We start from the raw sequence: 144179 nt of genomic DNA, 5'->3' as shown, positions 1-144179 counted from the left end.
AAAATCTCCAAAGTCATATTCACCAGAATTACATCCAAGAACAACGTTTTATTTAGCAACTAACCGAGATGAATAGAAGCTTCAGTAGCTCTAAGCAAAGGCTCTATTCATCAAATTTAAGGACACAGGCAAAGGAAATTGATTCATTTTTGGACCTGATTGAGTTTCCACAGTTAGGTGCATTGGAGGGAGACACGACCTGAATGCTCCAATTCTGTGGTCACTGCCTGCATGTAATCTGGTCTGGAACACCCCACCCTTGTGTCCTCAAGTCCTGCTAGACTGCCCACATGGAAAAGCCTCTTATCTCCATACCACTTTTAGGGTAATCAACAAAATCTTTAAATACCTTTGATCTCTAAACAGAAAAGCAACTTTCTCCTGGAAGATTCATTTATGTATGAAACAGGAGATGCATGAAGAATTGGAATATCTTATGAAAAGAGAAGGTTCAGCCTGGTGTCTTGCACTTAGTTTGTGTTCTGTCAATGCTTGTGAAATAAATCAAAGGCCTCTTATTAAACTGATTATGTTTATTACTGTTTCCAGAATCATTTTCACTTCCTCTTCATTATCTTGAGAGCCTGCATGGGAGCTGGAAGGCCTTTCTCCTGTGGTGTGTTCTCATTGCCACTTCCAAAGCTCTTTAGGGCCACATGATCACTGGCTCGATGTCTAGTTCTAAAGTGTAAACTCCATAACGGCAGGATGGATCAAGTCTTTCCCCTTCACAACACATAATTCAAGGCATTTTATAAGTGCTTAGAAAATACTTGTTAGAAGATTATTCACTATTCCTGAAATCAAGGCTTGGTTCTGTTTTTCTTTTTTCAACATCTAGGAAGCTATTTTAAGGTTGGCCTGCTAGGTCCCTTGTTAACCCATTAACCTGGGTTTTTAAACCCTGCCCCTGGAGTCAAAAGGCCCTGTGCTTGAGCCCTAGTTTGGCCTACTAGCTGTGTGGGACCTCAAACAATTTACTTAAATTCCCTGAGCCATAGTGTCTTTACCTCTCAAAACAAGAGGATGACAGCTTCTTCTCAAGATTTTGGTGAGAGTTAAATGAGCATGTAAATACATACATATGCCCAAATCATATACATATGGGGTTATGATGTGTGTGAAAGAATCTAACCTATCATAAGTAACATTAGATCTTTCCTGTTTTCAGTCCAAGTTACTGATGCATAGAATTTCTTGCACATAGTTTGTAGGGGGCTATAAACTATTTTAATAGTTCAAAAATACTAATAGAATCATTATATTTCTTATAATGAATTTAACTAAAATACTAAGTTCCTTTGGCAACTCTATCAACTTAACTGTGTTCATCAGCAATCTTTCTGGGTACATAAACAGATTAATTAAAACTGAGAAAGTGAATTATTCATATGTGTAAGTTAGTACATAAAAACTCAAAATATGGAGGTTATGAGGTATCCTTGGTTATTTGGAATTCCAAAGGGTCCTTAGTTATTCCAGACCAACTCTTTGGGGTCTGGCTCTCAGCTCAAGCATCCTGATGGGCTTACAAAAATTTGAGGACTAATGTGTTTTCTGCCAGATACTTAGTGTTTTGAAAAAACACTGAACCAGTATCACAACAATCATACACATTCCAGCTAGGCAGAGCTATTATAATTTCACCTGAAACTCATAGCAAGTACATATGTCTAGTTTATGTTAAAGAGTTTTATTTCTAATAATGAAGTAGTGTCGATGAGTAATTTTAGTCCAGAGTCTCAGTGTCAGGAAATGACACTGGCATTCTAAAGAGAAAAAGTTATATTTAAGTAGTCTATATTATTTGTGAAAACCTATAAAATCCTCAAGTTTCCTGAATTTTACTCTTAAAATATTTCAAGAAATTATTAGCTAGGATACTTTGGGGAAGTAGTGTAGAGCAATAAAGTCAAAGAAGAGTAATTACTTGCTAGCCTAATAAATGCTATAAAAAATCTTAATTGTCCCATCAGATCTGACTTGTTTATTACTGGATTCTTTTGGAACTGCACTGCTTATGGGATTCATGTGTGTGGTGATGATGGGGATTTTGGTAGTATTTCCTAAGTCCTGTAATATGTAGATAAAGTTCTGTTCTGTTTTTTTTTTTTTTAAATCAAATTTCTCATTATCCTGGTTTATGGAGAGGACATGTTTAACAAAGTAATTAAACATTAAGCCATTGCAATCATGAAGTAAGGTTAGTAATTTCTTAAATTAAGATGTTTTAGATCCCCTCCTTCACATTTTTATCATTATTTTGTTGAAATAGTGATATGAAATAATGATGTGAAAATCTGCTTCAAGGAAGACTGATGTAGCACAAATATCCAGGTGTCACTTGTACCTGTTAGGCACATAAAATGACTTATACTTCTGTCACCTGTCCATAAAGGTTTGATGTGTGTTTTATCTTCCTTCCTCAAGGTCACTTTTATAATTGATATCCTAAAGTACATTTTTAAAATTACTTATTTGAATAAATAGGATCTATTATATTCCTTTGATTACAATATATAGAGTAAAAATAGAAAGCAGTGAGTACATTTATCACAGCTTGGATCTTGAAAAGTATGAAAGGAAGCTCTCAATTTTCTGGATACTCCATATGTCATATAATATCTCATTTTATTCATATAATAATCCTATGAAGTAGGTGGTACAAATACAAATACTTCATAAATGAACAAACTGAGGCTCAGAGGTAATTTAAGTTACTTGTCCATAGTGAATTAGTACTAAAATCAAGACTCAGTCTCATGTCCTTTTACTCATAGTTACATATTTCTCTTGTTAAAAATTGAGGTGAAATTTACATCATATGAAATTAACCCCTTTCAAGTGTACAATCCAGTAGCGTTTGGAACTTTCACAATATTATCTAATTGCCATCTCTAGCTAATTCCAAAACATTCTCATCACTCCAAAGGAAAACTCTGAACCCTTAAGCAGTCAGTCTCCCTTCCCCAGCTCCTGGAAACTACCAATCTGCATTCTGTTTTCCTGTTCTAGATAATTCATATAAATGGAATCATAGAATATGTGACCTGTTTTGTCTGGATTCTTTCATTTAGCATAGTGTTTCAAGACTCATTCACATTATGGCATATATCAGTACTCCATTACCTTATTATGGATGATTAAATTTCATTTTATGCATACATCACAATTTCTTTATCTACTGATGAATATTTGGGTTGTTTCCAATGTTTGGAATTCAGGTCCCAGATTGGGGGTGGGCTGGGTCCTGATTGCCAGTGGAGTGTGGTGGCAGGGTGGCCCCAGGGAGGCAACAGCAAGATGTGCAAGATGGACTTAAAGCCTACCCAAATGTCCATGTTCCAATTCTTGGTACCTGTGAATAAGTTACTTTACATATCAGAAAAAAAGACTGTAGGTATGAATAAGTGAAGGATCTTGAGGCGAGTGAGTCCCTTAGGATTACACTGAGTCCTTAGGTGGACACAGTGAGTACCTTGGATTACACTGTGTCCACCTAAGGGACTCAGTATAATCCCAAGGGCTCCAAGGGAGGCAGTTCAACAGAATCAGTGAAGGAGATGTAATGGTGCTTCCTGCTGTCTGTGAAGATCTAGGCAGGAGGGCCAGAGATGTCTTTGGTAGTAGAGCACTTGCCTAGCATAGGCAAGGCTCTGGGTCCAATCCCCAGCACTGCAAATAGGAAAAAATTGTGAAGATGGAGGATAGGGCCATGAATCAAGAAATGCAGGTGGCCACTAGAAGTTGGCAAAGCAAATAAGCAGAGTCTCTTCTAGAATTTCCAGAAGGAACAAGTCCTGCTGATTACTTTGCTTTTAGCCCATAAGACTCATTTGAGTCTTCTGTCCTCTAGAACTGCAAGATAATATATTTGTGGCTTTCAAGTTTCTAAATTTCTAGTAATTTGTCACAGCAGCACTAGAAAACTAGCTAGTGTGGGCAGGGAAGAGCAGGGGAGGTTGTGCAGCAGATCTCCTGCACCCCAGAATAAGTCCAGCAGCAACAGAACTAGCAGAAAACTGAAGAAACTGTCAGGGACAAATGAGGACTCATGTGCAGTGGTGACCAAGGACCCAACAGACTCCCACACCCAGTGCCCCGTAAAACAGGCACACCCCAGAATTTCCCATCACAATTCTAGGGAAGGCTGAAGGCTCCCTCTGAGGTGAAATTAAATTTCTGTCACCCAGGCTAAATGGGCACTTAAAATATAAAGAAAGTGATTGTTCTTGCACACTGAGCTTGGGGGCTGAAATTTCTACTCTCTACATAAAAATGTTTCATTTAAACTTAGGAGGAGGACCACATGCTCTTTGTAAGCTTGTTCTAGTCTATCTTCACAATCTCATGAGGCAAACATCCCTCATCATCAATTTTTTTCTGAAAATATAACACATAGTGGATTTTCAAAATGAGAAAGACTATATTCCATTATTTTTAAATATGAAAAAGAAAATATAATGAATTCCAGGCTTATTCAAAAATTGCAATCAATTTGTTCCAAATACCACTGAACAGTTTAGACATCTATGTAACAATCTCCTGGGGATTTCTTCATCATATAAAGCACTAAGAATACCAATCACCTAATTATTAAATATATCCGTGGACATTTTGTGTTTCAGACACAATAGAATATAGTATTACATACCAACCACATTTTCCTACACAGAAATGAACTGTAATGAAAATAAACAATAGTCAAATTTGTGAAAGACACATGACAAAAATAAGTAACACAGTGCAGTCCTCTGGGGAGAATGGCTAAGATTCAAACTGTGCTCTCTATAGATTTTGCCTCAGGTGTGCACCATAAACTTTGTTGTGCCTATATGAATTCCTCAAAACTTGGGGGCAGTCATGTACTTTGTGGTCAAGGTGAGGAAGTTTTGGTGAGGAAGTGGAGTTGTTAGTAATTATATCAAAACTGGAACTATTTGGGGTAAAGTGGGATATGTGATCATTTTACGTTGAGCAGTTCTGTATTTTGGAGAATGAATTTTGGGCAAAAGTCTTTGCAAGTATTATGGCAACTGTTTGGATGGTGAGAGTTCAGGTTTTTGTTTTGTTTTTGGACACAATATCTTTGGTTTATTTATTTATTTTTATGTGGTGCTGAGGATCAAACCCAGGACCTCACAAGTGCTAGGTAAGCACTCTACCACTGAGCTACAGCCCCAGCTTGAGTTCAGTGTTTACTTATTCCTGTTTTTCAAACAAGAGAAAACAAGATCAAAGAGAATAAGCACTTGCCCAGAGTCAAACAGCAGTTTCCTCAGTAGAGTGGGAATTGAAAATCAAGTCTGCATGCTGGAGATCCAACATGGTGGCGGGTGCGGAGAGATCAAGTCTCTGACCTCTTCAGCTGCGGGGGCATAGGGAGTCGTAAACCGTCTAAATGCTGTTTGCTCAGGATCACCCGGCAATGCTGAGCTGACGTGGATCTGAGGCGAACAGTCTGGGCCTCTCAGAACATCCACCGAGCCCGGATCGGCTGAATTCAAGCTCCCGTTCGCCTGCTTCCCGCAGACAAACAGCTGTGACTCAGCACTAAACGATCCCGCTGAAACAACTGGTCGGCCCTTCTGATCCTATGGAGGTTAATGCCAACCGAGCCTTCATAGGCAGTGGCCACAGGATTGAAACAGGGCTTGGGAGAGCCAGTCAGGACCCACCCGTTGCATTGGTCACCCGGCAAAGGGAACGAACTGTCGCCATTTGCATGGGATACCACCATGGCAGAGAACTGACGTCACCAGAATGTGGCGGAGGAGATAACTTCATTGAAACCGGCGGCTACGGGTGTGTAATCCCCTAGCCTTCCCTCTCCACACGGCGGGGAAACCTTAAGGGCCCCTCCCAGCTCTCCGGTGAGCGCGATAGCCAGACCGAGGGAATCAGGAGTGGCGCAGGACCCATGGCACGGAACTCCCGGCTACTGCTTCCACCAGTGCTGACAACTGAGGTCTCATGCACCAGCTACGGGGGGCGTGGCTACTGGAGGGCAAGCAAAATTCTCAGCCCCAAGCTCTACAAACTTAGGGTCTGAGGGAATGGCAAACAGGGAGATTGTGCCCAGTTGTTCATGAAAATAGGGCTCCCAGGAGCAGCAGACCTGGCATGTAGCCAGTATTGTGGTGAGCGGCACCTGTGAGAGAGGCCTGGCTAGAGGAAAAGTGGGGAAGTGACTAGACACAAGAGGACGCCCTAGGCACTCAGGATTGGAGACCTGCCTGGTCTGGGAGGAGGAGCTGCTGCACAGTGATTGGTTCCCGCTTATTGAGAGGAGAAGCTTGGCCCGGTGGGCATAGCTCCACCTACTGGAAGAGAAGTTAATCAAACTCTAAGACTGCATTTATTAATTTTTTTTACTTGGGTTTTTTTTTCATTTTCATTTTTTTGGTTTTTTTTAATTTTTTAATTATTTTTTTAATTTTAATTTTAATTTTTTAAATTATTTTTTTAATTTTTTTCTTTTTTTATTTTCTATTTTTTGTCTTTTGTCTTTTCATTTCTTTTCAATTTCCTTATTCCCCCTTCCTTGAATTCTACCTGCTTACTCTCATTCTCTTTATTGACTTCTTCCTTTCCCTTCTAATACCTTTCCTCCCAAGCATCAAATAAATTTATAGGAGTAAACAGTAACTCAGCAGTCAAACAGAACAAGAAGTAACATGAGCAGCATGAAAAAGCAAGGAAGAAAAGGAGTACAAACAATGCAGGACAGCCTAAATATTCAGAAGGACCTAGAGGCATCAGAAAAATGGTCAAATAAAGAACTCAAGGAATACCTTAGACAGATGGAATGGAACCTTAAAGAGGATATGAGACAGCAAATTCAAACAGTGAAAGAACACATTGAAAATGAATTACAAAAACAGATAGATAAAAGAAGAAATTAAGCATCTTTATCAGGAGATAGAGATTATAAAAAAATCAAACAATAATTCTAGAAATGAAGGAAACTATAAACCAAATTAAAAACTCAAATGAGAGTATCACTAACAGAGTGGAGCAAGTAGAAGCCAGAATGTCAGATAATGAAGACAAAATATATCACCTTGAAAAGTGTCTAGCCAACTCAGAAAGGCTGGTAAAAAAATCACGAGAAAAACATCCAAGAGATATGGGATAACATAAAAAATCCAAACTCAAGAGTCATCGGGATAGAGGAAGGTACAGAGATTCAAACCAAGGGAATGAGCAACCTGCTGAATGAAATAATTATAGAAAACTTTCCAGAAATAAAAAAGGAAATGGATATACAAATTGTAGATGCATACAGGACACTGAGCATATAAAGTCACAGTAGACCAACGCCAAGACACATTGTTATGAGGATATCCAATATACAGAACAAAGAGAAAATATTAAAAGCTACAAGAGAAAGGAGGCAGATTACATTCAGAGGTAAACCAATAAGGTTAACAACAGATTTTTCATCACAGACGCTGAAAGCGAGAAGATCCTGGAACAACATATGTCAAACACTGAAAGACAATGGATGCCAACCAAGAATTTTGTATCCAGCAAAATTAAGTTTCAGGTACGACGACAAAATAAAAATCTTTCATGATAAACAAAAGTTAAAAGAATTTTCTGCCAGAAAACCAGTATTGCAAAGCATCTTGAGCAAAACACTACATGAGGAAGAAATGAAAAACAATAACCAAAGCCAACAGTGGGAAGTGCCTCAGTAAAGACAGAGGGCGGGGGAAAGCTAATCATGAAGAAACAAACTAAATTTAAAAAAAAAAGATAAATAATCAAACATGGCTGGAAGTACAAAGTGTATATCAATAGTAACTCTAAACGTTAATATCTTAAACTCTCCGATAAAGCGACATAGGCTGGTAACATGGATTAAAAAAACAAATCCAACAATATGCTGCCTCCAGGAGACACATCTGATTGGAAAAAACATACACAGGCTGAAGGTGAAAGGTTGGGAAAAAATATACCACGCACACGGTCCTCGTAAGCAAGCAGGGGTGGCCATCCTCATATAGAATGAAATCGATAATAATACCAATACTTTTCAAGTTATTTCAGGAAATAGAAAAAGAGGGAGCTCTTCCAAATTCATTCTATGAGGCCAACATGACCCTGATTCCGAAACCAGACAAAGACACTTCAAAGAAAGAAAACTACAGACCAATAACTCTGATGAATCTAGATGCAAAAATCCTCAATAAAATTCCGCCACCATGTACGACAATTCCTTTTTCTAGGCTCTGAGTTTACCACCACCAGTGCCGATTCTCAGGGGCTAATTCTTCTTGAGTTCTGGGTCTATTCTGGGACAGCAGAATAGCAACTCCAGGTCGTATCCCTGAGTCAAACAGAAGTAAAGTTGCAAATTCTGGGCCTTCTAGAACTGTGGCAAATGACAGCAATTCAGTCTTCCAGGCTGCGCACTTCTGCCCCAGTGCATGCCACCTTGGCACCCAGAACCAGGCCCTGGCACATAGTCATTCCAATGATGAAGAGCCATTCATTCTTTTAACTAATATATACCGAAATTTGTTTATAACCATGATTCTTTTCATGCCCCTGTATTCATGTCTTCAGTGTAACAAATCACCACAAACTAGGTGACTTAAAACAACAGAAATTTATTCTCTTATAATTTAGTGGGCTAGAAATCTGAAGTCAAGGGGTCAGCAGGAACAGTACCATGCTCCTTTTTAAGACGCTAGGGAGAAATTCTTAGTTCTTCCTTGTTTCTTGCAGCTTCTGGTGGTTTGTGTGTGTGTGTGTGTGTGTGTGTGTGTGTGTGTGTGTGTGTATGTGTGTGTGTGTGAGTGTGTGTGTGTGTGTGAGAGAGAGAGAGAGAGAGAGAGAGGAGAGAGACTCTCCACAGGGTCTTCTTATCAGGACACCAGTCATTAGATTAAGGACCTGAGCCTGCTAATTCAACATGACCTTGTCTTAAATCCATCTGTCAAGAGCCTATTTCCAAATAAGATCACATTCCAGAGTTCCAGGTGGATATGAATTTTAGGGAGACACTTTTTGATCCCATGCAGCTCCCCTCTACTTCACACAAAATCTCCTCTTCTGTGTGTTTGTCAATGCATGATCAAGATTCAGACATGCCAGAATACCCACATGAGGAGAGCCTTGGGTGCCCATCTGGCAGTACAAGGTGGGATGTGGGCAGGGCCAGAGACTTTACTTGAAGCCATGTTTGCCTAGATCCTTTTATGAGATTGGACACAAGTCCATTTCTTTTATGATGAATATGCATTAAGGGGTAGGAGGTTCTGATGGAAATTTGGGACTGATAAAATTTCTGAAACACTCTTGTGGTCACCACTATAGAGAGGGTTTTTCAAAAACCCTCCCTATTTAAAACAATGAAGAAATTATTTTTCATAGCCACCTCATTTTTAAAAAATCATCCTTCGAACAAATAGGATAATTTTTGGAACTGGAACAATTTTATTTCTCAAGCTAAGGAATTTGAAAGAGTTAAATCTTTTTTTATGTTTTGCTCTGACCTTGTTTATGTCAGATCCTGAATAATGGAGTCTTGTATAACTCCTTTTCTTCACTTTTTTTAAAAAAAATTTTTTAGTTATAGATGGACACAATATCTTTATTTTATATATTTATTAATATGTGTTGCTGAGGATCAAACCCAGTGCCTCACACATGCAAGGCAAGTGCTCTATCACTGAGCCCCAATCTCAGCCCCACTTTTTTATTTTATATTTTTAAAGATATTACAGTCTTGTCATTTTAAAAAGGCACATCTTTGTTCATCACACACACATACACACACAATGTGAGATGACAGAAATATTAATTAGCTTGATATTGTGGTGATTATTTTAACATATATATGTACATAGCTAATCATCATGTTTGTACATCTTAAATGTATACAATTTTTATTCATCAATTATACCTCAATAAAACCATGGGAAAACCTTGAGGCAAATACTTTGCTCATCACTTAGTTCTTGACTTGCTGAAGAAATCAACCTGGTTCTTTTGTGCTATGTACTGCCAACAACACCTGGGTTGTGTGTACCTTGAGAGCAAGTACTACTCTGATTCATCTTGGTCTCTCCTGTATATCTTACAGTGTGTCTGGCACAGAGATGGTACTCAACCGCATGTTTGTTGAATGAGAGAACACTATACATGAGAAAGAGACAAGCCTCACTTCCTTTGCTAATTGGATGTACTAATTTCCTTTAGAATGTTTCCTTGTTTTCTCTAAGCTGCCATGCAGAACTACACATTTGTTCCTGCTACTGCTTGGTGGTCTCTGTGAGCACCTCTGATAATATGTTAACATGAGGTTCCTTCCTCTATCTAATACCTGTTGCTTCTATGAGGACTACACAACAAAGAGTGTGAACTTCAAGTTAAACGTGATTTAAAGCTTCTAGATGCTAGGTACATATTCAGATGTAGAAATACCTCGTAAATGTGCAAAGGAGAGGTCAGATGAGATTACTGCCTGGATTCCACATAGAATAGGCACACTGCCCTGTTGTCTTATAAATATCAGTGTTTATAGTAAAAAAAAAATAGTCTATTGAAGCTCATGCTCCATAAAAGTGCAAATGTTCTCCACAAAGAGAAATTGTGGGGAATTCATGACCCATGTCTAGGACAAAATATGGATCATTAAAACCAGCATGCCTCAACCTAAGTTTTCAACAATCACAACTTTGGAGTCACAAATACTGGTCTGTCATAATTTTGAGCAGGTGCACCTTGAGTACCTAGTTCCTTGGGAAAATTGTTCATAGAAAACTCCCTCTAGGGCTGGGGATGTGGCTCAAGCGGTAGCGCGCTCGCCTGGCATGCGTGCGGCCCGGGTTCGATCCTCAGCACCACATACCAACAAAGATGTTGTGTCCGCCGAGAACTAAAAAATAAATATTAAAAATTCTCTCTATCTTTCTCTCTCCTCTCTCACTCTCTCTTTAAAAAAAAAAAAAGAAAGAAAACTCCCTCTAACTTTACTAGATTTCTAGGCTAAAGAAGCAGTGATTTTCCTTTCTCAAGTCTCTCTCATTTTTGCCCAACATTAATTTAATTTTGAAGACAGTGGTATACCCTGAACATTGTATAACACATAATATTTCAACTCAGATCAAGAGTGAAGCAGAACTGGATAATGAATTTCATTTTATTTTCATCTGAGGCTGAAATAAAAGCGAGAAAATGTTGGATAAGCCATTAAAGACTTTTTGTCAAGCTTGTACTATAGTGGCACCCCCTCTTCCACCAAAGAATCTTAATTAAGCTTTTCCAGAGACCCTCACCATAATTGCTCTTATTTCCAGAATATCAGCCAAAATTTTTTGGGAAAAAAAACTCAGTGTGGGATAGGATTTCCTTATTTTTAAGTTGCTCTGTCTTGCAAAACCTAAGTTTGGCTGCAGACTTGATGATGTTACTTCTGCTTTTGTGGTAAAACTTGTAAAATCTCTTGATTAATATAAAAATGGAAAATCACTTGTCATATAAACCTGCAAACCCTTCCTCCCACTGGGTAGAAAGTTCAAAGAATTTTCAGACTCATAGTCCAGAGAAATTTTTTGAGCAATAGCCCCTCTGGACCCTGTAGCCAATAAACCTGCTTTCTGAAAATTCCTCAGGTGTCCAGCCTCTTCTGTCCTACATCAGTACATGCCTCTGTACACCCTAAAGACCCTAGGTGGGGAATAATTATGTACTGTAGTATATTTGTTGGTACTTTGGGTGAAAAGTAGGATGTCTCAGTTAACAGCCCAGCCCCACCGAGGCTGTGATGTCTTTTAAGAAACAACACAACTCTAGAGAATGACCATCATGGCCATGTTTCCCAGACAGCTGGCATCTTTTGATTCCTTTTCTCTGATGTGCCACCAGGAGGTGACTCAGCTTCTTGATCTCTCCTAAGAACCTGCTCTTATAGACCCAAAGGCTCTATCTCAAAATCATACTATTCAAGGGAAAAGATGTGATTTGTCAGCTCATCCTGATACAGCACAGAGTTTACTTCCAAGCAAAGATCTTGGACAAGGCCACCTAGGTAAGTACTGGTAGCTTTACTGGGTCAGGCTCACATTCCTGGTCAAATTAGTGGTGGCCAGTGTACTGGTTTCACATGATACATACCTCTAGTGATGACTGAGGGCAGCAGCCATGGAGATGACAGGCACAGGGAAGTTTCCTTGCTCCTGTCATTCCTTGTTCCCTCTGAGAAGTGAGAGGACTTCTCTATTCTTTGTCACATTTTTTTTTCTTTCCTCATTAGACCTCTGTCTCCCCTGACCTACCACATTCCTCACCCCACCCCAACACCATAACATCCAGCTATGAAAGTTGCTCTTCCATTTATGTTTACTTTTTAAAAAATACCTCTATTTATTTTTATGTGATGCTGAGGATCGAACCCAGTGAGGTAAGTGCTCTACTACTGAGCTACAGCCCCAGCCCTATATGTGCTCACTTTTGAACTCAGAAATCTAGAAACTGAGTATGTTTAATAAATGAGGTTTCCTCTATTTTGCCAAGGGCTGATGTTATGTTACTTACAAATTCTGTATTCAATGTAGGATTTATGAAAGCCCTGTAGTTCAAAATTAATTTGATAGATTTCTCAGAATATTTGGGGCTTTGCTAGGACCAGCCAAGTTCCTGGTTCTTTCCTGTGTGAATTAGATCAAAATGTTTTAAACTTAGATTTCATGGCCCCATGATTACCCTCAATGGGGCTTATTTAGAATGTCTCAGCAATGCTCCTATGTGAGATATGAGTGCATTCTGCCAATCCACAGATGTGTGCTGGCATTTTCTATTAAAGAGAACACTCTGGCTTGTGCTTACGAGATCTTAATGGGAATTATTAGACCATAGGGAAGGCTTGTAAGAGATAATGGTAATGTGGTAATTTTATCAGGTATTCCATTGAAAGGAATCTCTTAATTTTCCTTCTCTCATTGGAAGAACTGTTTATGAAAGAGTAGTCAGAGGGCTGTGTGAGAGCCAAGTAGGGGCTCAGGGGCAAAGACCTCCCACTTCAGCATGGATTTAGGAGTACAAGTAGGTACTAATCAGGGACATGATTCAGTTGGTAGCTCTTTATGATTGGCATCATAAAAGAGAGTAAGCTCTGAATCCTAGGCAGGGCACCAGAAAGGACTCCAGAAACAGGAATGAGGTGGACTCAAATCATCTGTGTTACCAACCCCTATCTCCTACTTCTGCCACAGCTTCTGAGGATCATAAGCCACCAGCTGGCTCATTGGCCTTTGTCTCTGATAAGCCTCCATGTGGTAAGGGTTTACAGCTAATTCATTCATTCATTTATACATTTATTTATGTATACCCTCATTCATTCATTCATTCATTCACTAATATACTTGCTCCTTCATTTAACAATGATTTGACAAATATCTGTGTAGAGCCTTTATGCTCCTAATGGAATTTTGGATTCTGAATAATGTATGAAAATAAAGGCGAGTCTTATCCCTGTTCTCCAAAACTTCATGATTTTGATTTGAGAGACAGGTGTAGCACATATTTTAGAATTTAGTACAGTATATGGCAGGTTAGAATGTTAGTGCTACAAATGTGATCCAGGTAGTATGAGCTACAGAGTTACTGTAAAGATGTGGGCAATAGGGACTACCTGGAGGAAGCAGGACTTGGGTGGGGTGGAATATTGAAAGGAAGGAGCCAGTGAGAGGTATGAGATAGGAGAAGAAACCTTAAAATGGAAACTCAGAATAACCAATTGTTTTTGTATGCCGATTTTGTGTCCTGCAAACTTTCTGAACTTAGTTAACTCTATTTTTTTTTTATTAGTTCTAATAGGTGTTTTGTTGGTTTCTTAGGATTTTTCCATACAAGATTATTTCATTTGTAAATAGAGACTGGAGTCAAGTTGCAAGGCAGAGGATGAGGGCATATGGACAATGAGAACTTAAAAATGGTACATGAATTTTCCTCACAATTCCAGTCTCTATATATGCATAGAATTGTGCTGTATAACCATTTAGAGGTGAAAATATAATCGACCTTGTTTTTGCGCCATAGGTAAATAAGGACACTGATGGCATAACTTTGGAAATGCCAGCTATCCTTGAAGCCAGTTGTTCCCACACTATGAAGATAGAAGAACACAAGACAAGGTACTGGAGCAATTAACCATCTGTGTAAACATGCCACATGTTCCTTACAGTACTATATTTGTTAACTGGATTATCTCCAAGATACCCAAATTAGGGACATATATACAGCATTTAATATTCTAAATACCTTTCCCATTCTATCAATAACATGTTCATAACAACAGTGGGGATTTATAGTTGAACCTTGAAGCACAGAAATATTAACAACTTATCTAAAGTCACTCATATATTAATTTAAATGTTGGAGTCAGATTTAAACCCAGATACCCAGAATTTTAGACTTGTACCCATTGACTATTGTGTGTCTATACTGCCTGTGTGCATAGCATATGCCTCCCAAAAAGAAATCATGAGTTTAACACCTGTTAGCAAGAATAATTAAAATAGGGAGCCACCAAGTGGTGTGCCAAATTAATAAATCTTTCTGCAAACCACATCATGAATTACATAAATGATTTGGAGTTTTGTGTAATGGTTAAGATTACATTTGGCTACAAAAAAAAGAAAAGTTTGTTTTTTTCTTTTTGTCTTGCTCAAGAAGACTTAGGAGGGCAGATCAAGGCTAGTTTTGTAGCTCAGTGATATTCTGCAAAGGACTAGAACTTATACATTGTGGTTTTTCCATCTTTAGCCTGTACCCTTCTTTCTTGGCTTTTCAAGATGATGCCTGCACCTCCAATCATGTTTGTGTTCCAGATGGGAAAAGAGGGGAGGAGCAAATAACAAAAGCCAGAGGTCTAAAGGGCATGCAGCTGAAGCTGTCTTTCTCTGAGCTTTCTTAGAAATTTCACCTGAAGACTTCTATTTATATCTCATTGACCATTTCTAAGTCAATCCCAGAAACTAAATATGGAAGAATGGGCTCCAAATGGGAGCTGGGTCAGTTAACTCTTGACATGTGCCACAGGATAATCTGCCCTAGAAGCCAAAATTACTAGTTAAGATTCTGCTCTAGGAAACACTTATGGTGGATTCAGAGGGTAAGACCAAGAATTTCAGCCCATTATCCAAGAAGTCAATTGAGATTCTCTGCGACCAGGTTGAGTTTTATAAATGGCAATAAACCCTACAAAAAAAAAAAAAAAGGCCTGTAGTTATCAGTATGCACAACCTTCCTAGGGAAGAGAGCATTTACTATTTATGTGGTCAACAGTCAATTCCCCTATTGTTGTAATAGCACCCTGTTTTTCCTTTAGAAAATGATTCCTGTCCTAATCTAAATCTATGTGGCCTGGTTAGAACTAAGGCCCATGTCTGCCCGGCAATATCCTCTATTATCCTCTATTACCTTCATTATAATGATTAGTCCAGGAATATAGGTGAGTGACTCTTGTTAGTCTGTTAACTCTCTCTCTCTCTCTCTCTCTCTCTCTCTCTCTATATATATATATATATATATATATATATATATATATATATATATATATATATATATATTTGATCTTTTTTATCAATTTTGGAACTTTTGGGAAGTGTGTATATATATATTTGATCTTTTTTATCAATTCTGGAACTTTTGGGAAGCATCTTTTCTTTCCCTGGGGTTGCAATCTAGAAGAATAAGGTAGGGACAATCACATAGAAGGTCTTACTTGAGAAATTCAGAACAGAGGAAGCAGAACCAAGAGGTGAAGGGAAATACTGAGACTTCATTACATTGTTTGAACCCCTGAACCCATCTACACCTGAAATCATAACCTGGTTTTTCATATATGTGTTATCAAATACTTTTTTTTAAGTTGAGAGTAGTTTAAGTTAACTGAAGTCACCTACAGTTGAAAGAATCCTCAGTAATACAGGGAGACTAAATCAGCCTTGTTCCTTCTTAATACCCTTCTCAGAAAACCACAGTGACTCTCCATATTTACACACACACACACACACACACACACACACACACACAGAGTCACACACAGAAAAACACCAATGTGGTTCTCTCTTTTTTTGTCAGAAGATAGTAGAGGAGTCCAAATAATCTACTTTCACAACTCTGTACCTGGAAATGAAAACCCAAATAGTGCAACATTATGTCACTAATAACATGGTATCTACACAAATGAAATACAACATTGCTATATGCACATGTACTTCCAATTAATCTTTTACTAAGAAAAATCATTTTGAAAATGCTCCCACTCATTTTACAAAAGCATTCCTTTGGACTAATTCAAGAAGATCTGTAAGAGAATGTGACCAACAGAAAAATCTTGAAAGCAATAGAATAGTAGTGACAAGTTTACTGAAATACTTGATATTCCTTGCTGGCTCCGACACAAACATTTGTTTTAAGAAAATAATTGTGAGAAATGCTTCTGTTTGAAACTTTTGATTTGGAAATCTATACTTAAACTATTAGATTACTGCCAAGTGAAATATTTGTCCACGCAAACATATGCTTCAACTGAAAATTTTTGCCAATGTAGACAGACAAGCAGGAAATGCTTAAAATATGGTCAAACATAGCAATATTTTAAAGAGTCAAATTGATAATCACTTAATTTTAAAAATGCTAAGTTTTCCAATTAATATTCCAGTGTCATTTGTCAATTACTGCATTGTAAAAATAAAGACTAAGAATGTATTATATGATTATGCATTATCTTTTTCTTAGTTCTTTTTAATAATCTGGCTGTCTTATGCAAAAAAATATATGATTTTTTTTCTTTGAGTCTCAGAATGTTAAGTCATTGTTCTGTCATTTTTTTTTTCTTTTGAAAGGAGAGTAACAATAGTCTGTAAGGATTTGGGGGAATTATGTTTGCTTATTCTAGAATTTTTTCTTATTTTTTTTACTTCAGAAGAATCTGGATTGATGATCATTTGAAATTCTCAAATGTACTAATTTTTTTTCATAGTTCTTTACAGTTTAAAAAGAGCAGGTCAGAGAATCATAGCTCGTACCACACAGAGTCACAAAGAGGCATTGCCACGCTTACCAAATCACAGTCCAGCGGGATTTCTGCTGTGCTGATGGTTTCATCCAAACCCCTCAGCTATTTTTTGATTGTCTTAATCATGAATTGATTCTCAAGCTTAGACCTGAGCATATTTTATAAAGTCCAGGAAAGCATCTTTTCCAAATTTATAGAATTTAATTTCAGAGTCCCCCAAGAGATGGAGTCCTAGCTCTTAGAGGGAATAGCCAGGCATCTAACTGTTACTCTCATGAATAAAGGAATAATAAAGGAAGAAAAATTCACCTGGAGTCCCAGATTATTTGTGTAGGTTCCTGTCCTTGGTTCTTTGCTCAGTCGGTTCCCCTGTGCTAGAACACCTTTGTCTTCCTCTCTACCCTCCCAAATACTGAAAATGCTTGTGGCCTATCTCATTTATGAAGCTTTGCTTGACCATCTCCTAAAGTGATGACTTCCTTTCATGAAGCTTCGTGCTGTTTATGGGCTCTGTAGCCTGGCGTTGGGGAGAAATGGCTGGGTCTCTGAAGTGCTTCCACAGTGTTAAATCATCGGAGGCAGGGGCCGCACAATTTACATTGGCATCCCACACAGCAACCTGCACAGTGTCTTTATTTAGGTCTAGAGACAAGTTTTCCAGTTCCAACAAGGAAACTGAGAATAAGTTCTTTTCTTTACTGAGAGGCTCTTACACAGAGAACATACACTCACCAGAAAAGGACCCCCAAAATAACCCTTATTGTCATCCTAGATCAGAGAAGAGTGAGGACATCATTCCAACCAGGAGAGTGTATGATGAGCAGGAAGACAGGCTCTCAGGGTTCCTGCAGATATATCTAAGAGCTCCTGTGAGAGTTAAGGGTCTTGTTTTCTCAGGCTTCTCTGGGAGGGAAAGCCTCAAGGGTCTTTTATTGATGAGGGTCATTGGAAGCCACCTTGGCTCCTAGAGACTATTGTCAGGCACTCAGGGTAACCCACCATGCACTAGGAACCACCAGTCTTCAGAATGTGAATGAACCATAGCACATGTTCCTAATTTAAAACAGATTCACTGTAACATGCTTGCCTCCTTCTGATTATAACTTAAGGCCTATAGGCTTCAGCTAATTTAGGCAACAATCTGGTGACCAAAAGAAGACTATCTTAGAACCAGGTATCATTTGCTAGAAGAGCTTCAAAGGAGATTGTCCCCAAGATTCCTATCAATAATCTCTTCTCATACCATAGGTGCTTATTAAATACTATGTATTGCTGTTTATCTGTAAATAACTTTGATTGGGTTTGTCCATTCTAGAAAATGGAAGATTAAATTCCTGGGGAAAGGGTGGGTAGAAAGATGATAGTGAAGGGAATACATGAATAATTGAAGGGGATAGTTCTACTTGTGTAATTATTTTTTTTTCATGTCTTGTCAAGACTTAAAAACAAAGAATTAGAAAAAAAAAAAGAGCAGCTGTTTTTTCACCCAATGGCTATTTATTAAACCTTTATGAGACTGAACTGATGCAGATATGGTTGATACTCTGGAGACCTTTGTGAATTATAATAGCGATTTCCCTGCAAATGGAAAGGATATATTTAGAGAGGCTTTCCTGGGAGAATGAGCTGTCCCCAGGGATTGGTAATGGACTGTGGAGCCTTTCACCTCAAGGTCAGTAGGTCAAATCCAAATCAGGCCTGGGGTGGCTGAGAAGCATTGTATAAGTGACAGCTGTTGGGTGACCAAGGTTCTGCCATATTTCAAGTGAAGTGAACAGGTGCTGTCTGCCGCAGTCCTGGCAGAGGATGAAAGATAGTGCTCAGAAATAGGCTGAGCTTGGTCTCTCCACTCCAGAGACCATCTTTGACCAGGCTAAGTGAGGAGCTTGCCCTTCCAGTACAGTGTGAAGGAGAACTGAGGGGACACAAACTGCCAGTGCCCCCGAAGAGGAGGGTGTGTCAGTTGAACTGAATTGGGAGGCTCCTGCTGCATCATCTGGGGGAAGAGCTACTTCCATGTGCTGAGCTGGAAAGTGTCTTCCACACCAAGTATCTCATTCCTCAAGGCCTTTCTTTCCCGGCAGTGGCTGGCACTGTTTCTGTCACTGTATAAGAAGTGAAGATGCAAAGAGATCAATGGGAAACCTGCAGTGATTAAAATAAATGGTGTGGATTTTCCCATTTTTAGTTTTTTCAATATATTTTACACATCTCACATCTTAGATACACAGCATCCTGGAAGTGGGGTTTAAATTGTAGAGTAGAGAGGGAAGTCAAAATTTGGTAGCCACTTTATATAAAGCTAAGGATAGAAAGCCATCATTACTCCTATCCCTTTGTTTGACCTTTGAAGAAACCGAATCCCAAACAGTTTGAGGTGGGTCATGGTGTCAGAATCTAAGTCATTAGCAATAGAGGTGAGTCCAACTGATATGAATGGTGAATGGATATATTGAAAGGATATCAGATTACTCACAGCATCAGAAGGGAAGCAGATGTGGCCAATAACTGGAGAGGCAGAATTTCTACAGAGCCAGGGCCTTGACAGTCCTTCAGTAGAGGCCGCTTTTACTGCTTTAGCCCTGTGCCATGGGTTAGGAAGGGATGCCTCTCTCTGGGTACAAAACTGGCTTCCTCTTGCTTTAAGTATCTATTCAAATTTCTTCAAGGAGAACTCTTCTCTGACTAATATATGCACAACAGTATCTCCCTCCGACCTTGTACACTGTCTTTTCCTCCTTTCCTTTTTAAATTGCCTTCCATTGAATTTATTACTATTTAACAATTATTCATTTATTGTTTACTTTCAGTCTCCAACCCTCTAGAGTGTGAACCTGAGGAGCTGAATGTTTTGTATTGTCCCCTTTGTCCCACTTCTTAGGGATAAAGTGCTCATAGGTTGCCTATGCCTTTAGCAGAGGAAGTTCCTTCCAGGTCAGGGCAAGTCTCCCTTTGGAAACTTCATAGGGGTAGGGGTGAGGTATTCTCTTTCTAGAGCTCTCTCTCCTTTGCTTGTATTCCTAGGTTTTCAGTTAGATGACTTTTTCCAGCTCTTAAATCTTGGTGGAAAGGAGCTTTCTGCACAAACGAATGAACATCTGTAGAAGCAGGAGAAAGAAGCACTGGAGGTCAGCATCCCTGTGTTTTTTGCCACATTTTCAGCTAAGTTTTGGATGGAAGGCTAAAGGGACCTGTCCACTATCATGGCTAAGCAAAGATTTCCTCCTAGCTGAACCAGAATCTTCATTTTCCCTTTTCTTCTTACCCACCTCCTTTCACCTGCAACCCAGTCCTGCCCCCCCAATCCCTGCCATCCATTTCCCAGGAAAATAAATCTCTAGGAGGAGGCAGGGAGAGTGGATCTCAGGAAACCCTTCTGAATAAATGTCTATATTAATGAATTATTAACTCAGCCACCCGTGACCTTAAACCTAGAAACAGGAGCACCCAGGGCAGAGAAGAGGGCTGCTGAATCCTTTATTGGAGTCCTGTCAAAGACAGCAACCATTTGTTCCCCTCCCCCATCAGGAAAAATAATTTATATAAAAGGCAAACTTTTTAATTGTATGTCAAACGAAATCAGATAAAGGGTCTCCCAGACAGGTCTTCTTGTTTTTCTGCCCCTTCCTGCCACTCTTTCCCTGCTCTGTCTTTTGGCTCCATTCTTCCCCTCCCAGCTAAGTGTACAATAGGCTTTCTAAGGATAATTTTCGGGGGGAAAATGCTCGAGAAAATGATGAATTTGGGTAGTTAATTTATCGATCCCGATTCCTCTTCCCACTTGTTTTATTTTAGAGGTCATTAATCAATGAAGAAAAACACCATCGTGTCCCCCGTTTGCATTTAATATACTCACGCTCCTTATTTATTCCTCTGGAACAAATTCCCAGCAAATATTCACCCATCGATTTGGGAGCATGGATTTTTATCAAGGTTTGATCGCTTCCTAAGTGGTCGAAGTGATTTGTTTCCGCCGTCTTGTAAGTAATGAAGAGGAGGGGAGCGAATTTGAGGGGTGCATGTTTCGCGTTCAGCGGACTCAGTTTCTACCCAACCGTCGCCAGACGTGCAGGGGTGACCAGGTGGGCCCAAGGGTCAGCTGCGGGAGGAGTAAACCACCTCGGCAAAGAGCGTAGCGCTGCGGAGCTTTCAGTGGCTTCGCTCAAGGCACTGCTCACAGGGGTGATCCCAGTGCCGGGACTGCGCTGATCTCTGCCTCAGCCAGCCCCCTGCCAGGGATGTCCAGACTCCCGAAACACTCCCCCGCGACCCCAGACCTTTTTGTTTGTTCCCAAGCCCTCCGAACCCGAATTCTGCCTGCTTCCTTCATTAAAGGTCCCTATGACACTGGAACCTCGGCTTAGGTCGTCTTGCTGGTCTGGTGTGCCTGGGGCCGCTGGCGCTGGGGAGAGCCGGCTGAGCATAGTGATAGGAATTTGACAGGTCAGATACTCCATGTGTAGGCATAGTGACAGGGAACCTTCGCTAACTTCTCTGCCTGTCCCCAGGCCCCAAGCAAGTCAAACACTTCCTATGATACACTCCCTCTGTCATCATTTCGGATGGAGTGACTAGAGATTTGAGGAGGGTGACCGACCGGAATGCACTTGGCATCCTCACTGACCCGGATTTGAATCTGCCTCCATCACTCATTAGTGGCGTGACTTCAGGCAACCTACCTGGCCTTTCTGAACCTCCTTGGTCCCCATCTGTAATAGGAGGTAATGACAATTCCTGCCTCGCATGGCTGCTAGGCGGACTAAATGCACGTTAAACGCCTATCGCGCTGGCACGTTCAAAGTTCTCAGTAACCGGTCAGCTAATCTTAGTATGATGAGAAAATACACCACACCTCACCACACCACCAACAACAACATCCTAGAATGTGGTTATAAGGCCTCCGAAGCAGTTGTAGTAACTAGCATCTCAAAATCCTAAGACTTTTTAGCCAGAGAGGACGAGGGGAAGGATTCTTTGGGACTTGAAGTCCTGCAGTCAAGAGCTTGGAAATAGCCAGTTTGGGAAATAAACAAGAAGGTGGACAGGGGCTGCTGCCTCTGGGTTGGGACTTCCATCTTCAGAGCTTCCTGCCTTTCCCATGGAACAGAGAAACGTCCTGGTTTTTCAACAATGAACTGGGAGAATGTGAGAACAAGAGTTTTCTCCTTCCGTGGCCCAGAAGCCACTCTTCAAGCCGATTAATTTAAAGTGGGCCTGGAACTTCATCATCTTCTCCCGAAGGAGTTGTCCAAAGTCTATGAAGACTGCCTGATTAGCCTGGGGGTCCACATCATGGTGGCTTTTCCCTTGTGGTGTTTGCCTTAGACTTGGGTGCTATCAATCTATCCAGGGATGACAGATGACCATGTCATAAGGATGCCAGTCAAAACATTTTCGGTCCAACTCTGTTCCAATCAGCATCGAGGTATCCTGCGTGAGACCCGGACAAAGTCTGAACAGCTCATTTCCCAGGCTCGAACAAAATGAGTGGTGGGAAGAGAAAAAGAAACAAGCAGAAATTAGGAAAGAATAGCTATTAATTGTTCAGAGTGACGAGTGCTAAATAAATTTGGTTGTTTGAGTAAAGATAAATGCCATATTTTCTCTTTGAGGTGTGGACTGAACTCTGGCTAAGGGAAAGGGCCTAGGTGGGTCAATTTCATACAGCCCATGGGTGCCCTCTATGCTGGGGGAGTCTAATTCTTGAATGCTAGACCCTCCATCGAAGGGTGATTGGAGTTCAAAGCTCTGGGAGAGGGCACGTGGGAGTGGAGCTGTGCTCCTACCCTGCAACTCCAAGCCAGGTTTTGGGGAGAGAAACCTATCCTTGACCTGGGCAGCTCCCCCAGGAAGCTGAAGGCAAACAGCTTCGCCCTTGTCCAGGAACTGTTGTGCCACCAGACGTAGCTCTGGATACTTGGCTCTAGCTACCAGCAAGAAGAGGGGGACAGCCCTCCAGGAAGACAATCCGAGAGTGAGTTGGCTGAGCGCTAGGGTGTGCAGACTCCATTGCAGACGCCTCCCAGCCCTACGGTTAGGCTGGAGTCCCGCCAGGATAATCTGCTCTTTAGAGACCCTTGATCCTATGCCTTCCACATCGCCAAGTTGGCTCCTCAGCTGCAGTCTGAGGGTTTCCCTCCAGCGCAACCTACCCCCAACTTTTCTCCTTGGAGGATTTATGTTAGAGGCTGCTTGGCGGGCAAGTTGACTCTGGCACCTAGCAGCACTCCAGGAAAAACCCAGCCGGGATAAAGTGCAAACTCGATCCGGGTCTGGGTCTACTCGCCCGGAGGCGCGCGCTTGTTCCGGAGCGGACACCGAGCGTCTGCAGAGGTGCATTCTGGTTTCTGCATTCCCATTGCTTTCAGGATCAAGGCACTGCTCCGGCACCTAGAAAACACATATGGACAGAAAAAGACAACAGGCGAGCTGGAGACGTCACACCAAAAAAAGTGGGGGGTGGGAGGGCAGAGGAGGTATTTGTGCGAGAGAGGCGCACGGGCTGTAAGTGGGTCCAGCCGAGTTAGAACTTCCTTCTTCCCTCTCCCCTCCCCTTCGTTCTGGCCTGCCTCCCGCCTCCTCCCCCACCCCACTTTTCTTCTCTCTCTCTCTCTCTCTCTCTCTCTCTCTCTCTCTCTCTCTCTCTCACACACACACACACACACACACACACACACACACACACACACACACAAACACACGCACACACTTGTATTTTGTGCTGTCGTAAAACCCACGTGTCCAGGCAGGAGGTTTACAGAGTGGAGCCCAGGAGCCGGGACGCGACAGCGGCCAAGCTCAGCAGCCCACGGCGGCTACGTCCGGCTCTGGTACGCTTGCCCTCCGGCGCCCTCAGCGGGCCTACAAGTTCTTCGTTCAAATCCCTGGAGGGTTCCTGGCGGCGGGATCTCTAAGGCTCTCCACCCACACTGCCTGCGGGCATGTAGCGCACCCGGGACGCACACCCTCCGGCTCGCTAGCCGAGACCCCGCAAGCGCGCACACACCCACCGCGGCTCCGAGTGGCTCCGAGTTTCCAGGTAAAGTGAGGCTCCCCTGGGGCTAGGAGTCTGGGGCCCCAAGGGTAGGGAGGTTGGAGGTCTCAGGTTGGGGGCGGGGGGCGAGACTGTCCCGCCTCCCGGCGCCTGAGGCCAACGCGGCTCGGGCTCTGCGCCACTTCGGCTCGGGTCGGCTCCAGGGCGCTGGCTGAGGGCGGGGGCTGCGTCTTGCAGCCGAGTTTCGCGGGGAAAGCGCCTTCTCACCGGGTCCCAGCCTTGCACGTTGCTAGCTGAGATCGCAGGCTGGAGGCAGTGTAGGGTGCGTGCAGCTACACGCGTGGCATAGCTTGGGAGTAAACTTTGAGCCCCGAGTTAGGAAAGAGGGATCCGCCAAACCGACTGCTGCTGGCGGAGCCAGGGTCTCTGGCGCTTGTTCCAGGGTCGCGGCGGCCCTCCTCCCCGACCCTCTTGCCCAGGACCGGGATCTGGCTCACGTGCGCCCTCCTCTCTGCCCTCTGCCCCCAGCTCCAGGCGTCGGACATGCTGAAGCCGGGAGACCCCGGCGGCTCGGCCTTCCTCAAAGTGGACCCAGCCTACCTGCAGCACTGGCAGCAACTCTTCCCTCATGGAGGCGGCGGCGGCCCGCTCAAAGGCAGCGGGGCCGCTGGTCCTCTGGGCGCGCCTCAACCCCTGCAGCCACCGCCGCCGCCGCCGCCGCCGCCACCACCCCCGCAGGAGCGCTCCGAGCCTCCGCCGGACAGCCTGCGTCCGCGGCCGGCTTCGCTTTCCTCGGCTTCGTCCACCCCGGCTTCCTCCTCCACCTCAGCCTCTTCTGCCTCCTCCTGCGCTGCTGCCGCGGCAGCCGCCGCCGCCGCCGCGCTGGCGGGTCTCTCGGCTCTGCCAGTGGCGCAGCTGCCGGTGTTCGCGCCTCTAGCCGCCGCCACCGTGGCCACGGAGCCGCTGCCCCCAAAAGACTTGTACCTCGGCGCTATCTCGGGCTCAGGGCTCTCCAAGTGCGGCGGCGGCAGCGGGGATAGCCGGGGCGTCCCGCGCTTCCGCTGCAGCGCCGAGGAGCTGGACTATTACCTGTATGGCCAGCAGCGCATGGAGATCATCCCACTCAACCAGCACACCAGCGACCCCAACAACCGTACGTAGTCGCAGCCTTCGCGCTTTCTCTTGTGGCGCCAGTTGGAGAGGCGGGTCCGAATAGGGTGAAACCGGGTATGGGGTGCTGGTCCAAGATACGGTCGGGCGCCTCCCAGATCACTGTAGCAAAAGTTTTCTGGCGTTGTAGAAGGAAGAAAATCAAATGGGATGATCGGGTGGCACCTTGGTGTTATTTCTTTCCCCTTACTTCATCCCTTGCTTCACAGCCGCAAGTTATTAGGACCAGAGTTGCCCCCAACCAGGCCATACAGACCCCCGCCCTCCTGTCGGACTGTGCTCTAGGTCGGGCTGGTACTGGCATCGCGCTACAGGGAGTGCCCGGGATTGGTCCAGCCTAGCCTTAACCTGGACGAGGGAGGGACTCTCAGCTTTTCTGAGGAACGTGGAAGTCGGCGTTTTTATCTTTACACCTCATCTCTGGAGTTAACAGCATAAGCTCATTTTCGGGCCTCGGGTTGTCGGGAATCCTTCAGGAGCTGTTGGCTGGCGTGGCCTCACTCCAGTAGAGGTTCTGGATGACAATGGGTCTCTCCTAACAGATAGGCATTATTCATAGGTCTACTGTTTATTTAGAAAAGGAGGAAAAGAATAATGCCCGATAATTTCCGACTTCAGGAAAGGGTCGTTCCCTGAGAATCCCGCATTCTCTGAGCACCCTTGATCCTGAAACGTTGGTTCATTTACTTATTTATTAAAGTTAAGAGTGACAGTAATTTAACAAAAGAAGGTTACTGTCTTTACAGAAAATTGTAAATGCCTATCTAAACGCCAACACTCTTCTTGCTCTGTTTCTATATTCACACTTTCAAATGCTTATTGCAAGTACAGTTCCATTTTGAGGTTTTGAAGCAAAACTCTTAATGAAAATCATGAATATGTAATTGCTTTATATCCATTTCTTATTAGTAATTTCAGAAGTTATGGTGTATGTATGCCTAAAGCTTTGGGATTAGTGTTATACTTCCAGAGACCTTTGGAGATAACATTAAAGGAGACTAAGAAAATCACACTGAAAGCAAGACAGCTTTTGAAGGACCAGCATGCATTTCAGCTATTTTCTTCATCTGGCTTCTGTATGAGGAAAGTTGATCCTAAGTATTTATATTTATTCTATTTTGAAGGAGTTTCTTCTTGAAGAATATCTATAACTTCACAGACTTCTTAATTTGTTATAAAGGCAAAATAACTTGAGTTACAGCAATTTAAAGGAATCACAAAGTAGTTGGTTGGATGGGAAAACATTGGATGTTAGCATAGTGATTGAGGTGTATTAATCTTTTCATAATGGTTGGAGGTAATTGCTGTGATAACCAGAGATAATAATTACTACCACCCCCCCACCACCATTAACAACAATAAAAGCAGTTGTATTTACTTTTTTCCTTTCTACAATCTGAGGGTAAAGTACTGGTTTAAAATAGGAGTTTTAATGCTAATTTTGTATGCAGTTAAGAAAACTCATGTTTCAAAATTTCAGTTAACATTTTATAAAATTACATTCTTGTAATGGATTTAAAAAATATTTATTTCTTAATGAATTTCTTACTTGCGTTGTTTTCAAAGCAGTTCTTTTAAAATGTGGGGAAAATAATAAATGCTTCAGAAAAGGCATTTCTTACTGCTCTGTGGATTATAGCTATTGTAGGTTGGGCATGTCTCATGAAGCTTGCAGAGTTTTCTGAATTTAACAGTGCTGGAAAAGACAACAGCAACACACCCCAAAGCCCTGACTGTGTGTCAGACTCCCTAAATTGTTTACAATGCAGTCTTGAGATTTATTATATTTTCTCTAGAGGAAATGTAGACTAGTCAGAGAAAGAATTAGGATAGATTACTAATTAATATATGGATATTGAACCAATTTATTGCCTAGGTATCTTTTTTTCTGATTGGAGGAAATGAGTTATGATTTTTATTTAAATTATTCCTGTTGTGTTCATCTTTTGGCATCTCCTTTTGAGTCAGTTGAACTGTTTCAATATTCAGAGTGCAAGGGCAAGGGGTGGGGGAAGAAGTTAGAATGTACTCTTAAAGTTATACCCAAAGTTGGTCACTAATTAAAGGGACATTGAGAAAGAAAATAAAAAGCTAAGGTAACTCTGGGTAATGCTGGAAGACCAGGCCTCCGGTTCTAGGAACTTCTCAAGAGAAACAAGCTTAGGCACTCATGAAAATATGGGATGTGTTTTACAAAGATGAAAAGTGATTGAACTTAACCCAAGTAGGGGCTTAAAACAAATTACAAATGCAAAAACTGAGACACTTTCCCCTCTTGGTTTAGGTCACTTGAAAGACTGAAAATAAAAGCTTCTCATTCCCCTGTTGTGTGTGGGTGGGGTGTGGTGAGAGGCAGGGTGGAGGCAGAAGAGAAGCACCTATTAATTTATCATGTGTAGATTTTCTAGTGTTCCTTTTAGTTTCTTGCCATTTCCCTCTAACAGAAATCTGTGAAGTGACCACTCAACCTTGCTTCATTTTGTCACTTTGTATTTTAAAGAGTATCCAGTACATTTTCTCTTTTTCTTACTAGGCAAAGAAAGGGGCTTCCTTATTTCTCCCTTCCCTTTACAAGAGTAACTTTTGCCTGGCATCAGCAATATATAATATTCTCTGTAAAAAAAGAACCCAGTAACACTTGTTTCACCCTGAAACTTTAGTGTCCATCTATGGCAAATGCCATAGTGAAGGAGCTTGTAGATCTTTCACACAAAAAGATTTTAAAACGGCTCAAACTGCAAGTTAGCCCAAGTGATCTCCTCCGGTATATTTCTGTTATCTAACTCCGTGCATCAGTTTACTGTGATTGAACACGCTTTCCACTGAAGCTCTGAATGCTCAGCAGCTACTGCTGCTTCTCCTAAAAGTCAAGTGCTGCGTCCAGTACGCAGGGGAAGGGGTGGGGTCGAGGCTCTGGGGCTTTTCTTCCACGTCTTGTATTACTGCCCCCATTAGCTTCTGAGTTGCTTGAAGCTGTTTCCGTCAGGCTTCCAGCACAGCGGTTGCTTCTTGGGCTCTGGGAATTGGTATGTTGTGTGTGACCTTGTCGCTACTCTTGGAAGGGAGCGAGACGCCGTCACTGGGCTTGCCTGGTGTTTGTACGGAGGACCTTAGGTCGTCTTTCCGCACAGCCCAATTAGTTTTTTAATACGCTTTGGTAAGAATTTCCTTCCTAGTATCAGACAGGGAGGCGGGAAATAAGACACCGTTTGGACGTCTAGACGTAGAGTTGAGCCACCCTTAATCTTTCCTAGTTGGGGGTCTCTATCCACTCCGATTTGCTGGAACCCTCCTGCGCAAGGAGTAGAATGAATCAACAGAGCCGGTGTGTGCACCAGTGTAGGAACAGGATTGGAGGCCCCACTGTTGGCAGCGTCACACTTGCCAAAAGTTTGGGGAGAAGGGCTGGGAAGAGAAGGAAATCTGGGGCTAGGACTGGCTTGTCTGGTTGCTAGAGCCCCTGCTATAGGATCTGGGAAAGAAATAAGGAAGGGAGAGTGTTTTCTGACCTTGCACTAATCCGGGTTAGAAAACGCAGAGTCTTCTTTGGGGAGCTTCGAACCCAGTGGTCAGTGGTCCACCAGTAGGCTCTGCGTGCCACCTAGGCACATCCTCTGTGCTCCTCCTGCCGCGTCTCCACAAACAGTGACCAGCTAGCGATTTAGATTTCAGACTTGGTCCCTGGTGGGAGGGAGGCTCAGAGTCGGTGTGTGGGCTTTTATGTTGTTCTATTTTTCTTTTTCTCTTTTCTCTCTTTTTGTGTGCTGGCCCAGCCCCATCCCGTAACACACATGATTTAGCTATTTTACATCATTCGTTATCTAGCGCCCTGAAACTGAACATAGAGTCATATATTAGATTGAGGTTAGAAGAGGTGGCGACTGTTTATTTAAGGTGATAAAATGGTCCATCAGCAGTAATCTCCATCGATATGTGCCACCAGGAGATGAAGGATGAGGGGACAAGCCACAATTAATTGCCCTATAGTTTTGTAGGAGAGAGTGAGCCAGCCCAGACCCGCTTCGATCTCCTCTCCCGACTCCTATTCATCATCTCCGCATTGTATATGGCGGCCTCACAGGGGCAGGGGCCGGCGAGGTTTATCTCCGCGCAATATTCTCTCACCCTCACACACAGGCGCTCCCATTTAATTTATTAATACAGTCATCGGAAGACAAATAAAATCCACATTTTTCCCTTCCCCCTTTCTTCCCTCCCCTTTTTGTTTCTCCCACTTGGTCCCAGGGCCAAGGCGGCAGCCAGGCGGGGCAGAGAAAGCCCAGCGCATCTGCAATTCGCGGGGGCGGGGAGCTTTAAACTCCAGTAGAGAGGGAGTCCCGGAGAGGATGCTAGGAGAGCCGCCCAGCTGGGACACAACCACAATCGACTCCTCTTTCGGTGGCCTCTCCTTTCCTAACCCTCCTCGGCCTCAGGATCTGCTTCTAGAACTGCTCCAGAGACTTTCAGAGACCCTTGCTCGCTGGAAAAGTGAGCCCAGTGTGTGTCAGGGTGCAGCGGGGCCTTCGGAATGTGGGTGGCAGCAGCCACGCCTGGTGACCCACCTCGCGCAGAAGCGGGACAAGGCCTTCACAACGCAGATTTCGGTGCGAGGCCTGGGCTCCCCATCGTGCCCATCATTTGCACTGTCCCCATTCCATCCAGCCTGTAGTGCGGGAAGGCAGGAAGAACAGTGTGGTCTGACGCGTGGGGAGCGTGAACCCTGGTCCTAAGGTTCCCAGCTGCCGAGATCAGTCTGCCTTTGGCTGCTAGTTCAGTTAGTCATCCCCACCACTACCTAGGGTGCATGCGTCTCTGCCAGCAGGCGGCACTCCCGGGGTCGCGTCGTCGGGCACAGATCGATGGGCGTTGGCCTCTAGGGCTCAGCTTGACCGGCCAAGGGCTGCAACCTCAGCGGTCAGGGAGGATTTACAGCCCAAGCCTGTACCGCCGCCCAGGCGAGAAAGCAAGCTTTTCATCTCTACTCTTCGGTTCAGCTAACAGAGCGCAGTAAAGTCGGGCAGAAGCATTGGAGAGGCTTTGAGGAAAGGCTTGGCGTGGCGGGCACTCGCTGGCTCTGACTATGCCCAATACGTACCTTTGGGCCTTTCCATACACCAAAAGCCCTGGAGCGTTTTATATTTCACTTTTCCTAGAATGAGAAATGAAATTTCAGAAAAGAAAACCATGGCTTGCTTTGCCCCCTTTACCTTAATATAGATTCATTTAAAATGATAATGATAAAAAGTAAATACACTTGTAAAAAAAATTCACACAATAAGAATATGAAAGGAAGAGTGAAAGTCTGCTCTCCACTTCACTTGGACAGGCCTTCTGAAGTCAGTAGGTGAACAAGTCTGCAACCTAATGATGGCCTCTTGCCTGAATCAGGGACCCATAGACAGCTCAAGATAGAAAGGGGACTATGATAATTTATACTCCCTAATGCTAAAATCAGGTTTCAAAGACTCTCTCTTGGAGAATATGAAAATCTCATACATATTGAAATTTTTATGAATAATAATTATGAACTTGTATAAACACTCCATCTCTGATTTTGAAAGTGGGAATATTTATGTATCTCCTCCTTATGAATGCAACTGGACTTGTCTTATGTATTGCTTGGACTGAAATGCTGTGTGTAATGTAAATGTGTATGTGTGCATATATATAATGGTGACATATATATTGTGTTGTATATATATTTATAAGTAGTTTGGGGATCTAACCTTCTCTGTCAAATCTTTTCATGTAGGTGTTTATGGCTGGCTGGCTAAAAACCACCTTACTAAAATATTTGTCAACTTGTGACATATTTGTCAACCCTGAGAAGTAAGTTACCGAGTTTAACTTTGTCAAACTACTCTGGGATTCTAAGAAATAAGAAGTAAAATGTTTTTAGATAGAGAGATCTTTTGTATTAAAAACATTAGCATATAACATAAAGTTGGCAATCCAACTTTTCAGGCAGAATATTTTGATAAAACTCAAAGTAGTTTACAAATTAAACTCATGTTGAGTGGGTTATTTAAAGTGGATTGGACCTCTCCACTTTATAGTGGACTTAATGTACAAGTGGTCTTTTAGGTATTGGGGGAGCCTAGATTTTTTTCAGTACTCTGCAAAATACTACTATTAAGTTTTTTTTTCCATGAGACTTGAAGAGAGGGCTTTAGAGGACTTCTTGGAGAAAGAACTTAACTTTAGTTTTATTGACATTCATTACAAATATTATTAGAAGTGTGCTTCTTGTCTGTGGTGGATAGTGGCTGGAGTTTATTGCTCCTTATTTTATTACTGATTTAATTGATGTGATTTTGTCTGTGGAGATATTGGAAGTTGATAGAATCTCTGGTAAAGGCCATTAGGGGTATGAATAGCAAATGTTTTTGCTTCTCACCCTTTGCTTCATTGAGTCAACTAGGAAGAAAAAATCTGTTAAGCAACTCTCTGAGGGTGATTTATATTTATTTTCATGGGCACATTGCCTTTGCTTATTGTCTCTTGTTTTTTAACTATTTTTGCTAGGTGCTGAAAGGCCATCTCCAAAGTTAGACACTAACATTCATAATTATGGACATTAGCTATTTACTTTCCTATCCATTATCTTATTTCAGTTTCTCCATATCTAAGAGTGTGGGAAATTGAGATATCTCTGTAACTTAATTATGCCAAAGCAGTTTTGTGGCCTCTCCCCAATAGTTAGTAAAGTGAACTATTTCAGTTCTATTGGTTGATTCACAATTGGTCAACTTGCAATTCTGGTGATGCATTATTTGACTCATCTGCAAAATAAGAATACTATATTGGCAGTATGGCTTAAGATATATGCATGGAACATAGTAGGCACTCAGTAAAGGTATTGTCTTTCTTTTTTTCATTCCCACATTGTTAAGTTTTTATTTTGACTATCAAAAGCTTGAGAGGGTGTGCGAAATATGTGTGTTTTGGAGGAGCTGACTTATGGATAAGTGTTTGCCTACTTCTGTCTAGGCCCTTGGTTCAAAAGTGTAGCTTTAACAGTTTTAACATTAGCTTGTCACTTACAAAGGGAAACCTTTGTGTTAAGGGAGGCTCAGACACTTCACCACCTGCAAAAACAGGTGGTTGCTTCTCACCTGAGAGGCGTGGTGATCCCTCCAAGAAGTCCAATTCAGAATGTTCCCTCATTCCTTGGGCTATCTGGGGAAGGAGTAGAGGGGAACCACCAGCTGGTTGCATCCCTTTCACTGAGAAAGGATGCTCACACAGTCAATCCTGGCCTGCTGTGAAGTAAATGGTTAGTGGTGGGTTTGCTCATCATAATGGATTGTGATTCCCTGTTCCTGAAAAGTTCCTCACCAATACACATTATTCAAGTTCTTTGAGTGTTTCTGCACAGTGACACACACCAGAGTGATCCATCAGGCCTACCTGTGACAAAGGCCCAGTGCAGGTGCCTCAGGCCCTGAGAGCCGCTGTCCCAGTACCGGCACATCTGATGGTGACTGCATCTCACCATCTTCACCAGTCCAGACTGCGTTGCTTGAGGCTCCCCAGGGAGGGTGGGCCTGGGAGACCAGGTCGCGCCGGCGGGCGCCGAGGCTGCCTCCTCTGGGCAGGCCTGCCGCGCCGGGGCGCAGACACCGCGGCTCCGTCAGGCCCATTAATAACCCGGAGGGCACTGCGATCCGACAGCACGGTCGCTTTTCCTGCTTACCCCCCCTGGCTGCCTGGCCCCTTTGAGGGACACTGGGTGCTCATGACTAGCCCACTGTAGGGTGGAGGTCCTCTTGCGCTCAGGTTGCTCTGGAGAAAGTTGGAGCGGGACAGCTTCAGCAATAGTTTCAGTTTACTGCAAAAGATAATCGCATTTGCCTTAGATCAGCCGAAGAGGTCAGGAGTTGGGCCTTCTCCATTGAACCATTACCCTGATCATTAAATTTGCTCTTAGTTTCGGCTTCTGAGAAGAGTTTTTTGTGCAATTACAGACACACCTAACTTCCCAGAACCATCTCCCAGTCTTCACTCGCCCTTTCCTGGCTGAAATCCCTGAAGTGGGGGATAGCAGGGAAGTCAGAGGCTAGTGTCCAATTTCCCCGCAGCCTCCAGGGGCTGGGACCTGAGCTTCAACTTTGCCCCAGGCGGGCTCTGCCTGTGCAGGTTTTTGAGAAGTCGCGATGTCTGTTGCCCACCTGCCTTGGTGATTTTAAAACGTCTCTTCTCAAATTGTAAAAAGAGAAAAACCAAATCTCATCAGAAGACCAATGTAGAATCTCTGACATATCAGATTGGACAAAAGACGGACTTTGGGTGGCGGGTATGATGGTAAACACTTCCTGAAACGCCTGATAGAAGTCTTTGGACCTGGCTTCTTTGGTGATAGAGAGAAGGGAAGAGGCAGAGAAAGAGGAAGAAAGAGAGGTGGAAACCCGGAGGAGAGGCCTTGGGCATTTGGTTCTGTGCAGAGCGCGAAGATGTTATCAGCATCCTGCTCCAAAGGTGTTTTGGAGCCCAGGGTCCCAGCCAGGCAGATTTGGGTGCTAAGGCGCGGGCCCTTCTCTCCTACTCCTGGTGGCCTCGGCGCCCCCGTGGCGTCACCCGCCCCCTACCCCGCCCCACAGGTGGCCGATCCTGGCGGGCTTAGATGCTACCATCAAATGATAAGCTGCCTCAGATACCAGGTTAACCCTCTTCCTTCCTTTCCTCTCGCGTGTCTCCTGCAGGTTGCGATATGTGCGCGGACAACCGCAATGGCGAGTGCCCCATGCACGGCCCGCTGCACTCGCTGCGCCGGCTTGTGGGCACCAGCAGCGCCGCGGCCGCCGCACCTCCACCGGAGCTGCCTGAGTGGCTTCGGGACCTGCCAAGGGAGGTGTGCTTGTGCACCAGTACTGTGCCGGGCCTGGCGTATGGCATCTGTGCGGCACAAAGGATACAACAGGGTACCTGGATTGGGCCATTCCAGGGCGTGCTCCTGCCCCCGGAGAAGGTGCAGGCGGGCGCCGTGAGGAACACGCAGCATCTCTGGGAGGTAAGTGGAGTGGCGTCCCACTTCTGAGCACCTCACCACCGATCCTTAACCTGGGCCAGCACAGAGCCTGGTCCTTAGCAGGTGGCAACCTCAGAAGAGCCTTCCTTAAGCTCCAAGAGGATGTTGGAGAACAGATTTCCCTGATCTGTAGAAAATGCCTGAAGCACCTTGGGTGAGGAGGTTAGCCCAGTAGCATCTGGCAAAATGTCAGATTAGCCCTCAGGGCCTACTGGTTTCTAAAGACAGAGCCACCTTAACCTGCTTCTGTTCCAGCTGGGATGTATTTGACCACTGATCTGTCTGCATCTTGAGAAAAAGAAAACAGGCTAAGGAGATGGAGCAGAGACATTGGGCTTTGGGTTGACTTTTATGTCCCATTTAAGCTCTTCCATTGTTTCTGGGCCTAGGGCAGGAAGAAACAAAAGCACAGAGAGGAGATGAGATGAGGTGGGGTGGGGGGAGTCAGGTTTATTTTCTCTTTGTATTTGCTGAATGAGAGAGATCCAAACATGTTTCACAACGTCCAAAGTGCCCAAGCACTTTGTAAATTATATTGTAAATTTAAAGATTACAATTTTTTTCTTCTTTCTGAGAAAGTGAAGTCATGCAATTTTCAACAAAATGGAAAATCAAAATATGGGGAAACTCTGAGCATTTTTTTTTGTAACCCAATATCTGATGCTATTATTTAAAAATAACTTATCTGAAAAATGTTTAACTAAGATTTCTTCCAGGGTTTACTGGTTGATTATTGAGGTCCACTCTTGTAGAGGTAGACAATTATCATTAGGAAATCCCCAACTGATTTTAGCCACTTTCACTCATGTAAAGTTATTTATGAAATAAAAGATGCTATGAATCATAACCTTAACTAATATGTAAATCCAACTGTAGCCAGGTGAAATAATGAAGTAGAAACAGTCAGAAAAGAAAGCTTCTTAATTACCAAGTGGCAAATTGACATGGGCCCCAGAGTTCCAATAACGGGATATTTCTGCAACACTTAGCTCAGTGGCTTGTCAACATGATCACTTTTACTGTGAGATGCCTCACAGTCACTAAATAAAACTCATGGGACTCAATAATCCACTCAAACGTTTGTTGAGCCCCCATTCAGGCGGGTAATGTATCAGGTCCCAGAGATACAGTATCTTGGAGATAGTGTTATGAAAAACAAACTTGGTGTCCAGAAACCCCACATGACTATTGGGATTGGGGTGTTGAGGCCTGTATTTACAGAGCTCCCTTTGATGGAGGAGGAGCTGAATGTGTGAGACCAATGTGAGGACATGCTACCTTCCTCACAGTAGTCCCCCAGAGTCTTGCACCCAGCTCCCTCAGGTCCCACTTTACTCCTAAACTGTGTTTGGTAAACAGTTATACCCTTTCCATCTTTCAGAAAAGGATTCCTGAGCAAGGGGTAAAAAAAAATGGGCATATGGGGCTTTTCTTAAAAATAAAAAGAGCAGATGGGGCTTTTCTTAAAAGTAAAAAAAGAAACATTTAATTTCTAAAGCAGGGCAGGAGAAAATGGTTTGGTGCGTAGGTCCATATAGGTAGTTTAGAAGTTAGAGCTTGGACACAGGAAAACTGACAACTGGAACATAATCAAAGCATCTGGTTTTGAATCATTTCCTAGTTTTTGTTGTTTGTTTGTTTGTTTGTTTCTGACTACTTGGTTGTAACTGCTAGTGTGGTTTAAAGTTTAAAACCATTTTCAAGCACTTTTCAGATTCCAGTGGTGTTATTAGGAACAGTAATATCATGTAATTAGGGGTCTGCCAGTTCTTTTCTGGATCATAAAGTAGTTGTTCTGTGCTACAGATTTGTTCTATCTGAAAATGTTAAACTGATAACTAGTATATTGCCCTCTGATGCCCATTTTTTAGAGTACAGAAGAAAAAATAATAAATGTGAATAAAAAATACCATAGTAAAAAAATTTTTTTTGAGAAGGCTTTAAATGATTAGAATATTGGCAAAGGGCTACTACACATATAGAATAGGATAGTTTATATTAACACAGTGGGACCTTTCTTTGATACCTTTACTTGTACTTAATGAAATTAAACTTCTATTATAGTAAAGAGACTGGGACATGTAGTCTGCTTTCTTCTTTTTCTTGGGGCTTCTATAGATATAAAATGAGTCTTACCTATTGTTTGGGGTGAGTCAGGAGGACATGTAGAGTTAGTTCTGTGATATAAGAAGGACTTACTTGGTGTAAGCCTAAATGATATAAAACTCCATACTCCTAAATTCAAGACATATTAATATATTTGTTTTAGTCGTTTGTACAATAGTTATAATAATACACATTTGGGGGATTGAAGGAATACTAAGATTTCAGCTATGTACAGTGTCTCCTGGGACTTCATAAAAAAACACAACTAACCAGGGCCAGGTCATGTAGTGCCAACGTCTATTTGTAAAATACAACTCTTCTAAAAATAAATTTCAGATTTTTATTAGCATAATTACCTTTTAAGGTATGAAGTACAAATTTATTTTTAATTTTAAGCATCATAATTTATGAAATGTGACTATTTAGGTACATTTATGACAGAAGATTCTCGTTTTTTAAATTTTATTTTTTCCTTTTAAACCTAAATTCTGATGTGAAAAAATTAATTTCTCAGGGCTTCACACATGCTAGGCAAGCACTCTACTGCTGAGCTGTATCCCCAACCTTTTCTTATTCCTTACTTTGAGAGATAAGTTCTTGCTAAGTTGCTGAGGCTGACCTTGACTTGTGACCCTCCTGTTTCAGCCTCCCAAGTAGCTAGGATTACAAGCTTGTGTTATCATGTCCAATTATTGTGAAAAAATTTTAACCATTTTATTATTTATAGTAGAAAGAACCGTTAAACTGTAGAAAATATTTGGCAATAATGTTTAATGACTCATATAATAATTCCATTTAAAAATATATTCTTCCAAATATCTTCCAGATTATCAGATTGACATAAAGCAGATTTTAAAAACATTAAAATCAGTCGAATAGTGACTATTTCATTTTAAAAGTCAACTGTAATCATTTCCATGCCTCACATTTTTCCAAGTCTTTTGCTAATGAAGAAATGCCTTTGTATTTAGAGTTCAATACACAGGTTCTGATAGAGCTTACCAGGGTTACTTATCTTTATTTCAGTACAATAAATGGATTGCTAATCTTTCCCTGTCATTGTTTCCAAGTAGATGATGGATTTTTGTTTCAGTTTACAGTTCATTGTTTTTAGTATGGTTGTACTTTATTATACACGTGAAGGCTTATTACAGAAACAATCAGACTCACCTTAGTTACTCCCTTTGTTTAATCATTAAAAGCTCTATTCCCTTTTTAGAAAAATGACTTTTTAATATTTAACATATCTCAGACATGAAGAGTTTGATTGGTTTGTAAGCATGCTATCTTTTTTAGTTAATATTTTCTTTGTGTATAATCTTACTTCTTCAAAATACAATTTTAAGAAAATTAAATATCATTGTATTACTTCAATATGTTTTGAATCTTTTAGTTGTTTATGGGAAATTTCTAGAGTTTTTCTTTCTCTTCTCCTCCTCTTTCCTTTCCTCCTTTCTTTCTTTTTAAAGCAATAAAAATCCAAGGTAATTTTTTGTAATTTAAGAAGATTAACAAACTAAAAGCTGTATTAGTTATTTTTGGGCCAATTTACTTTAAAATCAAAATGTTAATGTGCTCTTAAAAATAATAAATTCAGACACTTTAGAACAAAAACATTAGAGAAGGCATTAAACAACTACCTTGGTTATATACATTTATTCCAACAAGACTTTAATGCATGATACATTTCTACTTATGTGGAAGTGTTGGGGAAAAATCTTTAAGAATGTTTTTCTAAGAAAATAGAACCTTTCTCAGCAATTAGGGCTTATTGATGAGAGTGAGATAATTTTATTCTAATGTGTTTTCTAATAAAGAAGTGAAGAGGCACATTTTAGTCCAACATTTATGAAAACATTATCTCAATTATTAATGTGCCCTTTTCCCCTTGAGATAAATTAATCTAGTTGCACATGGTTTTGCCTTTCTGCTTAACATCAGAATTTAATATGACTAGACCTTAGGAATGTACACAGTATATACTTAAAATTCTACTGGAATAAAATATGAAAGTTTAAAATAAAGTTGCAATTTAAGATAGGCTACAATTACTCAGACCTTTCAACTCAAAAGTCTGATTTAACAGGGGACTTAAGCAACAATGACAAAAAGAATTGTACTTGTTTCCAACCTAAAAAAAAATTATTCTGCTAATTGAGATAATGTAGTGACTTGTTAGGATTACAGTCAATGTAGTAGAAAGGGATTGAATTTTACGGGACCTGTCTTCTATTTGAGTAAATTTGAGTGCGTCATTTTCATTTGTACCATGTGGAAACCTTCACTATTTTTCTTCAGAAAATCAAGGAGGATAACATAATGTGGGCCTTTTTGTGGTTTGATTTTGTGCCATAATATTTTAGATTTAATAAGAGTTTTGCTTTTAAGCAAAAGGTCTATTTTTCATCATTACTATTTAGCTTAGGCCAATATATATTAAGAAAAACCAATATTAAAAATATATTACACATTGCTAAATGTTTATATTTCAAAACCATCATAGGTAATTGGCACTAGAAAGAAATGAATTGATTTCATGTTTTAACTGTGTTATGTGTGTTTTTATAAATGACCCAATTCCATATATACAGTACTGTACCCACATGTATATATTTAGGTATTGAAAAAATAATTTCAAATTAATCATTTTAAATTAAATTAAATCATTTAAAAATTGTTCCAGTGATAGTATTGTAATGATATACTCCACATTTTGCTTTATAGACTTTGCCTCACTTTGGCCCAATTCACTGAAACACCAAGGGATAGAATTATGTGGCTGTCACAGTTATATTGAAGTAAAAATTATGTTTCTTAGCAATTTGTCATTTAATATACTGTCAGCTTGGTTTTGAATATGTCAATTTTGTGAAGTTCAAATAATTTCTCCTTAAAAACAAACCATAATAATGTTTTAAATTATGCAAAGTAACAGCTGGTATATCTCTCTGGCTTTGCCTCATTTGATTTGAAGATGTCTTTTATAGTGTTGCCCATTTGATAGAGTGTGAGCATTTTGTAGTTTTACATAAACTGTAAAACCATCTGCTGCCTCTTGGAATGGTTTCCAGCATTGTGTTAAAAATCATAACTTAATACTTAAAGTTGGCTTTGAAAAGGTCCATTTAAAGTCCTGGTCCTTTTGGTTTATGGATCATTCTGTGTAGTGCCACCTTTGGTTTTCTAAGTTCCCAAATGAGTCTGCTTTAGAAGAAAAAACTGTAGCAGCCATTTGGAAATTGCCACATTAGTGAGGTTTCCTCCAAACCTGCGTGTGACACCATGGTGCTTTAGTTGCAATAGTTTATAACAACTGGTATGTGCTCTATACATAGGACTATTTTCTCATTGTTTACCATTTGCTTTTTTAAAATTGGTAGCATTTTGTCTCTGAAGAATTTCACAGTGTGAAGAAATTCACAAGAATTTCTTGGTTCTTAACTTAAGTATTTTCTTCCATTATGAAATTTTTAATTTTTTCAATATTGCCTTAAAGTAGGAGGTAGAAAGTAAAATCAGAATCTTGGAGGTTACAAAATAAATGAAAGCTGCCCTAACCTGATCACTGTGTGGCATAAGCATTTCTTATGGAAATGCGGTTGTGAGGGCTGGTCCATAGAAAACTGCAGGGAACCTTCTTATTTCACTGTGTAAACGAAGGGCATTTTCTAAAATCAATCAAACAAACAAAAAAACCCTCACAAAACTATTTTTAACATTAATGTTAATTAACTTATTTTTGCAGCACTGGGAATCAAACCCAGGGTCTTGGGAAAGGCAAGTGCCAGACCACTAAGCTATACCTCCAGCCCAAGGCAGTTTTAATTATTTGAGAAAATCTGTTATGTTACCCCAGAATCACTTATAGTTGTAGTATGATTTTAAGGATTAAACATTGTTTTGATTGAATATGAAAAACAGAATATTATTAACTGAGGAGTGTTGCCCACAAATCAGAGTTCTTTCTTTTTAGAGGTTGGATGTGATACACTGGCAATGTGGGGAAAATGTTTTGCTGTTTTAAAGGCAGTTGTGTATAGAAGGACTATGAACCTGCATTCATTCATATTCTCTCTCTCTCTTTCTCCCTCCCTCTTTTATAATCATATATACGCCACAATTTCATGAGTTCAAATGTTCCTTGTGTATTTACACAAGAAATACAGACTCTGCTATAAGTACTTAGCATAAAAGCAAGAGAAGCCAGAGCAGAATATACTTTTCCTTGTAAGCATTTGCCACCTCGCTGAGATAAGTTACAGAATTCCATTATCCAAATTGTTACACATGTGTGACAGAGGTTGACCTTTAGTCATGTCAATTCTTTTTGTGTAGGCCCCAGGCTCCAGCCTAATGGCTCAAACCCTGATTTACTCACTGTAATAAGGGCAGGAGGTCGAGCAATTGTCAGGCTGCCTGTTCGTACTCTTCTTGGAGCCTGGTTGAAGGCTGTTAACACAAAGCTTTTCAAAGTGAATTTACAACCAGCACCACTGACAGAGGCCAATCAGTGCACCATAAATGTCAGGTTAGTGAGATTGAGCAGTAAGTAAAGTACTGACAGCACACTATTGGCTGGAATCAATTGGCTAAGGTTTAAGTGAGGAGAGCAATCTGCGTGTGGTGGGCTTAGGGCAAGAGCTAAGTGTGCAGCCCAGGTTTCCAGGTGGACTCTATAGATTTACCTAGTAGTGGGAGCACAAGGATTGGGACATCAAATGTTTGCTTCAGCACATCAGCATCATCCATGTTGATGTGATTCATGATCTGGGCATTCAGAGTGGCCGAGCGTGCTGACTCTGAGGCTTGGTGGTAAAAAAAAAAAAAAAAAAAAAAAAAATGACACAGCATTAGACAAAAAGGAGAGGGGAAAACTATTATGATATGAGGCTGTCAGAACTAGGGGAGGCAACCGGTGCATTACAGTTCATTGCAAGGTAACTTGTTCAAATTGCAGAGCTGCAACAGGAATTTCCTCAGAGATTCCGGCCAAATATGCCCACTCTCTTGCTCCTTCTGAAACTCAGCAGTGTGAAACTCTCATAGAAATCACTAATGAATGATTATGGGTTGAGGGCCTGAATATCCATGAGATGTGTTTTCTCCACCAGACGGAATGTTTTTATCATTTTGTGTAATGACAGCCACGACAACAATTCATTTAGCTCTGAAGGCATCAGCATTAAAATGGAGGAATCCATTAAAATGCTGTATGCAAGGATTTATAAATTAGGCAATTTCCTTGATTATTGCAATCATTTACAAAATTGATTGGTCCAGTGTGGTATAGACAGATTTCAGCAATGATCATTGACAACAAGCACATTCTCTGGTATCTATAGTTACTGGTCACTAAACCAGGTCAGTATTTTCCCCCACCCTACTATTCTTGGACTCAAGGTCAGGCTGACTTCCAAAGAAGCTTACAATTATGAAGTTTTACTTGTCTTCAGAAGAGACCAATATAGGCGTGTGAGAGTAACAGCAGGTTATGTTAAAGGTTATAGCATTGTTCTGGGATTTATTCCTAATTTTGGAGGGGGTATTGATAATACTGATACGCTTCAGATTAGTAGCACAGATTTTGATACGAAGCCAATTTAAAAGGAAATAATTTTTGCAAATTGCAGCTGTAAAGTATTTGTTTGACTGAAGATATAAGAGTCAATAATGTGTTTTATTTGTTGGTCCTTAGAGTTCTAATTATCCAATAGATATATCGTAGAGTCACTGGATTTTAGGTCAATTAATTCTGAAAGGCATAATAAAGACATTGTTACTAGTGTGAGATGCTCAAAATGCTGCAGATTTTCCTATACAAGAACACACACAACAAGTTCACTGGGTGCTTAATCACTAACCACAAACCACAAAGTTGCCTTTATTCCTGAAATATAAGCGATGGGCATGCCAAATGTGTCTGCGGGCTCTGGCCAATGAAAGCGAGCCCGGCAGTTTATGCTTAGTGTGGATGGAATAACTGACCTGAGGACATTTGCTTTTAATCTTCATTTTCCCCTTTTGAAACTAATAAAAACTGGGGCTTGTAAAATAGTAACACTTTTGCAAATGGTTGGCAGTGTCAGGAAGACCAAAAAATGTCCTGATCTTTGTCCTGATTGTGAATAATTGGATGTCAAGGTGGTTCTTTGTTTAAAAAAGGGAAATGTTACATTTCACAAAAACTAGAAGAGGTCAGTGGTACCTTGCGTACTCAGCTATCATTGTCGATAAGCAGTTCATTTTTGTTTTTAGTTAATTGGAAAATTCACTGCTTTTAAAATTCAGTAAAAATGCAGTATTTCCACTTCAGTACCTTGGTACACTCTTCTTGTTTTTATTCAAATAATTTTTCCCCACAGCATTTCTGGCTGTTCAGACTTAAAAGCTGTGTGGCTCTCTTAGGTGAACTGTGAATGAGACACTCAGTATTCTGAGTGTTTTCACAATGTTCCTGTATATCTGTTTAATAAACCAAAATCTACAGCATGAGGTTGTGAAATAATGATATGGATTAAGCCTATTTTATCAAAATGAACAGTGTTTTTCACTCTTTGTGATCATTTTAAGTTAAAGCTGCCTCTGATAATGAAGTGTCTTCTATAGAAACATTCAGTGTAATCTAATTCAGTAGAAACTTCTTAAGTGCTTTTTAATTAGAATCAAATTAAATGTAATCAAGTCATGTTTTCAGTGTCTTGTAAAGCACCAAGAGCTGAATGCTGTTAGCACACCTGGGAATATTAATGTTTATCACAAAAGTAACAGTACTAAATTCTCAGATACCCATGTATACTACAAAATAAGATAGTTACCTCCTAAATACTGTAAATTTTAGTGTAGAATACAGTGCCTTTGAAACCTTTTGTGTTTATCTCAAAATAATATTAAAATTCATTTGTGATAATAAAATATATACAAATATTTCCTAGGGAGAGAGTTCTGAAAAATATTATGCTACCAAGAAAATACTTCATTATAATTTATTGCAATATAAATTTTGACACAGATAATACACAAATTGGGAAATCCTGGAAATGGACTTTTGTATTAAAAATAATTAATGCATGCCATAAGAAAAACTATGTAAAAGTATAAACCCATGTTGATGGTTTTCAGAATGGCTTTTTGAATTATGACTAGGTAATATAATCCACATTTATTTCATTGAATCACTGTTTTGGTAAAAGATATCTGTATTATCTCCTTGATACTGCAAAATACATTTTTAAAGCAGCAACCAGGAGTACTGCTTTCACGCAAATGTTTAAATTGGTTTACCTGTGAAAACATTTTAATTTTGTGTCTAGTCTCATCTTCTCCCCTCTACCTTTCCTGGTGGTAAATTTAATTAACAGTTTATAGACTCTACTGATATTATAGAAACACATCTGATATTTTCATGTGCTTAATAGCACATGTCTTTTATAAAGCCTGAAACTTTCTCAGGGACTATAAGACTATAATGGTCCTTCATGAATGAAGGGGAAAAATCTCTGTTTTCCTTTCTATATATGAAGACATTAACAATGACAACAACAAAATGATCAAGTCTTTGTGAGTTTGTTTTTCACCAGGAAGACATTAATTTATCTATTTTTCTGTGAGACTGTAGGGAAACTACTTAATTTCTTTTTATCCCTATTTCTCCATATATAAAACAGAGTAAAATTGAGTAGTTATGCAAATCAAAGAGAAAATATTTATGACTTTTATGTAACTTTTCAGAATTTTTCTCCCTTTTTTCAGTTATATTTTAATAGTAAGTTTTGTCTCCGGTGGACTCTGTACATAGAAATTAAGAACTTTGTATCATTTGTTGGTCAAAGAAAAGCTTGTATACAGTAGGCTTAATTATGTGCTGTAAAATCAGGTTTAAATTGTACTTTAATGCAAATTTATTTAGCACTGCTCTCAAATGAAGAAGGGATTATGTACTATAGAGAAACAATACAACATGAGTGTTTTTAAAAATCACTGCATGGCTTTGCTTTTCATTTTATATATATATATATATATATATATATATATACATAATTAACACAAAATTATATATATTTATAGCATATCATGTGATGTTTTGATGCATGTATACATTGTGTAATGTTCAAATCAAGGCAAGCATATATTTCTATTCAAACACTTTTCATTTCTTTAAAGTGAAAACATTTAATATTCTTTCTGCTAGATCTTTTAAAATAGACAGTGCATTACCATTGCCTGTTGTTACCCAGCTGTGCAATAAAACACCAGAACTTATTTCTCCTTTTCACCTGTAACTTAGGACCTGTCAACTGAATTCCTCATCCCTCCTTCCAAAGGAAAGTGATGTCATTTTTAAAACTATATTTTTAATGGGAAGCAATAAGAATAATTACAAATGTTAAAACCATAAAGAAAATGTTCTGAATACACAGGATTTCAGACAGTAAAGTGCTAATTCAAAATCCCCACAAAAAAGAACTGACTTGCAATGTGAAAATCACAAGGAAACCCTGAAAGGTGGAGCCCTCTAGACAGTGGACCTCAAATCAGGAGCAATGCGTTAGGTTGGTTTGACACTGGATATTGAATTCTGAATAGAAAAACATCTCAATGTTCAGCATGTTGTAACTTATCAATAAATACTAAATGACAACAAATCAACTTAGTGGCACACTTGCCACTGGCTGTAAAAAATGTGTGTGCAGCTGTGTACCAGTGAATACAGATGTAACAGTTCATCAAACAAATTCTAAACATATGTTAGTGTTTCTTGTGAAAAACTAGAATTCCAAGTGAAATCTGCAGCCAGAAATAATAGATGAAAAATTAACACATCAAAATAGAAATTTAGACTACATTTAGTATTTTTTTCAAACTAAATATGTATTTAGTATGTATTTCATATTAATCACTTCTATTATAATACCTGCAGTTTTACTTTGATGGCAAGCAAAGAAGGAATCAAAATATGTCAACCAATCCAACTTAGACCCTGACCTATAAGTCAGGATGTCTGCAGTAGTAACTTGTGTTCCATGGTTTGGTTATCAGCTTTGAATCTAGGAAAGCTGGCCAAACTTTGACAAATCTATTAATTGAGCCATCAGGAAAAATAATCTATACTATGTGTAGGATTTCAAGTGAAAAAACGCTAGAGACTGGTTGTACAACTAAACTATAGACTTGAAAATAGTTACAATGGAAAATTTTATGTTAGATGTGATTAAGATTTTTTTTTAAAATCTGTATTCTTAGTGACTCTTCTACCTCAGTAGTTCTCAAATCCTATATTTTGCAAGAATCTATAGGACCAGGGAATCTAAATACCATATAATTTGGGGACCTGCCCCAAATGCTTCTGACACTGTTGTACAGGAGTGGGGCCCAGGAATCTACTTTTTAAAGTGGTTCTAGAACTGCCTTCAAAATCAAAAGGCCAAAATTGACCTTTTGTATTCCTTGTGGTTGTGAATTCTCCTTCCTGCTTCATTCCTGTCTTTGCCACTCTTTTTTGGGGGGTGGAGGGTGGATATTGGGGATTGAATCTAGCCCTTTTTATTTTTTATTTTGAGATAGGGCCTATCTAAGTTGCTTGGGCTCTCGGTTAGTTGCTGAGGCTGACCTTGAACTTGTGATCCTCCTGCCTCAGCCTCCGGAGTTGCTGGGATTATAGGCATGTACCACCATGCCTGGCTGTGACTTTGCCACTCTGGATCTCACCTGGCATTTCTTCTCTTTCATTTCTTTACCTTGTCTAGTCCTGTTTCTGTTTCTACTTATAACCTTGCTTTCATTTTTGCTATACCTTGGCTATTTCCTTTGCATATTTCCAATCTTCTTCCTTACCCCTTTATTTCCAACCCCAAATGTAAGTAGGTAGATGATAGGTAGATACAGAAAGGTTGGTGTGAATATTAAAGAACTAACACAACAGAATGATCTCTCTTGACTTCCATCTTTTCTGTATTTTGGAACTCCACTTTGGTTAGAAAGCAGCCAAAATGACAAAAAGCTTTACACTGTGTGAACTGCAGTGTAATCAAGGTGTGCTTCAGGAGGAGGTGGCCCATTAGAAAGCATTTAGTTTTCACAGGGCCTGAGTTCCAGCTCTAACTGGGTCTGAGTTATATGACAATTGCAGGACACCTCAAGTTCCTCAGCTTTTACTAGTGCTGCATCAAGCCACACTGTCCCTTCTGCCTCACCTGCCAGCCCCTTCTGTGCAGTCCTGTATCATATAGAGAGTCCATATGCTCCTTGCATGATATTTTGTGATTTGCAGCTTATAAATTTTCTATATGCCAACTTTCTCTACTAATTTGCTGATCTTTTTCTGTCTTCCTCGTTGGCTTCCCACTGCTCCCTGTGGTTGGAGGACGTCTGAGCCTGCAGCCTGTTCTGATCTTCTCACACCCAGAGAGCTTAGCTGCTCTTGTTTCAGTGGCTCTTTCTAGGAATGGATCTCAGACTCTGTTTCCAGCACCCATCCCTCCTACGTGCTCCATCCTCAGATGTCTGTGAGACGTCACTGTCTGAGTGTCACATCAAACGGAGTTCACTTACCTCCCTTACCTTGCATCGCTCCATATACTTATCTCTTAATCTTTAACTTACAGTCTTTTTGACCTATGAGGCCAATAGTTCAGTTAATATAATGGTTTTTTAAATACTTATATACCTATCAGCTAAAAGCATGCAGAAGGCACTTAATGAATACTTTTTATCCCATAGCAATAATGAGGGTGAGCATACTTCAGCTGAAACTGTGGCAGGTGCTCTGCTAAGAGCTTTTCAGGGGCTATCTTAATTTATCCTAAGAATAACCCAATAAGGTAAAGAAAACGATACTCATTTTTCCAGATGAAGAAACTTTTTGGAAGAAGGCAGAGAAGTGAAGTAACTTGCTCAAGGTTGTATCTAGTAAAGGTAGACGGAGGTTTCGTGGCCTGAAGAGTTCTTGCTCTTAACCAGTCTTCTCTTGTGTGCCCCCTTCCACTGTTTGACCTGAACTCCCATTAAATAATGGGGCCCCAGTCTCTGCCACAGGCTTCTCCATACCACTGACACTAGCTTCAGGACCTGGATGTGAGCTTTCCCTTCTTGATGGACACTGCATTAGTTTCTGAGACACAGCTCATCCAAAACTTTGCAGAGACTCCATAGCTCTGGTCCTGGATATGGTTAGTGCATCCACATGCTGCGTTCCAGGACCATGGGCTCCATAGTTATGATCCTAGAAAGTGCTAAACTTCCCAATATTCACATAAACATATTTATGCAGAACATACCATGCCGTGCATGAGATGTTGTACAGGTCACCAAGATAGCAGAGGCCAGTTTGCCTTCAAGGACTATAAAGTAGTAGGACCATGACTCGAGTTGGAAGCAGTGTGCAAATGAGTGCATTTGGGGGTGAGAGAAAATTAGGGAAACAGGAAAATTTTGAGCTGGAGAACACAGATGGGTAGTAGAGAGAGTCAGGAATTGAGAGGGAAAAGCTTCTGAGAGGGCTTCTGCACATTCGTGGGGATCCACAAGCCCAGCTCTACTTCCCCTGTTAGCTCTCTCACTTCAACTCATTGAACTGCTTCCTGTTTTACCAATTTCTTGCTGATGTCCACTGCTGTGTTGTGCCTGTGCCGTTTCTTTACAAGGAGATTCTCCCTTCTTATTCTGGTCCTGTTGGATCATTCTCATTTTTAGAGTTGCATCTTCCAGGAATCCCAGGTCTCCATCACTGTGTCTTCTCTTTCCTTCAGTCATCCCCTTGACAACATTGAGTTGTGCTTTTATCACCTGCTGTTGCTCATAGCCTCTCATTGGTAAGCTCATGTTTGGGACATACTTAACACTAAAAATTTGTTGTTTATGATTCAGCTGTGGCTATGTGATCTGCATTTATATTTGCTAAGTCTGATTGTCCATATTTAAGGTGAAAATTGAGTAGAGATCTAACAGAAAAAGGAGTGACTCTTGTTATTATCTGGGGAAGTCAGTGTGCTGAAAGTCTGGTAAGTTCAGAGGAGCATGGTGGGAGATAAGGTTGGGGAAGCCAGGGTCAGATAAATTAGATTGTGCAAAGACTTTGCATTTTACACTGAGTAAAGTAAATTTTTAGTGAACAGTATCGCACACTGACATGTTTCAAAAGGACCACTAGATGCTGTATGGAGAGCGGTAGGGGAAGGATGGAATGCTATTAGGAGGATCTCAGAAGACAGTGTGGGTGGAGAAGTAAATTAGGACTTGCAAGTGTATAGCTGTTATTTAAATTCTTAGGATTGCTTGAGGTTTGCTGGGGAGGGAGAGTAGGAAGAACTTTGACTAGAGGCTGGCTGAGATGTCTCTAGTTCCATAGACCTCTGTGAGTCAGATCTGCAGGTCAAATGTGGGCTAATGACCCTGTAGTTGGGTGTCCTTGTGGATGCTTCATCTCATTCCCTTTCTCTGCCACTGATGGGCAGAGCCCTTACTTTTGCCTCTGTGGTTAACAGCACAGTTAGGCATTACTTTAGTGATTTCACAATGATACCTCCACTCCTAAAGGTGCTGGAGCTTGTGGACCTGCAGGACATTATATATTCCCATTGAGGCTTTATTGAACCCCTTCCCAAGGAGAGGGAGGTTTAATCTGACTTACCTAAAGTTTGTACCAAAAGTCTCATGTAGTCGCTCTGTTTATTGTGAGATGTGCCAGCCACACATGGATGCACACCCTCTCACATACCATTCTCTTGAATTTTTCCCAGCATATCTTGTCATCTTTTCATTTTAATTATTTCTTTAAAAAGTCCGAGTTACTTGTAAAAGGGAATGTGGAATATGCAGAAAAATACTTTAAAAAGGAAAGGAAAAAGAACCACCATTATTTTCCTATAATTTTTTTTAAAGAGAGAGACAGAGAGAGAATTTTTTAATATTTATTTTTCAGTTTTTGGTGGACACACATCTTTATTTTTTATTTTATGTGGTTCTGAGGATCGAACCCAGTGTCCCGCGCATGCCAGGTGAGCACGTTACAGCTTGAACCACATCTCAAGCCCTGTAATTTTTTTTTGAAGTTAGCATCTTTAAGATATAGATAAAAAATGCTGTTTGCTTCTTACACAGTAAGATTTTCCTCATATTGAACATTCTTTATGAGCATAATTTTTATTGTCTATATGTTCTTTTTTAAAAAGTACTTTTTAGTTGTTGATGGACCTTTTTTATTTTTGGTTTATTTTTTTAATACATGACAGAGGAATGCATTACAGTTCTTATTACACATATAGAGTACAATTTTTCATATCTTTGTATATAGAGTAGGTTCAATTCAATTCATGCCTTTATACATGTACTTTTTTTGCATTACAATTCTTATTACACACATATACCACAATTTTTTGTACCTGTTTATATATAAAGTATGTTGACACCCAATTCGAGTCTTCATACATGAACTTTGGATAATGATGTCCATCACATTCCACTGCCCTTGCTAATCTCTGCCCCCTCCCTTTTTCTCTCACCCCTCTTCCTTATGTGGTGCTGAGAATTGAACCCAGTGCCTCACACATGCCAGGCAAGTGCTCTTCCACTGAGCTACAACCCCAGCCTCTAAAGGCTCTTAATATGGCTCTATATTCTTAATAATTGGATTCAATTGTTGAACATTTCTGCTGGTCTTTCACCCTCTCCTGTGTTCCTCTTTACCTTCTGTCTTTACCTTCTTCTTTCTGACCTCTCTTCTCACTTTGAAAATATTACTAATCGTTTGATATTCTGAGTGTGTTGGAACATGCTTGCCAAAATACCTACAGGAGAAAGCATAGAGAGAAACTTCCTTTCTGTTAACAATATCAGGAACAAACACCAACATTTGTCCATCACTTCTTTTTTTTTAATTGCTTTTATTTTATTTATTTATTGTGTGGTGCTGAGGATCAAACCCAGCACCTTGTATCCAGCACCTTGCACGTGCTAGGCAAGCACTCTACCACTGAGCCACAACCCCAGCCCCTGTCCACCACTTTTTAATTAACAAGAGATTTCACAACCAGCTCGGCTCACTATTCCAATGCTGTGCCCTCTCATGTGCAGGGAGTGCTTTGTCCTACCTGGTGCCTGTGAGATGGGGAAGCTGTGGATGGCAGAGCCTGCCTGCTCAGCTCCTCCAAAGACATGGCAGAGCTGGCTCTTTTGACCTGCATGTTCCAGGGGAGCTTTCCATCTGTCCAAACGTTATCCTGGAACGCAATGCCTCCACACAGTGATGAAATCCCTAACAAATGTAGTGACAACACTGAACATAAGGCCTTAATTTTTTTCAAATTGCTTGCATTTACAGTTAATTCAATTTGAATTATAAGTCACCTCCATGTGAATGACTCATGCACTTGTTATTATGAGCTTTGTTTTCTGAAATGTGCAAAACAGAGAGGAGTTGGTTTGCAAACTGTGCATAGCCAAGGTAATACTGAACTGATTTCAAGGTAAGAAAGTTACTTCATATCATTGTACGTCTTATGTTCCAGATCTGGAGTTATCAAAGAAAACTGAAGTACATAAAACACGTTTGAATCACTGTCTCCAGTGGTTATTGGAGGAGATAAGTATGCAAATCAAACTCAATTATGTATCACAAGAAAAAAATATTTTTTCCTGTTACAGAACATTTGTTTTAGGCCAGCTGAAAGCCTTTTCCAAGTGCAAATCTTTTGGGACCTAGAAGGGCAGAGAGACTAGGCTTTGTAGGTTTCGATGGAAGCGACGGAAACAGTTTCAATAGCAAATAACTTAAATACTGTATAAAAGACTGGAGAGAAACAGTAAGGAAATGTCCAGACAACAACCATATAAATAGATAATTGCTGAAATATTTGGATAATTTTGAGAATAAATGTGGGCTAGATTTTTGGACAGTGAAATCAGCTTTCCATAATAATTCTGTCTCCTAGCCAGTAATTTCCTTGTTCTCCCTAATTTACTTCACTTCTCTGTTGCTGGCAAATTCCTGTGTTCCGTACCACGAATAAACTGGTGCTCCAGCTACCAAGTTCTGTTGTGAGACTCTTGACTTGCCTTCTGTTTTTATGCACACAACTGGTTCTTGCCACCATGCCAGGGATCTCTGGAGTCCTGACAGAACTTTGGGCTTTCTGATGACTTTTTCCAGAGGGTCTCCTGGGCTGCCCAGCAACCTAACAGTTCATTTAAATTTGGACCCAAGTTCAGAGTAAATCTAGAGTTGTGCAATTTTAACAGTTTTAGGACTCTTAGAAGGAGGTTGTGTTTGGGGAAAAGGCAACAAACAACCCATACCTAGGCTATCTCCGCTAGAGAGTAAAGTCACAACCATGGTTGGCCTGCCCTGGAAGGCAGTGGGTCATTTGAGGTACCTTTGGTATTGGGCATTTTTTTTTTTCCTGGCCAAAGGAGAGGAACAGCAGTGACTTCTACTTCTGAAAACTGTGTTTAGTGGCCTGGCATCATGGAAATTTTTAAGCTTTTGACTGGTGGGAAGCAAGTTTGTGTTTGAAAAAATTTAAATGGATGTTTTAGGGATACATTAGAAAGCGCTGGATAATGAACAGAAAGTAAGATGGGTTTTGTGTGTATATGTGCATGCTAATGTGTGTCTCTCCTCATCATCTTTCCTGTTTAGTGTCACTGATTAATTCTCTCAGATTCATCCTGCTGGTGTAAAACCTCTAATGGTGGGAGCCCTATTTAATCTTATTGAAGTTTTCAGAGCAAGGAGTTTCATTCAAAGCAACTATGGAGTGTGTCATATAGGGATGGATGTGAAGTCCTAGAAAGCATTTGCTTTGCATGCATGGGGACTATCATATTGAAAGCTGGACCAGAAATTGTGGAGGTATGTAGAGTGTTCATGGAGACAGTCCCAATTTTAGAAGAGTTTACAGTGTAAATGGGATGAGCTATTTGATCAGTTATTCAACATATGTTTTTGACAAATTTCTATAAGCACAAGGCATTGAACGGGGCTTAGGGATAGTGTTGTATTAGAAAGATAGCCTGTGCCCAAGGGGAGCTCATAATCTATGAGGAAGACATCAGATACTCAAAAAAAGAAATTTAAATGAGTATCATAAAGCATCTAATTATGAAAATCCAGGGGGATAACTGAGGAGGTCATAGAGGACCAGTTGGGGTGATGAGTTATTTCAAGCCTCCTCTGAAAGTTAGTTTGCTATCAGGCATTTCAGGATCAGTGAACATGGAATAGTAACCAAGAGGAGAGATGGAATTCAAGATGAGGCAACTAGTGGGTGCAAGAGCCCAGAGGAAACATGGTTTTGTTGGAAAGCTTAACTTGGAGGGTGGGTCTCTCTGAATGGGGTGATATTAGGATGTGGCTCAAGTGGTAGCGCGCTCGCCTAGCATGCGTGCAGCCCGGGTTCGATCCTCAGCAGCACCACATACCAACAAAGATGTTGTGTCCGCCGAGAACTAAGAAAAAATAAATAAATAAATGTTAAAATTAAAAAAAAAAAACAAGAAATAAGGCTGACAAATCAGGAACTTCATGCAAGCTGATTAGAAATTTGATATTTGAGGTAAAAATAAGGAAGGGAACAGGAGGAAGGTGGGTTACAATGAAAGGACATGGGTTTGACTCAACAGACCAGGTTTCACCTGGTAAAACTGTAGAATACGGAAGTTCCACCAACATCCAAGTTCTCAGCTTCATCTGGACTGATAAAGCTAGGGGCATCCTTGGAAATACTATAGATTTTAGCACCAAAGCTTAGTTCCTCTCACACATAAGCTGTTTTTCAGGGTGCACAGTACCTTTAGGGCACTTGAATATTGTAATGTCATGGATTTGGGATGTCACTAAAAGTAACAGTCTGATTAGCTGGACAGGAATAGAGGGAAAGAAGCAAGAGTATAAGGGTCCTCAGAAAGCAGATAGGAGACTCTCTAAAGACAGCAATTTTTTTGTTGGAAGCTTTTTTTTTCCTTTTCTGATGTGATTGTGGGAGGGTCATGTAGTTACATGGTCTTCTGTTGGAACAGAGAGGAGGATCTTAGGTTTTGTGACAAATTAATGCATCTGACCAATTTCAGGATCTAAATGCCTCTGCCCTTATGCAGTTCTTAGGCAAGCAGTTCTGAGCTGTGCACAAAGATGAAGGCAACAGACAGACAAAAAACAAAGATGCCAAATGTGGAGGAGCTCAGAGCTGAAAGTTGGAAGGGGATTTTCATATGACATTTCCAGAAAAAGCTGGATAATGTACAGGAGTGACTAGCAGGTAGCTGGTAGCATTAGCTTATTATTTGCCAAGAAACAAATGAGAGAAACGAACCTAACAACTACAGACCAGTTAGAGTACCAAGGAAGCAAAATTTTAGATGAGTAGGGTTTAAAGAAAGGGAAAGAAAACAAGATGAGAGATTTTTAAAAAATAATGAGAATAAAACAGGTGATAAAAGTTAGGACTTGCAGAAAGAACCTGGGTAAAAGGATGGCAGTCTCTGAGAAGGTACAGAAAGAAGTTGAAGGAAGTGAGGGAGGCACTGAGAGCAGCTGGTGCACAGGTGCCTGTCAGGGTGGGGTTTGGTCCTGCCACCTTCTGGCTGCTGAGCCCTGCAGCTTTCTCAGCTCCAACATCTGCAGTCTACTGCAGTGACCAGAGGCTTCTGCCCATGATGCCTGGCCCTGCCCCCTCTTGGAATTAGTGGAATGCATCTGTTTGTGGGCTGGAGATTAGAGACCAGGGCCCAGGACTACTAGGATAGCTGACTTTTTGGGTGGCCTCACAAGACATGCTTCAGACCCTAAGCTGATCCCTCTAAACTTCCTTCTCTGATAATCTATAATTTTCTGTTTTTAGAACTACATTGTCAGCGGTGTCAGAGAGACCCTTCTCAGATGATTCATCCATTTAAAACTAGCAGTAATATCTCTTGTTTGGAAATTAAGCAACAGAAAGGAATTCAAGCAGGCAAACTAAGTGAAGACATTTTAAATTAAAATACATCCATGGTTATATTACCAAGTTAAGGCAAGTCAGTTTTGCTCCTGAACTTTGAACATGGTTTAAAAAAAATGTATTTTAATTTATATCTCAATTGTTTTTTCACTTGGAAATTTTGAGTTCAAAGAATGTTCTTAAAGGTTTTCACCTCACCACATCTCCCACAATGCCCGATATCCATTAGGTATTTTGTACGGTGATTGGTCCATTTTGAATATTTTTCATTTTATTAAGTGTGTTTGTTTATTTATCCTCAATTCACCTTGTTCCAAAGAGATTGAAAGTGGATCTTAGAAAGTTGAAGTTTAGAGATGAATAAATATTTTGAGAAGATGAAAATGGAAAATTTTAAACAGAAACAAATGTGCATAATTTAAAAACATTCTAGATACTGTTTTGATGCTGGAATGTTTTATGTCCAAATAGTGCTGTTTTGACATGGTTACCTGACATCGTTCTCCCCTAGGAATTCTATTGTTTATTTGTAGAATAGAAATAGGGTGACGGTGATGTGATGTTTTGTCCCATCCCTTGGAGTCAGTGTCATGAGTGGACAGACCCGAATCAGACCTGAGTCTCAGTCGCCAGAGTATAACTAACAGTGCAATGCTGAGTTACTTTATTAAATTAAGGGGTTTTCCCTTTGTTAAACAAGTGAATAATATTCATTACTGAAAAACAGAAAAAAATTTAAATTCTCATAACCTACCACAACCTGGAGACAAACTCTAAAATTTTAAATGTATTTTTTTTTTAGAAAATTTTAAATGTGTATGTGTGTATTATGCTGAAAAAATTTTTGCCTAAACATGCCCTAGTATAATTAATAGTCTCTGTAATCATTATATTTAATATATTGTCCATGCAATAAATGAGTCAGAATTTGCTTAACTGTTTCTTTATTATTAGACATTTAGCATCTATGTTGTTAATAGTTTTTCATGATTTTAATGAACACTTTTTGCACCTGTTACTTAATTTTTGGGAACCATAGTTTTGCCATCTGTATATTATAAATCATTTATCTCAATATTATTGGTAATAATAAATAATATGATAAATAATAGGTATTTATTAAATATGAACCCACATTTGTTTGTAGGTCCATGCTTATAAATATTTTCACTGATATTTTAAAAATGATAATTATAAAAATGTAAAATTCCTTGATTTATACAAGATTCTGCAAAGTTGCTTTAGAATCCATTTGGTAAGCTGAGAACTGAGTATCTTTCTTGGGAGGGTGCTGAGGATCAAACCTAAGGCCTCACTCAAGCAAAGCATTACACTCTGCTACTGAGCTATCTTAGCCCCTGAAAAATGAATATCTTCAAACCACTAGGGCAGTAGTTTCCAAGGTCCCCAAGCCACTAGGAAGTTTTTTTTTTTTTTTAAATTCTTCCCTAAGTTTTATAGAAATTTCAAATACACTCAAAAGTAGAGAGAAATAGTACAATAAATCCTCATTCCACCACCATTCATTTAAAATAATTTTCTTTGTTTCCTCTTTCTATCCATTTTTTTCTTTTTTCTTCTTTGTTTTAATTTGTATTTTTTGTTGGAATATTTTAATGAAAATACTAGTCCCCATAACATTTATTTATGCTGCCTATTTCTAAAAGATATGAATTTATAAAATATCACATATTCACAATACCATCATACTCTCTGGCAATTTGAATAATAATTTCTTAATCTTATTTAATTTCTATGTTCCCTCATTTGCTCCCAAACATCTTTTGATAATTGGTTTATTTGAATAACAGTGAAGACAAAAAGTCTTCACTTTGCATCTTGCTGAAATATCTCTTGTGTCTCAATCTGTAACAGTTGGGGAATTTTTTGTTTGTTTTTTTAAATAAGAATTCTTGAGTCTCATCTCTCTATACTGAATCAGAGTTACTGAGTATGCATTTTATAAAAGCTCTGCTGTGGATTCTGATAGACAAATAGTTTTGAGAACTCCTGTATGAAAAGACAACTTTGGAATGAATTCTTTAATAAAGAGTAAACTTTTTGAAATATAATTACCTGCAAGTTCCCTAGTTTATTTATATTACAAATTTCAACATTTTAGCTATTAGATTTTGCCAAAGTGGGATTGTTTTTTAGGTGGATGATGATTAAAATAATCTGTAGCTTCTTTCTCTTGTTGCTTCTTTTTCCTGGCTGCTGTTCTTGGTAAATGGTGATTTTCTTGCTATCTGTGCATGCTCTCATTTCTCAATTGTTGGCACTGTATCTGTAGTTATCTATCTTTTCTTTGCAAAAAAAAAATTTGGTTATGGATGATAATCATTATAGAAAACTGAAAATATAGAGAGAAATAAGAATAACACTTGCCTATAATGTCTCTATTTAGAGATAATGTGTTTTGCTGTAGTCTAGTCTTTTCTGTGACAATAAACTTTACTAAAAACCAAGTTTAAAATTTTTTTTAAATGTCTACAGTTCTTTACTACAAGTTTAATGGCTTGTATTCCAGTATTCTAGAATATAGATATGGTCTAACTTTGGATATTTTACTCACTTAAATTTTCCTCTGGTATGGGAATTCTTATCAGAGTTCTTATAGGATTTAAAAAAAAATGCATATCTATTTACTATTTTTTTGTATAGATTTTTACATTTTTGAATTAAAATACTTCTATATTTTAAAAGATTTTTATTTGCCTTCAGAAGGGCTATGTCAGTATATGCCCGATTTGGGTGAGAGACTGTTTTCCTGATTTTGGTCTACCCTGTGCCTTTTTCTATTATATACCATTTTTGTGTACTTCCCTCTTTCCTATTAATGGTTTTCAATTGAATACCCCAATTATGCTTCCAAGGCACATCACAACTGATGATTCAGTATTTATTTGGTCCTTTTTGACTCTCTTGTTTTTGGTATCTGGATTAAACCCAGGGGTGCTTAATAATGAGCCACATCCCCAGCCCTTTTTTATTTTTTATTTAGAGACAGGGTCTTGTTATATTGCTGAGATTGGCTTTGAACTTGGAATACTCCTGCCTCAGCCTGAGACTCTGGGATTACAGGTCTGCACCTGCCCCTTTTATCTCTTGAGTATCAGGAAAATACCCTTTAGGGGCCTGGGGAGCCAACTGTGGTCAGTTCCAAGCCCACAACGTCATTTAGAGGGATTAAGGAAGTTTAGAAACATGTAGCTGGTAATGTCGTTTTTTTGTTTTATTAATTTGTTGATCACTTTTAGATACTGCTTTGTCGCAGAGATAATGAAAATGTCCTCATTCTATAGGTGTCTGCATTTCATTGGAAAATTTTAAAATGAATCCAAAAATAAATAAACTTTGTCAAATACCTTTAGGACTTTGGGGGTCCAAGTTTGCAGAAAAAGGTATTTTACAATCAATTGTATTGTTTTCATTTGTGTTGCCCTTCTTTCTCTTCCCACGTGTATACTGACACTTTAAAAAAAGCATAGCATCTCTTTCTCCTCCCATTCGAACTCTGGTAAGGAAGAGTTGGAACTCAAGTCCCATTTGATACAAAACATTAGATGTGCCAATTTCCCTATTTGGCTTTTCGCCTGCCTCAAACTAGTCTCTTATGTCAGGGGTTCTCATTTCAGGGTGACTGAAAAAGGAATAATGTAGAGAAAGAAAGAAGAGAACTGAGGTTTGGGTGGGAAAAGGGAGGGCTGGGATATTTGAATCTTTTGAAAGACTGGAGAAATGCATGGTTTGGAATGAATCATGGCCTTTAAACAGAGCTCACCAGAGTGACAGGAGTGAGGAAGGGCAGAGAATACAGGATCCCTGCCAAATTTCGATCCAGTCCAGGACACGCCAGCGTTAGAGATTGACCTGCTCCTTCTCTGTCAGAGGCAGGTAGGATTACGCATCTCTATTTGGTGCTGAAGGTGGCCTACAACAGAGCAGCCACACCAGAATTCCTTGTGTTGGTGACTGTTTATGCAGCACAACAGGAAGAGCCAATCTGGTGGTTTTCTAAATAATTATTTCAGAGTAGATGGCCAGCAGGATAATTCAGACTCCAATGGAAATGATTTTTATCTTAAATTGTACACTTTAGCCACTCACATTGGTAGAATGAATGTTGCCAAATTTCAGTTTACTTTTGTGCTGTTTAGATACACTTCATATGGTGCTTTGTTTTAAAAGGCCTCAAAGTATTTTTATGGAACAGACACAGGAAGTTTGGTTCTCAAGGACTAGGGAAAAAATGTTATTGCTCCATGGGTAAGTGCATTTGTCCAGATCCACTTTTTAAGACAATAGGCCTGCTTAGAGCTGGCATTAAATGGAATGATTCTGGTCTCTTACAGGTACAGTGTCTTAATTCAGAAACTTTGTTGTTTTTGGCAATCACACACCTTGATTTAGATGGGACAGAGATCAGGGATTAAAATGGTTCTCCCCAGAAGGAAAGTAGACAAGTTTGACAGCAGTGAAAACCAAGACATTGCTGAATCCAGAAAATTTATGGTTAAGACTAGAGAAATCTGGAAAGTTGGACAACTCTGTCACTTATTAATTTATTGGCCTGTGTAACATGTTTTGCTTCAGAGGACTAATCTGTGACCTCTGAAGGGATATGTCTTCAAGTTTTGTGTTTTTTCTCTATACATAAAATAAATATATTCTATGTACTTTTCTTTAAAAAGTAAAATAAAGGAATACAAAAAGTTTTATAATGTGGTGTCCAGATCTGTGAAAAAAAATTATTCATTCTTGATTTACATCTTGTATGCCCCAAAGTTTCGATACAAGAACTTTAGCATTACTGTGTAGAGTGAATGTGGGCAACTGATAAAAACTTTAAATAATGAAAAAATCTTGTGTTGTATTTTCCTGAAATTTCTCCCAGTACCATGCTGAATCTATATAATATCTCTGAGTGTGTGTAACATACACACACACACACACACACACACACACACACACACACAGCAAAGACCATAGAGCACAAGGTCCAGGGACTCTTTAGCTGTGGGTGCCTTTTTTACTGCTCACCCAGCTGGGCTCCTAGTACATTTTAAGTCTTGGTGACTCACAGTCTATTTGTTTTGTTGCCTCATTTAAATTGTAGTATCATAAATCACTCCATTTTTTAATCATTTGAGTTAGCAAACACCCCAAAGCATTAAAGTTAAACAATGTTAATGGGGATTTACTTTGGATGCCATTGTTTTAATATGACAAATGGCCGTGCATCAAGCTGCGTAGCACAGTTTATTTATGCAGACATAATTAGGCCTTTGAAATGAAATATACAGTGAACCATTTGCCAGAAATTCAATGTCTACTTGACATGGCCCCTCCTCCAAACTTGCTACTCCTATGTGCTTTGCAGGATCAAGGCAAATTGCAAGCTAGATGAATATTCTGGGTTTGGGAAAATCGTCACTTGGCTTGGAGAAGTTACCTGATATTCTGGATGGAATACTTCCTCCTCCATTTGTTTTGCCTTTTCTAGTAGAAGAAACTTGGAAGTTGGGGGAAAAAAAATATGTTTTTGACTTTAGACCTCTGAAGAACAGTCAGTTAACCAAAGACATCCCATTGTACAGAGGGACTTTCATGTTTGAAAAGCATAAGGCCCCAGTGTGCTTTACACATACACACACACACACACACACACACACACACACACACACACACACTTCTATAGAAACTATAGAATGTCCCTCTTAGAGATCTTGAACAACAGCTCATCTCCAGGACCTAGTCCAAACCATACAGTCTTTGTTTTTGTCCATATGCATTTAGTCTGTTGTGCTCATGTGTGTGGGGAGGACAGGAAAAGTAGTAGTTTACTTAAGGACTAAGTTGGCAGAACAGACAGATTCTGGTACGAGGACCAACCTGCAAGGGACTGTCACAATTTGTGTCTAACTCTCGTTCGTGCATAAGTAGGCTCAGCCTTTCTCATTAATATGAGAAGGTGTTGGATGGCATCAAAGAAGGCAGAGAGAGGGACCTGGGGCTGCCCTCAGGATCCCATGAGCTGTGTGACACTTGTGGCAACTGCTGTATCTCTTTCACTTGGGATGAAATATCAAAGTTAGTTAGGTGACTGCTTAAAAGTCTGAAAGCAGGGAACTGTTGACCCTAATTGGTCATAATTTTTCTGGTGAAATTAGTATAACATCTCTGTAGTAACAGAAGGGCCCTGGCAGTGGCTAGTGAGCTGACATTACTTGGGATAATCCCTTTCTCTGGTCTCAGCTAATTAATTATGGAAATGGTCTCATGCCAGCCACCATCATCACATATGTGCCCTCAGAATCAGCCCTGTAATTTTAAGATACTACTGGTTTCTTAAATTCCATTTTGACCAATTTTTTTCTTTCTTTTTTTGGTACCAAGGATTGAACCCAGGGTTCCTTAACCACTGAGCTACCACCCCAGTTGTTTTTTAATTTTTTAATTTTTTTTATTTTTTAGAGACAGGATCACACACATCAAGTTGCTTAGGGCCTCACTAAGTTGCTGAGACTGGCTTTAAACTCTTGATCCTCCTGCCTCCACCTCTCAACTGCTGGGATTACAGGTGTACACTGTGTCCAGCTTGACCAATTTTTTTTTTCTGCTGAAGCAAAATGTATCTTGCTGGCAACAGATGACACATATTCGTACATTTGCTTAAGATATAGGAAATAAGATTAATTTCAAGGAGAATATTCTCAGACAATGACAAGAATTTTCAAAGATTTATACCTGCCATTACCATTGTTTTCAAGAAAAAAAACTTCCAGCTATTCACCTGATCCGTATTATCCTAGGTATTCCCATAACCACAATCACCTTAGTAATTAGTAAGCTTTTGGGGTTTTATGTTGATACAAATGGCTCCTTTTTTGGAGGTAAGGAATGGTTGATAAATGCTTGTTGATATTCTTTTGGTGCAAATGACTTAGCAGTAAGTTCAGCTGAAAATACTGACTTCAAAGTTTCAACAAAGACCTCTTCTCACTCTCAACACCTACTTTCTTTTACACGGATTTGCTGGAAGTGTTGGGGTAAATCTAACAGTTGAGGAGGAAGAAAACAAATCGAAAGTCTGGAAAGAAGTTCTTATTTCTGTTCCTTAGAGGTAAGAGATCAGGTTTCAACATCATTAAGAGAAGTTCATAGAAAAACTTAATTGGGATTGAAAAATTTAAGGCACAATTAGTTTGAGACTTAATCCATTTCAAGGCTTAACTTTTAAATCTATGCCTGGAACAATCTATGGAAGAAAATGAAGCAAATAATTTTGATCTTGGAACAAAGCTTTGAGAAAAATGCTGTTTTAAGGGCTTTCTTGAAGGGGAGGGGAAGAAGGAAGGGACTGTTGATATGTCACTATTAAGCCATTTAGGATCCTATTGAATCCAGAACTTGCTATATAGATTGTCATTAGCAAATAACACCCTCTGATTCCAGGTGCAGTTAAGAATTTCTGGGTGTTCATAAAAACAAACAACAACAACAACAACAAACACTTGAAGGTTTACCCAAAACCCACAGAACTAAGGTGCAAGGGAACACCTTACATTGCCAACAAGCCCAGAGTTTGAGGACTCTACATTAAGGTTGTTATATGATCTTCCCAAGCATCCTTCTGCCTCCTGGTCCCACACAAAGAATGGACCTTTTGGAGCTGTGTGGAATAACATGAACAGACCTTATCGATCACATAGGCTGCTTCAAATTCACATTCTATGTCACGTATCTTTGGGCAAGCCACTATTAACTTTCTCAATTTCATTTTCTTATTTGTAAAATGGGGTATGTCAACCTCACTTAACTTGGATAAGAATTAAATAAAACTAAGTTTCTCTTAGCACACTGCTTATCATATAGTAAGATTTCTGTAAATGTTTATCTTCCTGTTTATTGCATTTTTAAAAAATCTAGAGTATGAAGTTCTGTTCCACTTAGGATTTAAGCCAGGGAGAATCAGAAAATCCAGTATTTCAAACCTAGGCAGTTCCTATTTATGAAATAAGCAGATGAAGGATAAGCATCCTTTTCCCTCCCTCCTCTCTTATTTTTTCTCTACAGCGGTTAGTTCTGACACACATTTGGAGGAATCAGGAAATCCTCAGGCACAGGGAATAACTGATTTCTTAATACAGCAGCACACATTTGTTTTTTGATTAGACTCAGGAATAAAGGATTTCTCTTTGTGGTAGCTTTTCTTAAATTCTGTCATTTTTTTTTTTTTTTAGAGATTATTCTTATTTTGAAGGGAGGGTTTACCAGAAATTGAACCCAGAGGTGCTTAAGCACTGGGACACATTCCCTTCCCCTGCTACTTCCCCACCTTCCTCCCCCCCACCTCCCCCCCCCACCTTCCCCCCCCACCTTCCCCCCACCACCTTCCCCCCCCACCTTCCCCCCCCACCACCTTCCCCCCCCACCTTCCCCCCACCACCTTCCCCCCACCACCTTCCCCCCACCACCTTCCCCCTCCTTGCATGCGAGGCAAGCACTCTACCAACTGAGCTACATCCCCAGCCCACCCTTTTTATTTTTTATTTTCAGACAGGATTTCACCAAATTGCTTAGGGCCTTGCTTGTGATCCTCCTGCTTCAGCCTCCTGAGCTGCTGGGATTGCAAGGCATGTGCTACTGTGCCTAGTTATTTAGGAATATTTTTCAAATGATAAAGTCCATGTGTTCCATGGAAGTGTTTATGATATTAAGAGATTACAAATTGCATTAAGCCAAATAATGCCAATAAACATTTACTAATTATCTCAAGTGATGGTCTGAGAATTTGGTACAGCTGCAATTCTGCATGTATTTTTTATTGTTGTTAACAACACAGTATTGTCTGCTACAACATGCTTTTCATTATGTTAAAAATATTTCTGTTAATATTATCAGAATTTATCATGTGCTAGGCATTGTTCTGTGTACTTTTACACATATTATGTATCTACCTTAGCCTTAAATCATCATTTTGCAATGATTTGATTATTGCCATTTAAACTACCAAAAAGCCTGAGGCCCTGAGAGCCTGCCTGTATCTATCATGACACCATGATACATTGTATCATTGTATACAGCTTTTCTTTCTTTCTTTCTTTTTTTTTTTTTTTTTTTTTTGGTACCAGGTTTTGAATCTGGGGGCACTTAATCACTGAGCCACATTCCTCTGGCCTTTTTTTTTTTTTTTTTTACATTTTTAACTTTGAGACAGGGTCTTATTAAATTACTGAGGCTGGCTTTGAAATTGTGATCCTCCTGTCTCTGCCTCCCAAGATGCTGGGATTACAGGAGTGTGCCACCATGTCTGGTTACGTCCGTATTCTTGTTGTTGTTCTCAGCTTTACCACTGAACTACATCCTTAGGCCTTTTTATTTTTTATTTGAAAACAGGGTCTCCCTAAGTTCCTGAGGCTGGCCTTGAACTTGTGATCCTCCTGCCTCAACCTTCAGAGTCACTTGGATTACAGATGTGTGCCACTATGCCCCACTTCTTTTCATAAATTTTAATATCTGTCTTTCTCTATAGGCTGAATAAGAACAAGTTGAGATCAAAGACTGTGGCTAACTCAAATGTATATCCTCAAGCATGGATAAATATTGGCTGAATGAACAATGAGGATAACAGTTACTTTTTGGTATTGTGTTTAGTATCTGTCTGGTACCATGGCAGATGTTTGTTTCTAAGATGACTTCAAGTTGCATCTGAGCTTTATTCCCTAATAGAAGTGTATCCCTAATAGAAGTGTAATAGAAGTGTATAAGTGGGTTAGTTGCTTAGCCTTTCCGTGTCTCTAAGACTTAATGGACATAGTAATAGTGTCTTTTCCATAAGGCAATTTGAGGATGACATGAGCTATCATGTATAAAGCACTTAGAATAGTACCTGGCAATGAGCAAGTAGCCTATGATGTTAATTATCACTATTATTTCCAACCTGGGCATGTCTCATTCTGAATGTTAGCCCCTTTTTATAGCAACTGCTTTCTTGATATCATACTTAAAAATGTTTCTGCAGAGAGTTTGGAACTTCTTTTATTAGTGGAGCTGAATTTTTATATTGTGGTCTTTTCCCAGTTAGGAGCAGCCCATCCATTAGCACATGCAGTGTAACATGTGGAGAAATATCTCAGGCCTTCCAAAATGAGAATTTTTGCTGGCTCAAACTTCACATGGTGATAGAATAAACACATTTCTTTGTTTAGATAACAAGTTATGTAGGTTGTTTCTGTGTGTGTGTTTCCTCTTCCTAACTTATCAAAGAGAAGTTTCCCAATCTTGGATTTTTTGATAAGTACTTTCTAATGGGTCTCATTGTTTAGCTTTTCACAAGAGCAGGTATATTATCCCTGTATCTCTGGTGAAGCACTCTCCAAGTGTGTTGACATTTCAGGAAACTTTGACTGTTTCTAAATGCATCCATATTTTCTGCTTAGAGGTTGGCTCACACTCAAGGTAGTTTGTAAGTATTATCTCTAACATAAAAGAATTGCAGTTGTACACACATGTGTGTGTACAGTTTAACATATTCCAGGATCTACCTTTGTATAACAGTATATTTTAGAAGTCTTAATTATTAAAAATTGTTTTCTCTTCCAGATATACTAGCTTTTTAATTTTTTCCCTATTTCCCAGCATGTGGCTATTAGATCATTTTTTCTAATTTATTTATTAGTTCCACAGAAGGAGTGTTTTCATTTTTATTTTGTGTCTTATGTTCTGCAGTAACTCTTTCTTACTCATTCTACTTACTACCTGTTCAACTCAGCTTTAGGTTTGTTCTTTCATCAATCAAAGGAAGACATCCCTTTACATGTCTTCAACGATACAAAGTATTATATATTTACAGTTGTTGAAGCTTGATAAATTTTTATGTGCTATCTTTAACAAGCATTATCTTGAAGACTGTTTTTAGATAAACAATACATCGTGTCTGTTGAATTCTCCTAGCCCCCAGAATGTACAATATTCCTATAATTATCTTCCTAGTAAGCTTTGTAAGAAGAGAGGACACATTATTATTGATAACACATTTTATGTTTTGGAAAGAAGATACAGTAAGCAAAACCCTATGTAAGAGGGCTGTGAATATGAAGGTGAAAAGGAAATACTTGTTTGCAGAAATAATGCAAGTCATTGTTGATATAATTGCCTTTTCACTTAAAGTATTCTGATTATCATAGGTTATACATTTTGCTAAGCCAAGGAGACAACAGTAGGAATCTCATATAAATTCCTCCTGGGATATAATCCTGTGGTAGAGGGCTTGCCTAGTATGAGTGAGGCCCTGAGTTCCTTCTCCAGCAAAAAAAAAAAAAAAAAAAAAAAAAAAACTAAAAAAAAAATCTTTCTATGCAAAATGTGTGTTATCTCTACAACGAAGAGAAAGAGCATTCTTGTCCCTTTGAAACAGAATCAGAGCCAAAGCTTCCATCATAGAAAGTAAAAAACAAAAGTTCTGGTAGTTTATTGTACTTTCCTGGAAAAAACAAAAAGACAAAAGAACAAAACATAACAAAAATATCCTCTTTAAAAAAAAATAAAAGTCAAAATTAGCATTGCAAATACAATCCAGAACTTCCGAGCTGTCACTTAGGGTGAACCCTTTGATAAATTGGATTTTGATATTTACAAAATCTATTAAAATACAACCAATAGTGTGTTTGTTTATATGTTGACAAGATGATGTACACCCTGAAGGTCAAGGGTGATGTGAACTGTTATGGTGTTCTTGTCAAAGTAACTAAAGCAGAGGGGGTGGGGGGGCATTTCAGGAGTTTTGGTGGAATATTGGGTTCACCACAGTGTGACTAAAAATGCAAAGATCATCTAGAAAAAGATCAATTGATTTGAGACAAAAAAATCTGTGATGTTTATCAATCAAAAAAGGAAAAATAAAGAAAGTAAGAAAGAAAAGGAAAAGTCTCCTCTATCCCTCTGTAGCATGTTAGAAAATTGGCAGTTCAAATGGAAAAACAAATAGTGAAATTAAACAGAAAAGCACTGATTTAACTTCTTGGGTGGTTTATCAAATGCCACATGAACTTTTCATTCTGTCTTGTCATTTATTAATTACCCTCTTTTAATCAAACCAGTTAAGGATCAGTTTACAAACTTTGGGTTATTTCTATGTAAATAGTTCCAACAAACTCAAAGTCACTTTGTCCTTATACTAAATATCTTTTTCTAATTGTTAGCCAAGTTGTACTTTTTCCCCCTGTAAAAACTCAAAATGTATCTGAAAATGAATGTAGGATTTACTTAATATTCTTCTGGCATGATTTTACTACTGCATTTGGATTCCTTGTTCTCCTCTTAACAATTGTAATAGACTCAGTTATTGGACAGTTTAGCTCAAAAACATAACACTAAAAAGAATGTAGATGCACTCAAAGTTGGTTAAGATTTTCAGTAGAGATGTTTATGTTATTGCTTCAAATTAGCATCTAGAAGAAATAGAGTAAAAGTAGCACAAGTTCAATTCAGTGTAAAAAATGAAACTTCCTCTAATGTGAAGGAATATTATAGTCTGTTAACCAGCTATGAATTGATATAAGAACATAGATTTAGATGTTAGATCCCCTCCATATGTTTAGAAGGCATCTAAGTTTTTGTGTTTTAAACTACAGTAGTGGGGCTGGGACTGTAGCTCAGTGGTAGAGCCCTTGCCTAGCATGTGTGAGGCACTGGGTTTAATTCTCAGCACCACATATAAATAAATAAATCGATAAATGTCCATTGACAACTAAAAAAAAATATTTAAAAAGAATTACATGAACACACACAAAAGCTAATTTATGAGCATATTTGTTGGTTCATTTTTTACTGTGTGGGGGTAGTGGGGGTCGGGTAGGGGGATTAAACCCAGGGTCTTGTCCATACTAGGCAAGTACTCCAAAACTAAGCCACATCCTTTTTGAAAGGATTTTTAAAAGGAACTGAATTTTTCATGTGTTTGTCAGAAAATGGATTAATTAAATGAAATTAAGCCAGGATAACTATAAACAGAAAATTATTAAGCTCATATCTCTAACTACCATTTTCAGCTAGGATTTCTGCTAAACAGTATGTGGTTTAGCTCATAGGAATTAATATTTTGAGTCCGTTTCAATAAACTGGCTCATCTCAAGTTACTGCTCCACAGGCAGAGATGTGCAGTAGAATGTTACGTAAGACATCAGTGTTTTAAGAAGCTAATTACATTGCAATGTCGGGACACTTAACCTGCAGTGGTTGACGAATTCAGCTCCACAGGCAATAAGACAACCAGATCTTATCCAAATAACCCATAAAAAGAAGAGGAGTGTTCTTTAAAGAAAACTCACTAATACCTTAAGTAGTTAAAAACTTTTGCTGAAAACAAATAATCTGTATGATTGTCTTGACTTAAAAGATCATGATTACCCCAGAAGTAGCCATTCTTAGATGGCTTACACAGGCTAGAAACATAGTGAGATAAAATATGTGAAAAGTATTTTGAAAACAATAGTCTTACATGAGTACCAAATATTGTCACATGAGCATGAATGAAGCTACCTTTGCTTCATTTACAACCGATATTCATTCTCTAAGGTGCAGGTTTAGAAATCAGCAGCTCAGACAGAATGGGTCATGGGAAGTCTTCAAGGCAATGTGGAACTTATGAAATTTGCCACACTGAAAAAGCTAAACTTGTTCCCCCCAAACAAAAGTACAACAAACCCAAACAGAAAGGCATCTCTGGCTGCCTGAGTGAATGGAGCAGTTTCCCCAAGGTGGCTCCACTCTATGCACTTGTCCAAGGACTGCAGCTCAGCTTCCTATTAAGACCTGTGGTTTAGCAAAACTTTAAAGTGTGTCCATTAATGGTTGCCGCAGATGGGAAGTTGGTGAGGCATCATTACACCAACCCCACCCCCTACAACTCCCTCGCCCCAGCCCCAGGAACTACATCTAAGCCCTAAACTATTACTAAAGCTGATTAATCAACCCTGACTGCTTGGAAATAAAACAAATGGTTTAAGAATTAAAATTTCTGTATCCCATTATCAAACTCATTAAGTCATCTAAAACTGCTGAATTTTGGATGAATTTCTAAATTCCTAAGAATCTATTCATACAAATACCCCCCCTACACACATATTTATCCATGATACACAAATATTAAAATAACCAGACCAATCCACTTGGACAGCTGAGTTCAACATAATTATTTTAACATTTCATTCGTTTGTTTTGTTAACTGTCACATTGCCTTGGGATATTTTAAAAAATTATTACTTTTTCACTCTCACTAAAGTAAAGGAAATTAAAGTATTAAAATGACATTTTCAGATGGTCTAAAATCTTTTTTATAGTAAAAATGAAACTTTCTTGTTAGGTCAATTCTTACTATTCTGCTGCATGTGTGAGGGTTTTTCAGAGAGACCTTTTTGAAGGGAGAGTGAACATATTTCTTATTAGGGTTTGGGGAAAGATTACATTTCTAGCCCCATTTCACTCTGAAGACAGACCTTTATCCTCTGTTGGAAGTCATTCTATTTATGACTTTTAAGACTATGATCATAAGACTACAGCTTGAATGTGTTCTTTGGCATGTTACATGGTGACCCATACACCACTTTATTTTATTTCTGCCTGGCCATTTTAATGCATTTATTGGGTTCATGTTGGCCAAGAATTGCAATGAGATATATGCTGTTATTCGCACAATAGACTAATTTAAAGTGTTTCTAATTGTTATTATTTCCTTTTCTTTGGTAGAAAGAATGAAAATATAAAAAGAAAAAAATAAACTAATTAGAAATTGTTTAAGTAGCCAGTCAGTCAAAGAGACTATGCATATATTTAGCATGTTTGACTTCATTTTGAAACCTTTTGGCTACAATTTTTCCATTTTTGTTTTGTTTTGTTTGGTACTAGGGATTGAACTCAGAGATGCTTTATCACTGAGTCACATCCCAGTCCTTTTTGTTTGTTTGTTTTTTGTTTTGAGACAGGCTCTCACTTAATTGCTCAGGACATCAATAAGTTACTGAGGCTGCCCTCAAATTCTGCAATTCTGCCTCAGCCTCCTGAGTTGCTGGGATTACAGACATGAGCCACTATACCCAGCCACAATTTTTCTTAAAAAAATTTTTTAATCCTCTTTCTTTGAGGCAAAAACCTAATATTGATCATATCATTTGACTTTTTTTTGCTCTTAATGCTAGAAAAAGTTTAATGTTGATTTTATTTATGCTGAATTTAGGCAAATGAATACATTGTAGTATATTTCTACTCAGTTTCCTTATAATTTCTTTTTTTCATTTTTTGCTTTTTAGTTATAGTTGGACACAATATCTTTATTTAATTTTTATGTGGTGCTGAGGGTCGAACCCAGGGCCTTGCACGTGCTAGGCAAGCACTCTACCATTGAGCCAAAACTCCAGCCCCTCCTTATCATTTTCAAACTGTCATTCACATTCCACAGGATTTTTTTTCCATGTTTCCCCCCTCTCCCCCATCACTGCTCCCTCATGTCTTACAGTTATGCCAGCTATGAGTGCATGGCAGTTTCAGCAGCTGAGAGGCACCCCAAATTTGCAATGTGGTTTGGTGGCAAAAGCCCACCCTCTGCAGGCAAGTTCCTTTCATTCCCAGCTCCATCTTTTCCTAACCCTGTGGTCTTGGCAGCATAATCTTCCTCATGTCTGTTTCCTATCTGTGAAAGAGGATAATGGATCGCTCTGAGGATGAAGTGAGATACTATATGGTGCATCCTTGGAATGGTCCCTGGCATGAGAGTAAGGACCAGATCTGTGCTTGCTGTCATTTCCCAATATGCCTGTTTCTATATCACTCCTACATTCACAAGTGTGACAGGTTAGGGAATAATAAATAGAAGCACTAAATTGGAAGTCAGAATCCTGAGATCTGGGCCTGATTTTGCTTTGGTTTGTTGTGCAAGGTGACTGTAAAAATCATTCTTGGAGCCTTAAGATCATTGAATTGTAGAATTTAGAGACTTTTGAGTTTCCCTGGCACTTTATTTATTGATGAGAAAACCAGGAGATCCATAGAGCTTAATATTACCCACCCTGTAGCACACATAGCTTGGAAGTCAGCACAGTGTCCTTGTTCTTAGGCCAGTATTTCTCAAAAAGTGGCACATTTTTGGATTCAAAATAATTTTAGGTGGCATGCAGAAAAATCCTCCAACAGATGAATGGATAAAGAAACTGTGGCATACATACACAATGGAATATTACTCATCATTAAAAGAGAATAAAATTATGGGATTTGCAGTGGATGGAGTTGGAGAATAACTTGCTAAGCCAATCCCAAAAAACCAAAGGCTGAATGTTATCAATGATAAGTGGCTGCTGATCCATAATGGGGGTTTATAGGAAAATGGAGGAACTCTGATGGGGCAAAGGGGAGGGAGGGGTGAGGAGGGGGCATGGGACCAGGAAAGATGGTGGAATGAGACAGACATCATTCCACCATCTTATGAGACAGACCTTAGGTACATGTATGACTGCACATATGGTGCGTCGCTTCATTGTGTACAACCAGAAAAATGAAAAGTTGTGCTGCAATTGTGTACAGTGAGTCAAAATGCATTCTGCTATCATATATACTTAAGTAAAATTAATTAATTAAAAAAAGAATATATATGATATACCAAACTCATAACTTTATAAATATTATTGCTTAAGGTGAGGCTGAATACCATGAACAAATTGATTTAAAGTCATTTTAAGAATAATATTAAGTATGTAATGGTTCAGCAAAAACCATGAATGCAGATATTGAGATGAGGAAAGTCCTGCCTACTCTGGTTTCACCCCACTCCCTTTCAGATACCAACCAGGCCAGAATAATAAAAAAACCCACTGGGTTTCTTTTTTTTTTTCTCTTTAGAGATAAAATTCTTATTAGAGCTTTATAGTTATATATAGTAGTTGGGTTCATCCTGACAAATTCATACAGTCCATTGGGTTTCTATGATGTACAATTTCTTTTAATTTGTGATTTTGTGCCCTAAGATAAAAAACTTCTTAAGCCTGAGGAGTATTTCCTGTTCAAATAATTCTTTTTTTTGAAAAATAAGTATGTGAATGAATATTGGTAAATGATATGACACACTGTTCTAGAATCCTAAAAAGAAAGCAGTAGCCACTGGCAATTGTACCAACTGAAGGAAGTGTGAAACATACTTAGGAGGAAAAGGCAGATATGAAAACCAAAATGTCAAGAATGGGTCTTATAGCAGTTTATCTTATCACACTCAATGGGCATTTACCCATCTACTTTCAGCAAAGATTGTTAAGTGCTTACGTTACTTCTTCTCTTTATCTCTGGGTACACACAGGTAATTCTTATTTCACACAGTAGCAATATTTTTTGAAATGTTATAATTTGAACTTATTTTGAGTCCTACTTTTTCCATATTTTAAGGAACACTAGTAAAGATTTTTGTCAAGCAAAAATTACTCCTTTTTCTCTGTTGTAAGCCTGGATTTTTATATATTACATTTTCTTAAAGCAAAACACATAATTAGAGAATGTTCAATATTTGGGCACATTAGGTAACAAGTGTTTGGTTTTGTTGTGTTGTTTGTTGTCTGTTTCTGAAGGCACAGAAGGAAGATATTGGAAATGTCACCTACTCTGGTGGAGAGAAATGATGATGGTCCTTCATACCCTTGTTAAACATTATTCTTTCCAAACTCCCGTTAAAGTACAGTGGGTCATTGTTTTTAAGAAATGGAAATTCTAATAGTAAATTCACAATTCTTAGACGAATAAGAAAGAAGAAAAGTGTATTATCCCTCAAACTAGATCTAACCTGGATGAAGTGAACTTGAAAGTATAATAGGGAATCTCTTGGATTCTGTGTAAAGAGTATGTCCTATTTAGTGGTAGTCTTCTTCTCATGCTCTTCCTCCCTATCCCATTTTGAGTCACCCTCCCCCCTTATATCAGAGAAGACATTTGGAATTTGTTTTTTAGGGATTAGCTAAATAGGGAAGAGAGGTAGGAAGGAAAAAGAGGGAGAAGGGGAGTTGCACAGAAGATGGAAGGAGAACCTCATACAGAATACATATATGATATTGTAATGAGAAAAAGAAAAAAAAGTGTGTCACATTAGATTGGATAGAGAGAAAGGATGGGAGAGGAGGGGAGGAGTAGGGAGATTAGGAAGGACAGCAGAATAGAATAGACAGTATGATTGATGTATGTACATTCCATGTATGTATTATTTATCAAAATGCATTCTACAGTCATGTATGACTAAAAATAAATAAATAAAAATTTAAAAAAATTGGAAAACACCTAGAACTCCCTGGAGCATAATAAGCAAGATATAACTATTAAGTGATTGTTATTGTTCATTATTATTATTATTATTATTATTATTATTATTAAAAAAATTTTTTTAGTTGTAGATGAAAAAAAAAGAGTATGTCCTTTTTTAGGAAATCCATGAACTGACTTTCACGGGAACATTCAGAAGGGGCACAGCTCATAATTTTAGCTGGTATTTAGTCAAAGTTAGGTCTTTCATCTTTTTTGTTTTGTCTTCATAGTTGCGTGTATGTGTGTGTACAGGCACATGTGATTGTGTGAAGTTTGGCATGATAAGCCAGAGAGGATGTGGATGATGTGGTCCATAGAATCTTCAGCCATTCTTGAACATATCTTTGGAAGTGATTTCTTTCCTGACATATGTTGAGCCAGTCCTTAAGGATACAGGCTTCACCACTGTGTACAGGCTGTGCTGGACCCTGGTGACTTACTTTCTACAGGATCACTGCATTTATGGTTTTGATTTCATTGACCAATCCAGTCATTATCTAAAATATGAGGACTGAGAACTTTGGGTTTATTGATAAGCTGAGTTGAAACAAGTCAGAGATTCTGGAACAAAGAAGAGGTTGAACTGAATAAGAGAGAGGAGCAAGAGGAATGGGCTGGGCGATGTGAGGGACAACCTGGAAGTGGTAGAATGGTGGTAAAAAAAGAGATGGCAGGGATAACCTCTATTTGATCTAGACTAGACCCCCCGACCCATGCTTTCAGCTGCTCACAGGCAACTGCGAATAGTACTGAATCCAGTGTACAAAATAGAACAAGATATTTTGAGAGAGACAGAGAGAGAGGGAGAGGGCGTGAGCAAGCATATTCACACATTCACATAGCTTTTATTAGAGTATATTGTTATGACTCTTTTATTATTAGTGTTTTTAATATCTTACTGTGCCCAATTTATAAATTAAACTTGATGTATGTATAAACATATAAAAATACATGATATATATGTATTATTAGAGCTTTATAGTTTTACATAGTAGTTGGGTTCCAGAGTATGGGATGCAGAGCTCTCCTCAGTTTCAGGCAATGACTGGGGTATTGGAACATATCTCCAATGGATTAGGGGGGACTACTAGGAATCTTTTTATCATTTATTTATGAAAATTTGCTGATACAATTGTAGCCCTTATTTCCCATGGCAGTGAACCATGAATTTGATATTTTAAAAAAGAAACTGTGTAACTGGTAGTCATAATTTATATTAATCTATTAAAAGACATTCTAAACACTGTTGTAAGCCCATAGACTTCCTAAATGATATCATAATTACTGTGGTTTAGGAAAAAAGTGAGCTAAGTTTTAAGATAGAATAACATCTTGAATCTGAAATTGTCTGTACTTGGTCAAATCAGCTTGCCTGTGTTTTCTTCCATAAAACATTTGGTCTCAATTGTAGTTTTTTTCCTTCACACACACACACACACACACACACACAGGTCAGAAAAAGTTCAAAATGACATGATGGAATATATATTTGTTTGGAAAAATGATCTGGTTATTACCATAGCAGCTATATTAAATTTTTAGGGTTATGTGATATAGTTTTATATTAATACCATCTTTGAAATTTATTTACATGATGTAACAGCTGTGATGGTTACATTACATCCTTGAAAGGAAAAATGTACAACTAGTCAAGATTTATGCAGCTTCTCAGCAGGACAAAATTTTTCAATTTAAATGGAAGATTTGTTGAGTTTTAATTATACCATTTAGAATTTGACATGTACCTAGTTTATTGCAGAAGAAATGCAAAGATGTCTAAAGAATAAAAAAAAAATCTTACCTAATTAAAAAATGGCACGTATCTGGTAAGGCTGTTACTTTTGCTTTTTGATGGAATTGTTGCAAAGTAAAGGTCTGAGCAATGGGTATTATGAATTAAATACAATCTTTGCATTTGTCCTTACCTCTGCTACATGGAATTGTTATACATATTTACTTTTCCTGAGACTTGAATTTGTAAATGGTTTACTTATCAAGAGAAGGTGTTAATTTTTAAATAAGTTGTACTTATAGTTACTCTTATTTCTAAATTTGTTTATGAACTTTTTTAAATCAGACATCCACTTTTAAACTGAACCTCAGATTCTAAGTGAAAAAAAGTTTATATTTAAAAATAAAAATATTTTAAATGAATTCTGATAGTTATTACAAAAACTAGAGAAAAATATGAATTCTATGAAGCTTATAACAACTCTATTTCCTTGGGTATAAAATTCGAGTAATTATATCCCAAGTTTAAACTTGTTGTGTAAAATAAATAAATCAAGTTTTGATAATTATGAGGATGTATAATATTATTTTTCCCCATTAAATTATTATTATTTTTATTATAAGTATTTATTTTTTAGTTGTAACAGTACACAATACCTTTATTTTATTTATTTTATGTGGTGCTGAGGATCGAACCTAGGACCTTACACGTGCTAGATGAGCACTCTACTGCTGAATCACAACTCCAGCCCTAAATTATTATTTTAACTTAAAAAGTAATATGTGTGGTCCAATAAGATAAATTTGAGATTATTTGGAAATCTAATTAAGGGATGTATGCACCTCAATGAATGTTTTAGACATCATTTAATTATTGGCATTTTAAAATTCATTTATATTTATAAATTTTTAAATTCATTTATATTTTTAAATTAATTTAATATGTTGGCATTTTTATTTTTAATTCATTATACAATTATTAGAATTTGTTATGGTCTGTGAAAGTATTTACAATTAGGGGATCATTGAACTACAGAAAAAATATTTTTTATTTTCTAGGAATTCCCTTTTGTGGTAGTGTGTCATACACAGTTCTTGGCCCTTTATATGCCATATTTCTTTTAATCCTTGTACACCATGTATAGTTATTATTTGTTTTCTGCATATAAGAAAATGAGCTTGGAGAAATTAAGTAACTTATCTAATTCACATGATGAAGATTGATTCCTGCTCTGCCCAATCCTATGCAACACACGAAACTCAGGGACCCAAAATCTTATGTTAGTTTCTTCTGTCCTTATTTTTATCTAGTTTTTCAGCAACATTAAAATAGAAGGAAATTGCTGGGTGCGGTGGTGCGCATCTGCAATCCCAGCGGCTTGGGAGGTTGAGGCAGGAGGATTGCGAGTTCAAAGCCAGTCTCAGAAAAAGCAAGGTGCTAAATAACTCAGTGAGACCCTGTCTCTAAATAAAAAACAAAATGGGGCTGAGGATATGGCTCTTTGGTTGAGTGCCCTTGAGTTAAATCCCGGTACAAAAAAAAAAAAAAAAAAAAAAAGGAAATTTATTTGGGAAGGGAAAAATAATAACCCATCACAGAAATCCTTTGAAGTTGATATTAAGATCTTCTTCATTTTACAGATAAGTTATTGGAATTACACAGCTTATAGTTATTGAATCCAAGATTTATACCCAGGCTGTCTGATCCACTCTACTACCATGCCTCCTTTTCTCAGTTTATAGATTACATGTTTGTATAATTGAATTCACTTTCAATAATATGGAATTTTTAATATAATTTTTCAAGGGTTTATTCTTGAGCTAGTTGTACTGTGCAGTTTGGAAGGTATAAATTATGTCTACGTGTATATAACTCTAATAAAAGATTATATTACATATGATTATGTTATCCTATCTCCCCATTATTGGGCATTGAAAATTTTTTATATATTAAAATGACTGCATATGACTTTTATCCTTCTGGGTTCCATCAGTTGAATACTTATATTTAAGATACCTTTTTAAAAAAGTATTTTTTATTTGTTTTATTTTTTTATGTGGTGCTAAGAATCAAACCCAGTGCCTTGTACATGCTAGGCAAGTGCTCTACCACTGAGCCACAACTCCATCCCTTAAGATACCTTTTCATGGTCATCAGCTTCTTTGGAGTCTTTGAAGATGGGCTGAAGGATCCCCAACATCACCCAATTCAATGTTCATGCTTCACTAATTTACAAGCCATCGGAAGACATACAGTTCTAACTTATTAAAAAATTACAGCTTACAAAGCAATCCATTCTCTTGGGTGGTCTAATGTGATCATGTGTTTATTTTTAGTTGAAAAAAAATGGTGGTATCAGAGGGTTTGATCAAATTGAAAGTTTGCTGTATTAATAACCATTGATTCATTAAATCTAGCAATAGACAGTGTTAAGTATTCATAAAGCTGAAACATTGAGCTCTCCCAGTGTAATCTGGCCTGCTTACATGATTTCTAACCTAAAAAATCTGTCTTATGAAAACCAACCAAAAGATTCCACTCTAGTTTGTATCTCTAGTAGTCCTGAAACTGTGGTCAGAGACACAATATGTCAAAATACAATTGCAGTTAAATACACAATGAAAGTCTAGTGAAAGGGACATGGAAATCTAGCCTATCTAGCTCTGGAAAGGAGGAGGAGGAGGAAAAGGAGGAGAAAAGAGATCAGATATTTCAGAGACCAAAGAAATATGTCAACTTGTGAAGAAAATCTCCCCAAAATATATAAAACACCCTAAGAATTCCAACTCACCCACAGAAAGCATGGATTTGGCAGTAGTTTATAATATGTATGTGTGTGCACAAACCTCATTTGAGAATCTAATAAGAACCATGAAACTTTCTCCCCAGGAGATTCTCAGATGCACACGCATTCACCATTTTCTTGCAGTGTCGAGGTGTTTGCTGACTTGCCTCATGTGGACCACAGTATAAAAGATTCCATTTCATTCCTTCCTTTTAGCCTACTGGAGCTTCCTGTGGAAAGAAGGGAATCCTAAGTTGTGCTAGGAAGCTGGTTCTATAGCAGTATGGTAATTAGGTGGTTGCTTTTCTTTGGGGCTTGACATTAGTCATAACCTCTGCTGACCAAAGGATTGGCAAACCTGTCCTTAGACCTTCAGGTTTACTGAATGTCTTGGTCCAATTCCCAGGGAATCACACCTCATGGATTTGAATGCCTATCCAGAAATACAGGGTTGTCTCTCTGTAAGAAGGCACAGGACCTCAGTTTTGGTGGCACACTTGCCAGGCCTCTGGCCCAACAGTGTGAAAGGAGCTTTATTAACAAACCTAAAGCAGGCTGTTTAGAGGCCTGGGCCACTTCCATTTTTTAAGGCCCTTGATATATTGAAAAATGAAAAAAAAATGCCAAAACAGGGTTACAAAAACAGTGGTATACTTTAAATGTTTACCTTTAACAACTTAATGCCTTTAATACCAGAAACAGATAATTGTGCTATTCATAAGTTAATTACGGGATTTATAAAAATGTTAATTTGTGGTTCACTACAGGCAGTGTGGTCTGGGCAGAGTACCCAGGTGGAGAATTGCATGGCTCTTCCTTCGGGTGTCTGTCTGTCTCTGTGATTGTATGTATAACCTCATTTGGAAATGACACCAAAGTTCTTCATTTGTGGCTCTGTAAAAGAGCAGGGTTGCATGGCCCTACTGCCACTCCCTGGAAAGGAGCTGTAGAAAGCTCTTTTGAAGAGCTATAATCCCATAGCTTCTCCATGGGCACCCACTCTTCTTTCCACAGGGAGCCTGTTCTGTAGTCCTGGGGCTGCAGCGACACACTCAGCAGCCTTCCTCTGGATCTCTATAAGAACCTTGATGATGGATGACATCAGCCCTTACTATGGTCTTTGAATTCCTTTAAGAGGTCATTGCCCCCTTTCAAGCTTCACTTAAAGATAAAGCTCCAAATGAGAATATTCCTCTCAGGAGTAGCACCTTGACCTATGTTCACAGCTAGGTATAAATCACACCCATCAGGATCCTTAAGAGAGATGGGCCCAGAAGAAAGGCAGGGAAGTATGATGGAGGGATGAAAAGAGTCCCTGAAAGAGAAGAGTGGAATGGTAACAGTAAGCCTCATCATGGATGGTTTGGGGATTGGATTGGGAAGAACTGACATTTGGAGACATCCAGGTACACACTGGGACTCTGAGCATCCTTTGGTCCCTCTGTGAACTGGTTTCCATCCAGATGGTCTCAGCAGAGACTCTTGGGCATTTTTAAAGGACATGTTAATTTTTTTCTGGTGATAAAATTTATCTTTTTAAAACAACATTGTATTTCTTGAAATTCTCCTAGTTGAATATGCAACTCTGCCTTAGCTGTGTTGGCCCATCCAAAGAGAAGAAGAGCAGCCCTTACTGCTTGGGTAAATCACAAGGCATCCTATCCTTTCATCATACCCACCTGATATCCACCCATCCATCCAGCTACCTATCCAAATAACAATCTATCCATCTATATATCTATCCATCTAACCAACAAACAAAGCAAAAGACATTTCTTGAACACTTGCACTACAGAGTGCTAAGAGCTCTGTAAATAATTGGTGATACCCTGAAAAAGTAGATGGATTTTATCTTTGTCCTCATTGAGGTGATTGTTTGGCAGATTTTAATCAAATGATTGTTTAGTGCTGCCTTCACAGTTCAAAATTGGTTTAAACAACTAGTTGAAACTTTGACTTTCTAAGTCCTGATGTCCTTTTCTCAAAATTATAAAAGATGACTCTTTCCACATCTACAAACCCTATTCTAAAAAACAAATGTCCAAAAATTAGATGGAAAGTCTTCATATTTTGGTTCCAGAATAAAGGTCTATGGTCTGTTTTATGCATCTCTCTCCCAGTGCATTGTAAATGATTTGAGGGCAGAGAATGATTTTGGGTTTTTAATGCCCTAGAGCAAGTATAACAGCTGGTGCATAGTAGCTGCTTACCAGATGTTTGTTGAAATAATGTTATCTGGCTGGTCAGAGGTCTAATGTGGGACTCGCCATTACTGCCATCACCTTCTATCCTTGGTTCATCACTTCCTGGATTTGGTGGGAAAGAGATTGGTGGCAAACAAATGTATTTGTTTAGTCCTCTTTGCAACTGTACAACTGTTCCTTCAAGAAAAATGGTCCAGAGATGACAAAATTCGTCTCATTCCATTCTCATGACTCCTCCTGTCCTACCCCAGGACAAACTCGGAATTTCATGAAGTTTTTCCCCTGAGCAAGTTACCTCAGGGTGACAGCAACTTTCGAAGCGTCTCCCTGGGGCCCAGATTCAGGCCAGTTGTGGCTCTCACACTCTCAGTTTCCTGAGTGACCTACACCTGAGTGTTGGCTTGCTTTCTGCCATTGTCCCAGGTCCAGAACTAGAAGGTGAAAATTGGGAATTGAGAGCACATTCAACACAGTCCCAATCTGTTGCAAAAAATGCCTCCCAAATTATTTAGGATCTGAAAATGTTTTCTATCCTCCTCAGATGGTCACTTTCCCCTTAATAAAATGTGTCTAACAATCATTATTTATTGGTGTAGTTAGGAAAAGAATGTAATAGACCTAGAAAAAACACAATAATTTAAAGAGAGACACATTTCAGCAAAGAAATAAAGCCATAGATTATTCTGAAATGAAATAAAACCATAGGAAACCATTACTTCATTGGGACAAACCTTCTGCTTCTTCAGAAAATTTTTATTAAAAAAAGGGGTGAGCTCTAGGGCATGGTATGTGTGTGTCTACACAAATATAGACATAGTTTATGATATTTAAGGGGCATTCTCTTTACAAACACCCCTCTTAGTACTTGTAAGTGTTTAATATTGTTGCTTCTAATGTAGCAATTTGCACTTAGGCTTTGGTCCCAGCTACTCCTTGAAATCATGTTCTTCAGTATCTATGATTGCCAAGATGTAAAATCAGTAAGTTTTCACCAAGGTCTATACAGTGATCTTACTGGAATACATAAACCAAAGGTTTCCAATGAAGGATTAAACGAGTAGTCCCTGGGATATGTTGTGTGAGCCATATGGAGATTTCAAGTGTGCTTCCTGAGTGTGCATGAATGTTGAGGTGTGATTTTATAGTTAAGTGCAGAACTTTTTGGGTGCTATTACAGGTGATGTGTGAATCCCATCAGTTCACGTTTGTATTGTGGATTATGTTAACAAAATAATGGTCCCCTTTCTGGTTTGGTAGAAAATTAAGGCTTTAGTTTTCCAAGTGGAGGAGGATATGAATTCAGATTTCTCTGTGGTTTATTCTCCAAAATAGCTACCTTTTCACACATAACATTTTTTTGTTGTTATTTATTTTTTCAAAAATCTACCTTTTACTGGTGGGGAAAACGATGGCAAGTAGCTGTTCATGTTTTCTAGTCTGCCTGAGATCAGTCGCAAGACAGGATTCCATGATGCCAAGTGCTGAGATCTTGTTCACTGATCCTTTTCCCTCTCAGCAAAAGTGAAAATGAGAGACAGGATGAAGCAAGGCCAGGATGGGAGGGAAGCTGGAAGTGGGTGTTTTACACAGTCATCTCAGGATATGAGAAAAACGTGGTCATAATGAAAGCTGCCCTATGTTTACAATACACACAATTAATGGCAACAATTTTTATAAGCCCCTAAATGGCACTTAATAAGTATAAGAAGATACAGGTTTTCTTGATTACTTAGATCTAAATGTTTACTCAAGCTTTTATGAGAGTTTTTCTTCATTTATGCAGAGCTTTCTCTATGGAATAGCTGTCCATTTTAAGTATGAATTCAGTGTATACAGATCAAGTTTTTTCAAGATCCAAATTCATTTCACTTGTAAATATATTTAACAGAGGTCGGGATTTATTGGTTACTTTGATTAAAACTGCATTTTTCTAAAAACTGGATTTAAGGGCTGGGGACGTAGCTCAGTGGTAGAGTGCTTGACTAGAGAGCCTGGGTTATATCCCCAGCACTGCAAAAACATACCCAAAAAACCCAACTGGATTAAACAGTTTTTAAATGGATAGATTGTGTCAAAGAATTTTACATTTGTGGACTATTTTAATGCTGATACTGAAAAAAAAGAAGGAAAGAAATTAAAAAGAAATTGTTATATGCAAATATTTCCAAGGTTTTTCTTAGCAATGGAGGATTACCAGCATTTTCCCTTTTAGAGTTGCTGTTGTGTGGACACTGGAGACGGTTGTGCACTGTGGATATTATTGTTGCGACGGAGGAGGGAAAAAGATAGGTTTGCAGCAGGGCTTGTGGATGGCACCAAGCCAGTGCCCTGAAAAATGGCAAACATGTCACAGCTAACAGCTGGATGCAGAAATATTTCTCTTTAATTTGGACGGATAAAATTTTTTTTCACAGCAGGACACTCTCAGAAGAGTACAACATCAAAGAGGGCGGGTCTCACCAGTCAGACATCAGCTGGCTCCAGGATGGAGCAAAATGAATGAACTGTCAGGACTTTTCCAGCATAGATGCTTCTGCCAAGTGAAAAGTTAAAGGTTCAGTGGCTTGTTCAGATCACAGACAAAATCCTGATAATGGAAGCCTGATTCCCCAAAGTCCTCCTCTGATCAACAGACAGAAGATGTCTGAAGAGGACTGTAGATTGACGGATGGCAGGCTTGGTATCGACGGCCGCCAGTGTCCTCTGAGATAAGTGGGATTCACCAAATGCTCCACGGTTCTCAGGAGCTCCTGAGTCCCTGTGTCGTAATCCTCAGAGTGACCGCCTCTCCTCTGCTAACCTGACACTTAGCAGCCACTGACCCCCAGTGTGACCAAAATACCCATTTCCATCTCTTCACATGGCTGGCTCTCTGATGAAGCCCTCGCCAACACCACCACGGGTGTTTTACAGTTTATTGACACTTTTCAACTGTTTTTCTGATTACCATATTTCAGTCTTGACTTATATGTTAGTATTATCTGCAGACTCAACATAAACCTGTAATGATTTTCTAATATTTCTGGAACTTGATGAATGTGAATTGACAAAGTACAGTATATAGCTTTATATCAGCATTACTGAAAATACAGCAACGGTGTATATAATCATTACTCATTTATTTTATGGGGCATTTATTACTTGACCTTTGAAGACTGATTTTAGAATCTTGGGATTTCAGACATTCCAAAAATATTCCAAAACCAAGTCAGAGGAAAGGGTTTTCTTATTGGAAACAATGAAATAAGTTAATTCTTATTAACATATTAATCAGGAGAGAGAGAGTTGATCAAAATGGAAAAAAAAAACACCCTACAATATTATGTATTTGAGAAAAGTTTAAAAACCGAACACAAATAATGTGGATGCACTAGCCAGTATTTGCTTTAATGAAGAAGCTTTTATACTAAATTATGCATCTTCATCCAATGACTTGTGCCTTGCCCATTTTTTTTTCTTTTTGATGTTTCTGGCCACTATGGCACATTGCCAGGGCAAGGAGAGTGACTTTACATGGAACTGGAAATTTATGTCTTTATCCATTGCGCGGTTACTTGTTGTGTAAATTTTACTAACAGATTAAGTAATTCTCACTAAATTGACATTTGCTCTGAAAATAGGAATTTGTTTGATAAATGACACTATTAATCATTATGAACATTTTTATGACCCTCATTTGGAAAATTTTTGATGCTTTTAAAGAAAAAGCTCTACTATTTCTCCCTGAGAAGACAAATGGGATGTGATCAGAAAGCAACAACACGGTGGCCATAACCAACTGTATGGCTGTGGGCAAGTCATTTCGCCTTTCTCTGTAAAATGGGACCATACTCATAGCCTCCCCCTTAGGTCACAGATAAGGATCACATTAGCCTGTGAAAGTATTTTAGAAACTCAAATGCCACAGGAATGTATGACCTGGTGATTAACTGCTGTTCTTCCTTCCCGCCAAGGTGGAGGCAGATGCTGTTTCTCATTTTGAAAGTACGGGTTGAGTTTCCCTTATCCGAAATGCTTGGGTTAATAAGTGTTTCAGATTTCAGCGTTTTTCAGATTTGGGATTATTTGCATAGGTTTTACTAGGTGAACATTCCTATTCTAAACATCTGAAATCCAGAACGTTCTGAAATCTCAAGTGTTTTCAGTGGTTTCATAAAAAGTTTCAGAGTGTGGATTTTGGATTGGAGGATTAGGAATGCTCAACCCATATTACTTTGTGATGTCTCAAGACTAAATTTAGCTCATTTGAAAGTTTAAAAACAAGGAGGCTAGGAGGCCACAGTGGTGTGATCTTGCTGTTTTCCTCTTCACACAGAAGCTCTGCCAAATCCCTGTGCATGTAAGGATCCAGGCTAAAACCGGCACACAGGTTCTGCTTCTCGTTCAGGTCCATATGGTTGCACAGACAGCTCCACTCTCCTGAATACGTTGGGTCCACATAGAGATATATGCTTGGGCTTTCTTTTATCAAAATGCCAGCAACTTAAGTGGTCAAGAATTCCCATATAGGGGATGCTCAATGACAAGTGTATTGGTCCCTTGAAGCAACAACTAATTAAAGCACTCATTGATAAATACCTGTTAGCTTCCAGTATGTTCCAGGAATATTCTTCAAACTGTAGTGGGTGCCTGTGTCTTTGGATGACAGGGAACACCATGTTAAACTTTAAGTGGATTAAATTTAGGAATGGAAAATGTGGAATTGAAGATATCCATCTTTACTGTTTTCTAGACAGTATTTACCTTAATACAGCATTTTTGTTTTATTTTTAAAATAGACTTATCTAGGAGATAAAAATATGAACAACTGGGTTTTTTTAATTTCCCTCTTTTTCTTTCAACAAGAGTTGTTTTTCTGCTGTAAAGTCCTGTGTAAGGTGTGTATGGTTAAAATCTAAAAATGATTAAAATGTGTTTCTACCCTCAATGAGCTTATGGTCCAATAAACTCAGCAATAATATATTTGCATATGCCGCACAAGTATTGTGGCCAGTGTCTACGAACAGGTTAGTGAATTTTGCCTAGGTTGACATTTTTCATCTAATAATAGTGCTGGCCGAAGGGTAACTAATGTTCTTTTGGTAATTCTTGGGTGCCCAACAGGGCTTTAACTCTCTAACATTACTTGCTTATTTGATTTCACATCAGTTTTTTGAAGTAGGGAGCATATTTAGCACCCGTTTGTAAAGAGAATGTTTCAGCTTTCTGGAAAATTTAGAGAACTTTCCAAAGTCACATCACCACCTCATGATGGAGCCACAGCTGTCACTCACAGGCACTGGAACTGACACTCATATGCACACTCCTTGCGTCTGTACTCTGCCCCCCGTTGTCACCCCAAACTAGGATGGCTTCTATTTTGTGTTTTATGGTCATTAGAGAACTTAAGTATTAAGTTCTCTAATGACCATACTGCTGAAAGTGAAATCATCTGTTTTCCAATAAAATATTTTAATTATTAACTTTTTAGAGTCGAAAGTTTGACATACAGAGGAATCTCATAGTAAAACAGTTTTATTCACCTTGGTAAACACTGTACTCTTCTTTTGAGTTTTTCAAATTGTGAGTACCCTGAACTACGGAACCCCTAATTTTCTGAATTTTACAGAAAGCTGTGGCGAACAGGAGGAGGAGATCTTAGAAACTATCTTTTAAAACTGTTCTTCCCTGGATCCTCTGTGTCCTGTGAAAATATTTTAAACAAAAAAACAGTTCTGAACTCACAGGTGTAAGCTGGAAAACTCTCAGTGACCATTTCTGGGCACTTTCTGGTAGATTTTTTACATGTTTAATCATCATCTTTCTATTTCATAAACTTGAAAGAGGCTGACTTAAAGGAGAATGTAATTTTTTCCTGACCCTCATCGTTATACTTAGAATCAGGTTTTATTACATTTAGTGGTCATTTCTTTTCTAATTTTGAATAAAATCCAAGACCTTTATGAAGCTGTGGATTATTGTGAGGGTTGGATTCAGTTCACTTCAGCACGGATTACCTTCCTGCCACTTGCTGGGTCCTGCGTTAGATGCTTCGGCATAAAATAGACTCCTTCACCCCCTTTGGGTGGCAAAAAGTGAAGGAGACTTGAATTCCTTCAGCACAAAACCAATGCCGGTGTCCCTAGCCTTGGCAACGAAACATGCCAGGGTTGGAAACAAGGAGAGGGAGACTGAAATGTCTCCTACTCCCTGAAAAAATTAGCTGACCCTTTTATATATAACCCTTTGGATCTGCCTTCTCTCCTTGCTATGACAAAATTCAGGGAACCAGGTGCTGGGAGAAGCAATTTGAGTTACAATTCAGTTTGTTTTTGTTTGAGGCCATTGCATCTTGTTAGGGCATTGAGAGAATTAAAGGATGTGAGGGAGACCTTGGTGCACTCCAGGGAGATGGGCAGGGAGATGTGGACACACGGGAGGAAGCCTGGATCTGTTGCCGACTAGTAATTTCACTTTGCCTAAGTCATGAACTGAGAGACCTCATTTCCTTATGTATGAACGACGGATCAGGTTGGAACAGCCACTGGGTTCCCTTCCAGATCTGATTTTCCCGGGCTCTAAATTTAGCCACGGTACTCAGTGTTCTAGCAGAAGAATTGGTGACCGAAATCTTCAAGGAGGCCTCATCTACTGGAGGAAACCCTCTGATTTCCACACAGCCTCCCCTGGCTCACCACAGGACCTAGAGATGTCCCAGGAACTATCTCGGAGAGCAATGGTGGTGTTAATTGAGCTAGTGTGGTGCTTCTGCTACCTACTCATTCTTTAACCAAGGAGACTTTCTGGTTTTTAGAGTGGAATTACATTCAAATCTTCGAGTGAAAAGGGATCCTTTGCTTTAAAAGATTGTTGGAAGTCTGTGCTGGTAAAAATGGGGAGGTGGGAGAGACACTGCTCTCTCCTTCCCTGGAAAACTACAGAACTGAAAGCTTGGTCCCAGGGTCAGGTGAAGGCTCCTTGGCAATGCAGGAGTGACGAACAGTTCTTCCAGGCTCTTGCTTCAAACAGTTTTCTGTGACAGTGCTCCCAGCTATAACAGACTGATTTTCAGTGGTAGTTGTCATTCCTTTACAGCTGTGGTTATCAGTGTAAGTGCTTAATAAGGTCAAGCAGGTAAGTAAATACACATAGAAAGTGGCATATAAGAACAGGGAGCAGCAGGAAGTATGGAGAACTGGAAAATCATATACCCAATCTAACCATGGAGCCCCCACTTTCTCAGCTCAGTGCATGATGATGAGATTGGGGAATTTACCTTTTAATTTTTTAAGAGAAATCAGAAATCTAATTAGGAAAATTTTTAAAATATTTAAAACACTGTACAAGAAAAAGAAAGTGTCTATGACTTGAATTTAGCCTGAGAGCCACTCATATGTAAATCTTGCTTTAGAGAAACTGTTTGTTCAGGTCACCAAGGTACACAAATTCTTATCATATGGAAGGCAGTTTCTTGCTATTAATGTTAAAATGAGCTAAAATCAGTTTCTGGCTTACTTATTATTATTATTATTATTATTATTATTATTATTATTATTATTATTATTATTAATGTGAGGGGTCAGCATTCATAAAAAAAAAAAAAAGCTGTGGGCAAGCCACTCATAAGCTATTGTTGAAATACACAATGCCGGTGCATATCTCACTCTTGCTCTTTCATTTAAAGTAGAGTTTTGCTCTGAGAAAATATGATCATGGGAGAGTGTTTTCTGATATACAGAACTGTAATACAATGCCTTTCTAATGGTGGTTTCCAGTCAGTGCCACACATGATTTGTAATGAGTGAGCATTTGTGTGATCATTATTTAAACCACGTGTGTGGTGTCTTGATAGCTATCATTGGATTGAAAACTGTTAAAATCCCCTCAGAGGTAAGAATTACCTCTCCCCCTTACTTATCTTTCTACTCCCATTGATACAAGATAAAAGAGAAAGTACAGACCAGAAGCAGTAGTTTAAAATAGCAGCAACAGCAATCACAGAAGAAATCAGAGGCTGATAATGTAGTGATACATATTACAAATATTTTCCCAGGAGGATAACAAGTTTTTAACCTTGGGTAACATAGTATCTCCATTTTAACAGTGCATATAAAACTGAAGTACAAAGAAATAAAGGGATAGATTTTCTTTTTGCTTATTATATCTTTGACAAAAAAATCAGAAAAGTACAAAGTACTTTTTTTCCCCAAAAAGATTTAAAATAAGCAGGAAAATATAAAAAATCATGTACAAAGTATTTCAACAGCCTTTTCAGTACCTATTTAAAATGTTTAAAAGATAAGAAATTTTATTCATTCAAGTAGTGAGAACGAAGATAAGAATATTACATTTAGGCGAAGAAAAAGATTCATTCTGAAAAAGAAAACAGTTGAATGCAAGTTGTGGGGCATAGCTCAGTAGTAGAGTACATGCTCAGCTTGTGCCAGGTACTATGTTCTATTCCCAGCATCATATTTATTAAAATATATGGTACTATAAAATATACTATAGTGCTATTTTATATATTTTGAAATTTTAATAAATGATATGATAAAGATCCTCACCTAGATTTTTCTCAATCAATATTATCTGTATCAACTGGATTTTTGTTTGTTTGTTTGTTTTTGTGGTGTTGGGGATTGAACCCAGGGGTTTGTGTATGCTGGATAAGTATTTTACCACCAAGCTAAATCCCCAACTCTCAATTGGGTCTTAATATAAGCAGGTCTAGTGCATTAATTTCGAATGTTTCATACAAATGCTTTTGAATGAATAAGACAACTTATTTATTCTTCTGATGATGAATATTTCTATTATTTCTAACTGTTTGCAATTACAGTAATGCTGCTGTGAATGTCCTTGAACTTGCCTCCTTAAGCACATGCAACAGAGTTTCAGTGGGGTAACTTTCTAGAAGTAAAATTCCTAAATTATAGGATATAAGCGTTATCAAATTTAGATATTGTCAAAATGTTTTCCAATGTTTGTACCAATTTGTACTCTTTTCGGTAATGCTGGTCCAGACTTTCTAAAAAATATGTCAAATACATACATTCTACGGTTCTGAGGATTTTCCATTGCAGACTTTACCCCTACCCAGTGTCCTGTATGTTTTTTCTTCTCTTACCTCTGAAGGATCTTTTCTTTTCTTTTTTTTTTTTTACATTCTTAGGAAAGTGGAGTACATATTTAAATGTTGTTGTTTATGTTCTTTCAGAATAAATGACACAATTTTCAGCAAAAGTTTGCTGTTTTCTTTTTCAGAATGAATCTTTTCCTTCATCTAAATGTAATGCTCTTACCTTCGTTCTCACTACTTGAATGAAAAAAATTTCTGATTTTTTAAACATTTAACATAGATCCTGGAAAGACTGTTGAAATACTTTGTACGTGATTTTTGATATTTTCCTGCTCATTTTAAATCTTTTGAAAGATAATAAAAACAAAACAACTCTTGGTCTTGGCATTAGTTGATCTCCTTAAATTCCTTCTGTTTTTTGGCACTATCCAAAAGCTGCATCCAGAACGAATGACTTTCTTCAACTCTAGGTATGCAGTTACAAGATTTAAGTAGGTGCCTGGGAATTTTGTTAGTTTCATGAGAAACATTATAATATCAATATTAGCTGAAGCCAGGGAAACAAAACCTCCTGTCAGATTCTGCATCACATGACATTTACCGACAAATAGGCATTTACTTTTTCTTCAAGACAAGAAACAGTTTATATCAGGCAGGCAAAAACTGTGGGTTTCCTTGGGGTCACGATATATTTAGTTAAGGAGATTATTGCTGAAACAGAACTGTAGGAAGAAATACATTTACACTCATTTCAAAATGGGTGAGTGCATTGTTTTCAAGTAAGCTAATAAGTTAGGCCCCTCGACCTCTGAATGCTAGTAATACTTGCTATTGAGGACATTCATTAGAAGTACTGAAGAGGATGATGTGGTACTTTGAAAATGCTTCATATTACTGTCCACCGGTAGTCCCTTATAGAAGGTTTGTTTTTGGAAGAGAGTGAGACAGGGATGGGAGTGGGGGAAGATGGTCCTCAACATTTTCTATTCCATTAATGGTCAATAATTGGCATTAAGGGAACATGTTCAATGTTGCATTAGCTGTCAACAGCAGGCTGAGGTGAGATTTTGAATATTAAGTGACTTCCTAAAACACACACACACACACACACACACACACACACACACACCCCAAAACAACTACAGTGTAATCTAATCTAAGCGTGATGCCTGTCTTTAGGTTGCTCACATAGCAGATGTATCAACCACATAAATGTTTCTGTTCTCTGTCATTATCCACCAAGTTGGAATTTAAAGAAGTCATTAGCTTTACATGTAATGTAATCCAGGAAGCTCTTCATTCTTCTCAGGCTAAATTGATTATCAGCTGTGTTCCCTCCAGTGTGTTTACAAAGCCATAACTTCTCAAATGATTGTCTTTAGTAGATTAAGTTTGTTTTTTATTTGTGGGGGTTAGTGGAAAGGTTGGGGGCGAAGAAGAATGAGTTTAAGAAAAGCAGAAAAAAAATCCAACTCTTTTAAAATGACGGGTGATAGTAAAAAAAACGAACAAAACCAAAAACAAACAAAAAACTCCCCCCAAAACTGTCATCACTAAGCTCTGTGGCCCTCCAGAATACAAGTACTATGCTATATTAATATGAATGACCACACTAAGTTTAGGGACTAAATGTAACCAGAAAGGCTCTTTGTGAGACTGACTCTCAGTGTGTATCTGGAAAAGCAAAGTGTGGAAGACAAAATAGCAAGGGTAAGAGACTTGATTTCCCAGGATGCTCTGGGGACACCTCAGTGGCTACTAGATGGTCCCATTGTTGATTTTGTTTGAAAACACTCAGTTGTACCATGGTCTTCCAGAGCACTGTATCTCTAAGAAACTCTAACTGTACCTTGCTTTCCAGATGCCCTTAAGTCTGGGAATTCGTTCTAGACTTGCTATTGATAGGTAACTGTGTCATCTCTCACTACTCCAGACACCATGTCCCCTTAGATGCCCTGCATCTGAAGTGTTTTTTAGAAGGAGAGCTGTGGCTACTCCTCTGAGCTCTGAATCTGAGTGCTTGGTTAGCTAGTTGTTTTGCAAAAGACTTTTTGTGCTTGCTTATTGCGTGATTTGAAATGGATTTCATTTTCTTGTATGTTATCTTGAGAGAAAATCTGCTTGAGTTGACCTACGGCAATGATTAGGAGAGCATGAAGAAATTTAAAATCCATAGGAAACAGCTATTTTTTTTTTCATTGCCTTTTTTGAGAGTCTCCCTTTTTTGATGACTCCTGTCCTAATAGTGTCAGGTCTTGACAGCTGAAGTCCCATGTCTACTGTGAGGTGAGGGTCCCTTTATTTCATCAGAACCAGAATCCGTTTGAGCAGTTCTTCACAGCTCCATGACTCTCCAACTGCCTTTTGCGGGGTGTCACCCAGCTTGTTGGACAGACAACGATTGCCTCCCAAATGCCTTTAAACAGTTACATGTTTAAGACTGGGGCCTTTTATGTGGATGTCCAACCATGTCAGCGTGGCCTCTTCTTTCAGCTTGCTTTGTTTATCCGGCAGCTCATTACTTAAGACTAGCCTGTCAAAATAGGTTAAATATTTCTTTGGTAAATATGGCCACATCCTTGAGATACCCCAAATCTGTTTAATACAGGGAAGATTGGCTTGATAAGAGAAACGTGATCGACTTGCATCACCAAAAAATATTTTCCTGTTATTCCGGTTGTTTTCACAAGCATCAATAAGCACTAGCAAACCTGAGGGCAATAAATTTCTGCAGCTGACACATAAAGACACCAAGGGAAGCAGGGAAAATGATTGCTGATGATTCGTTCTAACTACTTGACCTTCTGACCTCTTCTCTAGATATATGATCAAGATGGGACACTACAGCACTTTATTGATGGTGGGGAACCTAGTAAGTCGAGCTGGATGAGGTATATCCGATGTGCAAGGCACTGCGGAGAACAGAATCTAACAGTAGTTCAGTACAGGTAAAGTATATCTTGATTTACCACTTACAGACCTGAAGCCCTATGGCTTGCATATGTAAATTCAGGCTTGCTGCTAGTGGTTGGAAAAATCCTATAGAACTCTGCACAGATTGACAGAGATTTTTTTTTTTTTTTTGGTTAGTTTTCTGAAGCCTCCTTATAAAGGGATTAGTGAGTGAATGGTCTCTTACACTTTATGAACATGCCAGTTACTTCCACATTATTACTTGAACTTCCACAAAAGCCTGATTGAGTCCTGCAAAGCCACTGACTTGGGATGGCTCCCCCAGCAGATGGGTACCCACATATCAGTAGGAGTTCAGAAACTCAGTCCCAGACCCCTGGCTTTCAGCTCCTCAGGGTAGCTCCCAGGAAGGACAGCTTCATTTGCACAAAGGCATGAGAATCTGGGAACTCTCAACCTTCCCAGGATGGTCCTTCTGAAACCTGCTGTGCTCAGCAACAATGACTGAGCCAGGGTAACCTCTCCTGCTCCTTCAAAGAGTGCCAGAACATTTGGGTTTGGTCCTTTGGTGACTCTGGATATGTTTCTGAAGATGAATTAGTTTCAAAGTGTAGAAGAACCCCTATCTCCCAGCTCAATGAAGGGGGAAGGCAAAGCGGAGCCATCTCCCTTTCCCCACAGGAAAGTCACATAAGGAGGCCTCTGGGGAGCTGAGAAGCAAGGTGGATTCTCAGGATGTTAAGTCACCTCAGTGCACCTGCTGAGCAAGCATTTCCACTTACATGGCCTGAGAAGGCTGGAGTGGAGACAAGAGGGCAAAAACAAATTAAAAAGAAAAAAAAAAACCCCACCACTAAGCCTTTTTTTTTTTCTCAAAATCCCTCGAAATCATGTGCCACATAAATATATGAGCTCAGTTATAAACAGCCGTGTTCTCTTTAGAATCAGAAGCAACTGTTTAGCTTTATTAGGCACCACAGACACATCAAAGCCCTTGGCAACTTGGAGTCCTGCCTATGGCTATTTATTTTTCTGCCTTTTTTTTTTTTTTAATGAAGTGGGGTTTTTTTTGTGTGTGTTGTTGTTGTTGTTGTTTTTGATTTGTTTTGTTTTGTTTTTTAACCTCTCTTCGCCTTATAGCTTAAAAGGCTGCACAAATCTGGCTTTGCTCTCTAAAGGTCTCCAGTTCAAAAGGAGAAAATTGGGGCACCATCTGACTCATTGCCTTGGTTTCCTATGCAGTTTTATTTTATGAAATAATGGTTTAAACGAAATAGTGCAAGACGGTCTTTGGTTACACTGCTGTCTACAGTCCTAACCCACCTTTATTGTCATGAAGTTTTCCCAAAACTCCGAGCTAGAAAATTAGTCAAGATTGTTCTTGTCTAGCCGTCAAAAGATAGTTTGGCTAGTTCTTGTAATGGGTACCCAGGGAGCTCTTGAGACAAATTCTGAATTGGGGGAAAAAAAAAACATGCTTAAGAGGAAGGGGGGGGCATGAGTAAGTCATTACCTATCTGTCAATATTAAGTGGATTTTACAACTCCCCTTTCATGACGGCGCTTTAACTACGGGCTCTCTCGGCTGATCTGTTTTCGATTACTTCAGATCTTTATAAAATGAACTACAAAAACACAATTTTAAAAACTGGCATCCATCACCAGTGGCCACGTCCAAAAGTAAGAAAATAGAAAAGTTGGACCCTGAAGAGCCAGTCTAATTTTTATTGTACGTGAATGTCCTCTTCACAAAAAGTCAGCTGGTTTAAATTCATTCTGTTATGATTTGTAATATCTAAATGGAATTTTCTTCAAAGCGCCCTTGATTGATTGACCCTTAGCTGAACGTTTTGTTTTTATTTTGAGGCTGACAATAATGTTTGTTGGCATGTGTTCTGCTTCAACTGCGTTGGGACGCCATGAAGCTATCTTTATGAGTCATCCAACCACAATACTAAATACATGTCAGCAAAGGAAATATTATCTGAAAAGGGAAAAATCCCTTTGATGTGCTTCAACATGCAGAGATTTCTGCGAGTTTTGGAAGCTCTGCCCGCTTGTAAGGAACGGTGTACGCTTACACATTTTTCCCCCCCCTTTCGGCCTACTCCATGCCTCAGAAGACCACCCATTGCTCAAAAACAGTCCTGCTCTTTCAGCGGCAAAGTGTGTCATTTGGTTTTAGCACATTCATTTGCCGGGCGCTGTGTTTATATTAAGAGAAGCCAAACCGAGAGATGAAATGTTACAAGGGTGAAGTACAAAGTAGACTCAATTTTTCTCAAGTTAGGAGATGCCAGTGATTTATAGCTCGCTCCAATTTTGATTTTTTTTTTATGTAGCAGTGGAAAGAATTAATAAAATGCACAGCTTTAGAGATGCAGAGGGAGGGAGGGTTGGTGAGGACCGGACAACCGGCTGGAGTTTTTGTCAGATATTCATAGAATGTTGGGAAAAAACATTCTGCTTAGCTAGCAGTGCCCTCGTGAGACAGAATGGCAGCAAGTAAGGAAAATAACAAGATAAATGAAATTTTTGCAGCTGCAAGTAAAATATTGAGAATCTGCACTTTTTTATTGATCTTTATGATCCTATTGCCAAGAGCCACTTTGTGGTGACAAAATATGTTGACAAGTGCATATCTCACTGCCATGAAAAATGTGGAGAAGGATTCTCCTTATGTCTGCAGTGTTGTACAAGGAACAAATTGCCCTGCTACAGCCAATTCCTCACAGAAAGGCGAAATTTAAGGCCCACCAACCCCAAACACTTTTATCTGGAACTTGAGGCTCATATTTGTAGCCATTCCTCATTGAGAAAACCAGTCGCGATCTCCTCATTTTTTTTTTTTTTAATCTGTAGATTTTTCTTTACGGTATCAAAGCTGAGATAAAAAATGTTTATTTCTTGGTACCTTCACTGTATCATTCCAGAGTGTAATCTTTCAGCCAGCGTAAAGTGCTCCTCTTGTATTTATTGAATTTCCATCCATTTCGCATAAGAGAGTTTTTTCCCCCTCTTCTCCTGTATCCAACTTCATAAAAAAAAAAAAAAAGGCAGTGGAGAGGATTTTTATTTCTCTTAGTCCTTATATCACAAAGCTGTTCATTTTTTATTACAAATTTGGGAACTCCCAATGCCCGGTTGCCAGAATACACTTACTGCTTTTCCTTCAAATAAGAGATCAATAGTATTAATTTATATATGAGGTTGAGGCACCACTGTCTTTGCAGTTTGCCAAGAGAGAATTTTCTCATTAGCGTGAGATGAAATTTGTTTTAAATGAACTTTGCCTTTCTGCCATCTCCTGGGCCAAATATCTATCTCTTCAAGACCCTCTATGGAGGCACACGGTGGAAATAAACTCTATGCTGTTTATCATACTGAGTTACAGGCTCTGATTGATTGCTGGGGACGATATGGTGGGTGTAGATTTATTACAAACAAACTGTTTAGGTGGAGCTGGGCAGAAAGTTCTCGGGGCAATAAAAATGTGGCGGGGGCACATGAGTCCTACGTATTACTAAGCTGGGTTTTCTTTTGTTTTGAATAGGTCGAATATATTCTACCGAGCCTGTATAGATATCCCTAGGGGCACCGAGCTTCTGGTGTGGTACAATGACAGCTATACGTCTTTCTTTGGGATCCCCTTACAATGCATTGCCCAGGATGAAAACTGTAAGAATTTATTTTAGCTCTGAATTCACGTCTTAAAAATACCTAGTTCAAAGCTAACTTTTTAAGAGTGTTTTTTTTTAAAAAAAAAAACAAAAAAACAAAAAAAAAACAACAAACAAACTTCTGAAACATGGTTCACTGTGATACCTGATGCAAACCTGCAAAACTTGTGTTCATGCTATGGTTTTCTTTATCCTGTATGATGTTTGCTTTTTGGTAGGGCATCTTAACCCATGCCAGCCAGTTTTCCTTTGCCTGTGCACAATTTCAAAGCCTTTGCCAGAGTTTTAAATAATTGCTGACAGCAAAGTGAAGCCAGCTGGTATTCACTAAGTGCCTACTATTATGTGTCTGGTTCTGTGCTTGCCACCTGGGGTTATAAGAGCAGCGTAAGATACAGCTTCTGCTCTGAAAGGATGCAAAGTCTTGTTGGACCCATGATCTCTGCACAAATGAAATAATGAGAAAACAATGCTATTTAATGAGGAGTAGTACCCCTGATGTCATTGGCTGGGTGTGCTTCCTTCTAAGTAGTCATTAGAATGATAGTAAAAATCATAGATAGGTGATGGTGGAATCTGTGTCTTTTTAAATTCTTTGTCCAAAACCATGTTAAGAATATAATTTTCTTTTATCTTTGTTACCATGCCAACCATTATCTTTAAGGGAATAATCTAACATTTAGTCATACGTGAACTTGAAGCAACTTTCACTAAGACTTTGTATTTTTGTTTTACAAGTCTGTGGAAAACATTTCAATACTGATGTGATTCAGTGAGAAACACTGGTTTCAGTGATGTTGTGTTTTCTTGTCACTAAATTGACTGATCTTTGAACTGATAATTTGAGATTATGCTTCAAAAAAGAACAGAGACAACAGATCTGTTAATGAATAGGAAAGTTCATTTTGAAAAAAAAGTGTTATTCTCGTTTTTCCTTCTCCCTGACTCTCTCAGTCACACATGCACACAACTAACTCTAATAAAACATACTCATATTACTACTGGTCAAAATGCTGATGATCAGATATTTCTTTCTCATGTTGTCTTTAATTTCTTTGTAAAAAAAAAAAAAGTAAAGTCCTCAAAAAGCCTATTACTATCAACTTTATTTTTCTATTTTACCCTAACCCCAAACCAATCCCAAATCAAAAAAATAAATCTTTGGACATATAGCACATTCCTCTCACCAAATTTCCATTGGAAAGTTTCTTTTCTGCAGTGATACTCCTATTTGAGGGAGTGCCTGTTTTCATAGGAGAAAATCTCGGTATTGGACACGAGTGTGCGGTTGGTGCTAGAGGCAGATATGGACGTGGAGGCCACTGTGCTCTGCTCTCTTTCCCAGAACAGCTCCATGCCTGTCTCCCCTAGAAACTATAACCAGGGCCATGCATGTAACAGCTCCAGTATCAGCCCCTGATCGGCTGACAGGGACTTGTCTGTATGTGGAAGCTTGACATAATCACACCTCCTAAAGTGTGGAGTTTAATCCAAAAGGTTTCTAGAAATCCTGTGAAGCCCCTTATTCCCCCTTTAACACACCTTCTATAGACTCTGAAGACATTGGGCTGTATGTGTATTGCAGAATATTTGGGAGTAACCATGTCAAAGCTTCAAGTCCTAAAGTGTATAATCCAGTCTTAACATTCTTCCATCCATTCTTTATTCAGGTATTTATTGAACACTTACCATGAGCCAGTGTTTTATATCTATTATAAATGAAGGAGGGGACAAACAGACAAGAAGTCCTGCCTTAATGGAACTCATATTCTAGCAAAGGGAGGGAATCCAGAAATATGTAAATAAATAGTTGGTCATATGGTGATGTGTAGTAGAGCTAATACAACAGAAAAGGGTAAGTGGAGCCAGGAGTTGGGGGTTGCAGGTACTGGGAATGACTGGGGAAGGCCCCAAAGGGAGGTTGCCTTTGGGCAAAGACTTAAGACTTAAAGGCTGCAAGATGAGAGGCGCATCAAAGATGTTGGCATGGGCATGGCAGAGTGAGCGAGCAGGAGTAGATAACTCAGGTACAGGGGCATAGGTCTGGTCAGGCCCTGGGGGCCACTGTCAGTACTCTGGCTTTCACTCTGTGTGAGCCAGCCTGGAGCTGGTGTGGAGTTTCCAGCAGGAAAGTGAGATGATCTGACTGAAGTTTTAACAGGATTATTCTGTCTCCTGAGTGGGAGTAGACAGGAGCCGTGAGAGAGAGCAAGGAATCCAGTTAGAGTCTCTTGCAGGAACCCAGGGGAGAGATGACGGTGGTTTGGACCAGCATGGAAGTGGTGGAGGTGGTGAGAAGAAGCTGGATTCTGAACATATTTTGAAAGTAAAGCCAATAGCCTTTTCTGACATGTTAGATGCTGTGAAAAAGAGGAGTTGAGATGATCCTGAGGTTTTGGTCTGAGGAACTGGAAAAGCAGCATGACCGTTTACTGAATTCTGAGACAGAAAGGGAAACCGTGGAATGACTGCTTAGGGATTGCCTTTCTCGTCTTTGATGTGCATCTCTGAAGCAGGAGCCCCACATCCACTTTACCAGGCTGTTACAGGGTCGGGGAAATGGAGGGGTCAGTTGGAAAATTTGGGGGGTTTGTCTGCAGTTCACTGCCACCTGACAACAGGTGTGGCCAAGAGTCTGTGGTCTCCAATTTGGGGCTGTTGACAATGTGCCATTGAAAATGTATTTTCTGGAAACATCATATTGTTTGTTCTTCAGTTTGTCTCCTGTGGTCCCATCGTGTGAAGCATTCTTGGGGTTGATGATTAGAATATTGAATAAAGTCTACCAGCGCCTATGTTGTATCATTGAGCCCTTGAAATCCTTGAAAGAAAATTCACAAAGCCATAGCAGTTTGAAGTGCTGAGGATTCAGTAGGAAAACTGAGCAGCTCTCCTAGGTTCAGTTCAGAGCCCTAAGTAAGGGTTAAGGGAAGTTTAAAGGGGATTAAGTCATGGATAAAAGGCTCAACAGTGACAATGCCTCTTTCCCCTGAGGGTATTATTGGAATTTTATTTCAGTTCCTGTCTCAAAGTCATATATCTGTCATGTGATTGGCCACCCAAGAAACCTGCAGAAGGCTTCATCAGATAGTGTGGGAGAGATATACGGCTTTAGCTCTAAGATGGATTCCCATTCCATATGATTCACTGAGAGACCTGGGAATGCTTTATTATAATCAGAGTTCCTTATTCTGTGCCGAGAAAAATACTCCGTATGATTTAAAAGCACAAATGTGTGAAAGGGCATGGACAGAGAATTTAACAGATAGCCTTCCATAGCCTTGAGTAGTTTAAATCCTCTCAACTGGATTAGCAATTCTAGGACCATTTTTACCCCACGAGCTAGCCCCCAAATAAATTAGTTACCTTAAAAGAAGCTTCTTGAGATCAAAGACCGATTGGTTAAAATGCCCCCAGAGAGCCTCCTTATGTGGCCATGCATACAATAAACAATTAAGACATGCTCACTGGATAAATATGAAGAATTTCTATGGCCATTATTAAAAGAGATTCAAGCTTCAGCCAGATCTTTCCTTGTTCATGAAATTGACCCCTCGACCAAGACATTCAAGGACTACATGATTTTACTTAGCAAATCTTACTTATTAAGCACTTTCATCTATAAAAATATCATTTTCTTCCCATGGATCTTTCAACATTGAAAGCACACATTTCCCATTGAGCGTGTGCAGGGGGCTCAGGCTGGGGTAAGTGCCCCCCCTTGGTCAGGGGCCTGCAGCAGTGGGGCGCGCTGGGCATACTTGCTGTCCGACAAGCCAGTGAAAGCCGCCTGCACTCGGAGAGAAGTCAAGGTTTCACACAGGCATTTGGAAGCAATTCCTATGTTATTTTCTTTTTCAAGAATCACAGTTATACATGTAATAGAGCTCCAAAGAGAGAGCCCCTCCATCCACTGTGGGCCTTTCAAAAGAGCCTGAAGGAACGCGGGTGCCGACAGATCGCATCCGCAAGAAGGAACGAAGTTCCCCCAAAGCTTCCAGTGGGGGATTAGCTCCTGCAGAGTGTAAAGACCATGGTGCATTCATATTCATTTCAGAGGAAATTAAAAAAAAATCCTGGGAATAAATGTTAAACAAGTCTTCCTGCTGCTTTTTCTGTCTCGGCATATGAAGCTGAGGTTGCAGAATGTGAAACTCAATGGCAACGGGGGAGTTGCGCTGGGTTAGACCCTGCCTCAGGGAGGCCTGCCTGTTTCTTTTGATTTGAAAGAAGAGAAAATAAAAAGGGGCACCTCTGCACAGTGCCTCTCATCCCCACCATCCCACCAACACCGGGAAACCAGGCCCAGAGTAAAGAAGGCCCCACTCAAGCAGTACTCGTCCTGACCTTTAGTTCAATTCAACAGGACTGTCCAATAGGAATGTTCCTAGGCAAGAGCCCAAGGGAAGCATTGTGATGGTGTGCAAAAACTAAGGCCTGTCCTGAGTTGAGAAGGATAGAAGGTGCATTAAGTAGACAACTTTAATATAAGACACCATAACAGTTTCTGGGTTAGGTGGCCACAGCACTGAGCCTGAGCTTGGGGGGTTAGGCTGAGGATGAATGGGAAGAGCCAGAGTTCCAAGCCTGTGTACAGAGGGAGGCTGGGATTGGGTTCCTTATATAAGTCCAGGAATGGGAAGGTTCTTCTTCTGTCCCTCAACAGGGACTAGAAAAATGCTGCCCTTAAGCTTAAGGGTCAGGCAACTGTCATCCATGGGTGAAAACAAACTCTGAAAACTAGCTGTAGTTAGCTGTAGAATGGCACGGGGCTTGACTTTACACTATCTGGCAGATATGGAACCCCCGGAACAAGAAACCAATATAAAAGTTGGTCTAGAGCTAGAGAAACCTTGAAGTTTCTAGAAAAAAACAATGGAGAAATGGAATGCCTCTGTATCTGCGTGGGACTCCAACAGAAGGCAGCAATCTACCTTCTGGGAAAGCCACTATCATGAGAGATCTGACTGTGGGGTGCTGTAGGATGCAATGGCACTGCTTCTCTCCCAGCCTCATTGCAGGAGTGGGGTACACTCACTCCCCCAGTTCATGGGGTGTAGGAAGGTGACCTTTCTCATATGAACTTGTCTTCAGGAATTAACGTCAGCATAAGAAAACCACCATCTTCGTACACCCTGCCCAAGCCAGTCAACATTGATCAGTGTGAGATATAAAAGACTGGTTCTATTTCCTCAAAGCAGGACAGCTTTGAAGGACAGTCCCAGCTCCAGAGTTGTTAAAATCCTCCCTTGGCCCAATCCCACTCACCTCATTCCCCAACAGGTATTGATGCTGAGAGCACTCTCCCCAGGGAACCTCCTGCACTCAGCTCCAGATTTCCATTCCAGAGTCTATTTTGCAGGGAAGCGGACTTAACACAGGTACTCCCAGATTTGCATTTTCAATCCAGACCTCAATACTGAGCCACAGCGTCCTATCCAGCCATCTCCATAACATCTCCACTTCCATGTTTCATGTCTCAAACTAAACATAGTACAACAGAAACCGTGGTATTCACTTCTACTGACTGCCTCTCCCCCAGTTCAACTGTCCCATTCATCCAGTTGCTTTTTCTAGAAACCTGGACACCTCATTATTGCTTGGTCTTCTATCACCAAATCCCATTGATTGTGTATTCTTCATGCTTTTCTTCTCTATCTCTACTGCCGCCACCCTGATCTGCATCACTGTCTGCTCTGGCCTGGACCACTGCAGCAGCATCCCTTGTCCCCGCACTTTCCCTCTTTAGTATCACAGCAGCCAGAGTGAAGTTTCATTGATTAGCTTATTTTGTTTCAGTTTATCCATTTGTTTTTCTAACAGGGTTGTTCAGTCCCGTAGATCAAAGTCCAGAATGTACCACGGACATGCAAGTCTCCTTGCAAGAGACAATCGGTGGCCTTGACAGGTTCTTAGCTATTTTTTTTTTCAGAGATAATTTTTGTCCATTCAGACATCTAAGCATATTCTCCCTTTCTTTTCTCTGGTTCTCACCCCCTCACACACACACTTTTATATACAAACAGTTACATGCTATATACATTGTTCCGAAGCTTACTTTTTCATTTATCAGCATAGAAAGCATAAATCTGATGTTTTCACATCCTTAGCTCAAAACTAGTTTTCACCTTGCTATGACTCTTATGCTGAATACTCAGTTCTTTAATATGGTATCCTTTGGGCCTCATGGAGTCTTCAGAAAGATTTTATAACACGTAATGTTATATAAATTAGAATCCAAAGATCTTTAGCATGCCCGCTGTATTCAGTTGGCTATAGATGTTATTCATCCTGTTTTGTGAGCTGCCTCCGACCACCCCATGTCTTGTTTCCATTCTCTGTTCAACTTCCACAGACACGGGAGGTCGGGCTGGCTTCATCTCCAGCCCCAGCTGCAGCCCCATCTCCTCTTCCCTCTCTGGCCACATTGTTCTTCTTTCAGTTCCTTTAGGGCCCTGGGCTCCCCCCACCCCCCAGCAATGGCTCTGTGACAAATCTGCTTATGTTCTTTCTCTTGTATTGCTTGCTTCCCCTCCTCCCATCTCCCTGACACCTGGGCACCTGTCAGGACTCAGATTCCCTCATACCCTGTGTTTAGCCTTCTCTCATATATGACTTCCTGGCACTCCTTTCTTTCTTAGAGCACTTTTCACACTTGTGGTAACTGTATTTTGTCAACTCTAAAATTCATGTGTTTCATGTTTTCATCTTTCTGAAACAGGCAGGTATCTTGCCAATGAATGGTGACTTACAGTTCTAAGGGTGTAATTAATGGAATTTTAGATTTGATGACATTGAGTTTATCTGTTTAATATCTGTCTCTCCCACTAGTGTTTCAGTGCCAGGAGGGCAGGGATTGAGAACCCTCCTGCCCGCATCCACCACACCTACGACCATGTGAGGCATGTAATAGATGCTCAGTGCTCTCCCAATGTCTTTACTGTCCATATTTGATGAGTTCATGTTTTTCCTTGGCTGTATCCTGCAAGGATTTGTATTCTCTTTCTTCATCTTTGTCTTTATAGGGTGAAGAGATTTAGTAGCTCAGTATCACTTCATGCACAGGCCTCTTCAACTTTTCATGTTTGTTACCACCTCTGGCCTCTGTCCGTATCGTCTTTCTTGAGTTTGGGAGTTTTCAGGTTGATTCCTGTTCCCTTTCTGATATTTAATAATCTGGTTAATACTTTAGATTTGTCACAGCCAGAGAGGTGATATTTAGGAAGGATGATCTGTATCTTCTGAAAAGTTTTGCTTTCTCTTTTTTTTTTTTTTTTTAAAGCAAAACAAAAATCTTTTTAGACTTACAGCATCTTGTGGAAGTGTGCAGAAACTCTATAGGACAGCTTAGGAATCAAAGCTGCTTTTCTAAAAATCATTCATTCTTATCATTACTTCTAAAAAATTATATATTTGGTAGAACTGCATTTATTCATAAGTAAAGTGCCATGCTCAAAGAGGAACACAGGGTGCAACTATTGCTACCTGTCACTGGAAAGCATTTTATACTTGTTATGGAGTGTTCTGGAAAAGAAAATGATAAAATGGAGAATAATTGTACTCCAACCATCCCCATTTCTTATTGTCTAAATGCTATTTACTGTATATCATTAGCTCAGATCCCATAAACCCCAATTATTACACAAACTTTTAAATACATAAATCTTTCTTTATTACCATCTGACACTGTTAATTAAATTTATAAAAATCATTGGCCCACAACCTCTTTTGTTTCTGTATAAATATTATGTGACCTTAGAAATTTAAAAAAAAATTAACAGATTAGGTTACTTTCTAGAAGCATAAGTGGGTAGCCAGAATCTATCATCTATACTTTTTACTCTTTGAATTACTTTCCCCAAAGGCATTATATTCCTCTTTCCAACAGTGAAGCTTCTAGCCAGTTTTGCCTGCTCTCTGGCATGTTGCTGACATCTTTATTCTGCCGTCTTCCCCTGTGCATTCCTTCCTGCTAGTCAGAAATTTCCTGGCCTGCAAAAACTTAGTGTCGCCTGAAGACTTGTGGGTTTCCCTGTGCTTTGCCCCTTCCAGATCACTTATGAAAGGGCTAAACAATATGGGTTCCACCCTGATCTCTGACAATGCTGCTGTTTTTATTTATTTTTTTATTAAAAACAGGCCCAAACATGGCAAAACATTCCTCCTTATCTTTCAGCGCCTATTTTAAAAGTAACAATCTGTGTGCAATAAAAGATTCTTAAAAGTCCAAGAAATGTCCACAGATTCCATATTGATAATAAATTTTTGCCTCAGAGGGTCAAATGATAAATATTTATATTTAAAATATAGGCATATACACAAAAATACATATATAGGAATATTTAGCTGTACATATAACTTTTATGTTCATATTACATATGACTTGATGTGTTTGATACACACACACACACACACACACACACACACACTTAACTATCTGTAAAACATTCTTTGTATTCTTGAACACAGCTAATAAGCAGATGATACAGATGTGTTGTCAGAAACAAAATTCCCTGGAAGTCAGGAAGCTAAAAACTTCCAGCCTTCATGTATCCCCGAGTGTGTGATTCTGAGCAAATTAACAGACATTCTTGAGATTCAGTTTTTGTCATTCGTAATGAGAAAGGACAGGATTAGATCAGTGATTCTCTGATTTCATTTGAGAATCACCTGGGGAACTTTTAAAAATGAGATGCTTAGGGTCTATTGAGAGACTGATTTAAGTTTTTAAAATACTCCCGTGTGAGTCTAATGAGCAGTATCCAGGGTCAAGAACTGCAGGTTCTACCTACTCCAGATGTTTCCAAGTGTGCAAGTCTCTTCTTTACGTTCCTTCCTAAGACAAGATGGGCTGAGCTGAGAACCTTGTAGACAAGGGCTGTTCCTTCTTTTGAATTCATTGAGCACACTTGATTCTGCAGAATGCTCTGAGATAAAGAATCCTGAGGCAGCACACCCACCCCTCTCTGTCCCCACATTCTGCATCTGCCTGCCCCATCAAGCACAGAGCCTCCCAGTGGTCACAGTCCTCCACTGTTCTCTTTTTATGGTTGAAGATGTTGAGTCTTCATGATTTAGGAAGCTCAGTCATTGTCTGGGTTGGGCAGAATGAGAACTCTCTGTTGATGTTTTCCATGAGAATCTGAGCCAGTGGCCAATGGACGAAGTTTTACATGGTTTTATGACTTGACATTGCCAACCTTTTTGCCAATCATCCTTAAAAAAATTTTTGGTCTCTAATTCTATTCTTTTGACCACCCTATAACCTTTAATCTCCTAACCCTGAAGTGACAAAAAGTACATTATTTGAGATGGTAGTTACTTTTAAAAAATAATAATCTATTGTATAGGTTCTAATCACCTTGGGACCTATGGATTGATCAGTGAATACTTGATAAATATTACAATTTTTAGAAAAGAACAATACATTTAAAGTATATTAGATCCCCTCATCAAAAATATTTCTTATTTCTAGTTCTTCTTCCATTTCCACTTCCACCACCCTAGTCACTCCCTTCATTCTAGCCTCTTCTTCTATCATAAGGAGAATGGCTACTATAGCTGTCAGGCTCTGTGATGTGTGCTCTCATTATCACACTTAATCCTCATAAGGAGAGGCTGAAAGATGAGGAACCAGGGTTCCTGGAGCTCCATAGCTATTGAGTGTCAACCATAGGTCAAGCTCTTTAAATGCCATTTATGCACTGTCTCGTTTGGTCTTTAAAGCTGCCATTTTACATTCTACCAAGGACTAAATTGTGGATTTTGATGTTCCATACTTACAGTCACTGGCTGGTAAATAGCAGAGTTAAAATCTAGGCCATGTTAACCACTAAGCTATGCTGCTATTATTTTTAGGATTATTACTACCACAGTTCTCATTTTAAAGAAGGGCAAATTGGGGCACAGGGTCCTTGAATAACTTGCCTGAGATCATCAGGCTAATAGAAGGCAGAGTCATCATTTGACCTTCGGTTTTCTGATTCCAAAGCCCAAGCACCTCTGTTGCTTCCCATTCCCTGCATTCGCCTGTCAATCATTGCCTCTCTCAGGCCCTCCTTGAACAGAGTTGGGTTTTTTTTTCCTTGTTATTCATCTGCCCAGAAGCAGCCTATGTCTATTTCTTCTGCCTAAAGTTTATATTTCTTTAATTATTTATTTGGACTTCCAAGGCCTTTTGGGTTCTGTTCACCCCTCCCTGTTTCTTGCCCCCCCCAACACTTATTCCCACAGTGTCCAGAAATCTGTGTCTGTTAGGTCAGCCTATCTCTATCACTAGTCCATCAGCATGCTAGACCTCTCCTGTCTTCAAGTATCTTTCACCTTCTTTGCTTTATCTCTTCAACCAGCTTTTCCTGAATCCCTGTTCTGGGCTGACATACTTCACCTACTCCAGCCAAATCCACCCTCTCAGTACAGCTCAAGGCACTCCCTCCAGGCAGCCCCGTGCTCAGTTCCTCTTCTTTGCTGTGCCTCGCAGATAACTGCCAGGAAACAGGGTGCAGGTGGAGCCTCCTAATGGAGTCTTAGATGTCTCAAGTCATAAGTGAACTCTGAAAGCAAAGACTGTGCTAAGAACTATTCTGAACTTATGGTAGTTGCTCAACAAACAGGCAATAGATGAGCTATTAATTTGTGATTATAATGTTTCCTCCCGGCTCAAATGTCTGTTACTATGTTGATTTTTTTTTGGGGGGGGGAACCCACAAAATCCTAAATTAAATTTTAAAATGCCAATTTTAACATTTAAATTCTAAAATGTCCATTTATACAACTTTTTCAAGTATGTGTTATTGTGTTTATTTTAAGGGCTAGTAAAACTGATCTTCTAAAACTATTGCTGTTCTCCCAGTAAACGTCCCTTCAACTGTAATGGAAGCCATGTGCCGACAAGACACCCTGCAGCCCTTCAACAAGAGCAGCAAACTCTCCCCCGCCACCCAGCAGCGCTCCGTGGTATTCCCACAGACTCCGTGCAGCAGGAACTTCTCCCTCCTGGATAAGTCTGGGCCCATTGAATCAGGATTTAACCAAATCAACGTGAAAAACCAGCGGGTCCTCGCCAGCCCGACTTCCACGAGCCAGCTCCACTCGGAGTTCAGTGACTGGCATCTCTGGAAATGCGGGCAGTGCTTTAAGACTTTCACGCAGCGGATCCTCCTCCAGATGCACGTGTGCACGCAGAACCCGGACAGGTAACCCTGACTCCCACTGCTCATGCTGTGTTTGCTTAGTGAGACCCGCTGCTTGCCTTGCTGCCAGATACCAGTCACCGCCTCCCGCCACACCTTGGAGGGAAACCCTGTGCTAAGAGGTGCCTGCATTCAGGAAGGTTGGAGAGTAATGTTAGGCCACTGCTTGCCTCTATGGTTTATATGGGCTGAACAGACAGGTTGGTGGCTGCAGAGAGAAATCTGCACTTGCTATCCAAACAGTTATGTCCAAGTTTAAAAGGGAGCAAAACACAAGGAACATTTATGAATATCATAGGTGGAAAAATGAGGTCAGGATAATTAGAATCCTCTCTGTCTTCCAAAGATAATATAGCTGGCTGCTCTGCGGCTGTCACAGTCGTTTCAGAGTTCACCTCCAGTGTGCTGTGGGTATGAACTTAATTAAGTACTAAGAGGTAATGAATTGGAATTTTTTGCTTAGTACTATTTTTCTTCGGAGCATGCAAACCCATAAATCCTGCAAAGCTGTCAAAAGGAAATACCTGCTCTGCTAGTGATGTGGAGGAAAACAGATGCCACTTATTCAATAAACTAATATCCACACAGAAGAAAAATGTTGACTAGATACCTCAGAGTCAAAGTTGGTTTGAAAGTTTGTCAATAAAGAATTTTATGGCCATGAACTGAGGATGAAATTTAGCTGAACAAGTGAATTAAAATTTCAGGTACTCTGACGAGTGGCACAGTAGATATAATGGAACTATTATTTATGAATCAAAACTGGTTTATTCGACAGTCTTGATAGCTGGGAGTGCAAAAGACAAAAATCAAATTAATTCAATAAGAAAGGATTGCTCGTGTTTTATCTCTCCTTCATGTCATATGAAAACTTGATTAAAACCAAAATATCTAAGTATGGTATTGAAAATGCACTTTGAATATAAAAGCAGAAAATAATTTTTAGAACTAGGAGTCTTGGAGCAGGATTTCTGAATTATTTTCTTAACTTTGACACTGATTAACCTTAATTAAGCAATCCACTTAACTCTCTTTGCTGAATAACATATGCTTAGTTCTTCACTCCCAGCTCTGCAGGATGCAACAGTGTTCCTGGTAAAATACAAGTGTGGGCAAAGATGAAGGTGTGGTGGAGGGGATAGATATATTCTAAAATAATAGTTTCAGGATACATATGCATATTTACAGGTGTATACATTTTTTGTGCCATTCTAGAAACCACTTTCTTGACATTAAGCCTTGCTGTAACTAATTAATGCTGAAACATGTAATTAGGGCTATGAAGACAACAGTCTTAGTAAAGGTTTCAACAGACTTGTATATCTTAGTGCTTTTGGCTCTAGAGGTGATACAAAAGTTTGAAAATCATTTCCTCATTCAGAAAGAATTATTTTTTTAAGTTTACCTTTCTTGCAAATAGCTTCAAGATACATCTATTCTAAGTTTTGCAAAGCACTTACGTGATTTTAATTAAAATACAAAAGATGCATTAAAATCTTCTCATAAACTAGCTTTTCAAATTGAGTTCAAATGTATGGATCTGTTATTTGCAAAGGTTTGGTGTAGTCTTAGTAACTGAGTATACTAGGTAAAATGAAACAATAATTGAAAGTTTCTGGACATTGGAACTGGTATGATTTTGTGGCAAATATCATAAATGCAATGAAACTGCTCTAAGGTTAGCAGAAATATACTGAAATGGACTGTTTTGTCTGACCCAGTTATATTTAGAAAATCATGCATGTATTATGATTTAAATCTTCGTGAAGCTTGTCAGGTAAAATAATGGGTCATAATTTATAACATATACATAAAAGCTATCAGAAAAATACCTAAAAATTTAGCTTATATATACAAGATGAAACAAGATATACCTGCATGAGAGATTGTTGGGTAAGTGCTGATTCTTAGCTAATTTAGAGTTATTGGGGAAAACTTAGATGGTGTGAGACTCCCATCCTGTGATAGATTGTAATGGGTTTATTCGACTCAGATACCCAGGTTTGCAGTGACCAGCCTTCCAGATTTGGGGGAGTAATGGATGTTGTCATTGAGGCTAATGACATGGAATTAAGTTACTCCAGCAATGGGTTCCCACTTCTCCCTTCCCTTGTTGGTGAAGACTTGAGAGGTGGTTCACATCATTCATGAATAAGTTAAAATTAAGAATATAATAACTCTAATCATCAGTACTATGTTTCTTGATAACAATGGGAAGATAAAGGGAATCTGAGTTCATCACATCTGAGTTGATCATAGGAAATAAGAAGAAGTAGAGGGAGATATCCCAGCACTTTGATATCTACTAATTTCATTTTGGCTGCAGATTTCCTTTTAGATTATAGGACTGGAATAGCCATTTTCTATTCCAGACCCAGGATGCTGTCTTGGTACCAGAAAATTTGGAAGTGAGAAATACTCTCCATAATTCTTAACCACATCAGTAGATTGCTAAATAGGAGAAATGCACAGAACCACAATGGAACATCAGATTTGTTCATCATAGTTGCTAAATTTGGAAACTTATCTGTTATATGCATGGAAGCTTCCAATTAGGGAATACATATATATTCTTTGTTCGTTGACCCTGAAATTTAACTAAGCTTTAGTCTTTGGAAGTTTGTGCTCATTCATCCAGTTGCAGTTGTCCTTCAGTGTCTGGGGGATTGGTTTCAGGAGTCCCTCACCCCATGGCAGACACCCAAATCTGTGTATGCTCAAGTTCTTCATGTAAAATGCTACAGAATTTGCATACAATCTATGCACAACCTGATCCACACTTTAAATAATCTCTAGATTGTTATAACGCTTCATACAATGTAAATGTCATGTAAATAATTGTTATTTTGTATTGTTTAGAAATAATGACAAGAAAAAAGTCTACATGTTTAGTACAGGCACATTTTTTTTCCCCTGAATGTTTTCCGCCTGCAGTTGGTTGAATCCATATATGCTGGATCCACATCTATGGATGGAGTGCCAGCTGTCCAGTGAAAGAGTTAAACAATCAGAAATCATTCCCCTTATGTTTGAAAAACTGAATGTTTTTTATTTTGATTGGAAAATCTTGTTAGAACCAGAGGAAAGAAAGGGAGACACAGAAGAAAAATCAGAAGGTAAACAGGTTAGAGTTTCAAAATGGTCCAAGTTTGAAACGGGCCCCTGAATCTGAAGTACAAAAGATTTTTTTTTTCACTCAAGAGATTGAATATTTGGCCACAAAACCTCAGACAGTTGAACCTTCATCAAAGATATTTGGTGTGTCTATATTCATAAGCTTTTTCATTTCAGGTACCATCTGTACCTTGATTGAAAGGAAAGAGATCTGTGGGTACCCAGCAATGTCAGCATTGCCATTTTCTACCACTGAGTTATTCACATTGAATGCAGAAAGAACCTGTGGGTGACTTGGTAACGTAGGAATCACCCTTAAAGATAAAAACATCTCAGAGCCATGGAATTGCTATTTCTTGATTTTTTTCCCCCGTTAATAACAACAATAAAAAAGAAAAAACAAAAAATCTTTCTTCTTTTTCTCAGGCTACTTTTATTTTCCTCTGGACGAATTCAAAGGGTAGGAGCTGTTGGAATCTAGATCAACCAAGATTTTATTTTAAAGACTTCATAAACATTTGAGTTTTTGCATAAGTTGATTGTGTAGCCAGGGCAGCTTGATTCACTTTTGCTTGAATCAGGAGTTAGAAATCCCTCTTCTCTTCTGTTTTTTTGCTGCCCAAACTCTCAACAGTCCCATTGGGGCGTTGGGAAGTTGGGGGTCTTCAGAAAGGGGTAAGCAAAACCTTCATTCACAGTGGATTACTTTCTGATGAATATGTTCTCTTGTATTTGTCACAGAAAAGTGTCTTTATACTGCTTCTTTATTTTGCATCTTTTCTCATTTTCTCTCTCCCTTTTGATTGTTTATGCCACGTGGGGAAAGTCTGCCTTCAGCCCCCTGGGTACTCCATCAGCTGCTCACATTTGTGTTTAAATATCACTGTTTGTAATTGGATATGATGGTGCCAGAGGGGACATGGCTTTAAAAGGTGCTGTTTGGTGGGAGGAGCCTGAAGACAATCCATCACCATAATAGTTTCTTGGAATGTACCAATGCTCTTGTCTTCCTCTGTTTCTTTCTGCCCCTCCCCCACCCAAGTGTGAAGGTTATCTTTTTTCCTGGTTTTTAGTGTTCAGCAAACCCTTTGGTTCTGCACTCTGTCACTTTTCGGAATCTTCTCCTTATAGAGAGCTAAGTTCTCTTCCTACTTCCCCCAGCCAGCAGTGACTTAAGCAGGGTCCCTTTGAAGTCTTGGGAGATTTGCACTTCAGCTGGCTGACTTGGAGCAAGGAGAGAATGTAGCTCCAACTGCATAACTTTTGTCCTGGAGGCTTTCATTCCATAAAAGAAAAATCAAAGAAGGATTAATAATTTTAAACCAAACCACACTTAATTTTGTTAAATGTTTCATCCTTTTCCTATGTGTACACTAAACCAATTACAGACTCAAAGCAAATGAATTGCACATTTTACTGGCGTAATCTTTGGCAGAGAAGCTGCCAGTGACAGAGAATGCCAGGGGATGTGCAAAATCATCTCGCTGCTTTCTTTCTGCTTAAAAATTTACTAGCATTGATATATGCTAACTAAATCCAACTACACTTTGCTATTCAGTCTTCTTCTTTCTTTCATTCTTTTTTTTTTTTTCATTGAGTATGGAACACTTTCTAGTTTTTTCTTGAAGCTTGATATTTATGTGTCGGAACCAGCCACAGGGGGCTATTTAAATTAATAAAAAATAAATAAAATAGTACTTCAGTTATTCAGGTGTACTTGCCACATTTCAAGTGCTTGAATACTTCATGTGGCTAATGGCTCCTGTGCTGGAATAACTTAGACCTAGAACTCTTCATCATTGGACAATATAGCTAGAAGTCTCAAGTTGCAACAAAGCTACAATACACTTGTGGTTGTAAAATGTTATTCCTTTTTGTTTGCTTTGAGAATAGTGCAATGCTGTATGTGCATTGGCAGAATGAGGTGCGTTAGAAAGGAGGTTCCCAAATACGATGATGTGAGATGTTGAAAAGAGTAAACTAGGGCTGGGACTGTAGCTCAGTCGCAGAGCACTTGCTTAGCATGTGTGAGGCACTGGGTTCAATCCTTAGTACCACATAAAAATGAAACAAAATAAAACCATGCTATCCATTTACAACTACAAAAAAAAAAAAGTAAAGCTAAACATAGCACCCATGGATGTCAGTCCTGTGTGCATCTTCTGGGAGGATACACCAAAGGGAGACAGAACTTTGGAGTTAAGATTGATTATATCCAAATCAGCCTTATCTTTTTACCAGCCTTCAAAAATCATTGGAAATGATGATCACCAGAATAAAAAGCTAAGTAATAGCAACTAATTCTGTGTCAAAGACCTTCCTTTTTTAAGTTGGGAAGTGTGAAGATAGGGTGTGCTAACTTAAATATGCACATATAGTCTTAACTCCTGTGGCCAGTGTCCCAAAAGATCTGAGATTCCCACGTGGTGATATTTTCTAAGCTTTTAAAAGCTTAGTTCTGTCCTGAATGTATTCCTATGCCCTTAGATTAAACCCTAGACACATAATAAATTTTAAAATCACTTTTTGATCATTTTATTTTTCATTAGCGCATTATAGTTATGCATAATAGTTGGGTTCATTTTGAGTAAATCTTACATGTATGGAATATGATTTCAACCCTGAATCCCCTCAGCCCCTCCTCTCTCCTCCTCTTCTCCTTCCTCTAATCTATTGATCTTCCTTTCACTCATTCATTTTCAGTTGAAAATTTCAACATATACATAAAGATGAAATTTCCTGTGTTGTATTTATATATGCATATAACATGATTTCATTAACTTTATTCCATTTTTCTTTCCCTTCCTTCCTCCCTCCCTCCCTCCCTCTTGCTCTCCTTCTTCTACTCCATTTATGTTCCCTCTATCTTTATGATCTCCCCTCCCACTGCGTTCTTTTCCTTATTTTGCTCTAGTTTCCAAATATGAGAGACAACATTCAACTCCTGAATTTCTGAGTCTGGCTTATTTCACTTAGCATGATGTTCTCTGTTTCCATCCACTTGTCAGCAGATACCATAATTTCATTCTTCTTTATGGCTGAATAAAACTCCATTGTGAATACATTCCACATTTTCTTATAGATTGTTTTATTTTATTCATTTAAAAAGAAATGCTGGAAATACAGGAAAAGAAAGTTGAAGTGAATATTGTCTACCAAATGTGCAACTTCTGTATTTTGTGAAGGCTAACTTTCTATGAATTTCTAGACTGAAAGAGACATTCTGTTATAGTAGCAAGGGAGATACTTAAGTTCTAAATTCTACAAGAAATCAGGCACTGCAAAGGTGAATGTGACCAGATGATCTAATGTCTTATTCAGGGTTCCTAAAAATGAAGGATTATAGCTTTGTTTGTTGGAATTAATTACAATAAGGTTTGGTCCTACATGTTGGTACTAGGCTTTCTTGTTGCTTGAAATTCTCAACTTTTTGCCAGTACATTAAACTTTTCTATATTCTAGTGAGCATGTACACACACACACACACACACACACACACACACACACACACAGGAAGCTCCACATCCATCCAGTGAGTTGACTGGTACCTGCAATGCAAGATGGAGATTGTGTTGATGATACTGTGTCTGGTGATGTCTGGGTAAGGTAGTGTTAGACCAATGCACAAGCCAGGCTTGTTGGTCAGTTACCCAGAAGCAAGAGCAAGGCATGATGGGATGTGAGAGTATCCAGCTTAGTCCATTCCCCTTTCCAGATGGATGAGAAAACAGGTCAGAGAAGCTGAGTGACTTGTCCAAGTCCTACAATTGGTTGGAGTTAAGAGGCTGAAACAGACTTACCTCTGCTATCTCTCTTTTTCTAGGTGCTTCTTTTCAGTCAAGCTACATTTCTTTAAGGTTTTAAAAATGGTGCTATAAAGGCCACTGGTTCTCTAGCCTCTCAGGCTGGTGCTGGGTAAAGGTGATGTTTTAGAATCCTTTCCCTTTTCATTGGTATTACCTTGATATAAGAATTCAACTAGACCTCTCTGTGGTCATTTCTGCTCTTCTGTGTGTAAATCTTTGCCACTGTGACTATTAACATAAAAAGGATGGATTGACTTCTGACTGTGGGAAATAAATCACCCCAACTTTTGACAGCAGAGTTAGAAAAAAAAAGATTAATTGGTTTTATTTAGTGGCTTATTGTTTATAGTGATAGCTATTAAAAATAGATAACCAGAGGCTAATAAATGTTAATGGTTCCTTCACTATTAGAAAAAATCAATTGTCAGTAGACATAGCATATATTAATATATTATTTTCTTTATAATCTTCAGTAGCATTTAAAAGAATTTATCCCTGAGAGAATTATTTTTTGAGGAATTCTTTTAAGGTTAGCATCTACTACCAAGAGCAGATTTGACAGGACATTTTTATCTGCATATAATTTTAATGGCTTTCAAAGCATCATTTTATAATTGTAATAAAATGCATGTGTAATTTGTCAGGATTGATAAACTCCTTACCAAGGACTCTTATATATTTCTTTGAAACTTGTTTGAGAGCAGTTAGATAGATTTCTAAATGTAAGTAATTAAAATTGTATAGTATTGAGTTATTGACCAATCCTGGACTATTAATCAAGCTAAAAAATTCTACAATCAGTGTTCAGTGTGCTGAAGCCGGGTAAAATAATAGTATTTGTGTTCAGTGAGGCAAGTAGCCACAATTAAGCACTTCACTTGACAAATGAGAGGGTACACTTTATTTTGCACTTAATTGAACTGTTGTACATGCTCGGTCACCATTGTCTCCTAGTCCTTCATTTTGGTTTCTGATCATTGGGGTTTATGCATTTGCTAAAGGTAGAACAATTATGTCTGCTTTTGCTATTGGCTTTCTAAATGTAGCCAGAAATGTCTGCACCACAAACCAGGGCTTAGTGAGCTGTTACTATCCCTCATGACAAATTAATTTTCTGAACAAAAATTTTGATAAACAAATTAGAGACCTGTCAAGGAATGATATGAAATAGCTTCCAACAGGGAAAACTCCTCAGGTTTTATATCACTCACCAGATTCTGCTTAAGTAAGCAGAAGAACTTCTGTGGAGAAGACAGAATTTTAATCTATTTTATGAAAACCAAAAATTGATTTACTTCTCATGAGCTGGAAAGAATGTGCTCTGATAATCTTGCTAATTATCAAGTATTTGTCACAACTTCCTTCCATTTGCTTTTGCATCACAGTCATCTTTCTGCAAGCATAGTGACATCCTGTCATTTCTCTGCTGCTATAAATCATTCCTTGTGACCAGATTAAACTAGGGAGCCAAGGTTCAAGAAAAAGACTCAATGGATAAATATTTGGAAGGGGGCTAGGAGGTCGAAGTCAGGATTTCTTTTACAAAGAGACGCATCTGGATGCTGCACATCTGTGTTCACCTGTGTGATACCAGCACTTGTACTATACCTAGATTCCAAGATAGGTTAGTATTTATTAAAATGCGTGTGCAACTTGCCCACTTGCCCACATGTTTACTTGGCACTTAGAATAAGATCCAAACCCTAGAATGATCTTGGCATCAACTGCTTATGTCCTGCAAGGACAGTTTATTTTCAGTTTTCTGAATTGCTGGAGATAAAAACAGCCACGTTCCCTATCCTAGAGGGTTATTGTAAAGATGAAACTAGATAATTGATTTGATTTAAAAGCATTTGGAAAAGTTAAGAATGCCAGGGAAGCATGAGAGACATTACAGATTTTTCTCTTGTAATATTTGGTTTAATGAAACCTGTGTTTTTAAGGCTTACAAAGATACACTAATATTTGCCTGCAAGGAGATAAAGACAAGAAAGTAGAGGATTTTGAAATGGTATGATTAATACTGGAAGGAAATATTCATTTGGGAATTCATGTGTCTCAACAGCTCTGTGAATTTTGTTCCTGTGGCAACAAGTGAAGTAGTGAGGACCCAGAGGCCAAAACTCTGTGTTCTGTCTTAAAAAAAGTATGAAATACCACCAAAAAGCTTTGGGTCCTTGTTTCATAATGCTGATTCCTGCTGACCAACATGGAAAATAATGACCAGGCAGTGTCTTTATTTGTTTCAGACCCTATCAATGTGGCCACTGCTCCCAGTCCTTTTCCCAGCCTTCTGAACTGAGGAACCACGTGGTCACTCACTCCAGTGACCGGCCTTTCAAGTGCGGCTACTGTGGCCGTGCCTTTGCCGGAGCCACCACCCTCAACAACCATATCCGAACCCACACTGGAGAAAAACCCTTCAAGTAAGTAATGGCTTGCTCCTCCTCCTCTCAGCCTTTCCTGAGAGCTGGCAGATGCGTTGGCACAGCACTGCCCAGCTCAGCAAGAAGAAGGCTATTTGGAAGGTCAATGTCCAGACTGCATAAAATCTCCTTGGACAGTGGCTGGCCTTTGGAAAATAAAGTCGAGAAGCCTCCATATTGGTTCTGGCTCAATTTTGGTTACCTTATATTTAAGGGGATCTTTCTGTGTATGTCTTCTCATCAGTAAAATAAGGAGGTTTGAATAAGTAATTTGAATATTTCCAGTTTCTGAGGATCTGTGTGTCTAAACTTTATCCAGGAGCTACATAGCACTCATGGCCATCAGTAAGCCCTACGGTTATAACCGTAAGGGTGACCCTATATTTAGGATATCTGAGTGATTCTCTCTTGGAGGACATGAACACTTCAGGATTCTGATGAACCGTTTCCTCCTCTTTGTCATGTGTTAAGGAATTCGATTCTATTTTAGTAGCCAAAAACTGTGACTTAAAGCTCAAAAATATCATGTTGGTGAAAAACTAAACAATAAAAGCAGAACAAGCACAGGGCATGTTGACTTTTTGAAGATTCAAAGAGTTTTTGAGGGAACATCAAAAGAGGTAAAACAAAATTCTAAGGGCTTTGGCAAAGTCAGGGCAATTAAATAAGATGATGGGTTCAAAATATAACACAGTCATCAAAACAGTGGGCATCTGAATCATGCTATAGGACCTATTCCTTCATTCATCCATTCATTCATTTATTCATTCACTCATTCAAATATGTATATTTATTCATTCAACAAATATTTATTGAGCACCTACTTTTGAACTGGGTGTCCAGCTAGGGATAAGAGATACAAAGGTAAATGAGTCTCAGCTCCCTCCCACCCTAACTTTGAAAACCTCATGCTCTAAGAGGAAGCCCAATTAATCAACAAACACAGGGTGAAATGTGCAGCAATAAAACATGTATGTATAATGTTTGAAAGTAGCAAAGAAATGGAATAGCTAATGCTATAGGGAGACGATGCTTCAGATGTATTTTTAAGGATGAGTAGGAGCTTATCAGACATAAAGGGGAGACAGGTATTTCTGTTAGCTCAAATAGCATGTAGAAAGGCTTGGGAGAATGAACCTGCACACATAGCTGGTTGGTGGTCTCAAAGCAATTTTAACTGTCTCTTCAATGAACTGTTTTCCTGCATCCCTCTTACATCTCTCTCTACTCATTTGCCATTCTGGCTTCCCCTTTTGAGAAAGAAAATTAAAAGTGCATAGATGTGCAGCCTTATTTGCCTTCTGTAGGACAAGCTCAAGTAAGAGTGGAAACAATCCAGTCCATAGGAGACATTCCCTTTGCACATTCTCAACCACATCTTCCTAGGGTCCTGTAACCCATGATTTTCCCGCTGAATCTGCTGTTTGGACATGTTGTTGTGCTCACACTGATAGGCAGAGCTTAGAGTAGCAAGTACTGCAGGTCTGTCTGGGTCCTCCCTGCCTCAGTAGTCTTCCAGTGAAAGAGGACCTCAGAAGAGCCTGTCACCTTTGGTCACCTCCCCAAAGATTAAGTCACCTCAATTTGTCATTCTTAACTATTTTTATTGATTTAATTGATATTAATAATAAAATAATAATAATCTTGGTAATTTTTGTCTGTGTACATAGGCCTAGCTTGCTCATGGTCTAAGGGCAGGATGGGGCCTAGACTTGGGCTTGAAGTATGGCAACCCTTCTCTAATCACCCTGAGGCACCAAAGGCTCACCCCAGGTGCCGGAGTTCCTTCTCACTGATGTTTGTGTCCTGCCTGGTGGACTCTGCCATCACCCTGAGGCCTGATGCCCAGGGGCTTCACAGATTCTGGATTCAGTACCCTCCTGGAGGTGGAAAGTGACAAGGACACGTTTCTTGTGCCTTTGAGCAAGAGAGCTTTTCAAAAACAGAGGTGCAGGAGATCCAAGAATCTTTCTGGTCCCTCATATTAGACAGGCAGTCAGACAGACACAGAGCCAGGAATCAGATTGATTTTTATCTTGTTGCTGTGTAAATAGATTTTAGTAATTAATTGAAGAGGTTCCAGGGTCAAAATGGGAAATAGATTTCTATTAATGTTAAGGTGTTACTTATGTGTAACCTTGTTGACTCCACTCAATTTTTTTTCTTTAACATCCTGTTTTTGTCATGTTTCCAATAGAGTTGCCATCTTAACTTAATTTTCATTCATTGAATTAATATTTGAAAGGATTTAGCAATTACATCTTTTCCTCTTTCCAACAGTATTGTTTGTGCTAATTTCATCTGGGAAAAAGAAAAAAAAAACAAGAAAACAATCAGGGTTGTTGGATACCATTCAATATACATATTATAGTTCCTTCTGTTCCCACTCTTATCAAGATAGCCACAGGCTATAATTTTTTTTGGGGGGGGATTTTACTTTATCAAATATATATTTCCACATAAGAGCTGAGTGTATGCTTATTTGGAAAGTGCAAGGTTTAAACATCGTCTAGGAAATGGAAAGCTAAATCCTTTAGTGTATACAACCAGGTCTTTCAGAATTGAACTATCCCAAGGGAGTTTTGGGAATCTTCCAACTACAGCCCATGGATATCCAACCCGTGGACATATGTAAATATTATGAAGATATCCTTTTACAAGCTTATAAAACAAACATTCAAAAAAACTTTTGTTGCATACTAGTCAATAAAAAGGGTTTCGTCAGGATGGTTAATTTTACTACTTCAGCTAATGGGTATTGGCTTAAACAATGTTGAAGAAAAGAAGAATCTTGTAAAGATACACAACCCTAAACCCTATGCCCGGAGCAGCTTCCAACTAGATGACCCAAATGGCTCAGTCCCCAAATTGTACCACCCACCCTGGACTCAGGGGCCTTTGCCAAGTCTGAGCCTTCCACATCAGAAGAAAGCCATTTCCAAGTTCTAAAATCTGAGCAGTGAGTTTTGGAAACAGTTCAAGATCACTGGCATCCAAAGAAGGCTGGAGAAGATTTGGCATTAAGAGGTCAGAATTCATTCCAGGCTTCTTACAACCTGCATAGTTGAAATCTCATTGAAAGAATCTATCTCCTGAGTTCGAAGTAGATCACAGGACTACTGACAGCTAACCTAGGCTGTAGACTTAGAATTCTGACATATAAGAGCACATAGGAAAATGAAAAAAAAAATCAAAGATCATATTGAAGGTTTTGGCTTTCAGTTTGTTCTGTGAGACTGGAACTTATGGAGAACGAGGAGCAAAAAGAAGACATCATTTCATTTAACAGCAATAGCCAAGCACTTTATTGCAGGAAAGAAGAAAGGGAGGGAAGTAAGTTGGCAGTCTGAAAATCTTCTTTATAGTGAGGACCCTTTCTTCCTAAACACAGAGTCTCAAGATTTCAGGTGGGCTGATCAGCTCCACTCTGCTTTGCCTGGGAGGACCCAGTTGAGCTGCCTGATGCCTGCCTGGCTTCTGAGCCTGGAAAGCTGCACAAGCAGCCTAGGACTGTCCACAGAGGGGTTCTTCATCCTTGTTAGAAGCAAGTGGAAATAATCCCCACTATATTTTGCCTCAAATAAAGCAGTTTGGCCGAGTACAAAGAAAAATCAAAGGAAATTCCAAAGGATGCCTAACAGTTGAACAAGATCTAGACGAAATCCAAGCAAATCATCAGTAAATATGCATTGAGCATACCACACATATGTGCAGTTTGGTCCAATTCAAGAAGTATTTTGTGACATATTGCAGATGCACAGAAATCTTCTTGCATGTTTTCTGTGTAACAGAACTTTATATCATCTGTTAAGCTCCCAGTACATATAATCCAATCAACCAGCACAATTGAGTGAAGGAGAATCTCAAATTGAAAAGGAAATCAAGTCTAAGACTCCCATGCCAGCAGGAAGTTGGGTACTTTCTTTTTGCTGAAATACTTGCAAGACTTTCCACTTGTGTGTTCCTTCAAGGCTGCAAAATCAGCACCCATGCCAAGTGAAGGCACAATAAGGAAGACCCTGTGTGCAAGAGCATTTCTCTCCTCTGGGCTTATCCTCTGTGTCTGTCTGTCTTTTTTCCTTATCCTGCTACATTCCATGAAGTCCAGGTTTACAAATGCTGGAACCCTATCCCTTGCATGAGATTGTAATTCAGGGGTAATAAATGCCAACTCACCTATAATCTGGCTCTGACTTCCCAGAAGCAAGGTATTTTTATATCTAGCTGTCTTTAATTCCTCAAATATACAAATTATATTATAGTTCTCAATCCACATAGGTATTATTTCTAGTAGTCCACTTTCCTTAAGAAGAGGAAACCACTGAGAAAAGGATCTAAATTCAGGTAGTTTCAACACATCTGCATGTATTTTCTCTCATACTTGGTAGGAAGATTGTACTAGAGATGATCTTTTAGGAATCATCTTTGCAAGCACACTACAGATCAAAAAAAGATTTCCTATTCCAACAAATTGCTCCATGCATGTAAGTCTCTGTGAGACATTCAGATAAACATTTGAGAAAAGCATAACTCTGTCCTTAATGTCTCCATTGTTGTAAGCATTTAAATGTCACATACACTTTTGCCTTATTTGAAGCACTAAGCTTCCCATTTGTGAAGTCTTCATATTTTCATACACAACATTAGGGGGGCAGAAGCATAGCCCAGATAAAGTGTCATTCCTCACAATTGTTCAAACTCTTTTGCTCTCTTTGAAATTGATCCTAGAGCTTCAAAATAAAAAAAAAAGGAATATAATAATTTGAAAGTTTGTCAGGTAGTTGAAAGGTAGTATATTTTGACACACTAATCTAGTAACTAATCAGTTTTCTAATAAACAATCAGTGGTTGCTAACATGTCATCAGCACTCCAGGAGCTCTGGAGAGGGGATGAGCTGCCCGCGGACGTTAATGAATACACCCAAAATCATTAGGTGATCAATACTTCTGAGTTATTTTCATTGAGCTGATAGGTCTGATACATTAAAGCTGACATTATACATTTGTCAAGATCACAGTGCAGTTTTTAACAGTGGAACAGGCTGCTAAAAATATTCCCCGAAAGACAATCAAAGAAACACAACTTCTTCATTCTGACACACTCAGCTGGCACACGAGTCTGGAAAATCCAAGTAAATGCTGAAGCCCCAGCCTCCCAGCATTTACAGACATGCCAGAACTCCACACCGGATGGGCATGGTCTATTTCTATAGGAGATTATTTTTGTGGCAGGACACTTTCTATGATTTACTAGTAAAGAGGAAAGGGGGAATGCAGCCCACAGGATGAGACATGTGGCTTCCTGATCTGTGACGGGGCAGAGGGACTTCCTCGTGGAGGCTTTTGCCACAGCTCCAATAGCATAGAGACCTAGGAACTGGAGATTGTGATCTATAACTATCTGCAGCTCCTCTTGAATATTTTTTCCTTCAGAGGTTTGAGGAGAGGACATTAGTGGGATGACTGAGGTGGCTGCTAGGCCCTGGCAGGGGCTGTGCCAGTGCTCTGGGCAGCCCAGATGTTTAAGGTGGTGATGGGGAAGTTGCTGTGCCCAACTTGCTGCCACATTTCACTTGCAAAGGGGTGTGTGTACACATTGTCACAATCAGCCAGGAACAGTAGCCATGGAAACACTGGAGCCTCCATCAGGTTTCGTGTGTGTGTGTGTTGTTTTCTATAGATCAAGTAGCCATTGAACTAGTAAGTGAGGCTTGTATGGGAGATGGAAATGCACCTAGGGTCTCCAAATTACAATCTCTTTCTTTTTTTTTATAAGTTAAGGAGAGTAGATATGGTTGAAGTATGAAGCCAGTTTGCTCTTCTTGGACATACGGACCTCTAATTGTGGCCCACATGTACACTATTTTTACTGTATTTTCAGTGGGGTTGAATCGTTTAAATCACTCAAGTAACCCTTGATTCCCATTTTTTCTAAGTCTTCCAACCACCACCATAAACCCTCATTTTGTAAAGTGTCCTAATCCTAAATTTGGGTTAGGCTATAACACTAAAACTAGCTTTTGAAAAAAAAATAAAATGCAGCCTCCTCATCCGGTACCTGTTAGTCAACGGCAAACTAATGTATTGCTTCCACTAGTTTCCAAATTCTGAGATGATCGTTCTTTGGCTGTTGTGCAGAGGGGAGTAGAATTCTGGGTTTTAAATTAGCAGCAGGTGAAATTCTATTTGTCATCAATTTCTCTTTGGGGTTACGGAGCAGAAAACTGCAGACAAGCTGCTGCTTTGATGGCTCACTCCTAAAAATCTCTTTTTGTTCTTTATCTATTTGAACTGACAGTGATCAGAGCTGCAGCAGGACAGGGCTCTCTGGAGAAATCACCTTCCCCCTGCCTATTGACAGATCCCTCTGTTCTGCATCAGACGGGCTTTGTCCCATCCCAGGCATCCAGGCCTTGGAAGGAGCCACCAATTAAACCTCTTGAGCCGGTAAAATCTGAAGCCACTTTGGAGTGTCTGTTCCGATTAGGCAGGATGAGAGGAAGCCCATCACCCTGCAGGCCCCGCTCCCTGGTCTCAATTTTCTCTCTTGCCTCCACCAGGTGCGAGAGGTGTGAGAGGAGCTTCACGCAGGCCACCCAGCTGAGCCGACACCAGCGGATGCCCAATGAGTGCAAGCCAATAACGGAGAGCCCAGAATCAATCGAAGTGGATTAACTGATTGACTGGTTGGAATTAAACTGCAAGGAAAGTCATGATTAAATGTCACGGACACTTAAGCAAAACCAAAGATTTCCTCTGAGCAACTTTCAATCAGTCCCAGAAAACCAAAAGCAGTAATAAAATAAGTAAGATGTTAAGAGATATTGATCCTGGCGTGGAAGTCAGACCAGGAAAGAGATTATTTATTTATGACTAGGGATGAGACTGATTTCAGTGGACAACTAACCTGGGATGGCTAACATTTCCAGTCCCACCATGTATTTGCTTTGTTTCTAAAAAGCTTTTTTTAAATTGTTATTTAATACCAAAGGGAGGAATCGAAGGGGTTCTTCTGCCCACGGTTATGACTAAGAATGCACAGGGACTTGGTTCTCGTTGCACCTTTATTCCAATAGCATGTTCAAGACCCATTGTGCAGCCATTCTTCCTGCTGTTTTGGTTTGGCCTGGCCCGATGCTGGCTGCCCCAGCAGGGACCCTGGAAGCAGAAGCGAGACCCTCGCTAAGGCAGCACCATCTGCAGTGCCAGCGCAGCCGTCTCCGTATTCTCATTCTCGTGCACTTTCATGCGGCTCCTTCCATCCAACAGCCTGGTCCTGATGCAGGAAAGCCTGGGACAGGAAGAAAATGGTTTCAGTTTCAAAATTCAGAGGAGAAAGTGGGGGACTGACTTTGTCCTGTCAGGATTTCAAAAAACATTTAAAATGTTTGGAGCTTCATAATACAGTACATTGTTCCGAAGCAGCTAGTTGAGAAAATTTTGTTTTCAATAACATTTTAGCTTAAAAAAGAAAATGGAAATAAAGTTCTTGGGTCTGAGGCTGAGTATAAGGTATTAGGCTTCAAGTAATTTTTCTTTTGTTCTTTCTTTGCAATGGATGAATATGTGAACAAACATGGTGCTGCGCTCACGGTCAATAGCTCCAGTTCAGGCACCTTCATCTTCCTTTCTTATACAGGTGAAGCCCAAGAGGCCCCCTTTCCACAGTCCAGAGTATGGCAGGAGCATTTCTGCAAAAATGGGTGAAAATAGGTCAGACAAGGAAACATTGAGAGGAGGAGCCACGGAGGGGGTTGTGGTTAGACCAGAAAGCAGCTAATTTTATCAACAGGAATTACCTTTCCTCTCTCCAGATAGATTCATCAAAAGGGAAAGGAGTATCACACAATTTCACTGCTCTTTGAGTGCCTGGAAAGTGAGTTGAACTTCAGCTAGCCTTTTGGTTTCACCAATGGTGCTCAATAAAATTGGATCACATTCCATGAAACAGTGCCATGTCAGGAAGAAATGATGTCTCCTGCAGCGCTTGGTCCATTAGTTCCCAGCAGCAACTCAGAGGCTGCATCTACCTCCGTGGCCAGTTGAGAGAGAGCTGAACAGTTTATTTAGAGTACTTAAAAACATCTTCTGTTTGTATATTTCTTGATCACCCTTTAACAAGGCACAGCCTTTTAAGGAATTCCTTGTCTTTGAACTCTCTCTTGTCTTCCCTCAAAAAAAAAAAAAAAAAAAAGGAACTCACTACTGAATGGCAGGAATACTGTGTGGTTCGGTTTAATCTGTCACTGTATATTTGGTTCTCTGACAATCTTTTTTTCTCTTTTAATTTTTCTTCTCTGTCCCATAGAACCCAACAGCCACATTTAAAACGGGATAAAATAGGGCCTCGTTGACCATGTTGGTAGTTAGAATCATCTCTAGGATTTTTGGGCCACACTAAAAGAAACTTGGCTAATTCTGATCTCTCTTGCCTGATCTTGAACCATTCACCTAGAATTTCCTCCCAGTGCTTGATATCTCCCGGTTCTGGAAATAGTAAGCAATCTGTACTACTATACAACTATTACTGACTGGAAGTCTTCTCTTCAGTAGATAGAGACTTTACATTCCCTGCCTAAAGTCATGATGACATTTGCCTTCAATGTCTGTCACTGGAAAAGGTGAATAAATTGTAGCCACATTTACCTGAAACCTGCAAAAAAAAAAAAAAATGATGGGTCAGCTATGTAGATGAGCTAACTATTGTATCAAGGCTGTACCATTTGGCTGAACTTTTTTGAAAATTATAAGAAGGGACTCTGTGTTTCTAATATTTTTTATTGAGAAAAATCAGCTCATCCATTGCTCCATTTCCTAATCGAACCCAAAGCATTTCACTCAGGTGTCATGGGCTGCACCTGAGGAATGAGACATTGCCTTCCTTGATATCTGGCATGGGAAGAGTTTCCATAGCTATGAGCTCTGCCACTCTAATGGCTTTGCTAGCTGGTCTCAAACTCCCACCAAATGTGGCAGTAACCTCTACCAAAAGATTCTTCTAGTGTTCTCCACTCAAGTCTATTTTTTCTCCTCTATTATTAAGAAAAAAAAATTCTTATGTATTCAACCAAATTTGGTAAGAAAACATTCTCGTAACAAACAAAATTGGATACTGTAATTTTCCACACATTTGGGGACATTCACGGTTTTCACATTTCTGAGCCATTGCTAGCTTCCAGCAGACTGCCCAGGCCGTCTGTCCATAACACAGACCTGTACCTGCAAAGTGGCTTGGAGCCCTAGAGCAGGTTCTGACATCATTTGGATCCCAAAAGTTTTAATCAATATGGATACTGGGAAGCAGATTTCTCCTTGAAACTTCCCAACAACAGAAAGGCTTCAACTGTTTTCTATTTAAAATATACGCATAATCCCTTGGGACATAGTAAATGGGTGGTAGAAACTACAGTTGTGAAGATTTGCCCATTTTCCTCATTAGCAACTTCCTACCTTATAATGGCATAAAGATAGTAAAAGCTCTGCATCATGGAGTGAACAGGATATCTAAGATGAGGAAGGTGAACTGTCAGAACTGAATCAGGGTTTGGCTTTTTTTTTTTAACTGGGGATGGAACTCAGGAGCACTTCACCATTGAGCTACATTCCCAGCCCTTTTTATTTTGAGACAGAGTCTCACTAAGTAGATTAAGATCTCAATAAGTTGCTGAGGCTGGCCTTGAAATTGTGATCCTCCTGCCTCAGCACCCCTCCAGTCATTTGGATTATGGGTATGTGCTGGGATTATAGGTTGGCTCCTGAAGCAATCTTTCTTTACCCTTTTTGATCAATGGGGCAGATTTTTTTTTTTCTCCTTTAGAATAAAACTTCCCATTCTAGTATAAACTCATTGGTTCAGCTAAGAGTCTAAGCCTAAGGGTAATGCCAGGTAAAAGACATAGTTTGGGGAAAGGAGAGATGAAGCTACAGACCATCATATTTCTGGAAAAATCTCAGTAACCTAAAGAATAGTTAAATACTTCTCCCAAGAAGTGTTCCCTTTTTTTTTTTTTTTTCCAGATAAGCTTTTCCTTTGGATTTTGTTTTTATTTTTAAAATTACTTTTTTCAGGGCAGATATTTTTCATAAAATTATTGTGTGGGTAATTAAAGCTGTAGGGTTTACTCTTGTGAAATTTATGTAATTTTGTTCAATTAGTAAATTTGTATTGGGTACTCATTCACATGTACCTTGTTGAGAAACTACATCTAAAAGAAAAGATTATGATACACTGCGTCTCACAGGGATTACCATTTCTTGGGTTGTATCTTGGAAAAACTTCATTCTTAACCACATATACAAATGGTTATAGACATTTACCAACTCATTAGTTTTTTCATCAATTGATTGGATCATTGTTTCATTCATTTATTCCACATATATTTACTGAGCTCTTGATTTGTATCAACACCCCATTGTAGTTGTTCACGGTAAGTAACATTATTTAAGTAATTATTGGTGAGGAAATAATATTCTCCTAAGTGACCAGCTAATAGCCTGAGTAATTCCCTTGGACTATTGTCTCAGTGTAATTACAGAGATTTCTGCAACTGAGAGAATCGGACAGATTAAAAACTCAGCCAGGGACCTGAAAATAGTATGTTTGAAAACCAATTCAGAGGCACAGCTTGGTTGTCTTTGGTTAGCCCACCAGGCTATTGGTTCTTAACAATATCAAGAAATCCGACTAGGGCTGAAGTCCTAGGTTTTTACAGTGATTCCAGTGATAAGACCATAAATGGGAATAGGGCTAGAGTTGCTCAGGGAAGAAAATCCACAGATCCTGAATGAGTCTGAGGTATCTCCTTTGTGACAAGCCCAGCCAATATAGCTCTTGGCCCCAGTGTGTGGCTCTGGTGTTCCTAGAGGTGGGGACTCCTGGTGTCTGCTTCAGAATGTTCCTCACCTGTACTCAGGTGCTTCTGAGAGCACTATCTTCATCAGTGGCTTACAGATAGTGGTTGCTTGGTTAAATTTAGTATTTTAATCTCACCATCAAACTCCTTAGACATCTAAATTGAAGGATCTTCCTCTTCAGTAGTCCCATCCTCTGAGGCTCTGGGTCTTTGGGGTACACCATTGCCAAACTGATCACTGATAACTGGTTATTAGAGTTGTTGAAGTAAGAAACTAATATTCAATTGGTTTTCAGAGCAAAAGTAACATTATTACTATATTTGTTTTGCACCAATTTAAGAAAATAAAATGCAAGTATCAATTGAGTTGTATAAAATGGAAAACATGACACATCTCACAAAGCAGAGCATGTCCAGAGCAATGTGGAGCCAGTGGTCACTCTGAGCATCCACCCTAGCATTCAAGAGCAAATTCATTGCTCTCCTCTGAAGGCTACACATGCCTGAAGAAACTAGTCCAAAAGAAACAAATGAAGTCCTGCATGTGAATTTAATTTTATTTCTGACATTAAATCTGGAACAACTCTAAGGGATATGCATCTTTAAGTGATAACAGTAGATTCTAGAAATATCATTCCTTTGTCAGGATCCTTTTGAGGTAGATAACTTTGGAAACACTTTGTGAAGTGAATAGGTGTTTGGGTACATATCACCCAGTGTTTGAAATTTTCTCATTGCTAGTATTTATCTGAACTGCCAAAAGATAACAACAGAGCCCTGGGAAAAGCACATATTTCAGCCCTCCTCCAAATTAAATTCTACAAACCCAAAGTTCAGCTGCCAGGTAGAACTGACAGAGAGAGTCAAATGGAAAAGAATATTGTTGTATTTCTGGAAGCATTGCCACAGATGCTTAGCCTGTGATCCAGGGTTGGGTAAACATTTAAAAAGTAATAATGGCAGATGCTTCATCAAATCAATATGTAAAATGTCAAAAACCAAAAATATATCAGAAAACAGGGTGAAGGCACAAAACTATGCATTGTCTTCCCTGAATACTGAAGATACTACCTTTGTAGTTAGAACAGAATCTGTTGAGTGACTTTTAATGGAAAAATAAGGATACTCTGAGTTTATTCGCTCAGATGTTGATGGAGGTGGTGATAATGATCGTAACTTACCTTATGCAATTACTGTCAGGCACTGTTCTAACTGCTTCACATGGATTATCTAACTTAAGCCTCAATTATTCTGTAACAAAGGTAACATCATCGTCTCGTTCTCATACATACTTAACCATATGATCTCAAGTAGCATCCCCCTCCAAAACCATTTAATATCTAAAAGAGAAAAATGCTTCCTTTTGCAAACCTGCTTTGTGAGAACAAGAACTTTTTGAAATTAACAAAGTATAATTTACTTACAAAATATGTTTGTGAAAATGATGCCAGAATTATCAAACTATGCATCATTGTCATGGCTGATTCTGTAAATCTCCGGTTCTATGTTGCTGGGCAGCAGAATTTCAAACATCTCATAGCTGGCAGGCACTTTTTGTTTTTCTAAATACGCAACTAAAATTCCACATTAAAAAAAAATAACCCTCTCAAGTGTGTGAAACACATCAGGACAAATGGCAACAGGAGGGAAGGGCAGTTACGTTGGAGAGTGGCCAAAAGAGAAGAAGGCTTGAACACTATTGACAAGTGAAAACACATCCTGAACAGCGCTACGTGAAATCTAGTGTTCTTTCTTTGTTCTGACTGAATGCTAAGTGAGTTACTTTTCAGGCATCAATGGAGTAATTATGCAGTTGTGTCCATTAAGAATATGGGCTTATGTGGTTAGCTTGTTGGTTTAAAGCAGTGAGGGAGAAAGACTGCAGTCATCATAGGTTCTGTTCTTCAAAGGCATAAATATTGTTACATGCATGGGGTACTCAAGGACCTGGTTCAAGTTCCTGGGCATAATCTAGATGTTTGTGAAGTTTGTTCCAAAAGTTAAGTTTACAATCTTTCTTCACCAACTGGCTCTGTTACCAGGCAATTCTTACTGTGGTATGGAAACCACAGTGTATGCTACCTTCCTCCAGATTCTAACAGGCACATTTGTTAAAAAAAACAACAACGAATGCGTTTTCTGAGTCAGTTGAACATGGCAGCCTCCTAAGTTGGTATTTCCTGTTTCCTGTCTTACAAAACATCCCTGCTGCTGCCTTTCTTCCCAAAAGCTTGGCACATTACTCCTGACCAAGAGTAATCTTATAAACTTAACAAACTAAAGATACATTTCCACAGCAGAACTCTTTTGTGTTAAAAAAAAATAAAATCCTGCCACAGCAGGTGATTCCCACATGTTTGGGAGAGTAGCCATTTTAGACCAAATGTCCACCAATGCCGTCGTGTTGATCCACACTGGAGCGCTGTTGAATGCTAACAAAATCAGCCAGCCCCGTAGTCTCTGAACTTTCTCTGAACAATCAAGCACACATCCTCAGATGTATCTAAATTCAGAGTGAGAGAAATAGCAAAAGCAGAAGCAAATTCTTCTTGGAAGTGTCAAGTACTTAATGAAAGTGGCTTCCCCTAGTTCAAAATGCAAAAGCCAATGTGGTGGCTAAGGGGTGAAGGAAGACTTTGACTCAAATCAGCAAAATTATTTTTAAAACCTAATGTCCCCTAATTAATTTATTAGATTTTACTAAGGGGAAAGCATCCAGCTTTTATATGTGCTGATAGAAGTATATTTAGGTGCTATCAGGGCATTGTGTAAGGTTCTTAAATAGGATCATTTTAAATTTCCTCATTGGAAAAGAGACATGTCTTTCTCCAACTTCCCACCAAAATAAAATGGCTGGTGAATGATCAGTTTCAGTTTTCTTTCAGAAGTTTAGAAAGTTTTAAAAAGCCAGTTAAGAGAAAGAGGAGAAAGTCACTATGGGTGTCGAGGAGCGTGTGGACAGCTTGCTACAAGGGCTACTGGTGAAACAAAAGGGACTATCTGAAGTTAGAGTAATAAAAAATCTGCTCACCTTTCTAAGCTTCATTAAACTCACATCTTAAAAAGGAAAAAAAAAAAACTGCAAAAGACCAATGAGATCATGCATGCTGCCTGTATTCATGTGATAGAATCTACCAGGACTGCGTTGTAGTTAAATGAAAAACAGGCACACATTTAGAGATCATTGACCAAGAAATGTAAATATATTTGATTAATAAAACATTTCTATGATGACTTGTTCTGCCCTTGGATTCTGTCTTTCTAGTCCCATGGTTTAGGTTTTTCTTTTGTGTGTGTGTGTGTTGTTGTTTCAGAGCTGGAGATCAAACCAGGGAGATCAAACCTGGGCAAGCACTCTACCATGGAGTTGGTCATTTTTTTTTAAAGGTAAACTGTTTGGTTCTAATGTGCAACTTGCATAGCAGGCAGTCAACAAACTCTGGCCAGGGATGCTTTAGCCGGAAAATAGAACCAACTAGCAGGAAGGTTATTAAAATCCAGCCCTGTGGTTTATTGGACTATATTTGAGATTACTCTTTTCCTCTCTCAAGTGCTTTGCATGCTCATTTGCTTGACCAAGTCAAGTCTACTCCCAGCAAACTCAGGCACAGAGGGCCCGCCATGATCTATGTCAGGGTAGACTTAACATTTGATTCTAGTCCCATAAGCCTTGGGGAAGAGCAGAAATCTCTTGCTCTGAGAGTGGCCTGGGTTTGTGACCCTTCAAAATATATTGGACCAGGGCTCTCCGTCAGAAAGGCCAAGTCAGCAATGTGATTTATTTCTAGTTCTCTTGGAAAATAAAGTTCTACTCGACCTGGGGAAATGTAAGCTTCAAGGATCAGCAAGGAAGACACAGGCTAGAGTAGATTGAAAGAGGGGAGACTGTTAGAGGTAAAGCAGAGTGGACCACTTGGAACCTTGAAGACATTGTGAGAACTTGGCATCTCCTTCGTGTGAGATGGGAAAAGCTGGTTTTGAGCAGGGAGAGGCAGAACATATTCTGACGAAAGGTGATCATTCTGGCTGCTTAGATGAGTGTGGACTGTAGGGGAACATGGGCTGGAGACAGGAGATGGTTAGGCGGGTATCTCAGTCAGGAGGGAGATGATGCTATCCTCTGCCAGGGTGGTATTGTAAAGGTGGCAGGAAGTGGTAAGATTCTGGCCATATTTTCAAGACTTACAGGATTTGTTGATGGATTGTATTTTTTTAATGGATTATATTTTGGATGTGAGATTAAGAGAGGAATAAATGACTCTAAGGTTTCTTGGTCCAAGTCACTAGAAAGATGCAGTTTTGGGGTTTGTGTATTTATACTTTATTTCTAAGTTTTTTTGTCTTTTTCAGTAAGTATCAGGACTATTCCAGTATTATAAATGTGAAAATTATCATGTCCAACAGGCACATAGCTGATAAGACTGCTATCCCTTCCCAGAGTGGCCATGTTTAGTGGCCAGCGCCCCAATTGAAAGCAAAGAGTTAAATTTTATCCTGATTCTTCTGTGGCACTGCATGGATAATCCTTTTCCCAGGAATGACATGCAAATGTTTCTTGAGATGACTATCACAGAAGTGAAGATCTATGTTGTATATAGTAGCTCTCTGCAGCCAAGGGCAGCTGAGTCTCATTCTGGATATTCTTCAAGGAAAGAGAATAGACATGAACTCTTTTCCTTGTACAGCTTGTTTCTTAGTCAGGCTGAAGGCTCAGTTCGGTCCCCTCTTAAGAGAGGCAGGGTGGAACCAACTAGCGGGGTGTTTGGTAGTTTTCAGTCTTCTGATTTGGGCAGTTCTGATTTGGGCAGTTTTAATGAGACTTCTATCCATAGACAACTAGTATTTGTCATTTATCCATTCATTCATACATGAATGGATAAATTCATGTATGAATTTAGCAAATCTTTTTTTAAAGTCTAAAAATGTTTACATACAAAAACGAATAGGACATAGTAGGTTCTAAAATATGAAGCATAGAGAAAGATATGCAATTAATTAAAATATGTAAGTTGGAAGACACTATATTAGAACCAGCAGGGGCAGATTTGAGAAAGTAGCCAGTTCACCTGGAGGAGGGAAGAGTTCAGTCAAGTCCAAGTATTTGTTCTCTGATATGTAACTTAAAATGAACTGATGAATGTTTTGATTAAGCAAGCGGCTACCACAAGAAGTCACCATTGTGGGCTCAGTGGGAAAATCTGCCTTCTGCGTTCATAGCTACCAGGGTGCTCTTCCTTAGGGCATTTGTCTTACATTTGAATCAAAAGTTGTGGTTTTTTTTTTATTCTGTTATTTTTAAAAAAATTGATCATCACTGTCACCCCATGTGGATAATAGTTTTGCACATGAAAACTTAAGAATGTCCCAAAGGTCAACAGTAGACTGAAGGTTCATGGCACTGAGCCAACCTGTGGATATCCTTACATTTTTGAGGTAATGGAATTCTTTGGGAATGTGATGACAAATGGACTGCTCCACAGAAACATTCACAAACACACCAAGCTCCACACTGAATTTCAGGGGGAGGAGCCTGGGCAACCAAGTTAACACCACCGACTCCGAGATCCTGAGTTTGAAATGGAGCCTTTCAATAGTTGATTATAGCTTCAAAAGATTGTGAAGAGGTGAAAACAACAAGGTCCCAATAGATCATAAAATCAGACATACTTCTGATTCTCTTACTTGAGAATCATACTTCTGATTCTCAAATACTTCTTGATTCTCTTACCTGAGGGTTCTAAGTAATAAGGAAAGCCAAACAGAGTTCGTGGGTTCACTCTGATAGCAAGAGAGATAAGGGATGGGGGGAGAAGGAGCTTCTCTCCCCTTCTCTGACTTGGTAGGAGGCCTAGAGAAACCCAGAAAGAAAGCCAGGCCAGTTGGTTAAGTCAGGTCATTTTGTTGTCATCTAAAAGGTGACTCACAGGCAGAGATTTTCCCCCTTGCTGTCATACCAGATTATCCCCTTTTCTCTTCCTCCAAGTTAAAACAAACAAAAAACTAAGACATTATACATGACATGCACCCAATTATAACTAATTTGGGGGAATCCCAGACACGACCAAAATCAATTATTTGCTGTCTACCAAGTAAAACAGAACATTTAGTCCTCCATTTACCATATAATAAAGTGGGGAGTGGATTTGCAGGGCCTTTCTGTCAGTTTTCCTTTCTCTCAGGCAGTAAACACACACACACACACACACACACACACACACACACAGAGAGAGAGAGAGAGAGAGAGAGAGAGAGAGAGAGAGAGAGAGAGAGATTATAGGCACGTGCCATTGCATCCAGACTATTTTACTTTTAAAATTTAATTAATTAATCCATTCATTTTGGTGGTATAGGGGATTGAACCCATGGGTGCTTTACCACTGAGATACATCCCCATGTCTTTATTTTGAGAGAGGGTCTTACTAAATTGCCCAGGCTGGCCTTGAACTTGACATTTGACATTTTAACCTAAGAGTTGAAGGTAAATGTTTTTGTGATTCACTCCAATTGCATGTGGATGTGGAAGGTATTTCTTCCTGTTCTGTTGTGGTATTGTTTATAGTTTTAAAATGTATTCAGTAGTCAGGCACCGTGGCACAGGCCTGTAATCTCAGCAGCTCAGGAGGCTGAGGCAGGAAGATTGCAAGTTCAAAGCCAGCCTCAGCAATTTAGGCCCTAAAGCAACTTAGCAAGAACCTGTCTCTAAATTAAAAACAAAATAAAAAGAGCTGTGTTGTGGCTTATTGGTTAAGCATCCTCAGATTCAATCGCTGGTACCTCCCCCAAAATACACTCAATAATATATTATTGGTATCCAACAAATAATAAAATAATAATGATAATAATAATAAATAATATATCCAACAAACGATAAAAATGGTCACCTACCAGAAAAGCTTGATAGTTAGATATTTACATTCCAGTTTGGTCTTATTAAGTAACTATGGTTTTAACTTAAAAATCAAGATGAACTTAGTTGCTGATTATAGAACAGAGAGTTATAAACTTTTGGCAACCTTAGAGCCCATTATAAGCAGTTCATATACATACAACTCGTCAATTTTAGGTAGATTTTAAAATGTATACCTAGGATTATTCATCTTGGACAATAAATAAATAGCATTATATATCCAGGATAAGAAATTCTGAATCATTAAAAATGTCTGTGACTTTGCATGTCTTTGTAGCCATTTCCTTTGCCATGTGGCTTGGTGGTTCAGGTCACTACAGAGGTGGAATCTATTTCTTTATACCTTGATTAAGGATTGGCTTTTGACTTGTTTGGCTAATCAAATGTGTTGGAAGTGATGATGTGCTGGCTCAGATTCTAGGTCTCAAGAGGTTCCGTGTGTTTCTGTTCCTTTCTTGAACCTCTCTCATTGCCAAGAGAACCTGCCTGGGATGGTCTACTGGAAAATGAGACACTGGAGCTGGGCCAGCTTGCCTTAGTAGCCCCAGCTGATCATCAGCCAAGCTCTGGGCAGGGTGAGCCCAGGCAAATTCAACAGGGCCACCAAGCTAATCCCCCAATGATTCCAGCTGCATGGGCAATACGAGGATTTGTAACATGCCACAAGAATTTTGTGATTCTGTGTTGCAAGGAGTAACTGTGGCCATAGATAATCAATACCACAGGCAACAGAGCTCAGTGTGGAGAACTAGAGAGCTTGCACTTACCATTACTTTTTTATGCAGCCCAAGAAAAAGGCATTCATGGCTGCGAGTTGATTATGTTTACAGTTCTTTTTTTCCTTCAACAATTAATTAAGTTTGGAGGCTTTTTCTTTTCTTTTTTCTTTTTGCTAGCCCTGTTCTATGTGAATGAAGCTGTATATGGATCGACACTTAAGGACAATTATTTTACTCTTTTATTCTTGCTGCACACACATAGCTAAGCACCCCATCAATACTCATGTAAACTCAATTTTCCAATTATAGCATATCCCACATTAACTATTAACCTCACAAAACAACTATCTCCTATAATATTAGCTCAGTGTCAATACAAAAATCCTTACGCACTTCTCCCATCTAGGCATTATAAATATCCTACATTCGTACACTCTATAGCAATTTTTTTCTCACTGCAGCATGCAATATCTATTAGCACACATTTTATTTACTTATTTAACAAACATTTATATGGCAGGATCCCAGTGCCAGGTATGGTCCTAAATGATTTACAGCATGGATTTGCTGCACTGTCTTTGCAGCTCTGAGCTAGATACTGTTCTCCTTATTTTACACATTAGGAAACTGAGGCACAGACAGCTTAGTACCCAAGGTCACCTTGTTAGCAAAAGCAGGGTTGGGATGTGGATTTTGGTACTCTGGCTCTGGAGTCCATGCTGTTAATCACTACACAGGACAGTAATGACTCTTCCACACTTTATGTCATTGTTATTAAGTGACACCCACAGTGCCATTTGGAAAGGGAGCTTCTCCGATGGCTTTTAATACTTTCTTGCCAAATATGATATCAATAAGTAAGTATATAGCTGGCTTTAAAATCTTATTGGCAACACTGTGACTGGTTCTGCTGTAGAGAGTGACAGTTTAATTAATACCTCTGTCCTTTTGGTATTGCCTATTCCTTAGCCACATGACTTGTAAACATTTTATTGAAAAGTATCATTTGCACTTGTTCTAGAGAAACTCTGTTGGCTTATAAGAAAAGTTGTTGTACTGTGTTTAAAACTAAGGGAAAATCTTGAATCATTTTGTGACTCTATATGACCAAGTTTCATAACAGATAATGTATTAGAGATAGGGATGATGGATAAATAGTCTTATAAAATCTAATATTTAGATATTATATACTCTGATTCACTTGTTCCAATCTATATATACACATATTTTATATTTGTATGTGAGTTCTGGTGACCACCTACATTTATCCTAAAGTGTATATTTTTATTATTATTATCTTAGTTTTTTTTTTTGCATTTCATGGTACCACATTAGAGTTGGTGTATATGTGTTAAATTGAGAATAAAATCACACAAAATTGAGAGGCAGCAAAGGGTCAGAGTTTATGGATTCAAGCCAGATTACCTGAAGTCAAATGACAAATTCAATACTTACAATTTATACGCTCATGAGCTAGAGATGTAATTTCTCAATGACTCAGTTTTCTCATTTGCAAAATGGGATTAACAATAACAATACCTACTCCATGGACTCATCTTAAAAATTAATTATATTCACTTGAAACAATATCCAGTATGTCATAAGTGATTTGTAAATGTTTTTCATCTAACAAATGAGAATATTATGTATAACAGAGCCAGGCATGATGGTACACACCTGTAATCCCAGTAGCTCCTGAAGCTGGGTCAGGAGGATTACAAGTTCAAAGCCAGTCTTAGCAATTTAGAGAGGCCCTAAGCAACTTAGCGAGACACTGTGTGAAAATAAAAAATAAAATTGCTAGAGATGTGGCTCAGTGGTTACATGACGCTGGGTTGAATGGCTGGTACCAAAAAAAAAAAAAATACACACACACACATACGTGTGTGTGTGTGTGTGTGTGTGTGTGTATAAAACAAAGATGAAAAATATAAATTTTACTATTGTAAATAGTAATGTGCAAATATAATGAACTGTTGTTGACTGATAGTTAGCCATGACAATGACTTAGCCACTGACCACCTAGAATTTTAATGATGTATATGTAACTTAAAACATAATGTTATTGAGGACAAAATGGGATTTTTGTAAAAACCATAACTAACTTTGCATTGCAAATTTGTAATATGTATGTAAACAAAGTTGTCTCCTGACCTTTCCCTCTGAAACCACAAACTACCAGCAGACCACATGCAGGTCACTCTTGCTATGTAGCTAATTACCCCCAATACATAGTGACTTAAAGCAATATTTTTATTTTGCTCACAATTTTGAGGATAAGAAACTCAAGAAGAGCTCAGAGGGGCAGCTCATTTGGCCTCTATTAAGCACTTTTAGCCAGAATGTGGATGGGCATGGGTCATCTGAGGTCCAAAGGCTGGATATCCCAGGTGACCTTCTTGTGCTTGTGTCAGGACCTGATTGTTTCAGCAGTCTTGCAGATTGTGATTGTAACAATATTAATATAATTGTAAATATACTCTAGATTATGATTTATAACCTATTTCAATGCATCTGTGTCAATTTCATTGAAATATTTGCAGAATTGAAAGCTTGAGACTTCATGGGTTAAAATGCCTCTTGACTGGGCCTTCCTTTGTTATCAGCAGGGAGGGACCTGATCCGTTGAGTCTCAAATATGAGGGATATAAGGGCACCACCCACTTAAAACAGGCTGATATAACTATTCTAAGAGAAATTGTTCTTAAATGAATCCATATGGAAATAAGCCCAAATCCACAGCTGGAGAAGATCTGTTTTCAGGTTTGGAAATAGTTTGCTTCTAAAAATTGACATTGTCCATGGGACAAGTATATTTGGTATCTGCCATTGCTACTGACTAGAGTCACTTTTGATGAATATTTTTGGGTCAAATAACAAAAGAAGGCCACTAGGCCCTCAAATGACTCTAAAAGGCTGAATTTGGTGTAGAGATTTCTTGAGTCTCACAGAATAATGTTAGAAGAACCATAAATAGATTTGTTTCATCTTCTTTTAAAATGCCATGTCCCAATGTTAAGAGCATCCTCCTGCATCCTGGCCTTCCTCCCTCTTGAAGCTCCTTTTCCCACCTTCCACGGCCCTCCTAGAGCGTGTTGTGTTCATATGCACCCTGAGTCCAAGCTTGGTGGGGCATGTCACTCTTCCATGTGAGTCTTGAACTTGAGCTAGGCAACCCTGAGGCCAGGCCCCGATCCCATCCTTACTCCTGTCCTGCTTTTTATGGGAGGACCCTTAAGGAGTGAGAGTTATCCTAGCTCACTCTTTAGTTACCTAGAGTTCTGCAACTTTGATTCTACAGCATGTCTTTGCAGCCTGAATCCTCTGGGCCAAGTTTTGGAGGTGGTCCAACTCCACAGGATCAGCTTTAGATATGACTTTGAGTCTTACTGGCTGTGCAGTCTTCTGGCCAATCTCAAAACTTCTTTGATTAAAAACAAAAGAATCAAGAAAAGGCTAATTTTCTTGCACATCAACAAGCTCTTCAAAGCAACATTTTGAAAAGTGCTAATGACTCAGACCAGATGGAGTCCATTTCTCTGAAAAAGACAAGTGTCTAAAGAAGCAAGGAAGTAAAGCTTCTGCAGGCCAGTGTCTTTGGGTTCTTTTAATATCCAGCCTCACTCCAAACACTGCCTGCATCCTACCTTCTGTCTACTTCATCTGCCACCACCCTTCAGCCTTTCAAAGAAATGACAGCCTACATGGAAAATAACCTCAGAATTCAAACCTGGGGTAGGATTCTCAAGACTTCATTACCAAAATGTTTTTTTGTTTAGAGTGGTACTTTTCATTCATTTATTTTTATAATTAATTACTTTATTTGTTCTAATTAGTTTATTCATTTTATTTTTCATCTATTAATTATAGGAAGATATGCATAACAAATTTACCATTTTAGCCACTTAAAATATACAGTTCCAAGGTATCAACTACATTCATGTTGTACAACCATCAACAAGATCCATCTTCTCCAACTGAAACTCCATGCCACTCAACAGGGGCCCCCATTTCTCCTCCTGCCAGTCTCTGCAACCACCATTCTTTGTGTCTTCATTGATTTTAGGAACTTTGTTAACTGGAATCGTGTATTTTTACTTTTGTTTCCTTATGTCACTTGGCACAATGTCTTTAAGTTTTATTTATTTTGAGGGAGGGTACCAGGGTTTGAACTCAGGGGCACTCAACCACTGAGCCACATCCCCAGCCCTATTTTGTATTTTATTTAGAGACAGAGTCTCACTGAGTTGCTTAGTGCCTCACCATTGCTGAAGCTGGCTTTGAACTCGCAATCCTCTTGCCTCAGCCTCCGAAGCTGCTAGATTACAGGAAGTTTTATTTTTGCTATAATATTGTCAGAACACTCTTCCTTTTGAAGGCTACTAAAATTCCACTGTACATATGTACTACATTTGGTTTATTCATTCATCTGTTGGTAGACACTTAGGTTGCTTCCACCTTTCAGCTGTTGTGAATAATGCTGCCATGAAAATGGTGTTACAAGTATCTATTCCACATCCTGCTTTGAGTTCTCTGGGGTGATATGATAATTTTATTATTTATTTTTGAGAAATGCCCATACTGTTTTCCATAGTGTCCAGTTTTTTCACATCCTTGCCATTTTGTTATTCTCTAGCTTTGTGTTTTTTTGTAGGGTTTGTTTGTTTGTTTGATAATAGCCATCTTTTGGCATAAAGTAGTTTTTTGATTTGCATTTATTTCCCTAATCTTTTCGTGTGTTTTTTGGACATCTGTTATGTCATCTGTAAAGAACTGTCTAGTCAAGTTCTTTGCCCATTTTTAATCAGATTGTTAGTCTTGTTGTTTATGAATTATAGTTTTTTTTGGGGGGGGGGGCACCAGGGATTGAACTCAGGGGTACTCAACCACTGAGCCACATCCCCAGCCGTATTTTGTATTTTATTTAGAGACAGGGTCTCACTGAGTTGCTTAGCCCCTCGTTTTTGCTGATGCTGGCTTTGAATTCATGATCCTCCTGTCTGAGCCTCCCATGTTGCTGGGATTACAGGCATGAGCCATGGCACCTGGTTAGGGTGTGTGTGTGTGTGTGTGTGTGTGTGTGTGTGTGTGTGTGTGTGTGTGTTTTCTTCGTATTAAGCTCATAATAGTTATATGATATCAAAAGATTTTCTTCCATTCCATGTCTTTTTACCTGTTAATAATGTTCTTCAATGCACAATAGTTCCTGGTTTTGATATGGTTAGATTTACATTTTTCTTATGTCATGTTTGGTATGATACCCAAGAAATCATTGCCAAATCCAATATCATGAAGGTTTCCCTATATGTGTTGGTAAGAGTTATATAGATTTAGCTCTTACATTTAGATCTTTGATCCACTTTGAGTTAATTTTTGCATATGATGTATGTGGACAACCAGTTTTTCTATCACCATTTGTTAAAAGGACTAAAAGACTGTCCTTTCCCCTTGAATGGTCTTGGTGCCTGTGTTGAAAACCACTGGACTGTATATAAAAGGGTTTATTTCCATACTCTTTTTTTTAACTTCTTCAACAACTTTCTCCTCCTTCTCCTCCTCCTCTTCCTCCTCTTCTTCCTTCTCCTCCTCCTCCTCCTCCTCCTCCTCCTTCTCCTCCTCCTTCTCCACCTTCTCTCCTTCTCCTTCTTCCTCTTCCTCTTCTTCTTCATTTTCTTGATGCTGGGGACTGAACTCAGAGCCAAATATATGCCAAGCCTGTGCTCCATACTCTCTATATACTCCCTGTGTCTGTACCCTTAAAGTAGTTCTTGACTCATCAGATTCTGCTGATGACCACTGAATTGTCTCCAGATCCTTCAGACCAAAGGCTAAGATGTTTTACAATATTTGATTCACCTCATGGGGTCAGTTATTCACCCATGAGCTGCTTTGCAGGGCACATCAGTTCTTCCTTTATAAGTCTTCATACTGTGTTTTGCCAGTTAACAGAACTCTGAAAGTGCTAGCAGGCTGAGGAGGGATGGAATGGAATGAACAAGCCATTGTAAGGGAGAAACACGGAGCGTCTTTCAGTATAACATCTTGAGATTTGAAGAAGCTTTCTTGATCAAATGAAGTCACTTGAAAGCCAAAGGATCTATGGGAATTAGTGTAGTGAAGAGTTGGAGGAAGATATTTAAGGCATGGGAACAGTACATTATTGAGCTTTCCAAAATATGCTTTGACACTATAAGAGCCACACAGAGTGAACACAGTGTGTTTCCTATGTGTTTTCCTCCTCAGCCTTCAAGTTCCCAAGGACAGGATTGTGTGACATTCACCTTTGTATCTTTGGGGACTAGCACTGAAGTGCCTGCTCATTTTAAGAGTTCAATCAATGCTTATTTTTGTCAGAATAATGAACTCTAAACATGCATCTATGGTTTCTAGCACTTCTAAACCACACTTCACTGTCAATTGAAACACTTTCTTTTGTGGAGTCTTAGATTTTGTTCTTGTACTTTGTAAGATAGGCCTTGTTAGTGATGAGAAATCCAAGACTCATAGAAAGTAATTTGTCTAAGTTCACATAAGTACGAAGTGGAAAAGTCGGTATTTGAACCCAGGCTGATGGCATAAGAAGTGGCATTCTTGTAGCTATTTCATGCTGCTTCATTTTGTGTGTGCCCTGGTAACTCAGAATTGTGAACAGGACTTACCTTTCAGGGAGGGTCTAGATACGTGAGGGACTTGGCACATCTTATGACGATTGTTCCCCTTTTTTTGAGCACCTAGTATACAGCAGCCTATTCTAAGCACATTGGATGTCCCTTATCATTAAATTGTCACAACAGCCCTGTGAGGTAGGTACTAGAATTATTATCATTTTACAGATGAGAAAAACTGAGGTATGAAGAGCGAGAATCTGACTGAGGCCGTCTGACTAGTGAGATGAGACATCAGCTGTGCTGGGCTGCTGTCCCTGGAGTCCTCTCAGGGACACTAGGAAGCAGTTATTATCTCTACTCTGAGGAAGAGTGAACTGGGTCAGATGGGTGATATTTACTGTCTTTGCCCTTGGTTTCGAATCATTCGTGTTATTTGGAATGATCTCTTCTGTCTCCTGTCAGTTTCTCCCCTGCCTCCAAATAATCAGAAAAGTCACTTACAATGAGGCAGAATTTCTAAGAAATTCTTTCTCCCAAGCAGAAGCTGAGCCATCTGCACCATTTCTCAGAGTGCTTCTCAGAGGTCTTAGTTGTTTGATGTCCTTCCTGCCCTGGGAGGGATTGATTCAGAGCCCTGCAAAGAGAGAAGCTTCAGGGTGTCAAATCTCTGAAAGGGTGCCTTGACCCCAGGCGCCCCTGTGGTTGGGTCAGAAATGGTGACTGTGATTTATAGAGCAATAAACAGCCTTCCCATGCTTTCCTTTACTTGAGGGAGTGAGCAAACCACTTTCTGAGTATGAAAACTACTTTTTGTCAAATACCTTTGCTTATTATGGAGAAAGGTATTAGTATTGAGGGTGAGAGTTTGGGTTAGTCGGAGTGAGAACCTGAAGAAACCATACAACAAAGAGAGACTTGAACCCAATCCTCTTGAGCACAAACACCACTCAAGCTAGCTTAATACACAAGCTGACCAGAAGGTTGTATCCAGTCAAAGTCTTTCTATTCTTGTGTGTTTTGTTCCCCTACAAAGCACTTTTGCAGACGGTGAGTGCTGGCTTGTGTATTCCCTCAAGGAGAAAACTGACACATATGGGAAATCATTCTCTTCCCCTTCCGCCTCCCTCCCCACCCCTGCCCCATGCGATCTCCAACTCCCCCATCCCAAACACACAAACTTCTTTGAGCTGCATGATGCAATGTAATTTTATTTTATTTTTTTTTCTGGACAGAGAAGCAGCATTTGTTTCTTTCTCAACCAATTTTTGTTCCAAGACCTCACAAGGAGTGAGGAGAATAACTTCCTGAGTAAAGAAAGCATTTGAATGTCTGCATCGAAAGATACACAAATCCCAGAACTTAATGGGAGCAGGGCGGAGCCTAGAAGGAGTGAAAACGGAGGACAGTCATTTCTGCTGCAGGGGAATTGGGAACCAGACTGTCTGTCTGTTTTTCCTTCTTTTCTTCTTTTCCCCCTTCCTTCCTTACTCCTTTCCTTCCCTTTTCTTCTTTTTTTCTTCATCATTTATTATGTCTATAAAAAAATCCTATAGACTTTAAATTCAACTTCCTTCAACTTGAAAAAAAAAAGCCAAAGCATTTTTTTTCCTTTTTTCTTTTAAAGATCTAGGTCACTTATTATGAAACTTGGGGTATGGAGGATTCTTAGGAGATGTTATTCCAATAAATTCTAGCCTGACTTATTCGGCTGTTAATGTATCAATTCTATTAAGGCATATTTTCTTCCAGTTTCAACTCCAGCGAGTTTTTCCCTTTATAAAATGCTCAGATTACACACAAGTGAGCACTAAAGTGGAGACGGCGGGAGGAGGGTAGATAAGGGTTAGGCGTCATATCCAGAGAATTCCTGCAGCCATGAACCTTAGGGGCAGACTATTAGCAGGCTTCCCAGGAAGGTTATACATCATGTCCAGGACTTTACATTAAAATGATTTTTTACTTGAGTCATTTGTTAGTCCATTACCAGTTCACATATCAGATTGCATTTCATCTTGTATTAAATCAAGGTAATCTGGCATGTAACAATAGGCTCCCTCATTTCACATCCAACTCTCGGCAAGAGTGGAGATTCCTGAGCATTCCACCACACAGGCACACACGCCTCCATATGGTCTGCAAGATCCCAGTCTTGCCGAAAGCATCATCACCATTGACCGAGTCCCAGATTCTCCCACAAAGACATGTGATTGACAAATGAAGTCCAAATCCTGTACTGAATGCTGATTTTTCTCTTTAGGGTTCAACTCATTCTCCTCCAACTACACTCCTAAAAGGATCTGAAGCAAACTCCTGTTGCTAATCCTGCAATCCTTACAGAGAGAAAAAGTGGAAGAGAGACCTCGAACAAATTACAAAGGAGGAAACCTGCATGAGAAAGCCACGTTTTTATACTTGAGGATCTTCCTTATATGATGACCTAACTTCATTTCCAAGCTGTGTGTCCTTTTATGGGGGAGTAAAAGAGGGCTGGTTAATGCCTGAGACTTCACTGGTAGGAAAACTGAGCCTCTGTATAATTCATTCTATTTATTGCACGAAGGTACTGTTAGGTTTTTGTGCCACCCATGACTCGAATGGCTGCAGTGTTGGAGTGAGATCCTGCCCTCCACAGGCCAGGGCCACATATGTCACATTAATTATGTTCCTAATGCTCTTCCCTGGTACCCCTGTGTTTCCAAGTGCTTAGTGCTCCTATGAGTAAATGATTTCTTTCCACTACTGCTTAAAGTGCCAGAAGGCAAGAGAAATTTAAACAGACCTAAGATCAACATTGTGAGTTTACTTGGCCTCCCCATCCAGCAACACTGCCATAAATTTCTTCAACTTCTTAGTTGGGAATTTTAAAGGCCTATAGTGTTGGCAAGGTTTATATAACAATGTTTCTTCTATATGGATTATAAACTTGCAAAATCCCAAGCAGTCCTGGGTATCATATTTGGTCAGTAGGTCAACATGAGAAGACAACAGAAAAACTCAACACCGTGTCCAGCCAAACACTTTTTGGTTTTGGCGCAGTGGGTAGAAACAGCTTGGTCAGCTCCATCTCTGACAGGGTCAGGAGCCTGGATCTTAAAGAGTGTTGTGGGCCTCCCTAACCCCTTTGGAGCTTTGCCATATTAGAAGTCTGTGGCCCTTTCAGAGCCAGGGACCCTAACTAAGCCAGAGGGGCCTTGAGGAATCTCCTCTGGGTTATAATAAGCTCCAGTTTCATGAGGTTCTCAGAGTGCAGGAATGCTTGGAAAGCAGGAATCAGTGCTGGTCTGTGCTGAATTTGGCCCTGGGAGGCCTGGGGTTCATCAAGCAGGCAAGTGCATTTGATTCTATCAAAGGAACTTTTGTGATAAGATGCTGCCTCTCCTTCCCTGCTCGACCACATTTTCCTCTTCCCAACGCCTGCTCTGGAAGTTATATATCTTTTCCCAGGCCCGTTGTAGTTGGCATGGACCACTCTTATATAAGACTAATGGATGGATCTCGTTTTGGTCAGCTTTTTGCCACTGTGACCAAAAAACCTGGCAAAACAATTTTAGAGGAGGAAGAATTTATTTGGCGTTCACTATTTT

The 144179-nt window shown here is 39.3% G+C and overlaps 1 protein-coding gene across 1 annotated transcript; it reads left to right on the top strand.

Moving 5' to 3' along the window:
- The first annotated feature begins 23681 nt into the window (after nt 1–23681).
- On the top strand, nt 23682–123021 carry Prdm6 (PR/SET domain 6). Its single transcript, XM_005330880.4, has 8 exons — nt 23682–24077; nt 24561–25185; nt 33905–34212; nt 91199–91326; nt 94844–94968; nt 105823–106165; nt 115332–115508; nt 122069–123021. Exons 2-8 carry the CDS (start codon nt 24576–24578, stop codon nt 122181–122183), a joined length of 1806 nt encoding a protein of 601 aa, XP_005330937.2. The 5' UTR covers nt 23682–24077; nt 24561–24575; the 3' UTR covers nt 122184–123021.
- The last annotated feature ends 21158 nt before the right edge of the window (nt 123022–144179 follow it).

The sequence above is a fragment of the Ictidomys tridecemlineatus genome, chromosome 1, assembly GCF_052094955.1.
Source record: "Ictidomys tridecemlineatus isolate mIctTri1 chromosome 1, mIctTri1.hap1, whole genome shotgun sequence".
In the NCBI taxonomy this organism is placed as follows: domain Eukaryota; kingdom Metazoa; phylum Chordata; class Mammalia; order Rodentia; family Sciuridae; genus Ictidomys; species Ictidomys tridecemlineatus.
The sequence above is the reverse complement of the archived record's forward strand: the minus strand, read 5'-3'. Positions and strand labels throughout refer to the sequence as shown.

Excerpts from the sequence above, each read along its gene's own strand:
- Prdm6 (XM_005330880.4), top strand. The coding sequence starts at position 24,576 with ATGCTGAAGCCGGGAGACCCCGGCGGCTCGGCCTTCCTCAAAGTGGAC. Across the intron at positions 25,186-33,904 it reads CACCAGCGACCCCAACAACC|GTTGCGATATGTGCGCGGAC; the intron begins GTACGTAGTCGC and ends TGTCTCCTGCAG. Across the intron at positions 94,969-105,822 it reads CATTGCCCAGGATGAAAACT|TAAACGTCCCTTCAACTGTA; the intron begins GTAAGAATTTAT and ends CTGTTCTCCCAG.